General features: G+C 46.8%; 1 protein-coding gene across 2 annotated transcripts; it reads left to right on the top strand.

Annotated features, from left to right (window-relative positions):
* Nucleotides 1-6,038: 6,038 nt before the first annotated feature.
* afap1l1a (actin filament associated protein 1-like 1a) lies at nt 6,039-114,596 on the top strand. 2 transcript variants are annotated; one of them, XM_007908013.2, is made up of 19 exons: nt 6,039-6,173; nt 65,391-65,519; nt 69,466-69,549; nt 73,356-73,456; nt 73,893-74,001; nt 78,397-78,495; nt 79,202-79,413; nt 81,544-81,723; nt 86,370-86,453; nt 87,372-87,465; nt 88,040-88,189; nt 89,819-90,030; nt 91,455-91,600; nt 92,874-92,952; nt 97,420-97,531; nt 106,152-106,316; nt 112,607-112,800; nt 113,551-113,667; nt 114,379-114,596. In XM_007908013.2, the coding sequence occupies exons 1-19, from the start codon at nt 6,158-6,160 to the stop codon at nt 114,403-114,405; spliced, it is 2,310 nt and encodes a 769-aa protein (XP_007906204.1). In that variant the 5' UTR covers nt 6,039-6,157; the 3' UTR covers nt 114,406-114,596. The 2 variants fall into 2 exon arrangements, with proteins under 2 accessions (XP_007906204.1, XP_007906203.1); XM_007908012.2 differs by lacking the exon at nt 6,039-6,173 and adding an exon at nt 61,969-62,104.
* Nucleotides 114,597-126,202: the final 11,606 nt, after the last annotated feature.

The raw sequence follows: 126,202 nt of genomic DNA, 5'->3' as shown, positions 1-126,202 counted from the left end.
TTGAGTAATCCAGGCAGGAGGTGACAAACACATGCATGAAGGTTTTGGCTGCATTTGGGGTAGGCTACGGTCGAAGGTGGGCACTATGGCAGAGGTGGAAGAAGGTCCTGGTCAGGGACCAGGTGTGGGGGACAAAGAGGAAGAACAGCTGGGGGTCGAACCAGACACCTAGATTGTCAACTGGTTCGGTGAACCTGAGGGAAAGGTTGGGGAGGTATCTCTGCCAATACCTCTCCCCAAAAGCCTCTCCGCCAATACCTCTCCCCATGCCTTTATCACCTCTTGGCTGGACTATTCAAACGCCCTCCTCGCCGGTCTCCCATCCACTACCATCCATAAAATCCAAATCATTCAGAACTCTGCCGCCCGCATTCTCACCCGCACAAAATTCCGTTCCCCAATCACCCCATTCCTTGCCAGACTGCACTGGCTGCCTATCCCAGAGAGGATCGATTTCAAGATCCTCACCCTCGTATTCAAGTCCCTGCACTCCTCTGCAACCCCCTTTACCTCTCTGACCTCCTGTCTCCTCAGCACAGTACGCGTTGCCTTCATTCCTCCAGGTCTGGCCTCCTCTTGTCCCTCGATTCCTCCACTCTACCCGCGTAGGCCGTGCCTTCAGCCACTATGCCGTGAGGCTCTAGTACTGTCTTCCTCACTCTCTTTGGCTCGCTCCCTCCTTTCCCATTTTCAGGTTTCTGCTGAAGACCTTTCTTTTTGACCATGCCTTTGGTCACCTTCCCACCCCTCCCCCTCCCTCGGTCCCGGGATTCTGAACTGTAAAGCGCTCTGAGACACCGACCGGCGTGGAGGGCGCTATATAAATCCAAGTTATTGTTGTTGTTGTTGTTGAGGTTGAGGAGTTCAGAACCGCAGAAATGAAGATGTTGACGGAAGCCAAGGAGAATGGCTTCCATCTTGTCTACATTCAACTGCAGGAAGTTTGCAGTCATCCAGGCCCTGATGTCTGCCAGACAATCTGTTAGAACATTGGTGTTACCCAGCATCATTATCGTTATCTTTAAATTAAGGCCATAGCTAACTTTTGCCAAATTCGAGATGCCCTGAAATGCTACAAAAATAGAACAAATCTAGGCCCTGATGGAAATGCCGCCCGCACCCCCAACTTTGCTTAACAGTTAGTCTCTCATTCTCGGAGACATGTCTTCCTGCATTAGAACAAACACCAACAAGAGAGCCTCATTTGGCAGACATTCTAACCAGCTAAGTCAGAAATAAACATCAACTCTGGACTAATAATTCTGCCAGTCGCTCGATAATGTTTACCTTAAATGATGAAATGTACTGGACGTCTCCTTTAAAGGGCAACAGCCTAAAGCGGCTTGTGGATGATTTAAATCTTTTTGCCCTTGCACTAATCCCATTTGCAACAACAGCTTTCAGACTGTAAATCCAGCCAGGCATTTGAACATCACTATGGTTTTTCTGAGTAGGTTAATTTACTGACGTTTTTACATGTGTACATATCACGCAAAACATCATTATAGACACACGCTCCTAGTATTGCACTGCAAATACACCAACAAGAGGAAAAGTCACCCCTCCCAAATTCCCTACCCCCCGTATTACAATGATGTGTTAATATCTGTGTACGAAGGGGTCAGTTCTCATTGCTTTCAGTCTTGAGAGAAGACGACTTGGTGAGATTTATGGCATTTTAAATGGATTGAAAATAGTAAACCCCGAACAACACTTTAAGGAACTGCCAAGACAGGAGATCAAGAGGACAGAAGAGGGGGATGCAAAGCTGATCCATTCAGATTTTTTGTCTTCTGCAGTATGACTGTCAGTTCCACAGTAACTCAGGAGAGCTTGGCTGTGTATGTGCAGTACTGGAGCTGGTGCCCATAGCACAGAAACCGCCCTGGTCAAGGTCACCAATGACATCTTGACCATCTGCGACCAGGGCTCCCTCTGCCTCCTCGTCCTCCTCGACCGATCGGCAGCATTCGATACGGTCGACCACGCTATCCTCCTCCACTGCTTGTCCTCCCACCTCAATCTTCAAGGCCCTGTCCTTGAGTGGTTTAGGTCGTACCTCTCCCACCTTCTTCATTTTGTTTCCACAAACGGCTTTTCCTCCAGCCCCCGCACTGTCTCGTGTGGTGTCCCTCAGGACCCTGGCCTCAGCCTCCTCCTCTTCACCCTCTATATGCTCCCCCTCGGTGACATCATCCGCAGACATGGGGTTAACTTCCACATGTATGCGGATGACACCCAACTCTACCTTTCCTCCTCTACCCTCAACTCCACGACCACCGATGTCCTGAAAGCTGCCTGTCTGACATCGAGTCCTGGACGAGAGACAACTTTCTTCAGCTCAACGTGCGTAAAACTGAGGCCCTCCTGACTGGCTCGCGTCAGCGCCTCCGCCCCTCAGGCGCTGACACCATCAGCATCCAAGGCTGCACTCTCCACCTCTCAAAGCCAATCAGGAACCTCGGTGTTCTGTTCGACCCTGAGCTGTCCTTTCTCCCTCATATCCGCACAACAACTGGCACCGCCTTCCATCACCTCCGGAACATCGCCAGACTACGGCACTATCTCACCCCTCACGCTGCTGAAACACTGGTCCACGCCTTTATCACTTCAAGGCTGGACTATGGGAACTCTCTCCTCGCCGGCCTTCCCGCCACCTCCCTCCACAAGCTGCAGGTCATTCAGAACTCTGCAGCTCGTGTACTGTCCCGCACCAGGCTTCGCGACCACATCACTCCCACCCTTGCTCACCTCCACTGGCTCCCCATCTCCCAGAGGATCGAATTCAAGATCCTCATTCTCACCTACAAGGCCATTCAGGGCCTTGCTCCCTCCTACCTCTCCGACCTACTATCCCCCTACCTACCTGCCCGTACCCTCCGTTCCTCTGGCTCCGGTCTGCTCCACATCCCCCGCCCTAACCGCCCTACCATCGGTGGCCGGGGCTTCAGCCTCTCAGCCCCTAGGCTCTGGAACTCCATCCCCCGTGCCTTCGCCTTGCTTCCTCCCTTTCCTCCTTCAATGCCGGTCTCAAGACCTTTCTCTTTGACCATGCCTTCAGCTCCCCTCTCGACTCTCTATCCCCTCCTCGCTCCCTCCCTTCCCTCCCCTTACCCTGACCATTTCTCCCACTGCTCGGGTCCTGACCCAACTGTCCAACGCCTTGGGACGTCCTCCCGACTTGAAAGGCGCTCTATAAATGGAATCTTGTTGTTGTGGTGTATGGTCTGTTGTGTGTAACACATTGTACCTGCACTAGAGGTCCCACTGGCCAGGCTATTTGCTGTCTCTTGAGCTCATTCACTGTGAAGCAGCTTTCGCAGGTTCCTGAAAAACTTTTAATAGAGCTTCGGGCAATAGCTCCAGACTGGAAACTTTCAGCTACTGTGCTTGAAAAACATTGAAGGAAACAGGTTATTTATATCCAGGTTAATGCACCTGCCGGGGATGCACAATCGAGTCTTGGTTTGAATGTTCAATCAGAAAAAAACAGGCAAAGGAAATCCATGGTGAGATAATCTTAGTGAATATTACAATGAAACTAAATTTTACCTGGAAGCGGAAGCACACCTGAGACATTTTATTGTGTGAAATGTGTACCTTTTAGCAATGAGTTTGATTTGCTAAATAAATGATGAACTGAGTCATATAATAGTGTCCCATGATATTATTCAAAAGAGAAGGGAATTTCTTCCGGTGTTCTGGCCATTAATCCCCCAGATAAAATTGGTCATTTACTTTATGGCTGTTTGTGGGACACTGTTGTGTGCAAATTGGCTGCTGCATTTGCCTACAAAGCACACAGTAAATATATATCACAGTAACATCCTGTGAAGTGCTTTGAGACATATCTATGATGTGATAAGGCACTGAATCAAATGCAAGCATGATTATAAGTCTAGAGTGCAGTTTCATTGGAGAGCTGCAAGACCAGAATTCTTACCTCCTCCTGCTCTAAGTTTGGGAAAGAATTGTGATGATGAACCTATTGAGAAATTTGTGATTGCCTCAACTAATGACATAAGGCTGTAATGTCCTTCGTTGGCAGATTAATTTACTTATGATTCCGTCTCAGAGGCTGCAAAATGTGAAGGTGCTTGGTAGCTGAGTCCTTTACTGATACCATGGAGTACTGTGGTACACCACAATCAGATGAAATGCTGATGCTTTCTCACAGGACATCTGAAATCTTTTTGTTCCCATTTCTCTCTAATCTCCTGCAGGGCTGAGATCACAGTGTGGCCTTTGACAAGAAACTAAATGATGCCTGATTGCAATATTTCACTTAACAATTAATGGTTAAATCAAAAGATTTGACGTCCATTAAAGTAAAGAGAATGAACTCAATGCTGCTTGTAAATTGGCTGCGGCGTTCACCTACAATTTATGGTAAATCCCATGGAGTGGTTTGAGACATCCTGATGTGAAAGGAGCTGGATCAAATGTAACAATTATTATTATATATAAATAATAATCCTTGCATTTGATATATCGCCTTATCGCATCGTTGAGACATCTCAAAGCACTTCACAGAATATAGTGTAAAGTGGAATTGATTGTATTTTGTGGGTGAACCGCAGCAGCCAATTGTGCACAGCAGTGTTGAACAAACAGTCGTGGATTGAGTGACCACATTTTATTTGAGGGATTATTACCCCCGGAAAGCAAGCCGGTAATATCCGTCACACACACCGCAGTGACGGACAGGAACTCTGTGTACTTTGAATAAACGTCACAGTGTAGTTCCTGCTGGTTGGCATGGCACACTTTCAGTTTCCTTATTAAGGAATTCCTGTAGAAATCACCACATATTGGACACCCAAGGCCTTGACATTTACCCTGTTATTTCTTCGAACCAAGACCATAAAAGTGTAGAGGAAGTGCGGAAAATTGCAATCAGTAAACAGGTGATGGGAAATGTGGAGCTGACTAGAGACACAGGTGGTGCAACTTCAAAGGGTTTAGAAACGAAACAAGTTGCTGCAAACTAAAAGAATTCAGAATCTATTAAATTTAGAGATAGATACATTGAAGAAATCTTGAGGGGAAATGATATGGGTAAACTGATTGGCGGGTGATTGATTCCTGCCTGAATTGCTAGGATGAAGAAGAAAGTGTCTGAACTGATGATATTTTCTTTGGATTTCTTCCCAACAATATAACATATTTATTATTTTTTTGTTGAATTTGCACTGAATTTGTTTTTAAGATGCTTAAGTCTGTGCCAGTCCAGAACCTTGGCATCTTGTTTGACTCTCAACTGTCCTTTCTATCCCACATCTGTGCCATGACCAGCTCTGCCTTCCACCATCTCCGCAACATCACCCGGCTCCACCACTGCCTTTCCTCTCAGGCCGCTGAAACCCTCATCCACGCATTTATTACATGAAGGCTCGACTACACCAACTCCCTGCTTCTTGACCTTCCCAACTCTTCCTACCACAAGTTGCAGATCATCCAGAACTCTGCAGCTTGTGATCTCTCCCACACAGGTTTCTGTGACTCTAACACCCCCATCCTCATCTAGCTCCCTATCCCCCAGGGGATAGAGTTAAAAATCCTTGTCCTCACCTTCAAAGCCTTCCATGGCCTTACTCCTTCCTACCCCTGTGACCTGCTAGCCCCATATCAAGCTGTGGGCTCCCTCCGCTCAGCAAGCTCCAGCCTGCTCCATGTCCCCACCAATCCCACCCCACCTTCAGCTTCTCTGCCCCCACCTTTTCTCTGCCTCCATCCGACAATCCCTCCGTCACGCTCGCTCCCTTGCCTCCTTCAAAGCATGTCTCAATACCCACCTCTTCAACTGCCCTTCAGTCACTCCCCTCCCCCACCCTCCCTGCACAGTTGTTGTTTTTGTTGCTGCTCTTGTCCTTTTGTCAGTCAACCGGAAGCTGGTGAAAGGAGCTATACAAATGTAATTTTGTATCGTATTAGTATGGGCTAAACTCCAATGTAAGACTGGGCACTAGGACCCAGAGCAGATTCTCAATAGATTAGAAACCTCAGAAGACAACTAAATTGAGTGAACCTTCAGCAGATGTTCGGTGTCCCCGAGTGGAGCTCTGTCAGTCAGTCGGTCCCGAGCAGCGCTGTGGTTATGGTGTTCCGCTAACTCCACTGCCGCAAGTTTTACTGCAATCCTCATCTCCAATTAAAGATGGAGAGAAGCAATGGTAAGTTTTACTGTTTAAGTGTTTGATCTCCTTGGGATGTGATCTTTTTCTTAAAAACAAAGTCTTGCAAAAAAAGTTTTGCATTTGGCTTTTGGGTGAGTTGAATTCAATTAGAAATGTGCCCTCAAGTCTTTTGGGGGTAAAAACAGAATGAGCAGCGTTGGTGTGACGTTGAGATGCATATTTTTGCAGAGAATCATAGCGATGATGTAGAAATTATAGTCTTCTTAAATTGCATTCAGAGTAATTAAGTTGTTGAACGTATTTTTTTCACAACACGATCCGGCTTTAGAACTGCCAAGCTTTCAGTTTAGTTTTTTTAAAAAGTACTGTACTTTTATCTTTATCTTTTATTTTTATCTTTTATCTTTTATCTTTTTATCTTTTATCCTGCTCTCCAAAGCAATAGATGGGTTTGATACATACAGAATAATACTACAATGGAAATAACTAACACCTGCGATCCCTGAGCACAGCAAAGTAACATTTAAATGTTTTGTACTTGTCCTTCCCATCCCCAGTCAAAAAGGATAACCCTCGTCCACAGACCAGTTCTGGATCTCTTAAGTGTGTCCCTCACTGACTCACTGACTCCAGCACTATCTGCAGAAAGAAAACAGAAATCACATTCACAGACACACACACGTGTCTATTTAAACAAAGTAAACCTCACATGAGTTGTATTAGTTGGGCCATACATTGAATATGACTTATGCAAAGTATGATTTATCTGAAACTTATAAATAATAGGAATTTCCATCAGCAATTGGGCAGATGTATGACTTGGGCGATTACACAATTTATACAGATCGGACTTATGCGAATTTTACAGTACAACCTTAAAGGTGACCTTAAAGCTGTGACTCTCTCTTCCATTAGTTTACCCATTTATTTCTCATTGTAGCTCATTTACATGTTGCTTTTGGTTTTGTTATTGGGAGAGGATTTTTTGGAGGGATTGAGAATATAATTCAGCATCAATAACTGAAGCTTGTATCTCCTTGAAACAGTTCAGTTATTCTACAACAATGGGACATGTTGTGCAATAATATAATAATAATAATCCTTGCATTTGATAGCGCCTTATCGTGTCAGAAGGTTGTCTCAAAACGCTTCACACGGGGGCAGTATTGGGAGAGGGGTAGTGTTGGGGGGCAGTGTGGGGGGGGGGGGGTAGTGTGGAAGGGGGTAAGTGTGGGGGGGTGGCAGTGTGGGGGGGGCAGTGTTGGAGTGGGCAGTGTTGGGGGGCAGTGTTGGAGGGCCTCATCCATGTGTTCATCATATCCAGGCTTGATTACGCAATCTCCCTGTACACAGTATTTGCACACAGTAATGTCCCACAAACAGCGATGATCCAAGTGACCAATTTTATTTGGGGATTGGTGCAGGACACCAGAAAACAGAAACTCCCTTCTCTTTTCACATAGTGCCAGAGGATCTTTAATATCCACTTGAACAGGCAGAAAGGCCCCTGACAGGACCGCAGACCTCAGAACTGGATTGGATTGTCTGCTTAGACTATGTGGTTCCACGTCCCGATGTGGAGTTTGAACCCATAGCATTCTGACTCAGAAGTGAGAGTGCTACCACTGAACCAGGCTGACATAAAGAAATTGTACTTTTGAAGCTATAAATATGTTTCCTCACCAGTCATGTCCATACCAGTCTGCACTCTCGCATTGAAGGAGAGGCAGTGTAAAATCTACTGGATCTATTGCATTGGATGAAATATTAAATCGACACCCCATCTGCCTGTTTACGTGTTGGTAAAGATCCCATGGCATTATTTCAAAAGAGAAGGGAGTTTCTCCCTGTGTCCTGACCAACAATCCCCCAAATAAAATTGGTCATTCACTTCATGGCTGTTTGTGGGACAGCAACAGTGACTGCTGCGTTTGCACATAAAACACATTTCACTTTGCAGTACATCCTGTGAAGGACATCCTCCTGACGTAAAATGCACTAAAGCAAATGTAAGGATTATTATTATAAATGTATTTTAAAAATATTATTTGTACAGCAACTCATGGAAACATTACCTCTGGGATAATTCTATTTGGTCAGGCGGATGTCTAACAGATATGTAAACCCATCATCACCATGCTCAAGAGTATCCAAACCAGACTGAGAGTTCAACATGGGTATGCCACCTACATATGGAAATTTCCCTCTAGGACAATAGTTTATGCAGATATGAATGGCATTCCGAAAGATGTTTGTGAAGTATTAAACAGATGAAATCTATAAGCTTTGGAGCATGCAGCTTCTACTCTGGTAGAACAGATGTTATAGCTAAATTGTCTTAGACTGCAGTTTGATGCAAGAGAAAGTACTTTATATAGAGGTTATAAGACTGACACTGTATTACTAGTATTGTCTGACACTGATACGGGATGAGGGGGAAAGAGACGTGTTGCAGTATTCGCAATAGCATTTGGAAAGGATTCTGAACTGTCCAATCCAGTCAGTATCCAGATGTAAGTCACGTCAATAGTGCGTGTGCAGTCCCAAACTATTGCTTTCTCAGCTCGAGCTCCCAGTCAGCTGCACAGAGCACTTTGAGAAGTCCTCCTGATGTGAAAGGCGCTATTTAAACACCCGAGACACTACCTCCATGAGGCTCATTGTATAAATACAAGTTGTTATTGGTGGTGATGCATCTAATAATGTTTTATCCAATAATGGATTATTATTCCCAAACTGGACTTCTTCACAGTCAGTAGCTATGATGCAAATTTACTGTCCATAATCAGACAATTTAAAGCAGCTTATTTTGTTTCAGAATTAATTAGAGGTGAGGTTCCATCTTGCATTATGACCTGGCATATTACCATTTTCCTTGGCAAATGGCATGTCACTGTGGACCCACACACCACTCCCCCCCTCCCCCCCCAGGTGCAACCTGACACCATTTTCTAGGCAGGCCCAAGCATAGGAGTAAAGTCCCCAGTCACGATTACAGGGTGACCAAATAATCCTGATATCAACCCCATTATCTAAAAAAAATCATGATTTCTTAAACACTTATTAATGGTATCACAACTTTTTGATCACCCTGTATAAAAGGAATAGGCCTGTCATGATTTGCTGCTGCTGTACTGTCTGTCTTGCAATGTAAACCTTCCATTATTCTGTTAGCCCAGCTGGTTTATGCAGTGAGCTTCATAGGTTTGCCTCTGGTCTGTTCAGCGTTAACTGATCATAACCAAGTGTGCACTACAGTCACATTTGGGACTTTGAGCTCCCAGGCTAGCCTGACAGTCCAGTGCAGTGCTAGGGGTGTGTTGCAGTGTCGGAGATGCCGTCCTTTAGATAAGATGCTAAACCGAAGACCTGTCTGCCTGTCCAGGTGGACGTTAAATATTCCATGGTACTGCCTGAAAAGGGAAGGGAGTTTCTCTCTCTCAGTGACCTGGCCAACAATGCCCCAAGATAAGATTGATTACTCACTTCATGGCTGTTTGTGAGATGTTGCAGTACACAAATTGGCTGCTGCATTCACCTACAAAATACACAGTCACTACACTTTACAGAGAATCCCATGAAACGCTTTGGGACGGACATCCTCATAAATTTGTATTGTATTATTATAACGTTTGGATTTGTAAAGAGCTTTGTATAGTATAGAGCTCCCGCAATTGTGCATTTCCACTCAACGTTGTTATCTGTGGCCCACCCGTTGGTAAGATAGCTTTAAGCACCATGTGGAGCTGACATTTTGCTTCACATTGAACCAAAGGCTGAAAGGGTGTAGGTGGATCCACATCATTGAATTGTTTCCCCTGCTGTGATTTGTTTCACTAGAGCTTCCACAGGGTGTGTTACTGAAACATCCGCTGCCTTTGACTGACATCAGGCTGGTTCCTTCCTCTCCACTCGCATTTGCGTAGGTTTGCTTTTTTTTCCCCAAAAAAGAAAATCTCTTGGGTGAAGGACAGGCCTCGGGATTGTTTGCTTGCTAAATAAATGCATCCTGTCTCTCAGGCCTGGGAACAACACGCTGTTTGTGTTTGCACAGCGAGAAACAACTAGCATCAAACAGACTGAGAATGGCTACAGCTCACACCACACTCCCTCACGTTCATCATGGTGGGACTGATGACTGACAGCGCACAGAATTTGGAGATGGTGGGTGTGGGGTCAGGATGTTACTGACTGACTGAAAGTGGTGGTGTCAATCTGTACTCAGCAGGCAACACATATGCAAGTCAACTTCCTTTGCTTGTGCAGGATTTGAATGCAGATGCTTCTCCACTGGCAGATTGTAAAGCATTTGCCTCTCGCCAGGATAGCAAGGTTATCCTTTGCTCCACTGGGCTGCTTTGATTGGGAATAGGAAAGCAAACAAGATTAGTGACTTACTGCATTGGTGAGCCATGGAATAAGATAGCGCTTGCGACAACAACAACAAATTACATTCGTATAGAGCTTTTCAAGTCAAGAGGACGCTCAAGGTGCTGGATACTCAGGGATCTGTACCCAAGCTAGTGGTTGGGTTCAGGAGGGATGGAGAGCGGGGAGGGTAGTGGTAGTAGGGTGAACGCAGGCACGATCGAAGAGGAGGGTCTTGAAGGAAGCAAATGAGGGTGTGAGGCAAAGGGACTGTGGGATGGAGTTCCAGAGGGTGGGGGCAAAGAGGCTGGAGGTCCACCTGCCAATAGTGGGGCAGGCAAGGTGGGGAACATGAAGCAGGCCAGAGCCTGCTGAGCGGGAGTTCCAGAGGATGGGCGCAGAGTGGCAGAAGGCCTGCCCGCTAATGGTGGGGTGGGCAAGGTGGGGGACATGAAGCAGGCTGGAGCCCGCTGAGCATATGGAATGAGCAGGATGGTAGAGGTTTAGGAGGTTATAGGGGGAAGCAAGACCATGGAGTTCTTTGAAGGTGAGGACCAGGATCTTGAACTATATCTTCTCTGTGATGGGAAATCAGTGGAGTCGGGCGAGGATGGGGTGATAGGGTCACGGAGCCTAGTGCGGGAGACGACATGGGCTGCAGAGATCTGGATGATCTGCAGCCTGTGGAGGGAGGAGTTGGGGAGGCCGACAAGCAAGGAGTTTGCATAGTCAAACCTCGATGTAATGGATGAGCTTAGGAGATTTTCGGCGGCCTATGGTGTGAGACAGTGGCAGAGCCAGGCGATGCTGTAGAGGTGGGGGAAGGCAGAGCGAGTCGTGGCACGGATGTGGGGTAGAAAGGATAGTTGAGGGTCAGCATGGGGCGGGGTGCAGCGTGGGGAGGGTCAAACTTAGTAAGGTGGAGTGTGCATCCATGGTTGGTGATGCTGTCAGCATCTGAGGTGTGGAGGTACTGACGGGAGCTAACCAGGAGGGTCTCGGTCTTGTTGACGTTCAACTGTAGAAAGTTAACTCTCATCCAGGGCTTGATGTCTGACAGACATTCTGTCAGGACAGCAGAGGTCCTGGAGTCAAGGGTGGAGGTAGAGAAGTACAGTTGGGGGTTAGAGGGGTTCATAGAGGGAATGGCTGGAGAGGAAAGAGCAAAGCTGGGATGCGATAACTCGTTCCGGGGCCTTGTGGAGGAAAGGGAGGTTGGAGATGGCCCGATAGCTGGAGAGTATGGATGGGTTTTTTAAAGATGTGTGTGATGACAGCTGTTTTTAGGGGGTCGGAACAGTGTCAGTGGATAAGGAGAAGTTAATGATGTGGGTTACAAAAGGGGCAGGAGTGTTGTTCCAGACAGTTTTAATTGATGGAAGCTCTGCATTGTCAGAGGTGCTGTTCTACCATTGGCAGTTGGACATTCAGACTCTCTGCCCTCACCCTTTGGAACTTCATCCCACATTCACTTCACCTTTCTCCCTCCCTTGCCTCATTCAAGGCCGGTCTCAGGACACTCCTCTTCGATCGTGCCATCGGTAACCCTCCTATTCCTACCCTCCCTGCCATCCACCCCTCCTGATCCTAACCCGCAGCTTGGGTCCAAATACCTGATTGTCCAGTACCTTGAGACGTCCTCCCGATGTGAAAGGTGCTATACAAATGTAATTTGTTGTTGTTGTTGTTTGTTGTTATTGTTAAACCAAGGTCTTATTCAAATGAGGTTAAAGATTCCACAACACTGTTCAATAAGAGATTCTCCCATGTCCTCGCTGTTTGCAGGACTTTGTTGTCCACAAATTGGCTGCCACGATGATCTACAAGCACAGTAACTACACTTTACAACAGTGTTTTGAGGACTTTCAACATTATAGGCCACATATCAAATGGAAGAATTATTGTGAGTCAATAGACTGGGTGGTAGCACCAGTTTGGAGTGAGATGAAGCAATTGCATTTTGAAAATCTGACAGGTTTTCAAGGCATGAAGTTTGTTAGGTAATAATAATAATAATCCTTGCATTTGATATAGCGCTTTTCACATCTTCTAGATGTCTCAAAGCGCTTCACAGAATATACTTAACGTGAATTGACTGTATATTTGTGGGCGAAACATGGCAGCCAATTGCACACAGCAGTATACCACAAACAGTCGTGGATTGAAGTGACCAGTTTATTATTGGTTTTTTTCTTGAGGGATTATTATCGGGCGTGGGGAGCAAGGAAACTTGCCCAAGGTTTCACCCTGCTGGGAATCAAACCTAGGTCTCTCGCTTGCCAGGTGAGTGGTCTAAGCTCTTATTGCAGGCCTACACTGAGAGAATGGAGTCAAAGCCTGGCAGATAATCATCTCTTTTTACACATGGAGATTTAATCATTAAATTAAAATTAAAGTGAAGGGAAGGGGGGAATTATTAAATAGAACATGGTGTAACTTGCCAGTAAACATTGGCATTAAATCTATACCATCTGCCCAAGTAAAGACCTTAAAGAGAAAAAATGGAACTAGACAGAAAAATGAATCAGAATATATACTAATAATAATATTTATAAGTGACCAAGTTTGTTTGGGGGATTGCTGGCCAAGGACCCCAGGAGAAACTCTTCTTTTTGAGTGGTGCCTTGGGATCTTTAAGCAGACAGGACCTGGGTTTCATGTCTCAAGATCTCAAAGGATGGCATCTCCAATAATAACCCTGGCACTGCATTGGAGTGTTAGCTAGACTGAGAGTCCTAACTTGGGGCTTGAGCCCACAATCTTCTGACTTACTTCACGACGTGCATCACACTCCCATCTGCGATCAGTGCTATCAACTGAGCCAGACTGATATAACACTGATATAGGACTGCATTGTGCTGCCCATGAGATTGTTTCATGACTGATTTTTGTGAGGCTATTTTTACCCTTTAAATAGGCATAACTGAGCATGCTGAATGTATTAACTTCAGAATCTATCCTTTCCAACACTGCACAACCGTCACACACCATTCTGTATGAAACACATGGTTCCCTTAGCAACCGTGTAGCCACCAATGAACATGAGACTTCAAATTAACCAAATAATCTACCTCTTGCATGAGTGACTACAAATGAATTCTTTCATGGCTTTCAACCACTGTTCTTTGTGCCGTGACGGTTTTGCTGGTGAGTCAGTCTCACTTTCCATTAGCAAATATTAATGATTGATTAGGCTGGACTTGGCCTGGAGGCATAAACACATCACTGGGGAATGTGATTCTCTCCTGATGAGGCTTTCCAATGTCCAAATGGATAATAAGAATCCTTGCATTTGATATAGCGCCATAGCACGTTGTTGAGATGTCTCAAAGTACTTTGCAGAATATATTGGAAAGTGAATTGACTATATTTTGTAGGCGAAAAATAAGGTGCTCCTCATTGGATAAACAAAAGGACCTTACTAGTACCTCATACGATGTTTCAATGCCAGTATTACTCTAATGTCGAGCCTCCCCTTCTACTCTAAATGTCTCTCCTCCCAACCCCCTCTATCCGCCACTCCCCCTCTGTACTTCTCTCCCACCGCCCTCCCCGCCTTCTCTCTCTCCTCAACTCCATCACCATTTCCCTCTGCTCCAGCCTGGGCATCCTCTGCCGGGCCCATCGTCGCTCCTGGCACTGGCTGTCCCAGAGCAGCAATCCCACTTGTCCCATCACTCACTCCCTCCCCACAAACCGCCTTCTTAAGGCAAACCCAACTTCACCCTCCCTCATACGTACCCTCCCCAACTCTCCATTCACACCACTCTCCACAACCATCTTTCCTGTACACCCTAAAATTCTCTCCGCATCACTCTCTCCTCCCTCCAGCAAACCCACCCGCATTTCCCTCCAAAATGTCCTTACCCTCTCAAACAAAGCCTTCACCATCCATGACCTCATCCTGGCTGAGCACCTCGACATTCTTGGGCTCACAGAAACCTGGCTCTCCCCCAATGATCCCGTCCCCCTAGTTGAAGCCTTCCCTCCAGGCTATACCTTTCACCACATCCCCCATCCAAACCAACGTGATGGCAGGGTGGTCTTCATTTCCAAAGCCTCCCTTGGTCTCACCCCCTACTCCTCTGGCTCCTTCCCCTCCTTCGAGCATCTCACCCTCTTCCACCCCTCTCTCCCACTGAAATTCCTCCTGATCTACCATCCTCCTAAGCCCCCTGGCTCCTTCCACACAGACATCTCTACCCTCCTCATCTTGGAGGCCAAGAACAATATCAAAATCCTTTTTTCCACCACCCACTACCTCCTCCGTGCCCCCCTCAGGCCTCCTCAATCTTCACATCCAACGCCAAGTGCGAGGAGGTCATGGAATTCTTTTCATCCAAAATACACAACATCCGCCAGGCAGCCTCATCCACCTGCCTTTTGTCACTCACCATCACCCCCTTTCCGTCCCTCTCACGCTCCCCATCATCAGCTGCTACCACGACCCTCATCCTACATTCCTTCCTCCCCATCTCTCCCTCCTCCCTCTCAGCCACCATCACCTCAATGAAACCCACTGCCTGCTGCCTTGACCCCCTCCCCACCAACTTGCTGGTCACCCAGCTCCCCTTCCTCTGCCCACTACTGGCTGACATCATCAACCAGTCCCTCTCCTCCGGATCAGTCCCTGCCCCCCTCAAAACTGCTGTCATCAACCCCCTCCTCAATAAACCTTCCCTAGATCCCTCAAACCCCAGCCACAACCGCCCTATTTCTAACTTGCCCTTCCTCGCAAAAGTCCTAGAACGCGTTGTTGCAAATCAACTCCTTACACACACCTCTCCTCCCACTCCCTCTTCGAACCCCTCCATGGTTTCCGCCCTGCCCACAGTACAGAGACTGCGCTTGTGAAAGTCACCAATGACATCCTCTCTATCTCTGACCAGGGCTCCCTCTGCCTCCTTGTCCTCCTGGACCTCTCCACCACGTTTGACACAATCGATCACGCCATCCTCCTCCACTGCCTTTCCTCCATCATCCACCTCAGTGGGACCGCACTCACCTGGTTCGAGCCTCTATCTCACAAACTGCCCACAGTACATCTGCACAAACATCTTCTCCTCCAGCTCTCACCCGGTTACCTGCGGGGTACCCCAAGGATCCTTCCTTGGCCCCCTCCTCTTTCTGATCTACATGCTCCCTCTTGGGGATGTCATCCGCAGACATGGGATACACTTCCACATGTATGCAGATGACATACAACTCTTATTTTTCCACCTCACTTTGCGATTCCCAGTCCCCTGATGTTCTGTCAGCTGCCTATCAGAGCTGGATGAGCGCAAATTTCCTTCAGCTGAACGTTGAGAAGACATACTCTTTGGCTCTCATCAATGTCTAAAATCACACGGTTCTCACCTCCTCTACCTACCTGACCTCCCCCTAAAACTCTTTGAACACGTACTTCCTCACCCACATCCGATCCCTCACTGCTTTCTTCCACCTTTCTTCCACGCATCGCCCGTCTCCGCCAACACCTCTCCCCAAAAGCCACTGAAACCCTGGTCCATGCCTTTGTCACCTCTCAGCTGGATTACTCTAACACCCTCCTTGCCGGCCTCCCATCCACTACCATTCATAAAATCCAAATAATTCAAAACTCCGACGCGTTGCCCGCTCCTCCGGGTCTGGCCTCTTCCTTGTCCCCCGAGTCCTCCGCTCTACCCTCGACGGCCGTGCCTTCAGCCACTATGCCCCGAGGCTCTGGAACTCCCTTCCTCACTCCCTTTGCCTCGCCCCCTCTCTTCCTATTTTCAGGTCTCAGCTGAAGACCTTTCTTTTTGACCGCACCTTTTGGTCATCTTCCTCCCCCTCCCCACCCCCCCGGCTTGGCTCCGGGATTTGTCACTATGAAGCGCTCTGAGACGCCATCCAGCGTGGAGGGCGCTATATAAATCCAAGTTGTTGTTGTTGTTGTAATGTGTATTTCAGGATCCCTAATGGCTTCACTTGTGCCAATCGCATGTAATCTCAGCATCTGCAAGCAAGATGTATTTCCCCAGTTCCCGTTCCCTCAGTTCCAAAATGGATCTCTCGCAGATAACAGTGGGATCTGAATTGCGGGAGACAAGGAAGGGTCTGCAACTAGCAAACCCCATACATGTTGCAGGCAGAGCTCTGGAATGCCATGTAGATGCCAACTTCATAACCTGGGGATGAGCAGAACAGATGAGCAGAATCTCCACTTCCAACTCTCAACTCTCAAAGCACCAAAATACTTCTCTTCACTCTGTCTCCCCAATCCACTGACTACAAAGCTAATTAAAATCAGATTGCCAAAACAGGACTGTTGGCCACGGAGAGGAAAGAAGATATATTGTTCCATGCATGAACTCTTTAAACAGCACTAAATATATCACATCCCAAGAGGAGCTCAAGAATTAATAAAATAAATTCCAGATTTTTTTTTTGCATGGGCTTATTTGAATCATGGTGGTCATCATTACTGTCAGACGCTTGGAACTCTTGTCACTGCACAGTAGAGCTATGAGGATAATAATAATAATAATAATAATAATAATCCTTGCATTTGATATAACGCTTTTCACGTCGGGAGGACGTCCCAAAGCGCTTCACAGAACACACTGTAAAGTGAATTGACTGTGTATTTGTGGGCGAACGCGGCAGCCAATTGCGCACAGCAATGTCCCACAAACAGTCGTGGATTGAAAATGACCAATTTATTATTGTAATAATCTCCATCTATAGAGCACTGCAATACCCAGAGATGTGACAAGGGAGATAAATCCATACACTCACACACACTCACCCACACTTGCACAAACATATACCCATTTACACTCTCATACTCCCATAATTTCACGCACACTTGTACACAACATAATAATAATCCTTGCATTGATATGGCACCTGATCACATCTTCGAGATGTCTCATAGCACTGCACGGAATATACTATAAAGTTGACTGTATATTTTATGGGCGATAGGCACGGTTGAAGAGGAAGGTCTTCAGATGGGCTTGAAAGAGGCAAGTGAGGAAGTGAGGCAGGGGGATTGCGGGATAGAGTTCCAGAGTGTGGGAGCTGAATGCCTGACCGCCAATGGTGGGGTAGGAAGTGCGGATACCTGAAGCAGGCTGGTGTCCGCTGAGTGGAGGGAGCGGACCGGCTGATATGGGGTTGGAGAGGTAGGTGGGTGCAAGACCGAGGCATGCTTCGAAGGTGTACAAGGGTTTTGTACTCGATTCTCTGAGGGATGGGGAGCAGAAGAGGACACGAGCTGCAGAGTTCTGAATATTCATGTACACACTCACACACAGATAGGATCAACTTCAAGAATAAAACATTTTCTACGTCAAACTTCACACGTCACATCAATGTAGTGACCAGGGGTCTTGATGGTTTGGAGTCTATTCTTGACGTATAAGAAATCAAATCCTTTTGTAAAGAAGTTGATGGAAATTTGGAGCCACATGGCAAGAATACTGGAATTATAATTAGTCTGCAGGGATTTGTTAAGTGATTTTCAATCTCACAGTCAAGTGATTGCATTGATATGGGCATCCGATATTCCACATTTCTTATATAATAATATAATAATAATCCTTGCATTATTATTATTATATAAGAAAGCTAGAGTATCGGATGCCCAAATCAATGCAATCACTTGACTGTGAGATTGGAAATCACTTAACAAATCCCTGCAGAATAATTCTTATTTCAAGTGCTCAACCAGCACTACACTGGAGCGTCAGCCTAGTCCACGAGTTTAAAGTCCCAATGAGGACTATTGACTCAGAGGCAAGTTTACTACCAACTGAGCCAGGCTGACACCTGATGGTATAAGCGATACTGCAGAAGAGCTTGGAGTATTTAGGCAATGTTCAATTCATTCATCATGAGGGAACCTTTGCTGGAGGTTCTTTAAATAGCGTTTAATAGGTTCTCCATAGTTCTTGAGAAATAATGACCAAATGAATTTAACATCAGGGTTTTATCTGCAATATCACTGATGGCTTCAAAAAAAGTCTTCAACAGTTGACCGAGCCTTCAGCTCCCCTCTCGACTCTCTTCCCCCTTCTCGCTCCCTCCCATCCCTCTCCTCACCCTGACCATTTCCCCCCTCCTCGCTCCCTCTCCTCCCCTCACCCTGACCATTTCCCCCCTGCTCGGGTCATGACCCAACTGTGCAGCGCCTTGGGACGTCCTCCTGACGTGAAAGGCGCTTTATAAATGGAATCTTGTTGTTGTTGTTGTTGATGTGTAAATGACTTAGCGATGTATTAACATCAGTGAGGCGGTTTTGCTGTTTTTCTATTCTTGTACTTTCTGAGCGAAAGTTCAGATCTTGTACTATCTTCCCCAGTAGACTTTGGTTTTGTTTTATATTTGGTATGTGTTGACAGGAAAGCAAAGCTTGGGGGGGGAAACACTGTGTGTGAGACAGAGAGAGAGAGAGAGACAGGCTTACATGAGAATGGGATAAAGGTGGCCCATTAAACCCGCAGGATATGGATGGCCTTGTTGTTGGGTAGAATTCAGCACCACCTTCTCTCTTCCCACTTTACAATCAGTATAAACTGCATGTGTATCAGAGTCATCCCGGTCCAGTAGATATAACTACAAAGACAACTTGCATTTATATACTGCCCTTCACGTGGAGTACTGCCCTTCACGTGGACCCGAGTCAGAGGCTGAGGGAGGGGGGAGATGACTGTAAGCACGATCAAAAAGGAATATCTTTAGGCAGGATTTGAAAGTGGGGAGAGAGGGGGCAAAGCGGAGAGATTGAGATGGAGAGTTTCAGAGTTTCGGGCCGTAGTGACTAAACGCACGGCCACCGATGGTGGAGTGGAGGGGACAAGGAACAAACAGGAGGCTGAGCAGAGGCAGCGGGTAGTGGAGTGGGGGGTAAGCAGATCGGATAGGTAGGGAGGTGCCAGGATATGAAGGGATTTAAAAACAAGTGAGAAGATCTTGAAGTCGATCCGTTCAAGAACTGGGAGCCAGTAGAGCCTGGCAAGTACTGGTGAGATGGAGGTATGGAGTTTTGTGCAGGATTAATTGAATATTGTGTATTGTGGAGCTGGGGAGACCAGCGAGGAGGGAATTGGAATAGTCCAGCCAGGACTTGATGAACGAGTGGGCGAGGGTTTCGGCTGCTTTTGTTGGGAGGTACAGACGGAAGCAGGCAATGTGACAGAGGTGGAAAAAAGCGGTCCTGATCAGAGACCGGATGTGAGGTAATAATAATAATAATATTATTACATATCAGTATTAATACTATTATTATTAATAATATTAGTAGTAGTATTAATACTGTTATTATTAATAATAGTATTATTACATAATAATAATATTATGACATCACACCATTCTGCGTGACGTCACTTCCGCCCACCAGCTTTGAATGCCTGGTAGCAGATACAGTATAGCTTATACCAGTGTGTCTCCCTCCCCTGTGCTTCCCCTGCAGGCTGCTCATTGCTAACCACGATGAGTGCCTATACCCCTATGCGCCATCTCTAGCCCCCACAGCCTCCTATAGGCTGATAATGTCCCACTAAACCTGCCGCCTCTCATCCCGAGCTGGCCCTCCCTCAAAATGCCCCCCTCCCTGCGACTCTCCCTCTCTGTCCTGCTCTCTCTCCACCCTCCCCGCCTCCTATCTCTGCTTGACCCCCCCCACCCCACTGCTTCTCTCTGCTCTGGCCTAGGAACCCTCTGCCATGCTCGTTGTGGCACTCAGCGTTGGCTGTCCAGCAGCAGCCACGCCGACTGCCCCATTCCCCACAACAGCCACAAGCCACCCCAGACCCTGACCCCGGGGGCTGAACTCTCCTCCCTCATCTGCATTCCCACCCTCCGTGCCAACCACTCCACTACCCCCTTCCAAGCCACACATCTCCCTGCCAACTGTCCACTCCACATTGGCCTTCAAAACGTCTGCTCCATCTGGAACAAGACCCTGGCCATCAATGAACTCATCCTCGATGAGAGCATTGACATTATGGCCCTCACTGAAACTTGGATCACCCCAGGTGACACCTTTCCCCTCACTGAGGCCACACCACCCGGCTACACTCACCACCATACCCTACGCCCTAACCGTCATGGCGGTGGTGTGGCCCTCATATCCAGCACTTGCCCTATCCCCCTACTCCATCGACTCATTCCACTCTTTCAAACACCTTACCCTTTGTCATCCCTCCCACCTCTCTCTAAAAATCCTCCTAATTCATCGGCTCCCAAAATCCTCCCCCACCTTCATCTCTGACATCTCCATTCTCTTTGCTTCCCTCTGCCTCTGCTCCGACCGCCTCATCATCCTAGGCAACTGCAACCTCCACTTTACCCCCTCCTGCTCCATCTCCTCAGACTTCTCCTCTCCTCCTCTCCTCTCTCAACCTCTGCCTCCACATCCACTCTGCTACCCACACCCACTGTCACCCGCTCAACCTGGTCATCACCCGGGGCCTCAGCGTCTCAGATGTCACCATCACTGACAAGGCCATCTCTGACCACTATTTTATCTCCCTCAACTCCCATATCCCTCTCCCCATTGCCTCCAAACCTACCACCATCTTCTACCTCCCGTGTAAGAAGATCTCCCCGCCGTCCCTCTCCGCTGACCTGGAGACCTCTGAACTTCTCCCACTCTGGCCCACCTCTCGCACCAACCCAATCACTGCGCTTACTCTTCTCCACAGCACCCTCTCCACCACACTCAATTCCCTTGCCCCCCTCACCTCCCGAACTGCCTCCTATTCCCGATCCTCACCCTGGTTCACCAGCCACCTCCGCTCGCTTAAGGGCCAGGTGCGGGCCGCTGAACCCACCTGGTTCAAATCCAGCCTAACAGTCCACATCTGGCTGGACCTCATCAAAACCTACCACTCCGCTCTCGCCTCAGACCAAATCGTCCTTCTATTCCAGGTTAATTCTGGAAGCGAAGGGTAACCCCAGGCTCCTGTTCTCCACCACCAATCAGCTCCTCCGCTCTCCCCGCCACGCCTCGCAGATTCTTTCCTCTGACTCCCATTGCGAGAAAATGCTGGACTTCCTCGAGTCCAAAATTGAGCGAATATTCTTAGCTGCCACTTCCATTCGCTCCCTACAACCCCCCACACTCTGACCACTATCCACCCCTCCTTCCACACCTTTAAACTTGTCACCCTCTCCTCTGTCATCACCACCATATTCTCCATGAAGCCCACCACCTGCTCCTGCTCCCTGAACTCCATCCCACCCCTCTCCTTAAATCGCAGCTCCACCTCCTTGCCCCACTACTCAATGACATCATCAACCTCTCCCTGTCATCTGGCACTGTTCCTTCCACCCTCAAAACAGCCATTATCATCCCCACCTTGAAGAAACCTTCCCTTGACCCATCACAGCTATCCAGCTACCGGCCAATCTCAAACCTCCCTTTCCTATCCAAGATCCCTGAGAGAGCCGTTGCCTCCCAGCTTCGCTCTTTCCTCTCCTCTCACTCCCTCCATGAACCCTTCCAATCAGGTTTCCGAGCTGCCCATAGCAGGGAAACTGCTCGGGTCAAGGTCACAAACGACATTCTGACCATTTTCGACCAAAGCTCCCTCTGCCTCCTCGTCCTCCTCGACCTCTCTGCTGCCTTTGACACCGTGGACCATTCAATCCTCCTCCACAGCCTCTCCTCCCACCTCAACCTTCAAGGTTCTGTCCTTGACTGATTCAGGTCCTACCTTTCACACCGCCTCCACTTCATCGCAGCAATTGGCTTCTCCTCCAGCCCCCACACGGTCTCGTGCGGCATTCCTCAGGGCTCTGTCCTTGGTCCCCTCCTCTTCACTCTCTACACGCTCCCCCTTGGTGACATCATCTGCAGACATGGGGTAAGTTTCTACATGCATGCGGATGACACCCAACTCTATCTCTCTGCCTTCCACCCTCAACTCCAGGACTACTGCTGTCCTGACCGACTGCCTGTCCGACATCAAGTCCTGGACGAGGGACAACTTTTTCCAACTCAACTTCAGCAAGACCGAGGCCTTCCGGATTGGCTCGTGACAGCACCTCCACACCTTAGGCACTGGCAGCATCAGCCTCCATGGCTGCACATTCAATCTCACTAAGCCAGTCAGGAACTGGGTGTTTTGTTTAACCCTGAACTGTCCTTTCTCCCCCTCATCCGGCACTGTCTACCACCACCTCCGCGACATTGCCAGACTCCGCCACTGCCTCACCCCTCAGGCTGCCGAAACCTTTACCTACGCATTCGTCACATCAAGGCTCGATTATGAAAATTCCCTCCTCATCGGCCTTCCCAACTCTTCCTTCACAAGCTGCAGATCATGCAAAACTCTGCAGCTCGTATTCTCTTGTGCACCAGGCTCCGTGACCCCATCACTCCCACCCTTACCCAACTCCATTGGCTCCTCATTCCTCAGAGGATCAAGTTCAAGATACTCATCCTCACTTTCAAGGCCTTGCCCCCTCCTACCTCTCTGACCTACCAACCTGCCAGCTCCCTCCGTTCAGTGGGTTCCGGTCTGCTCCATGTCTCCCGCCCGACCCGCCCTACCATTGGTGGCCAGGCTTTCAGCCTCTCTGCCCCTACAATCTGGAACTCCATCCCATGGACCCTTTGCCTTGCTTCCTCCCTTGCCTCCTTCAAAGCCAGTCTGAAGACCCTTCTCTTCTATCGTGTCCTTGGTCGCCCTCCCACCTCTCTGCCTTCCCTCATCCCTACACCCCATGCTCGGTTCCCGACACCTGACTTCTCAGCACTTGGGATGTCCTCCAGTGAGTTGGGCGAGGGTGGGACTGATGGGGTCACGGAGCCTGTTGCGCGAGAGTATACGAGCTGCAGAGTTTTGGATGATCTGCAGCTTGTGAAGGGAAGAATTGGGAAGGCCGATGAGGCCGTAATCAAGCTAACTGAATAGATGAAGGGAAGCACTGAGGGGAGAGATGGAATCTGTAGTAATGCAGTATCTTTGTTCACTGAAATAATTAACCGGTTAAGTCTTGTAGCTTGTACTTGCATATTGATTATTTATGGAAAGTCTCCCTCAATCGACTGAAGATTCCTTTGTGTTGCTTCTTCACAGTTTGCCCTGGGGTAAGATTTCAAAGCCCAAGTAAAAGAAACAGAGAGATCACTGGTCTGACAGCAGTAATGATTGAGCTCATATCCTCCATTTTCTAGTTTTTTTTATTGTTGTGGTTAGTGGAGCAGTGTGCTGGCTCAACAATCCCATTCGTATGAAGGATCTTCAATGTTCTTGTGTAAGAGTTCCATTCAGAAGAAGCAATGCCTTCTTCACCCTTCTTGCCTCTCTGCACAGTTAATTCCATTATTCCATCAATTCAGTCACTCTTCTTTAACCTGCCCCGGATCCCTCCAACCTCACAAATTGTAGACCCATCTCAAATCTGCCCATCCTGGCCAAAGTTTTGGAACGCGTGGTTGCTCACACCTCTCCTTCTACTCCTTACTCAAACTCCTCCAGTCCGGTTTTCACCCAGCCCACAGTATAGAGACAGCACTTGTCAAAATAACAAATTACGTTCTCTCTCTCTCTGACCCAGGGCTCCCTCTGCCTCCTCATTCTCCTCGACATCTCTGTCACATTCGACACAGTCGATTACACAATCCTCCTCCACCACCTCTTCTCCCTCATCCACCTTAGTGGGACTGTACTCACATTGATCGAGTCCTACTTGACTAACCACCAACAATATATCTCGGCAAACAGTTTCTCCTCCTGCCCCCGCCTGGTAACCTGCAGGGTGCCCCAATGCTCCATCTTTGGCCCCCTTCTTTTCCTTATCTACACACTTTCTCTCAGCAATGTCATCCGCAGACATGGGGTCAACTTCCACATGTATGTGGAAGACACCCAAATCTAGTTCTCCTCCAGCTGCAACTCCCAGTCCACTGATGACCTGTCAGCTTGTTTGATGGACATCAAGGCCTGGATGAGCCATATTTCCTGCAACAGAATGTCAGCAAGACAGAAGCCATAATCATTGGTTCCGGTCAACGTCTTCTCTCCTGCGGGTCTGAACTCCTCAACTTCCCCAAGCTCTCCTTCAGACTCTTCATGCGCAACTTAGGTGTCAGGTTCGATCCCCAGCTTTCCTTTCTACTACACATCCGTTTCCTGAGCAGGACTGCTTTTTTCGATCACCATCATATTGCACACCTCCATCCGACCTCACAACAAAAGCAGCCAAAACCCTCGTCCACACCTTCGTCACTTCCTGGCTACACTCTTCCAATGCCCTCCTCATTGGTCTCCCCAGCTCCACCATACACAAATACAACTATTCAGAACTCTGCCACCCAGATTCTCACCTGCACAAAACTCTGTACCCTCATTACATCAGTCCTTGCCAGGGTCCACTGTCTCCCAATTACTGAACAGATCGATTTCATGATCCTCACACTTGTTTTCAAATCCCTTCACACCCTCACACCTCCCTACCTATCCAATTTGTTTACTCCCCACTCCCCCACTAGCTGCCTCCGGCGTTCTGTTCGGCCCTTGTCCCCTCTCTTCCACCATCGGTGGCCATGCCTTCAGCTACCATGCCTCGAAATTCTGGAAATCTCTCCCTCAATCTCTCCGCCTTGCCCCCTCCATCCCCATTTTCAAATCCTTCCGCTCATTTTTGATCGTGCTCCCCTCCCTCCTTCTTCTCCTCTTCTCCTCCTTCTTGGGATGTCCTCCCAACGTGAAAGGCGCTCAATAAATGGAATCTTGTTGTTGTTGTTGTTGTTGTTGTTCTCCTAGCTCAGGATTGGACTGTCAAGAGCTACCCCGGGTGAAGGCTGTTATATAAATGCATGTTATTGTTGTTAAGTGCTCCTCCATACAGTCTGTAAAACTTTGGAAGTGACACAGCAGGGCAGAAAAATTTGCTTTATATCCAGCCTGTGCTAAATTATGAATATGGGAGAAAGGAGTTTCTCCCAGGGACTTGGCCAACAATCTTCCACATAAAATTGGTCATTCACTACATAGCTGTTTGCTGTGCGCAAATTGGCTGCTACATTTGCCAACATACCACTTTACATCCTGTGAAACGCTTTGAGACGTGCTTGTGACACGACAGGAGCTCTACCAATGCAAGGATTATTATTGTATTTCTGATGATTTTGCTGATTTTCCTCACAAGACAAGGGTTGCTGAAGATGATTATAGCTAACTCCTCGCCACAGCAAGTAGTCAAACCAGAAACTAATCTATTGCTGCTCTGGCTAAGTGATAATAATAACAATAATCCTTACACTTGATATAGCGCCTTATCACATCTTTGAGACGACTCAAAGTCCTTCACAGAATATACTCTAAAGTGAATTAACTGTGTATTTTGTGGGCAAAACGCAGCAGCCAATTGCGCAGCAGAATCCCACAAGCAGTGATGGTTTGAGTGACCACATTTTTTTTCAGGCATTATTACTCCTGGAAAAGAGATCCACCAATCAACTAACAATTGGTTTCCTATGTACTGCATATGGAGTAAGGAAACTTGTACAATGTTTTGTCCTGCCCGGAATCAAACCCAGGTCCTCTCTCTTGCAAGGTGAACGCTCTAACCACTAATCTACAAAACTGCACTGTCCTGATGACTTTACTCAATAAACCATTGGGAGCTATTGCGATATTTCCTAATCGCTGCATCTCTCAGGGTCTATTCACCCTACAACAGTGCCCAATGCTTAAGGAAGCATCACTCCAATGACAGCTGTTGGTTTCCATCCAATCTTTCAATTGTGTGCTGTATGCTCGTAGCCTGAATATCACCGTCCACTTAATAATGGTAATAATAAATAAATTGAATAAATAAATGAATACTGACTGTACAGTGCAAATCACTGTCAAGCACTGATATCACAGCACATTGCCCTGACTGGTTGTGACCTCTTCTGAGGTATTATGTCATGGTAACATTGAATAGCCAGAGTTTTGCATGTTGCCTGAAGCTGGCAAGTCTCCACTTATGTTAAATCATTTGTGATTCACAACTTTACGAATGAACTCTGGTGTGTTGCTGCCATTTTGTCTGATCCACTATTAAACTGGGTGGAATTGAAAAGGATAGCTTAGCTCTGACACATCATCTATGCAGTCAGAAAAATAACAATGACACTACTGCCTGCCTGCAGCTAAATAACCCATTGAGATAACTGCAATCAATTTCTTCTACGTCCACACTGGTTTGAAATTAACTCAATCAATTTACACGTTCACATTGTGGTTTGCGGTGGGTGTCAGTTGGTAGTGCTCTTGCCTCTGAGACAGAAGGTTGTGGGTTCAAACCCCAATGCTGGGACTTTGAACTCGCAGTCTCGGTTGACACTCTAATGCAGTGTTGAGAGAGCATTGTTGGAAGTGCCGTCGTTCGGTTCAGATATTAAACTGACCTCCCATCTGCCTGTTTAGGTTCTCGTAAAAGACCTCATAATAATAATAAGTCTTGCATTTGATATAGCACCTTATCACATTGTTGATTCATCTCAAAAGTGCTTCACAGAATATACTGTAAAGTGAATTGATTGTGCATTTTGCGGGAGAAACGCGGCGGCCAATTGCGCTCAGCAGTGTCCCACAAACAGTCATGGCACCGTTGGGAGGGGAGGAAGAGGAGGGAATTTCTCCTGGTGTCCTGACCAACAATCCCCCAAGTACAAAAAGGGGTAATTTACTTCATGGCTCTTCTGTGGAACATTGGCTGCCACGTTCAAAACACCCACTTACAGTGAATCCTGTGAAGTGCTTTGAGCATTCTCCTGAAGGGAAAGGTGTATCAAATGCAAGGATTATTATTATGATTATTATTATTATTATTACTAGTAATGAGTTCTGGGCTGGATAACGCTTGTGGTGTCCAACAGTGAGCAATTTGCAAATGTGTCACAAAGCGTATGTGAATGGAAAGCCACATCTGAACCTGAGCACCGGTAGGTTTCCTTTGGTGCACAATTTGTTTGGAGATGGGCCCCATCTAATCTGAGTAACTCAGCTCCTCCAATGCAATTAATTTTAGCTGTAAACCTCATGACCTTGAAATCAAAACCCAACTTGACGGAGTCCTGTAGCTCAGTGGTTAGAGCACTCGCTTTGCAAGCGAGAGACCTGAGTTCAATTCCAGGCAGGGCGAAACCTTGGGCAAGTTTCCTTACTCCACACAGAGCCTAATAATAATCCCTCCAAAAAACCCCAAACAATAATAAATTGGTCATTTTCAACCTGCGACTGTTTGTGAGACATTGCTGAGCGCAATTGGCTGCCGCGTTCGCCCACAAATATACAGTCAATTCACTTTACAGTGTGTTCTGTGAAGCGCTTTGGGACGTCCTCCTGACGTGAAAAGCGCTATATCAAATGCAAGGATTATTATTATTATTATTATTATTGACTTCAAAGTGTTGACCCCCTCCCTCCCCCCCCCCCCCCCCCGTCCTCCCCCCTCCCCCGGCGCACGGTAGAAAAGAGTCCAACATCAAAGCAATTAAATCCTTTCATTTTGGACTTACTATTGATCCCCAGAGCTAACCGTGTAATGATGCTATTTCATCATGAGATCGTTCAGATGTATTTTTTTACCAAAATAGGAGCCTGCAAACACAAAGCAGCCAATAACCCATGTTATTGTGGTAATGAGACACTCGAGCCCACTCTGTGCCAAGGCTACTTGGGAATCTGAGCACAGGTATAGACATCTGTCTAGACCTCAACAAAGATGATGCTCAGTAGTGTGAAGCTTTGTAAATATATTTATGTCAACTGAGCGATCACCGAGCAGGGAATATGAATATGAATAAGTTTCTCCCAGCGTCCTGATCAACAAATTCCCCAAATAAAATTGGTCACTCACTCCATGGCTGTTTGTGGGACATTGCTATGCGCAATGGGCTTTGAGACGTCTCAACGGTATGATAAGGCGCTATACCAAATGCAAGGATTGTCATTATTAATTATTATCATTTGCATTTCTTTTTCAATGATTTTAAAATCGTCCCAAAACATTTTATATAAACGCATCTTCTGGCAAAAGAAACTGGCCACTTAACTGGCAACAGCGGGTACTGAGCTGGCAACAGCAGGTACAATGGGGGTCACTGTTGTGTAATAGCCCCAAAGGGCTTTTCATTAACCTAGTATCCATTATCATAATTTATAATGAATAAAGATTCAGAGATCTGGACCTGGATACAATTATGCCATTAAAAAGAGCACAATATTATATTGTGGTGGCTCTGAGCCAGATCGGTCAGTGCATTCCAAGACTCCATCACCATCTCCAGGGAAGTGAATAATGGTCTTTGACTGTTCCATTATTCAGCAATCAGTCTGAAAGTCAAAGACAACTCAGAAGCACCGATCCAGGGTGATATCGGGCTCGTATTTTTAAATTCATCAGGTTTGGCTGTAGTTGGATACGTTGGTGCTTTGTAAACTCACAAACCACTGTTAATTAGACCGAGATTAAATTGGGAAAAGGGTCAGTCGGGCGGCAAACAGCTCTGATGCTTGCCAGGAAAGAAAATTTAAATATATTTATTATTAATAATAATTATCAATTAATGAATAACAATAATCCTTGCGTTTAATATTGCACCTTTTCACGAGACTTCACATAGCGCTTCGCAGAATTTTACTCTGATCTGTAGTGACCGTCCATGTGTGTTTGTGTGTAAATCCTGTGAAGCTCTTTGGGGCGTCCTTCCAATGTGAAAACCGCAATACCAAATGCAAGGATTATTATTCTTATTATTTACAGAACTTTTAACTCTGTGTAGATAAAGCCTAACTCGGGTGTGGCAATGAAATAATCTGTTCTAACAGCAAGCACTGCAGCAATTGTAAAAAAAATACATGTATTTGAACGAATACTGAAATGTGGAATTGAATCAAATTGAACAGTTATAGAAGCATTCAAACCTCTGGGGGAATGTGTTTCTCTGCTCTGTTCCTGTCGCGCTTAACATGGGGGGAAAAACATTTAAAAACCTTTCATGGTTGTTGGTTAATACATTAATATTAAATACCCCACAATGGCTCATAAAGCAGCAGGGGATGAAATACATGGTAGCAAACATTGTGTCATTATTGGTTTGGAATGATTCTGGCTTAAGCCTTGATGCAGTAAGAATCTCTCGAAATTAAATGGAACTTAACTATATTCGTTTTAGCCAAAAAAAACTAATGGAATGGGATATAACAAAGGTTGACTGATATAACAGCATTGAAAGCGCCGACTCATTCAGCATTCAATGAACGTTTCCCCCGGTAAATGAAGGCATTGGAGAATAATGGTGAAAATGTGGTGAATATCATACACCGTCCTTTGTGAGATGCAGATTTGGGTAAATTCAACAACAATATCAAGTTACATTTGTAAAGTGTCTTTCACGTCGGGAAGACATCTCTTCCCAGGGTTTGAACTCTATCCTCTAGGGGATGGAGAGCCAGTGGAGCCGAGTGAGGATGGGGGTGATAGGGTCATGGAGCCTGATGTGGGACAAGACTTGAGCTGCAGTGTTGTGGATGAACAGGAAGGCCGAAAAGCAGGGAGTTGGGGTAGTCAAGCCTAGATGTAATAAATGTGTAGATGAGGGTTTCGACATCTTGAGGGGAGAGGCAGTTGGTTTTGGAGGTGTGAGAAGGCAGAGTACGTCATGACATGGATGTTCAGTAGAAAGGACAGGTTCCAGACTAGCTCAGTGAGGTGGAGTGTGCATCCATGGATGGTGATGCTGCCAGTGCTTGAGGTGTGGAGGTGATGACGGGAGACAATCAGGAGGGCCTCTGTCTTGTTGACGTTCAACTGTAGAAAGTTGACATTTTGTCAGGACAGCAGTGGTCCTGGAGTAGAGGGTGGAGGCAGAGAGATAGAGTTGAGTGTCATCCGCATACATGTGGAAGTTAACCCCATGTCTGCGGATGATGTCACCAAGGGGGAGCATATAGAGGGTGAAGAGGAGGGGATCGTGGACAGAGCCCTGAGGGACCCCGCCCCCAACATTGTCCCCCCAAAACTCCCCCCCAAACACTGTCACCCAACACCACCCCCCAACACTGCCCCCTAATACTGCACCCCCAACACTTGACACCCCAACACTGCCCCCCCCAGCACCTGACAACCCAACACTGCCCCCCCAACATTGACACCCCAACACAGACCCCCCACCACTGCCCATCCAACACGGCCCCCCAACACAGCCCCCCAGCATAGCCCCTCCAACACTGACCCCCAACACCGCACCCCAATACTACGCCCCCTAACACAGCCCCCCCCCCAAACACTGCCCCCCAACACTGCCTCCCCCCAACACTGCCCTCCCAACACTGGCCCACAACACTGCGCCCCCCAACGCTGCACACCCCAACATTGCCCCCTAACACTGACCTCCAACACTGCTCCCCCATCACTGCACCACTCCCAGTACTACCCCCCCAACACAGCTTTCCCAATAATGCCCCCCAACACTCCCTCCCCCAAAACTGCCTCTCCCCACACTGTCCCCCAACACTGCCATTGCCTCGACACTGCTCCCCCAACCCTGGCCCCAGCATTGCCCCCTAACACTGGACCCCCCAACACTGCCCCCCCCTCCGCCCCAAACCTTGGCCCAACTGACACTGGACTCCACAACACTCCCTGCCCAAAACTGCCTGCCAAACACTGCACCCCCCCCCAACTCTGCCTCCTCAACACGTCCCCCAACACTGCCCCCCCAACGCTGCACACCCCAATGCTGCACACCCCAATACTGACCCCTCAACACTGTCCCCCTCCCACTGCCCCACCCCCAACACTGCTCCCCCAATACAGCCTTCCTAATAATGAACCCCCAACACTGCCCCCAATACCTGCCCTCCCCAACACTGCCCTCCCCAACACTGCCCCCCCACCCCCAACACCGCAACAACAACAACAAAATTACATTTACAGAGTGCCTTTCATGTCGGGAAGGTGTCCCAGGGGTCAGGACCCAAGAATGAGGTAGGGGTGGGGTAGGGGTGAGGGAAGGCAGAGAGATGGGAGGTCGACCGAAGAGGAGGGTCTTGAGACCAGCCTTGAAGGAGGCAGGGGAGGAAGTGAGGCGAAGGGAATGTGGGATGGACTTCCAGAGTGTGGGGGCAGAGAGGCTGAAAGCTCAGCCACCGGTGGTAGGGCGGGTCGGGCGGGAGACATGGAGAAGGCCGGAACCCACTGAACGGAGGGAGCGGGCAGGTTGGAAGGGAGTCAGCAGATCAGATAGGTAGGAGGGGGCAAAGCCATGGATGGCCTTGAAAGTGAGGATGAGGATCTTGAATTCGATCCTCTGGGGGATGGGGAGCCAGTGGAGTCGGGCGAGGGTGGGAGTGATGGGGTCACGGAGCCTGGTGCGCGAGAGAATACGAGCTGCAGAGTTTTGGATGATCTGCAGCTTGTGATGGGAAGAATTGTGAAGGCCGATGAGGAGGGAATTTCCATAATCGAGCTTTGATGTGACGAATGCGGCAGCCTGAGGGGTGAGGCAGTGGCGGAGTCTAGCAATGTTGCGGAGGTGGTGGTAGGCAGTGCTGGTTATGGTGTGGATGTGGGGCGAAAGGACAGTTTAGGGTCAAACAAGACACCCAGGTTCCTGACTGGCTTAGTGAGGTTGAGTGTGCAGTCATGGAGACTGATGCTGCCAGTGCCCAAGGTGCGGAGGTGCTGGCGCGAGCCAATCAAGAGGGCCTCGGTTTTGCTGATGTTCAGCTGGAGAAAGTTATCCCTCATCTAGGACTTGATGTCGGACAGGCAGTTGGTCAGGACGCCAATAGTCCTGGAGTTCAGGGTGGAGTCAGAGAGATAGAGTTGGGTGTCATCCGCATACATGTGGAAATTTACCCTATGTCTGCGATGGTGTCACCAAGGGGGAGCATATAGAGGGTGAAGAGGAGGGGACCGAGGACAGAGCCCTGAGGAACGCCACACGAGACGGTGTGGGGGCTGGAGGAGAAGCCATTTGGAGAGACGAAGTGAAAGTAGCATGAAAGGTAGGACCTGAACCAGTCAAGGACAGAACCTTGAAGGTTGAGGTGTGAGGAGAGGCGGTGGAGGAGGATTGAATGATCCACAGTATCAAAAGCGGCGGAGAGGACGAGGAGGCAGAGGGAGCCCTGGTCACACATGGTCAGGATGTTGTTTGTGACCTTAACCAGAGCAGTTTCCGTGCTGTGGGCAGCATGGAAACCTGATTTGAGGGGCTCATGGAGGGAATGGGAGGAGAGGAAAGAGCGAAGCAGGGAGGCACTGCCACTCCAACACAGCCATCCCAACACTGCTCCCTCAACACTGCGATCCCCAAAATGCCCCCCCCCCAACACTGCCCCCAATCCTGCCTCCCCAACGCTGCACTTAACACTGACTCCCCCAACATTGCTACCCCAATACTGCTGCCCAACATTGCCCCTCAACACAGCATCCCCAACACTAACGCCCAACACTGACCCCCAATGCTGTCCCCAACAGTGCCCCCATCACTGTCCCACCCCTCAACACTGCCCCCCTCCAACACTGTCCTCCCCAACACTGCTCCTCCAACACAGCCTCCCAATAATACCCCCCCAACACTGCTCCTCAACACAGCCCCCCAATCACTCGCTTCCAACACTGCCCCCCCAACGCTGCACACCCCAACACTGACCCTCAACACTGCCCCGCCAACACTACCCCCATCACTTCCCCACCTCCATCACTGCCCCCTCCAACACTGCTCCCCCAACACTGCCTCCCCAACATAGCCTTTCCAATAAAGCCCCCCCAACACTGCCCCCCCGACACTGACCCCACCAACACAGCATCTCCAACACTGTCCCCCCAACACTGCCCCCCCCAACACTGACTCCACCGACACTGCCCCCCAACACTGCCCCCCAACACTGCCCACCCCAACACTGTCCCCCCCAATGCTGTCCCCCTCTAATACTGCCTCCCAAACACAGCCTCCCCAACACGGCCCACCCCAACAATGTCCCCCAACACTGCCTCCCCCAATACTGCCCCCAACACTGGACGCTCCAGCACTCCCTGTCACCTCCCTACCTCTCCGGCCTCCTCACTCCCCAATTCACCACCCGGTGCCTCCGCTCGATTGGCACCGGTCTCCTACGCGTCCCTTCCACCATCGGAGGTCGTACGTTCAGCCACTACACCCCAAAACTCTGGAACACTCTTCCTCTATCTTGCCTTCTTCAAGACCCTCCTCTTTGACCGTGCCTTTGATCACTCTTTTTTTCCCCCCCCCCACCTCGCCCTCCACACTCACCAACTCCCGATGGTACCCGCAACTCATCTCAATCCCCGAGACCTTGGCCCTAGCCGCTACCCGCTAGCTCCCACTGACCTTGCAACCATCGCTACACACTTCTAGACGACTCACTGCTCTCTCACTTTCTGCACTCCCACACTGGTCCTGTGCCAGAACAGCTTGCTTAGTCTACCCCGCCACTGCTGCTCTTAGTTACTTCCCACCCGCCAGCCTTGAATCGGCTCCCGTAAGTACACTCCTCGGTCTGCTCCACTTCATGTAGCACTCGCCCGCTTGCGTCTGCTCAGCGGGTGGAAGGGACGGGGGTGGGAGAGGACACTTTTAAACCTGTGCTCCAATTGATTCATTTTAAAGCCGCATTCTTTTCCCTCACATGGGGAGAAAGCCTTGTTTGCATGTCATTAAAAAAGTACTGTCATTCCCCATTATACAATGTGCACACATTCAGCGTGATGTGGACCCATATATAACGCAGGCCTGTATATAACACAGATGTGTTTATAATACGGGCCCATGCATAACACCAGACCTGACGTCATAGTTCAGTTTTCAGGAGTGTGCGCGCGCAACAAAAAAAACCAGCTCTGCGCCACTCTGCGCCCCCCCCACCCCGGGGCTCACATCAGAGCCCACCATGGTCCTGTCGGGTTGGCTGCCCCAGCCTATGGGCTAATGCCATCCACCTGACCGCTCGCTCCCGGTCCCCGCGTGCGCAGTATGGCTGCCGCTTTGAACCTAGCCCCCTCACCCCCTCCCTCCCTCCCCCCTCCTCTCTCCCCCCAAACCCTTCACCCTCTGCATCTCTCCCGCTCTGTCCTCCTCTCTCTCCATCCCTCTCGCCTTCTATCCCCAGCCTATGGGCTATCTCACAACCTCCCTCTGTTCCAGCCTGGGAATCCTCCGCCGCGCTCACCGTGGCACTCGGCATTGGCTGTCAAGCAGCAGCCACACCGACTGCCCCATTCCCCACCACTCTCGCCAGCCACCCCGGACACAGACCCGGGGAGCCAACCTCTCCTCCCTCATCCCCATTCCCCCACCCCTGCCTCACAACCTGGACCCCCCTCCCTCCCCACACACCCTTCTGTCAACCGCTCCCTCCACATCGGACTACAAAATGTCCGCTCCCTCTGTAACAAGGCCCTGGTCATCAACGATCTCATCCTTGATGAGAGCGTTGACATCATGGCCTTAACGGAAACCTGGCTCACCCCAGGCGACACCTTCCCCCTCACGGAGGCCACACCACCCGGCTACACCTCCCACCACATCCCTCGCCCCAACCGCCGTGGCGGTGGTGTAGCCCTTATCTCAAGGACACCACTTGCCCTATCCCCCTACTCCTCTGGCTCTTTCCCCTCTTTCGAGCACCTCACCGTCTCCCACCCCTCCTTCCTCACTCAAAATCCTCCTCCTCTATCGGCCCCCTAAAACCTCTCCCACCTTCATCTCTGATATTTCGACACTTCTTATATCTCTCTGCCTCTGCTCTGATCGCCTCATCATCCTGGACGACTTTAACCTGCACTTCACCCTCTCCTGCTCCATCTCCTCGGACTTCTCTTCCCTGCTCTCCTCGCTCAACCTCTCCCTCCACATCAACTCCCCCACTCACAGTCACGGCCACCCACTCGACTTGGTGATCACCCGGGGCCTCAGTGTCTCGGATGTCACCATTACCGACAAGGCCGTCTCCGATCACCACTTCATCTCCTTCACCACCTCCACCCCCTCCCCACCTCCACCAGACCCACCACCATCTTCTACCGCCCTGGAAGAAGTTACCCCCAAAATCCCTAACCGCTGCCTTGGAGTCCTCTGAACTCCTCTCCCTCTGGCCTTCAACCCTCACTGACCCCTCTTCTCCTCTCACCCTCCTCCACAACACCCTCTCCTCCACACTCGACACTCTTGCCCCCATCACCTCCCGTACTGTCTCCTACTCTCGCTCCTCCCCCTGGTTCACCACCCACCTCCGCTCACTGAAGAGCCAGGTGCGGGCCGCTGAACGCACCTGCCTCAAATCTGGCCTAACGGTCCACCGACAAATCTGGCTGGACCTCCTCAAAATCTACCGCTCCACTCTAGCCTCGGCCAAGTCGTCCTTCTACTCCAGGATAATCCTGGAGGCGAAGAACAACCCCAGGCTTCTGTTTTCTACCACATCCCGACTCCTCCGTCCCCCCCGCCACCCCACGCAGGTCATCTCCTCCAACCTTCACTGCGAGGAGATGCTGGATTTCCTTGAATCCAAAATCAAGGGAATCCGCTCCGCGGTCACTTCACCTCCAACCTCCACCCACCCCCTCCCCTTCCCTCCCACACTCCGACTCCTACCCATCCTCCCCTACACACTTTCGTACCCATTTCCCCACCCTCTGTCACCAAACTCATCCTATCCCTGAAACCCACCTCCTGCTCCCTTGACCCCATCCCCACTCCACTCCTTATCTCTCAGCTCTACCTCCTTGCCCCACATATCACAGACATCATCAACCTGTCCCTCTCCTCTGGCTCTGTTCCCATTCCCCTAAAAACTGCCACCATCACTCCCACCTTGAAAAAACCCTCCCTTGATGCGTCGCAGCTATCAAGCTACCGGCCCATCTCCAACCTCCCCTTCCCGTCCAAGTCCTGGAACGAGTTGTCGCCTCCCAGCTGCGCTCTTTCCTCTCCACCCATTCATTATTTGAACCCCTTCAGTCGGTTTTCCGTGATGCCCATAGCACAGAAACTGCCTTGGTCAAGGTCACCAATGACATCCTGACCATCTGCGACCAGGACTCCCTCTGTCTCCTCGTCCTCCTTGACCTATCGGCAGCATTCGACCATGCTATCCTCCTCCACCGCTTGTCCTCCCACCTCAACCTTCAAGGCCCTGTCCTTGAGTGGTTTAGGTCATACCTCTCCCACCATCTTCATTTTGTTTCCACTAACGGCTTTTCCTCCAGCCCCCGCACTGTCTCGTGTGGTGTCCCTCAGGGCTCTGTCCTTGGTCCCCTCCTCTTCACCCTCTATATGCTCCCCCTTGGTGACATCATCCGCAAACATGGGGTTAACTTCCACATGTATGCGGATGACTCCCAACTCTACCTTTCCTCCTCTACCCTCAACTCCACGATCACAGATGTCCTGACAGCTGCCTGTCCGACATCGAGTCCTGGACGAGAGACAACTTTCTTCAGCTCAATGTGCGAAAAACTGAGGCCCTCCTGATTGGCTCACGTCAGCGCCTCCGCACCTCAGGCGCTGACAGCATCAGCATCCAAGGCTGCACTCTCCACCTCTCAAAGCCAATCAGGAACCCCAGTGTTCTGTTCGACCCTGAGCTGTCCTTTCTCCCTCATATCCGCACCACAACTGGCACTGCCTTCCATCACCTCCGGAATATCGCCAGACTACAGCACTATCTCACCCCTCACGCTGCTGAAACTCTGGTCCACGCCTTTATCACCTCAAGGCTGGACTATGGGAACTCTCTCCTCATCGGCCTTCCCGCCACCTCCCTCCACAAGCTGCAGGTCATTCAGAGCTCTGCAGCTCGTGTACTGTCCCGCACCAGGCTTCGCGACCACATCACTCCCACCCTCGCTCGCCTCCACTGGCTCCCCATCCCCCAGAGGATCGATTTCAAGATCCTCATCCTCACCTACAAGGCCATTCACGGCCATGCTCCCTCCTACCTTTCCGACCTACTATCCCCCTACGTACCTGTCCGTACCCGCCGTTCCTCTGGCTCCGGTCTGCTCCACATCCCCCGCCCCAACCGCCCTACCATCGGTGGCCGGGCCTTCAGCCTCTCAGCCCCGAGGCTCTGCAGTGCCATATAATAATAATCCTTTCATTTGATATAGCTCCTTATTGCGTCTTCGAGACATCTCAACGAGCTTCACAGGATATACTGTGAAGTGAATTGACTGTATATTTTTGTAAGTGAAACACGGGAGCCAATTGCGCACAGCAGGGTGCCACCAGCAGTCATGGATTGAGTGACCAATTTATTATTATTATTTTTTTAAAGTAATTATTACCCCGGAAAAGCGATCTCATCGACTATCAACCGGGTTCCTACATACCCCTAGCTAAACAGAGGCGTGTGGAGTGAGGAAATGTGCCCAACATTTCACCCTGCCAGGAATCGAACCCAGGTCTCTCGCTTGCGAGGCGAGCGCTCTAACCACTGAGCTACAGGATTTCACAATATATATTGCAAGCCCATATCCTGATCTGAGCCAGCGTAATAATAATAATAATAGTACCAGGGAGGGAAAAAAAACAGCTGTTCGTAATCACAGTGCAGTAACCACTGTTGGGATGTCGAGTGAGGACAGGAGAGGCCTCGGTTCCAATGCATATTCCTCCCTAGTCCACATCATGTCGGCACGGACTGTCAAGCATGGCCCATGACAGAGAGAACCTCACTGAACTGTTCAGAGTCAAAACGGACACATCCCCATTTAGAAAACACCGTCATTGACATATTATCATTTTACTATTCACTCCAAAATAAAAGCCCTTTGATCAGACAGTGCTAATGCATTTGTTTGTCATCACATCACTACAGAAAAATTGACGTTACATTAGTAAGGGTTTCTACAGGGTTCAGAGGCTGGTGGTTGAGGGGAGACAAGCTCATAGACCACAGGCTTTAATAATCTTGAGGATCACAGCATTCACTATATTTGGCCAGAGGTCGAGATTGTGATTTCACCATCAAATCTCTTATAAGATGGAGAAATACCCCCAGAAGTCGACAGTGGTTTATTCTTTTGTCAAGAAACAATGACCAAATTGTGAATTGATAGCTAATACCATCCCACACACACACACAACACGGGAATTAGAAATAAGTGAGGCATTTTTTAGCTTTTTTTTTCTGAGGCTAATGCTCAAGAAACTGTGAAAGGAATCATTTAAAAAACTTTTATATGAATGAAAATCAGTTCCTGCCTCAAAGTGCCATTTCCTCGAAGACGTGATAAGGAGCTATATCAAATGCAAGGATTATTATAATTATGAACTGCTATATGGGAGAGAGTCCTCCTGGGTCCACAGTTGCCCAATTTATGTAGATTTCAGAGTTTATTTTAAAGCTGGGTTTATTTATATTTCTTTAAGACTTCAGAAAAACCACTTCAAAGTCAAGACTGAATTCAACAAGTTGCCAAATTGTGGATGATCTTATAATAATGCTTGAATTGCTTCACAGAATATATTGTAAAGTGGATTGACTGTGTATTTTGCGGCCTAAACACGGCAGCTAATTGCACACAGCAGTGTCCCACAAACAGTCATGGATTGAAGTGACCAATTTTTTTTTCTTGAGGGATTATTATCAGGCGTGTGGAGTAAAGAAACTTGCCCAAGGTTTCACCCTGCCAGGAATCGAACCCAGGTCTCTCGCTTGCGAGGCAAGTGCTCTAACCACTGAGCTACAGGATACAGATATGGTTGTATCTGCGATACAACCAATGACCAATGGTGTATGACCAATTTTTTGTGGGGAGGGATTATTACTCCCAGAAAGTGATACACTAATCGACCAACAACTGGGGTCCCACTCACCGCAAGGCAAACAGAGGCGTGTGGAGTAAGGAAACTTGCCAAGGTTTCGCCTCGCCCGGGAACTGAACCCAGGTCCTACTGTTTGTGAGGCGAACACGCTAAGGCGAACACACCACCAGACTAAGGGACTCTAAATGTAGGATTGTTGTTGCTACAGAAATAGTCAATCTGGATCTAGGTGGGGTTTCTTGGCCGTTGCATCCATTAAACATGACTTGTCAGTGAAATAGTCAGTTTATTTTGTAACTGACCAGAGAATGTAACTGCTACTATCACAGTGGTGGTGATAACAGCCAGCAATCTGTTGTATCAGCATCAAAGGCACATAGTTGGCTTTTTGGGGTTAGCTTGAGCGATCTTCAAATGGAGCAAAAAAGATTATTTGTGGCCCAAAGATCTGCTGGAATAAAGGTCTGTTTGGAAATGGTGGAGGAAGGTTGTGGATAATTATTTGGCCAAGGAATGGACAGAGAGGTGTGCAAGATAGACACTTGGAAGCAACCGATGGACTACAATGGTCTTTATCTGCCCAGAGCATTCCTAGAAACATAGGAACATATGTCATTCAGCCCCTTGAGCCTGTTCCGCCATTCAATTAGATCATGGCTGATTTGTACCTCAACTCCATCTACGCACCTTTGCCCCATATCTCTTGATACCCTTACTTTACAAAAAATATTGTTGCCTTGCACTGCATAGCCCTAGCCGCTACTGTTCTTTCGCATTGAAGAGATGTAATTGACATTTAGTGAATTGATTTTTGCTGCAGTTATTTCTTCAAAGCTTGTTTTGAAAAGGATTTTCCCCGTTTTGTCAAACAGAAAAGACGTTCTGGTTTCACTTCAACAAACACTGTGAGTGAAAACGTGTATGTGAGGAGCTGCGTTCAAAAATAGCATTAAAGCTTACAGTCGCTTCCTCCAGTAAACAAACACCAATAACCAGGCAAAAGGTGCATGTTGTGACTTACTTAGGAATGATGGACACCGACGTGGTCTCGATTAAGGAAAGGTACCACCTCCAGGGACTCTAGCGTCCATTCACTCCCTGGCACCTCCCTACCTCTCCAACCTCCTCACTCCCCAATCCATCACCCCCTCTTTCCCCTCTTTCAAGTCCCTCCTGAAAACTTTCCTCTTCGACCGTGCTTACGGCACCTCCTCCCTCCCCCCGGTTCGGAGTCAGTGTTAAGTCACTGTTAAGCGCACTGAGACTACCCTAAGTGGAGGGTGCTATATAAGTGCAAGTTGTTGTTGTTATAGCTCTGATGGGCTTGTTGTTTGGAGTGGAGCATTTTGTGTTTGTCCGGTGGTAGGAGATAGTTAATCGAGATGTTGGTGACCATCATGATGAATGAAACCACTGCAGTCAAAAAGTAAAATAATTAATAATAATAGTCCTTGCTTTTCATAAGCACCTTTCACGCCCAGGAGGATGTCACAAAGTGTCTTACAGGATTTACTGTAAGGTGCAGTGCTGTGTAGGCAAAGATGCCAGCCAGTTTGTTCAAAGCAACATCCCGCGAACAGCCACAAAGTGAACGTCCAACTTGCCTGAACATAGGCAACAGCCATCTTTACCAGCAGTTAAAAGTAACTTAAGAGTATTCAGTAATTGTCAATTAATCTGTCCCATTCACTGTTTTAAAGTCAGCTGTGATGATCGCTTTCCAGTAGAGTGTTCCAGTGGTACCTCTCATCAGCTACGACTGCATTAAGGTTCCTAAATCAGTCACAACGTGAATCTTACCAGGTCCAATTCATGTGGAATGTAAACACCGGCAGAAATATTTTTCCACTCTTTTGGAGTCTGCAGTTGGCAACATGTCCAATGGAACAGGGCGTTAGGATTCTCCAAACCATTGTATATTTCACGTCTGATGATATACCTCAGACTCCAGACACACGTCTTAGACACTTAATTTATGAGACAGGGGCAGATCCACATGTTTTCTCGAGATTTTAACATGAGTTAAGCAAATCCCTAAATCTTTGAAGTGAGTTTTAATGTTCCGCCTATAAAACACTTATCAAAGCTGTAGAGAATTGTTTGCACTTCTTATGGCTTTGGATTAAGCACAGAAGGGTAAAAGTTCCATTCAGCATTGCATGTAATGGACTTTAGCAAGGCGTGACAATAAGAATTAAATCCCATTACAGGCTGACATCACCAAAGGCGAGTAACACTGAATGGAATTTTACCCCAATGTTTGATAAACTTTCAATGTCCCTGACGTGGACTTAAGTTTTGGAACGTTTTGGAAAAGGCATCTTTTTCTAGCGATACTTTCTAGCTAAATAAGCCTACAAAACACACACTACACTTTACAGTAAACCCTGTGAAGTGCTTTGAAACATCACATGAAAGACGCTGTTTCAAATGCATTTTTTTTAGTTAGGCCATTGGGTTGTCTCCGCTGTTTTTGAAAGGCATAAATTTACCACAAAAAAGGCAAATACTGCAGGCGCTGGAAACCTGAAATAAAAACAGAAGTCACTGGGAACATGTAGCAGGTCATGCAGCATCTATGGAGAGAGGAAAGTGAGTAACGTTTCAGGTCGATGACCTTTTTGTCAGAACTGGGGGTTGTTGGAAAGGAGCAGTTTATAAGGACAAGCAGAGAAGGAGGCAGGGAAAGAAAAAGAAAAAATTTAGATGGAGGTTAAGAGATGATGAGATCAGAGGTGTTGATGGTGTAAGACAAAGGCAATAATGGGAGATTATAGAAAGATAGATTGAGGGCCTTGTCTACCACAGTGTAGAAGAATCCTCGGCTGAGGAAAAAGGAGGACATTTCAGAAGCTCTGGTGTGGAAGGTGGCATTGTCAGAGCAAGTGTAGTGGAGGCGGAGAAACTGGGAGAAGGGAATGGAGTCCTTACAGAAAATGGGGTGGGAAGGAGTGTATTCAAGGTAGCTGTGGGAGTTGGTGGACTTGTAGTAAATATCCAGTATATGCCCCGAGATGGAGATAGAGAAATTGAGGAAGGGAAGAGTCAGAGATGGACCATGTGAAGGTAAGGGAGGGGTGGAAGTTGGAAGCAAAATTAAGTTTTCCAGCTCAGAGCGAGAACAGGAAGCAGCACTGACAGTCATCAATGTACTGGAACAATAGGTCAGGGAGGGGACTTGAGTAGGATTGGAACAAAGATTGTTCAATGTATCCTACAAAAAGGCAGGCATAGCTAGGACCCCTGCAGGTTCCCATAGCAACATCTTTTATTTGGAGGAAGTGAGTGGAGTTAAAAGAAAAGTCGTTCAATATGAGAACAAGTTCAGCCAGGCAGAGGAGGGTGGAGGTGGATGGAGACTGGTTGGGCCACTGTTCCAGGAAGCAGTGGAGGGTCTGCGTACCGTCCTTGTGGGGGGGTGGAGGTGAAGAGGAACTGAGTGTCCATCGTAAGGAGACGGTTAGGGCCAGAAAACTGGAATTGGTTGAAGTGGCGGAGGGCGTCAGAAGACTCACAGATGTAGGTGGGTAGGGACTGGACAAGGGGGGAAATAATAGAATCTAGATAATGGGAAGTAAGTTCCGTGAGGTACGAGCAGGCTGAAACAATAGGTCTACTGGGATAGTCCTGTTTGTGTTTTTGGGGAGGAGGTAGAGGCGGGCTGTGTAGGCTTGGGGGACTATGAGGTTGGAGGCCATGGGGGGAAGATCTCCAGAGGAGATGAGGTCAGTGATGTTCTGGCCTCCTCCTTGTCCCCCAAGTCCTCCGCTCCACCCTCGGCGGCCATGCCTTCAGCCACTATGCCCCGACGCTGTGGAGCTGCCTTCCTTACTCCCTTTGTCTCACTCCCTCCCTTCCCATTTTCAGGTCTGTGCTGAAGACATTTCTTTTCGACCGTGCCTTTGGTCACCTTCCTTCCCCTCCCCCTGGCTCGGTCCCGGGATCCTAAACTGTAAAGCGCTCTGAGACGCCGTCCGGTGTGGAGGCCGCTATATAAATCCAAGTTGTTGTTGTTGTTCTGGAAGATGATGGCTTGGTGTTCAGTAGTGGGGTCATGGTCCAGAAGGAGGTAGGAAAAGTTGTCAGAGAATTGACTTTCAGCCTCCACAAGGTAGAGGTCCTTTCACCATACAATAACAGCTCGTCCCTTGTCAGCGGGTTTGACAATGATAACAATGAAGGCATGACATTCGCTGTGTCAGTTTCTCCACTCCCCTCACTCACTCAAATCTTTCTCCCACTGAACTTGCTGCATTTCATTCCCTCACGTCCAACCCTGACATCATCATCAAATCTGCTGACAAGGGAGCAGCTGTTGATATCCATATAATTTTACTACAGTTGGGTCTGTGCACAGGAACTGTAAAGCACATTGATTTGTTATCAGTGCCCCAGTTTTAAACTATATATTTGAACACAGACACACACACAGGTGTGTGCTGTGTGCCCACATTTGGAATTGAACTGAAACTGCCCACGTATACTGTCACAGAGGGGTCTTTGACATCCTTGCATTCTGTCAGTCTGGGGGCTGGATTCAAATACAGTTCCATTGGTGAGAAAGCTAGAATTTCGTATAGATTCCAATAAAAGCGTTGATCCAGTTTGTTTGAAGACCCACCCTGAATATCAATGTTGAATATCTCAGATTGGAGAAGAAAGGGAAATTCCTGTACGCCCCACCTACAAATGAAATTCCCAGAGATAAATTCTTGCAAATTGAGTATCCATTACACTAACTCCTGCAAGCGTCATTCAGTGTCTTTGCATACTGCCTTCCCACCTCTCACACCCCCAAGTTTTAAGCATTTTGTGAGTTGTAAAAATGCATGTATGTATTAAAATGTGCATGATTTTTACAAGTCTCCTTTGGTAGGGCAAAGCATGGAGGCAATAAACAGGGAATAGGAGTGGTTAATGCGTATAATTACAAATGTTTTCCAGGAACATAAACTGCCTGTTCTCAGTGAGTGGCTGACTGAGCAGAGAACACAACCATCTATGCATCAATGTGATGGGAAATATCATTAAACAATAAGAAATCTAATGCAGGAAGAAGTGTGAGTGTGCGTGCGAGTGAATGAGTGAATGCATGTGATTGCGAGCATGCGCGTATGTATATTCGTATGTGTATGCAAATGTTCATGTGCTTGTGTGCCTGAATGTTTATGTGTGTATGTATGTTTGTGTGGACGGGGGTAGGGAGGGTTGAAGAGCAATGTCTCACTATTCGTTACATTCTTAAATCCACAATCTTCTAAACAATGAATACATTCTCTTCTTCTGAACCTACCCCCACACACGTATATTGTATAAAATCTTTTAAGTTCATCATTGCTCAATTTACAGTATTACTTAAGTGATACCATTGGTATACCTTAAGGTGCTGTGAGGAAAGACTTGCCCTAAAGAAGTCTTTGATGGTGTCGGAATAGGATGTCAAGAATCTGTGAGGTTTCCTTTCTTCTCACTATCCCGCTTTGTTTTTGTCAGCTGGGTATCTGTCAACGCAGAAACCCATCACCATGCTTGAGACTATCCAAACCAAGCTGAGATTTCCATACGCCACCTACATATGGAATTCCCAGAGATAGATTGTTGAAATGGTATGCACACTCTCTCCCTGGAAGGATGAATCCTCACTTTCGAATTCAAGATCCTTGTCCTCACTTTCAAGGCCATCAATGGCTTTGCCCCCTCCTACCTCTCTGACCTGCTGACTCCCTACCAACCTGCCCGCTCCCTCCGTTCAGTGGGCTCCGGCCTGCTCCACGTCTTCTGCCCGACCCGCCCTACCATCAGTGGCGGAGCTTTCAGCCTCTCTGCCCCCATACTCTGGAATTCCATCCCACAGTCCCTTCACCTCGCTTCCTCCCTTGCCTCCTTCAAGGCTGGTCTCAAGACCCTCCTCTTCCCGACGTGAAAGATGCTCTATAAATGTAATTTTATTGTTGTTGCTTACCCAATTCTGGGAAGTATTAGGCACAGGTTGGCAAGAGCAAGACTTGGGGAACCCAGAATGTGCGATGAGGTACTGCTGGAGTCTAACCAGCTAAACCACATAGCTTGCCATTGATATTGCTGTCCGGCAAGCTTTCCCACTCCTTGTCCAGCTTGTACTACTCTACCTGTTAGGGCTTTGACTTGCAGGGTTATCAGGAGCTGAGTGGGATGACTCCCTGCCCCCAGTGATTGGTTTGCCCTTCCAGGTCCTGCCAATGATGTGCTGTCATCAGCAGTGCCATGGAATACAGCGGACTCACATGGCTCAGCAACCAGACTATTGGGACTACCGTAGAAAGCTGACTCAATTCTGACATTTCAATGCCAAGCATGTCACCTTGGAGCTAATTCAGCACCAAGGAGACCCCGCTTACTCGCTGTCGAGATGCTGCGCTTAAGGAGCATGAACACAACAACAAGATTACAATTGTGTAGCGCCTTTCACGTCAGGACGACGTCTAAAGGCACTGGACAGTGTACAGCATTTCAGATCCGAGCTGGGGTCAGGGGGGAGAAGGCAGGGGAGGGGAAGGGGGGTGACCAATGGCATGGTCGAAGAGGAGGGTTTTGAGGCAGGACTCGAAGGAGGCTAAGGAGGGGGCGAAGCAAAGTGATTGCGGGATGGAGTTCCAGAGGTTGGGGGCAGAATGGCTGAAGGCTTTCCTGCCAATTGTGGGGTGGGTGGGTCTGGGGACGTGGAGCATGCCGGAGCCAGTTGAGCAGAGGGAGCGGGCGGGTTGCTAGGGATGAGGAGGTCATAGAGTAGGGTGGAACGAGACCATTGAGGGCTTTGTAGGTGAGGACCAGGATTTTGAACTAGATCCTCTGAAGGATAGGGAGCCAATGGAGTCGGACGAGAATGGGGGAGATGGGGCAACGGAGTTTGGTGCGAGAGAGTTCTGGATTATCTGCAGCCTGTGGAGGGAGGAGTTGGCAAGGCCAACAAGCAAGGCGTTTGCATAGTCGAGTTTGGAGGTGATGAAGGTATGAACAAGAGTTTCAGCGGCCTGAGGGGTGAGGTAGTGGCGGAGTTGGGTGATGTTACGGAGGTGAGGGAAGGCAGAGCGGGTCATGGCTTGGATGTGGGGAAGAAAAGACAGTTGAGGGTCGAACAAGACACCTAGGTGGAGTCCTGTAGCTCAGTGGTTAGCGCACTCGCTTTGCAAGCAAGAGACCTGAGTTCAATTCCAGGCAGGGCGAAACCTTGGGCAAGTTTCCTTACTCCTACACAGAGCCTAATAATAATCCCTCCAAAACCAAAAACAATAATAAATTGGTCATTTTCAACCTACGACTGTTTGTGGGACATTGCTGTGCGCAATTGGCTGCCGCGTTCACCCACAAATATACAGTCAATTCACTTTACAGTGTGTTCTGTGCTGCGCTTTGGGACGTCCTCCTGACGTGAAAAGTGCTATATCAAATGCAAGGATTATTATTATAGGTTCCTGACTGGCTGGTGAGTTGAAGTGTGCAACCATGGAGGTTGATGCTACCAGAGCCTGAGGTGCAGAGGCGCTGGCGCGAGCCAATCAGGAGGGCCTCAGTCTTGTTCACATTCAACTGCAGGAAGTTGATGGACTTGATGTCCGACAGGCAGTCTGTCAGGACAGCAGTGGTCCTGGAGTTGAGGGTGGAGGCAGAAAGATAGAGTTGGGTGTCATCCGCATACATATGGAAGTTGACCCCATCTCTGCGGATGATGTCACCAAGGAGGAGCATGTAGATATTAAAGAGGAGAGGGCCAAGGACAGAGCCCTGGGGGACGCCAGACGTGACAGTGCAGGGGCTGGAGGAGAAACCGTTAGAGGCAACAAAGTGGAGACGGTGAGAGAGATAGGAATCGAACCAGGCAAGGGCAGGTCTGCGAATATTAAGTAAGGAGGAGAGGTGGTGTATGAGGATGGAGTGGTCGAGTGTCAAAAGCAGCAGAAAAGTCGAGGAGGACAAGGAGGGAGAGGGAGCCCTGATCACAGATGTTCAGAATGTCATAAGTGACTTTGACCAGGGCGGTTTCCGTGCTGTGGGTAGCGCGGAAGCCAGATTGGAGGGGTTCAAAGAAGGAATGGCAAGAGAGAAAGGAGCGGAGCTGGGACGCGATGACTCGTTCCAGGACCTTGGAAAGGAATGGGAGTTCAGAGATGGGGCGGTAACTGGAGAGTAGGGAAGNTTTTTTCAGGATGGGGGTGATGCCAGCTGTTTTTAGGGGGGTTGGAACTGAACTGGTTGAAAAGGAGAGGTTGATGATGTCGGACAGGAGGGGGGCCAGAAGGTGGAGCTGGGAAATGAGAGAGGTGGGGATAGGATCGAGGGAGCAGGTGGTGGGTTTAAATTTGTGAACAATCGCGGAGAGGGAGGAGGGAGAAATAGGGTCGAAGGAGTATAGGGGTGATAGGTGGGGGGGTGGGTCATGAGGGAGAGGTGGCTGTGGACAGGGCAGAGGTGGCTGAAAGTATCCCCTCGATTTTGGTTTCGAGGAAGTCCAGTATCTCCTCACAGTTGGAGTTTGAGGAGAGGATGGGCGAGGCGTGGCAAGGTAGACAGAGGAGACGGTTTGTGGTGGAAAAGAGAAGCCGGAGGTTGTCCTTTGCCTCCAAGATAACCTTGGACTAGAAGAAGGATTTGGTGGAGGCAAGAGCGCAGCGGTAGATCTTGTTGTGGTGAAGCCAAATCTGCCGATGGACTGTTAGTTTGAAATTGGTCCAGACGCATTCGGCAGCTCGCACTTGCGCCTCGAGGAAACAGAGATGGCTGGTGTACCAGGGGGATTTACGGGAGTATGAGGCAGTTCGGGATGTGAGGGGGACAAGGAGTCCAGAATGGAGGAGAGAGAGTTGTGGAGAAAACAGAGTGAGGAGAGGAGATCGATCAGGGAGGGCCAGAGGTGTAGGAGTTCAGATGACTCCAGGATAGTGGAGAGAGAGGGAGGAAATTTTTTCCACGGACAATATGTGATAGTGGAGGGTTGAAAAGGGGGAAGGGGTACGGAGATGAAGTGGTGGTCCAAGATGGCTTTATCGATGATGGTGATGTCCGAGACGGTGAGGCCCCAGGTGATCACCAGGTCAAGGGAGTGGCCACAGACGTGCGTGGGGGAGTCGATGAGGGAGAGGTTAAGGGAAGAGAGGAGGGAGAAGTTGGCAGAGCAGGAAGGGGTGAAATGGAGGTTGAAGTCGCCTAGGATTTGGAGGCGTTCAGAGCAGAGGGAGAGGGAAGATAGGAGGGTGGAGATGTCCGAGAGGAAGGTGAGGGAAGGCTTGAGGGGACGGTAGACAAGGAGGATTTTGAGGGAGAGCCTGAAGGGGTGGTAGAGGGTACAACAACAACAAGATTCCATTTATAGAGCGCCTTTCACGTCAGGAGGACGTCCCAAGGCGCTGCACAGTTGGGTCATGACCCGAGCAGGGGGGAAATGGTCAGGGTGAGGGGAGGGAAGGGAGGGAGAGAGGAGGGGGGAAATGGTCAGGGTGAGGGGAGGGAAGGGAGGGAGCGAGGAGGAGGAAGAGAGTCGAGAGGGGAGCTGAAGGCACGGTCAAAGAGAAAGGTTTTGAGACCGGCCTTGAAGGAGGAAAGGGAGGAAGCAAGGCGAAGGCACTGGGGGATGGAGTTCCAGAGCCTGGGGGCTGAGAGGCTGAAGGCCCGACCACCGATAGTAGGGCGGTTGGGGCGGGGGACGTGGAGCAGACCGGAGCCAGAGGAACGGAGGGTACGGGCAGGTAGGTAGGGGGATAGTAGGTTGGAGAGGTAGGAGGGAGCAAGGCCGTGAATGGCCTTGTAGGTGAGGATGAGGATCTTGAAATCAATCCTCTGGGGGATGGGGAGCCAGTGGAGGCGAGCGAGGGTGGGAGTGATGTGGTCGCGAAGCCTGGTGCGGGACAGTACACGAGCTGCAGAGTTCTGAATGACCTGCAGCTTGTGGAGGGAGGTGGCGGGAAGGCCGGCGAGGAGAGAGTTCCCATAGTCCAGCCTTGAGGTGACAAAGGCGTGAACCAGGGTTTCAGCAGCGTGAGGGGTGAGGTAGTGCCGTAATCTGGCGATATTCCGGAGGTGATGGAAGGCGGTGCCAGTTGTGGTGCGGATGTGAGGGAGAAAGGACAGCTCAGGGTCGAACAAAACGCCGAGGTTCCTGACTGGCTTTGAGAGGTGGAGAGTGCAGCCTTGGATGCTGATGGTGTCAGCGCCTGAGGTGCGGAGGCGCTGACGTGAGCCAATCAGGAGGGCCTCGGTTTTTCGCACGTTGAGCTGAAGAAAGTTGTCTCTCGTCCAGGACTCGATGTCGGACAGGCAGGCTGTCAGGACATCGGTGGTCGTGGAGTTGAGAGTAGAGGAGGAAAGGTAGAGTTGGGTGTCATCCGCATACATGTGGAAGTTAACCCCATGTTTGCGGATGATGTCACCAAGGGGGAGCATATAGAGGGTGAAGAGGAGGGGACCGAGGACAGAGCCCTGAGGGACACCACATGAGACAGTACGGGGGGTGGAGGAGAAGCCATTCGTTGAGACGAAGTGAAGACGGTGGGAAAGGTAAGAGCTAAACCATTCAAGGACAGTGCCTTGAAGGTTGAGGTGGGAGGACAAGCGGTGGAGTAGGATAGCGTGGTCGACCGTATCGAATGCTGCCGATAGGTCGAGGAGGACGAGGAGACAGAGGGAGCCCTGGTCACAGATGGTCAGGATATCATTGGTGACCTTGACCAGGGCAGTTTCTGTGCTATGAGCAGCACGGAAACCTGACTGAAGGGGTTCAAAAAGAGAATGGGTGGAGAGGAAAGAGCGCAGTTGGGAGGCGACAACTCTTTCCAAGACCTTGGAGAGAAAGGGGAGGTTGGAGATGGGCCGGTAGCTTGATAGCTGCGACGCATCAAGGGAGGGTTTTTTCAGGGTGGGCGTGATGATGGCAGTTTTTAATGGAATGGGGACAGAGCCAGAGGAGAGGGACAGGTTTATGATGTCAGTGATGTGTGGGGCAAGAAAATGGAGCTGGGAGATAAGGAGTGGAGTGGGGATGGGGTCAAGGGAGCAGGTGGTTGGTTTTAGGGATAGGATGAGTTCAGTGACAGAGGGTGGGGAAACGGGTACGAAGGTGTGTAGGGGAGGATGGGTAGGAGTCGGAGTGTGGGAGGGAAGGGGTGGGTGGTGGGTGGAAGTTGGAGGGGAAGTGACCGCGGAGCGGATTCCCTTGATCTTGGATTCAAGGAAATCCAGCATCTCCTCGCAGTGAAGGTTGGAGGAGATGACCTGCGCGGGGTGGCGGGGGGGACGGAGGAGTCGGGATGTGGTGGAAAACAGTAGCCTGGGGTTGTTCTTCGCCTCCAGGATTATCCTGGAGTAGAAGGACGACTTGGCCGAGGCTAGAGTGGAGCGGTAAATTTTGAGGAGGTCCAGCCAGATTTGTCGGTGGACCGTTAGGCCAGATTTGACAAAGGTGCGCTCAGCAGCCCGCACCTGGCATTTCAGTGAGCGGAGGTGGGTGGTGTACCAGGGGGAGGAGCGGGAGTAGGAGACAGTGCGGGAAGTGATGGGGGCAAGAGTATCGAGTGTGGAGGAGAGGATATTGTGGAGGAGGGAGAGAGGAGAAGAGGGGTCGGTGAGGGTTGAAGGCCAGAGGGAGAGGAGTTCAGAGGACTCCAAGGCATCGGTTAGGGATTGTGGGGGTAACTTCTTCCAAGGGCGGTAGAAGATGGTGGTGGGTCTGGTGGAGGTGGGGAGGGGGGTGGAGGTGGTGAAGGAGATGAAGTAGTGGTCGGAGATGGCCTTGTCGGTAATAGTGACATCCGAGACACTGAGGCCCCGGGTGATCACCAAATCGAGTGGGTGGCCGTGACTGTGAGTGGGGGAGTTTATGTGTAGGGAAAGGTTGAGTGAGGAGAGCAGGGAAGAGAAGTCTGTGGAGATGGAGCAGGAGGGGGTGAAGTGTAGGTTAAAGTCGCCCAGGATGATGAGGCGATCAGAGGAGAGGCAAAGAGATGTGAGGAGTGTTGAAATGTCAGAGATGAAGGTGGGAGAGGTTTTAGGGGGCCGGTAGAGGAGGAGGATTTTAAGGGAGAGGAATGAGGGGTGGGAGAGGGTGAGGTGCTCGAAGGAGGGGAAAGAGCCAGAGGAGTAGGGGGATAGGGCAAGTGGTGTCCTTGAGATAAGGGCAACACCACCGCCACGGCGGTTGGGGCGGGGGATGTGGTGGGAGGTGTAGCCGGGTGGCGTGGCCTCCGTGAGGGGGAAGGTGTCGCCTGGGGTGAGCCAGGTTTCTGTCAAGGGTAAGGTGTTCGAAGGAGGGGAAGGTTCCGGAGGAGTAAGGGGAAAGGCCGAGGGGACCGGGAGATGAGAGCCACACCATGGTCATGGCGATTAGACCATGGGGTTTGGTGAAAGCTGTAACTTGGAGGTGTGGTCTCAACTAGTGGGAAGGTGTACCCTGGGGTGATGTCGATATTTTCCTCGACGGTGAGGTCATGGATTGTGAGGGACTTGTTGGTTAATGAGCAGACGTTCTGCAGACCGATGCAGAGGCGACAGTGAGTGGTGGGAGTGTGGGGGAGATGAGGGGAGGGGGTGGGTGGGCAGATGGGTTGGATGGGGATGTGAGTGAGGGAGGAAAGGTTGGCTCCCGTGAGTGAGGGCCGATGGGCCTTGTGGCGAGAGTGGGGGAAGGGGCAGTCAGGGTGGGTGCTGTAGGACAGCTGTCGGGGTCTGCCACGGTGGGCACGATGGAGAATGTGAAGGGAGGAGCAGAGGGAGGCCGTGAGCGAGTCGAGGAGGGATAGAAGTCGGGGCAGGTGGAAGGAAAGGAGGGTTGAGGGTTGTGCGCACGCTGAGACTCAGAACTGACAGGCGTGTTCAACGAGCCATGGTTATCCCGCTGGGCTGGGCTGAGTTGGGCTGAGTTGGGCTGGGCTGAGTTGGGCTGGGCTGAGTTGGGCTGGGCTGAGTTGGGCTGAGCTGAGTTGGGCTGGGCTGAGTTGGGCTGGGCTGAGTTGGGCTGAGCTGAGTTGGGCTGAGCTGAGTTGGGCTGGGCTGAGTTGGGCTGGGCTGAGCTGGGCTGAGTTGGGCTGAGCTGGGCTGAGCTGGGCTGAGTTGGGCTGAGTTGGGCTGAGCTGGGCTGAGCTGGGCTGAGTTGGGCTGAGCTGGGCTGAGTTGGGCTGAGCTGGGCTGAGTTGGGCTGAGCTGAGCTGAGTTGGGCTGAGCTGAGCTGAGCTGAGTTGGGCTGAGCTGGGCTGAGTTGGGCTGAGCTGGGCTGAGTTGGGCTGAGCTGAGCTGAGTTGGGCTGAGCTGAGTTGGGCTGAGCTGGGCTGAGTTGGGCTGAGCTGAGCTGGGCTGAGTTGGGCTGAGCTGAGCTGGGCTGAGTTGGGCTGGTGAGGCTCAGTGAGATGGGGCAGTGATGTCTTCCCAGTGAGTCCTGGCCTCGAAATTCAAATGAGGCGGGCGGGATGACGTCAGGCGGCAGCTGGTTTTTGATTGGCTGAGCCCTCAGAGAGTCCCGGATGGTGGCGCGGGCGCTGTTGGTGTGAGTCAGCGGAGACGGAGGGTCTCTCGCGAGACCTTCTGCACCGCCTCGGCCCTCGCGCCGGGTCTTGTCGCTGCGTCGAACTCCTCACCGGTGAAGTCTTCAGACCTCGAATCGGGTCGCAGGTCCCCTTCTCCGCCCCAAGCGCCGGCTCCGACCGCGTTCCAGGTCCCGCTGGACGTTGAGCCGCGGGACCCGCCCGAGGCGCCGAGTCCCAGCCTCGCTTCGCGCGCCTCGGGCCCCATTCCCGGGTAGGTCGCCTCCGATTCTACTGCAGGCTCTCCGGCCGTGGGAGAACTCGACCTCGAGCCCCAAGGCTCCCGGCGCCCCAGCTGGAGTCCGGACCCACAGCGGGGCCCATGCGCCTCCAGGTCCGCCAACGCCTCGCGAACTCAGCCTCTTTGACCGTCGCCATCTCGGCACATCAAATCTCTGACTACCACTCATCAATGACCTCTGTTGTCATCAGGTTGAAAAATATCTACTGTTTATAACACAGGAAGCAGAAGGCAACAGAGATACACTATCAACTCTCGCAGGTCACAGTAGGGCCATCTGTGAGCTGTGTCCGGTCCGGTCCGAGAATACAGTGTTCAACAGCTTGAAAGTATACAGACGCTTTCTCAAAGAGCTTCATTCATATACTCCTATTAGTGGCACTTTGTATGAAGGTGCGCGATTTGTATTACTGAATGAACACTCAACAAAATAAAATTTTTTTGTATGACTGAGTGAATCTTGTCAGCAGAATGCTAGCTGGGCTGACTCATTGGAAACTCCAGCCTGTTTTATTCTCATTTTGTTCTGTGTGTGAAATCAGACAGGAAAATGCATTTCACTTGGAAAACGCACCACCTTCCAAAGGGAAGTGGGGCTGTGGTTCCATGCATGCACTCCCAATTAATAAAGGTGACCTGATTCGACCTTCCTATTCTGTGGTATAATGTTAATATCTGGGAGGAGTGTCAAAATAGGAAAAATGGCAACTCTTAATATTCCTTTTTAAACATGCAGATTTAATTAAACGATAGATAAAAGTGGAGTCCTGTAGCTCAGTGGTTAGAGCACTCGCTTTGCAAGCGAGAGACCTGAGTTCAATTCCAGGCAGAGGGCGAAACCTTGGGCAAGTTTCCTTACTCCACACAGAGCCTAATAATAATCCCTCCAAAACCAAAAACAATAATAAATTGGTCATTTTCAATCTACGACTGTTTGTGGGACATTGCTGTGCGCAATTGGCTGCCACGTTCGCCCACAAATATACAGTCAATTCACTTTGCAGTATGTTCTGTGAAGCGCTTTGGGACGTCCTCCCGACGTGAAAAGCGCTATATCAAATGCAAGGATTATTATTATTATTATTATTATTGACCTCGAGTTTGCTCTACTCACATGTACGTCTCCCTGGACAGGAACTTCAGAGAAATTAACCTCATTTAGAGCTTTCAATAGCCGAATTATTCAAGTAAATGTTGGGACATTTTTTGAAAAGTCTTTGTCTGAACCAAAGTGGAAATCAGTACTCTTGAGCACCGTTGTGTTCAGTCACCCTCCTCCCGTATCCTCCCTGCCCTCCACCCCTCCTGTTCCAAACCCATAGCTCGGGTCCAAATCCCAGTACCTTGGGACGTCCTCCCGATGTGAAAGCACTATACAAATGTAACTTCTTGTTGCTAGGCTCAGTCCCTCCATGTTGCTCAGTTGATTGTATCAAGCATGGTGTGTTAGGGAAGAGCGAGTGAAGACTTTCACAGGGAGGAGAGCAGTGCACTTCATTAGTCACTTCTCCCAATCAGTCATGTAAAGGAATGGCTCAGGATGTGAAAGGCAATGGCTGAAACAATGTGTCCTGTTACCAGTCTTATTCAAGACTTACAACGGTAAGAAATATTGCACTTCAATGACATAAAATTTGCAGCGATTGTTCACCATGTTAATTAACCCAAGAAACACATTATGGAACGACTCAAACCTTACCCTAATAACTTTAATCAGAAAAAAAACTTTTTGCTGTTTTGATTGATAGCTGCTTGATAGGATATTTGCCAAACAATCTAGACTGACAATCCAATACTGGGGGAGCATTCCATTGTCAGAGGTACTGTCCCTCAGATGAAACGTTAAACGTCTGCCTATTCGAATCATGGAATACTACTAATAATAATCCTTGTATTTGATGTAGCGCTTTTCACATCTTCTAGACATCTCAAAGCGCTTCACAGAATATACTATAAAGTGAATTGACTATATTTGTGGGTGAAACGCAGCAGCCAATTGCGCACAGCAGTGTCCCACAAACAGTTGTGGATTAAAGTGACCAAATTATTATTTTTTCTTGAACAATTATCAGGTGTGGAGTAAGGAAACTTGCCCAAGGTTTCGCCCTGCCGGGAATCAAACCCAGGTGTTTCACTTGAAAGACGAGTGCTCTAACCACTGAGCCAGGACTCCACAATATTACAGAAGAAGGCCCTTCGGCACATCGTGCTGACTCTTTGGAAGAGCTACCCAATCAGTCCCATTCCCCTGCTCTTTCCCCATAGCCTTTCAAATTCTTCCTCTTCAAGAACCTATCCAATTATCTTTTGAAAGTTGTTATTGAATTTATTTCTATCACCCTTTCAGGCAGTGCATTCCAGACAGCAACAACTCTTTGTGTTACCCGCTAATTTTTTCTCATACATTCTCTTTGCACCTCATTTCTTTTTCAGTTTTCTGCGCTTTCCTTATTCTGCTTGATTCTCTAATGTATTTTTAACCTGACATTTATCACAAGCTTCCTTTTTCTGTTTTATTTTAATCCCAATTTCCTTAGTCATCCAGGGAGCTCTAGCTTTGGACGTCCTACTTTTCCCCCACATGGGAATGTGTTTAGTCTGTACCCTAACTATCTCCTTGAAGGCTGCCCATTGCCCTAACCCCTTAATCTTTGTTTCCAATCCACCTGGGCCAGATCCCTTTTCAACTCACTGAAATTAGCCTCTTCCAGTTGAGTATCTTTACCATTGATTGTTCCTTCTCCCTTTCCATAACTACTCAAACCTAATGATATTGTGATCACTGTTGTCCAGATTCTCTCCCACTGAAACCTGCTACACTTGCCCCACTTCATTCCCTAGGACTAGATCCAGCACTGCTTCCTTCCTTGTTGGGCTGGACACATACTGATCCAGAAAGTTCTGTACATATTTTAGGAATTCTTTCCCCTCCTTGCCCTTTACACTTTCCAGTCTATGTTTGGATAATTGAAGACCCCCATTATCACTACTCTATTGTTTCAACATCTTTTGGAAATATGCTGCTTACAGATTTGCTCCTGTATCTCTTTCCCACTATTTGGTGGGTGTACACACCCAGCAGCATAACAGCTCCATTTCTGCACCTTAACTCTTAACCAAATAGATTCTGTCTTTTGATGCCTTGAGCACACCATCCCCTTTCCAGGGCTGTAACTGTATCTTTGATCAATAATGCCAAACCTCTCCTCTTTTTCCTTCCCTAACCCCCCTAAATACATTGTGGCCAGGAATGTTAAGGACCCATTCCTGCCCTTGTTTGACTCTTGTTATTGGCAGTACATCATAGCCTCATATGGCAACTTGTGCCTGCAGCTCAGCAACCCTATTTATCGAAATTAAAAATGCCATGACATTATTTGCAAAAAGAAGAGAGTTTTCCTGGGCGATCTGCCTAACAATCCCACCCCCCACCATTAAATTAGTCACCACTCACTTCATAGCTGTTTGTTGGACATTGCTGTGCGTAAATTGGATGTCGTGTTCACCTACAAAACAGCACTGCACAAAAAAAGTAAGCACTTTGAGATGTTTCGAACTGATAAGGCGCTACATCAAATTCAAACATATATATCAACGCTAGTATAAAAAACAATGTGTTGTATTTACGAGCCAATTTGCAATACATAATTTGAATAGATTTGCTTCTGCGATTGGATATGAACTGATTGTGGAACTCAGTCCACCGCTAAATATACTGTAGGTATTGACCTCAGTGACTAGTGATCTCAGTCAATTGATGACGGTCATACTGGCAATTGGCGATACAATTTCAACCCCTTATCTCACTCCCCCTGCTGTTTCTTAAAAGGTTGCTTAATGGTTAACATATGTGTTCTATTATCCCCCTGTCAAGGGAGTAAATTGTCCATGTGTGCAGGAGGAGGAGTGCAAGGCACAAATGTTTATCTCATCAAGACATATAGTTCTGGAATTACATTAAGCAGACAGCATTTTGTTCAGAGCCTTGGTTTTGAGCTATACTTGACACGCCCACGTCTTGGTATGTTGGTACCATGTTTGTTTTTGAATAAATGCATATGCACTATGCACTTCGCTGGTCTGAGATTTAGAACAATGATCTGATGGGTGTATTTACAGCAAAGGCCACATTGACTTCAGCTGTAAACACAAAAACACAGCTGCCTGGGGATTTGCCAAGATCCACCCACTGAAGTGCTTTTTGCCACTATCTCTTTGGAAACTGTGCTCCCAAAAAGTCACATAAAGATTCTTGCCAAAGGCTTCTCTGGACAGTTGTTTTGAGGGCTCAGGTCACCTGAACAGACCTGCAAGTGTTCTATGACACAAAAAAATAATAATCCTTGCATTTGATACAGTGCCTTTCAGGTCATCGATTCCCAGCAGGGCAAAACCTTGGGCAAGTTTCCTTACTCCATACACCTGATAATAATCCCTCAATAAAAAAACAATAATAAATTGGTCACTTGAATCCACTACTGTTGGTGAGACACTACTGTGCGCAATTGGCTGCTGCATTTCTCCCACAAATATACAGTCAATTCACCTTACAGTATATTCTGTGAATCGCTTTGAGACGAGATGTGAAAAGCGCTATATCAAATGCAAGGATTATTATTATTATTATAGGAGGACGTCTCAAAGTGCTTCACAAGATATACTGTAAAGTGCAGGGACTATTTGTAGGTGAATAATGCAGCCAATTTGCACTCGCAATGTCCCATAAACCACCATGTTTGTTGATTGTTGACCGGGGCACCAGGAAAATACTCCCTTCACTTTTTGAGTAGTGCTACGGGATCTTTAATGTCATAGGAACAGGAGGCAAGAGTGCTACCAAGTAAGCCAGGCTGGCACATAGAAACTAAGTAGAGTTTTGACAAAAATCTTCAGTATCCCAACTAACCAATCGTATGGTAATAGGAAACCTGCCGGGTGAGTGCCAACACAGGTGATGCTGGCGCTAAATGTATCATTAATCACGTGAAATTGTTGTTCAGCAAACGTTTGGAAGTTGACACCATGCAGAGAGTGGAAAATAATATGAGTGGATCAAAGGTCAGACACTTAATCACACGCTGCCAAGCAGACTATTAACAATCTGAACTAGGATGTGAAGGCTTTTCCTGTGTCTCCTTAATTGACTGCCAGACTCAGAGGCCTCAGTATTGAAGATGGCTTGCCCTTTGAGAGCGCTGTCTAGTAGGGCGCAGCAAAAGGCAGGGCATGTTCCAAGTGGCAGTGAGTCTGAGGGTGGTCCTTGGGAACTGAAAACTATCGGAAGCTTTGAGTTTACAAAGGAACACAGTGTCAGCAGGGGAAGTGATTTTGAGAAATGGGCTAGAGCTTTATATATTCAAATAGTGTTTTCTACAGAAGTAGAAGGTCGTTGAGCAAGGAGTTCCAAGTTTGCCTGAACTCCCACGCAACACTATTCTTCCTCTCGTTTAACATTAAATTTTTCAAAAAAAAACATTTTTCCACTCCCGGTACATTCCCTGTACTACCACCCTCTGGGTTGTTCCGATCAACCAGTAATCCATAGTAATATACCTCCACCTATTCCTGCTTTCTTTGCTTTCAGTAACAGCCTCTCAAAAGGAACTTTATCTTACTGAAATCCAGATATACAACATCTACAGCCTTACCCTTATCAAGCTCCCTTGTCACACCATCAAAGAAAACCAGTAAATTAGATTGGCAAGACCTCCCCTTCATGAGCCCATATTGGCTATCATTTATGATTTTATTTCTGTCCAGGTGCTCCGTATCCTTAATAAAAGTCTTCATAATTTTACCCACAATGGACGTCAAACTTACTGATCTGCAGTTTCCTGGGTCACTTTTGTTATGTTTCTTAAAAATAGGAGTAACATCTGCCTTTCTCCAGTCCCCCGGTACTTCTCCAGTATTCAGTGATTTCTGAAAGATTTGTGCCGGTGTTTCTGCGACTCCCTCCCTTAATTCCTCAAGGATCCTTGGATGCAATTTATCTGGCCCCTGAGATTTATTTACGTTTGGCCCCTGAGATTTATCTAAGTTTGCACAGCTGTTTGGCAACCATGCTGGTAGTGATATGAAAAGTGCAGAAACTTCCTCTGCGACATCCTTGAATTTTCTTTCCAGATCAAATAAGTTACCCATCTCCTCCTTAGTAAAAATTGATGCAAAATTTTTTTTTGCATGATTGCAGTCTTGCAGCATTATTTGTCATATCCTCTCCCAAACCTACCTTCAGTGGCCCTATTCCATTGCTTGTTCATCTTTTACTCTTAAAGTAACTGAAAAACGTTTTGCTATTAGCCTTCACATCTCTCGCCATGTTCAATTCAGATTTTGTCTTTGCCAATCTGATGCCTTTTTTACAGTCCTGGCATGCCTTCTGTATTGAATCTGACTTAATTCTGTGCCATTTTCCTTTGTGGCCTTAAATGTCTTTGTTTAGGAATTACTTTGTAGCCCTGTACAACCAGTCAGGAGTGCATAGGTACATATCGTTCCATTGCTTTCAAAATCACCTTCTTCAAGGTACTCCTTAGCACCTCCACTCCCTTCGCCATAGTTAAGCCTGTCAAACCCACTCCGACTAGACTTCTCAACAACAACAACAACAAGATTCCATTTATAAAGCGCCTTTCACGTCAGGAGGACGTCCCAAGGCGCTGCACAGTTGGGTCATGACCCGAGCAGGGGGGAAATGGTCAGGGTGAGGGAAGGGAGGGAGCGAGGAGGGGGAAGAGAGTCGAGAGGGGAGCTGAAGGCTCGATCAAAGAGAGGCTCGGTCTCAGGCGCACAAAGTTGGTCCTCTTGATATTTGGCAGTTTTGTTAAGGTTTTTATAACCTCATCAATCCTTGTGATGTCAAATGTGATTGCATTGTGATCACCGTTGCTTAATGCTTCTCCCACTTTATGTTGCAGATTTGATTGTCCCCATTACTCATCATCAAATCCAAGATGTTGTCTCCCCTTGTTGGCTCTTTTACAAACTGAGTCATAAAGCAGTCTTCCTTTAAACCTAGAAATCCCTTCCCTTTCTTACCAGTGGACACATCATTATCCCAGTCAATTTCTGGTAAGTTAAAATCTCCAACTTCAATGGTTGGTCTCTTACTGGTTGCCTTCCTTATCTCATCCCACAATTTCAGATCAAGGCTTTCACCCTGATTTGGAGGTCTATAGGAAACCCCCAGTAATAGTTTACCTCTGTTACCATCTTTTAATTCTACCCAAAGTTATTCTGTGCCTGCCCTTTCCTTTTTTATATCCTCTCTCACTTGTGTCTCAATAATGGAGCTTATATATAGTGCCACACCACCTTCTCTTCGCCCGATACAGTCCCTCCTAAACAGTTTGTAATCTTTCAGATGCGTATCCTATTGATTGGGTTCATTCTACCATGTCTCTGTGTTGCTTATGATGTCCAATCTGACACCCCCTGCACCCAGATCACGCATCTTATTTGTCAGACATGTTGCATTAATGCCATTGCTTAGGTTTCCATATCGTCTCTCACCAGAGGAGAGAAACTGTTGGAGAGCACCAGGGATGCCTGTTCCTGCTCCATTAGTCGACCATCACTTCTGACCCCTTTTTTAATCCAAATCCCTCCTCTAGATATCGGAGACTCCTATCCTACTTTACCCCCTTGCAAGGTCTCCTTTAATACATAATTTATAAAGACTTCTCCCTCCTGACTACTTTGGTGCATGGCCAGTCACTCACTAAGGCTGACCACTTCAGTCTTGAGTGAATCTACTAGTTGTTGCAGATGAATCCCTTCAAAACTTGGGCCTAGAAGGCAAACATCTCACAACTTCTGTAATGCACAAAGTACTCCATGGTGATATATGGCATATGAAGGGAAAAAAAAACTTCAGCACTTGTTAGGCTTTCTCGCCTGCATCTCCTTCCACCTCTGCACCAAATTCCAACTCCAGCTCACTCCGTTCCTGGCTTGCTCAGCTGGGCTCTCTGATCGGATGATGGTGAGTCAACTCCCATTGTTGGCATGAAATATCAGTAGCAGGCATGAAGGAGGCAGCATTGACTATTAACTCTGAGAGTAAGGAGCATTAGATAGTGCTGTCTGTGCAGCTTTTCCCAAAGTCTCTCAATGAATTGGTTTTGGTCAGTCACATGTCTGACACATGCAGAAACCCATCACCATGCTGAAGAGTATCCAAACCAAACTAAGAGTTCCCTGTACCCCACCTATGCATGGAAATTCCAGAGGTGTTATTGGAATGGAATGCATACTCATGTTGGAGGGACGCATCCTGCTAACCTAATCACAGAGAGTATTAGGTGCAGGTTGGCGAGAGCCAAGGCTTGGGTACCCCAGAGTGTGCGTCAATTACTTGCCATTTGAGAGCACTGCCTGGCAAGCTTCCCTGCTGTTTGTCCAACTAAGAACACCCTACCCATTAGAACTTTGGCTTGCATGGTTAACGGGAGCTGAGTGGGAAGAGTCCCTGTCCCCAGTGTGCCCTCACTGAAATGCTATAGTTATTGGAGACAGTACAAGGCAGGGTGGGTTAGCTGTTCAGCACAAAGCAGTGTTTAACCAACTGGTGGTGGTCAAGATTGCAATAGATCTGTATAGTTCCTTTGGAAAAAATTCAATCTTTGCAGATATAGAAATGCACCCACTGCAGAGTAAATTATTAGTTCAGAGCTGGTGAATAGATAGCTTCCGATAGCTTGCAGACTCCCTGGTGCCAGTAAAATAAAGATTAACCCTGTGAAGGGGCTGGGAGTGGAACCGCATAAAGAGAGGAACCAAGAACACAAGAAACCAATCAAGCTTGTGGCAAGTTACTGGCTTTAGAAGCGTGATGTGACGTATTGATTCATCACCACTAAGGGAGGGATTAAGTGTGCTACTTGTTCAGCACTACAATCCACAGGCTAAAGGAGTCGACTGATTAGTGTGTGTGACTGCAGACAGGAGAGGAAAAGTTGGATGCAAAAAAAGGTTTCCTTTGATTCTTTGCTGGATTTCCAGAGCAGAATGTTATCTGGGGCTTACAAAGCCACTGCAGAGGGTAAGTTTAAAGCTGGTGAAATTGTTTAAGGGTTGAGTAGAGAAACTAATACAATGTAAATATCGATGACCTACTGTACTTTGCAGAATTTGTCCCCATAGAACTTGCTGAGCTATAGAAAAACACATAACAGAATGGTCTGCACTTCCGTGGTTCAGGGAAGGGAAAAATCAACCTATTCCTGGTTAACATCCTACTGAAAATTGCATGCATGTGGATGTTAGGCTTGTAGTGTTGTGACCACCACCAACAAATTGCATTTATATAGCACTTTTCACATTGGGAGGACGTCCCAGGATACTGGACAGTGAAGGTTTTGCACCCGAGCTGGGGATTGGAGTCAGGTGTGGAGGACAAGGGGAGTCAGGTGGGAGGATGACCGATAGCGTTGGAAAAAGAAGGTCTTTACAGAGACCTTGAAGGAGACGAGGCTTTCACACATGGATCTGGTCTGTCATCAGACCTTATAGATAGTGCAGTGTTTACACTTTACACAGCCACCTTCATTCAGTATGATTAGATACAGGTGAGTAAAGTGGTCAGTTGTTTCAACAGGATCCCAAACAAGACCATTTGGTTACTTTAAAGGCAAGACAAATAAAAGTAATGACTGAGGTAAACACAATTGTACTTTGTTGGCTTGGTAGCCTTTCTCTACGTTGTTTGAAAACAAATAAAGATTCACTAACAATGCGGGATGTCCTCCTGACGTGAAAGGTGCTATACAAATGTAATTTTGTATTGTATTACACTCGGATTAGCTCAGTACATTCATAACTCCCAACATATGGCAATCAGACCTCCAAAAGAATGTAACTAGGTGGCTGAAGCATCTCCCCCACCTCTATACATATTGCACATATAAGGAGCCTTTTAAACAAAAATGTCCATCACTCAACATGGCTAATTTCCTTCAGAGGCTTGAATTCCAGCCTAACAAGTAACGTATAGCCATGAATAGTCATGCAACCCGACGTTTGTGTCGTGGACCTGCTGCCTTTAGCTGACAGTCGGTTGAGACTGAAAGAGAGCAGGGGTTGAACCACATACAGGACAGAGTTACTTCTGCTCCATGCAGAAAATTCATTGATGTAAGACTATGCGCTGCAGACAATTCTCCGCCCTTGTGCACTTCTAAATGGTTTAATTGTGTGTTTACGCTGTTGTGTTATTTGTAATGTAAATTGTGTTTGGTTTATTTCTGAGTGCACAGACAGAATGCCTTCTCTCGATGCTGCAGTTGACCCCATCCCGGCTGGGACTTGATGAAGTTGTCGATATACTTTGCTGCTCAGCGTGCTGGTTCCTTGATTGTAATATTGATTCCTTTGCTGCATTTGTGTTCCTCAGATGCTGGAGCCGCATATGTTCTTGAAAGTAATAATATTATAATCCTTACATTTGATATAGTGCCTTATGTCATCATTGAGATGTTTCAAAGAGCTTTACAGAATATACTGTAAAGTGAATTGACTGTTTTGTGGGTGAAATGTGGCCAATTGCACGCAGCAGCGTCCCACAAACAGTTGTGGATTGAAAGGATTTTTTTTGCTGTTTGTTTAGGTTTAAAATAAATTGGAAGCTGCAAAGTACTGTCTAGTGGTGAACTCAGTAAAGAGAAATATTTTCAAACTATTTGGCTCAAAAAACACTTGGCCCAAAATCTTGATAGGAACTTGATAGACCATTTGGGGTCATTTTAGATTTAAAGATCAAATAAATATGGTAAATTTTTAAGACTGCGCTGAATTTTGGCAGATACTTAAACATGGTTTTATTTTTGGAAGCCGAGCTTCCTAAAACCTTTCTTAAAATGAGACGTTTCATAACGGATTCAGTGAGATTACGTGGTGTATTTTTTACTTGGAGATCGCTGGCATAAATAAATGGGGTGTACATTGTTAACACAGCGAATGTTTCACTGCATTTATAATAATAATCCTTGCATTTGATATAGTGCTTTTCACATTTTCTAGACGTGAATTTATTTTAAATATGAGACATCTGCATCTATAATGGGATAAAGACATAATGACAAGTATTTTGACGTGCTGCAGCAATTTCATGCAAGGCTAAACATTTAAAGTACTCATTATTGAGTCATCCTACGATTCTGAGTTAGATATAGATCTGTTTTTGTGTTGTTTTTTTGTGTGGTCTGTGTGGCTTGGGTTCAGAGGAAGCTGTGATTGGAGACTTCTTGTGAGCACTCTCCAGTGTTATTTATTGACAGAAAATAGTCCCTGCTGATTGCTTGACTTGCCAACCTTCCATTTGCTTTGGGCTCTGATCTAGTTGTAAAGTCAAATAACTGCGGAAAGGGAGGGAGGCAGGGATTGAAGCTATGAGAAACATAACACCAGAGGGGTACATTGTTTCTCCACAGCTTTCTTAATTTGAAGAGATTGACTGGGAACTGTGTTCCTGTGAGTTGGTATAATTTTATGCACTTCTCTGAACAATTTGCTGCTGTGTTTTGCCCACAAAACACACAGTCAATACACTTTACAGTGTATTCTGTGAAATGCTTTGAGTCACCTCAAAAGCATGATAAGGCGTGAGAAAAACGTGATAATATCAAGTGCAAGGATTATCATTATTATTATAACAGATCATGGATATATTTATTAAGTAAGCCATCAGATTTGCCTCCAACATGTTGCTAGCGCTCGGCAAACAGCTGATTAATGTTGGTAAGCAAACTACACTTTAGTATTATCACTTAACCGCAATGAACAAGAGGTTCCGATTAATTGAGCACAATGGAAGCTTTTATTTGCTCCACAAAGACAACAACAGACAGGAAGTCTTTGTTTGGCTAGGTTAATAGCACTCTTGCCTCTGGGTTAGAACGTTGTAGTTTCAAGCCCCACACCAGCACCTGTGCTGTTAATAATAATGATAATCCTTGCCTTTGATGTTGCAGCAATTTTTTAAAAATCTCAAAATACTTCAGGTTGAATTGATGTCCACTGTGGTGATTGGTTGCTTGAAGGCAAACATCAATTGGCTAGGTAGCCTGGTCAATATTATTCCCCCATTCAGACTCCCATTAAAAACAAGTAATAATAATAAGTATGCATTTGATATAGTGCCTTGTCATGTTGCTGAGATGTCTCAAAGCGCTTCACAGAATATATTGTAAATTGGATTGTGCGCAGCAGTGTCCCACAAAGAGTTGTGATTTTTTAAAAATTTTTGATTTGTTGGTAAACACTGAAGTTCCTGGCTCTGGGTTCCTTCATTTTGATCATTCAATAAGTCTGGGCTTTTCTTCTCTTTTCAGCAATCGAGCAGCTAATTCCAGAACTGAATCTCTTACTGAAATTGCTGGACCATGAATACCTGAGCGCGACCACCAGGGAACAGACCACTACAGTGGGCAGCATGCTGAAGAGGATTCAAACATCATCTGGTCAGTCAGTGGTTCTTGAGCACATTGCTTCGGGTTTCTGGCCGCCGTGCATTATTTTCCATTCTGTGCCTCATCCCCACCCTCCCAACTTTATCCTTTAGCAGAGGGTAGGATGGTTTGAACCTCATTACAAAGCTCACCAGTGCATAGAGTAATGATAATGGGGGACTTCAATTATCTTAACATAGATTGGCAAAATGACAGGGGGAAGGAATCCTGAAATGTGTGCAGGGTAACTTTCTGGATCAGTATGTTTCCAGTTGAACAAGGAAGGAAGCAGTGCTGGATCTGGTTCTGGGGAATTAAGTGGGTTAAGTGGAGCAGGTTTCAGTAGGAGAGCATCTGGACAACAGTGATCACAACATTATTAAGTTTAGAGTACTTATGGAAAGAGACAAGGACCAATCAAATGTGAAGATACTCAACTGGAAGAGGACTAATTTCAATGAGTTAAAAAGGGACCTAGCCAAGGGGGACTGCAAAGAAAGATTGGCAGACAAAACAGGTAATGAGCAATGGGAAGCCTTCAACGAGGAGATAGTTCAGGGACAGAATAAATACATTCCCACAAAGGGGAAAAGAAGGGCATACAAAACCTCCCTGGATGAATAAGGAAATTAAGTTTAAAATAAATCAGAAAAAGGAGGCTTCTGATAAATGTCAGGTCTAAAATAAAGAAGATAATCAAATAGAACATAGAAAGTACAGAGGAAAACTGAAAAAGGAAATAAGAGGGACAAAGAGATTGTATTACAAAAGATTAGCGGGTAACATAAAAGAGAGCCCTAAGATATTTTATAAGCATAAAAGGTTAGTCAAAGGTAGGGTGGGTCCAATTAGGGACCAAAGAGGAAATCTTCTTGTGGAGGCAGAGGGCATGGCTAATGTACTGATTGAATACTTTGCATCTGTCTTTACAAAAGAAAACGATGGACCCAATGCCACAGTATCGGAGGAGAGGGTAGAGAAATTGGATAAAATAGGAATAAACCGAGAGGAGGCACTAAAAAGGGTTGTCGCTGCTCAAGGTTGATATGTCATCCGGTCCGGAATGCATCCTTGGTTACTGAGGGAAGTAAGGGTGGAAATAACGGAGGCTCTGGCCACAATCTTTCAATCCTCCTTGGACACTGGGGTGGTATCCGAGGACTGGAGGGTTGCAAATGTTATACCCTCCACAAAAAGAGGCAGAAGGATAAACCCGGGAACTACAGGCCAGTCAGCCTAATGTCAGTAGTGGGGAAACTTCTAGATGCTATAATCCGGGACAGAATAAACTTTCCCTTAGAAAAATATGGGTTAACAAAGGACATCCAACATGGATTTGTTAAAGGCATATCATGTCTAACAAAACTGATAAGAGTTTTTTTGATTAAATAACGGAGAGGGTGGATGAAGGTAGTGCAGTTGATGTAGCTTATATGGATTTTCAAAAGGTGTTTCATAAAGTGCCACATAAGAGACTTGTACACAAAATAGAAGCCCAAGATATTGAAGGGACAGTGGCAGCATGGATACAGAACTGACTGGGAGACAGAAAGCAGAGTGGTGGTGAACAGTTGTTTTTCTGACTGGAGGGAAGTGTGCAGTGGTGTCCCCCAGGGGTCAGTATTGGGACCACTGCTGTTTTTGATCTGTATAAATGACCTGGACTTGGGTATAGGAGTACAATTTCTAAGTTTGCAGATGATACTAAGCTAGGAAAAGTAGTAAACAGTGAGGAGGATAGTAGCAGACTGCAAATGGACATAGACAGACTGGTAAAATGGGCCGACACGGGGCAGATGAAGTTTAATGTGGAGAAATGCGAAATGATGCATTTTGGGAGGAAGAATGAGGAGAGGCCATATAAGCTGATGGTACAATCTTAAAGAGGGGGAAGGAACAGAGAGACCTGGGGGTTCATATGAGTAAATCTTTGAAAGCGGCAGGACAGGTAGATAAAGCTGTTAAAAAAGCATACGGGATACAAGGTTTTATAAATAGGGGCATAGAATACAAAATTCAGAAAGTTATGATGAACCTTTATAGAGCACTGGTTAGGCCTCAGCGAGAGACTGTGTTCAGTTCTGGGCACCACACTTTAGGAAGGATATCAAGGCATTGGAGAGGGTTCAAAGGAGATTTTTAACAGGAGGGTACCAGGATTGAGGGATTTCAGTTATCAGGAGAAGCTAGAGAAGTTAGGATTATTCTAGAAGTTTTCAAAATTATGAGGTGATTCTATAGGGTGAACAAGGAAAAACTATTTCCATTGGCGGGTGAGTCAGTAACCCGAGGACACCAATTAAAAATGGTTGTTAAAAGAAACAGAGGGGAGGTGAAGAGAAATTTTTTCACACAGTGAGTTGTTCGGATCTGGAATGCATTGCCTGAAAGGGTGGTGGAAGCCGATTCGATAACAACTTTTAAGAGAGAAGTAGATAATTATTTGTTTAGGACAAGTTTGCAGAGCTATGAGGAGAGCGCGGGGAGTGGGATTGAATTGGATAGCTCTTTTCAAAGAGCCGGCACAGACACGATGGCCGAATGGCCTCCTTCTGTTCAGTGTAATTCTATGATGATTCTATCGCCAAGGCTGACCAGGAGGAGGTGTATTATTCCAACCATGGAACAAATATCCTTATTTGCTGATATCTTAATAAGAATAATCCTTATATTTGATATAGCACTGTTGACATGGCACTATTCGAAAAGGGAAGGGGATTTCTCCCAGTCTCCTGGCCAACAATGCCCCAAATAAAATTGGTCTCTTACTCCATTGTTGTTTGTAGGACACTGCTGTATGCTGCCACATTTCACCCAGAAAATTACAGTATATCCTGTGAAGCACTTTGAGACGTCTCAATGACATGATATCAAATATAAGCATTAGTATTATTATTGATGTTGGGAGGACAAGATACACTGTAAAGTGCAGTAACTGTGTTTTGCAGGAGAACACAGAGCCAATTTGTACATAGTAGTGTCCCCCAAACAGCTCACAACGCTTAGAATTCCGTTGAACGAGGAACTGGGTGAACCTGTGTCAAACAGTTGGGGAAATGGATGATTTATTATTTACAGATGGGCTTAAAGCCTGGTTTAGAGACTGAGAGACAGCTCTGAAATCAGAATGGAAAGCTGGGAATCCAATGCAAAGCTTTTGAAACAAGATAGGCATTCTTCTGAATTCCTTAACTCCTTCCCCATTCCAAACGTTAACAGCAATTGCCATAAAGGTTCGTTGGCAGTTCACATCTGGCCTGGGCTTTAATAATAATTGTTGTATTTGATATAGCACTTTAATATTTTGTTTAAATGTCTCAAAGTGCTTCACAGAATAATAAGCCTTGCATTTGATGTAGCGCTTTTCACGTCTTCTCCACGTCTCAAAGCATTTCACAGAATATGCTGTAAAGTGAATTGACTGTATATTTGTGGGCGAACGCGGCAGCCAATTGTGCACAGCAGAGTCGCACTGTCGTGGATTGAAAATGACCAATTTATTGTTGTTTTGTTTTGGAGGGATTATTATTAGGCGTGTGGAGTAAGGAAACTTGCCCATGGTTTCGCCCTGCCTGGAATTGAACCCAGGTGTCTCGCTTGCAACACTGTAAAGTGTACTGACTATGTATTTTGTGGGTGAAACGTGGCAGCCAATTCCATGACCAAATTATGATTATTATTATTATTATTTAAGTGTAAAATGCTTTGAATGTCCATGTTTTCTTCCCGCCCAAGTGGATGGGGCTCAACAACAATTTGCCTGTCCTTCAATTTCACAGGAAATAAAAACACTGAGGTTGTAATGATCTTCACTAAATAACCCTTTCAGTTTGTGAAGTAGTACAAGTCAAACCTTGCCCTTTATTAGCATTTGAGTATCTTGTGTGCATGGCAGTTGGGGAGGCTGTAAAGTGTTACGCGGGTTCTTTCTCTGTTGTAACGGGTCTTGTTATTTCAGTTGCTGAAACTGACTACATGTACATGAACACTTCAGCCTGCAGGATCGGAACCAGCTTTGTGGAGTCCTTGTTCGAAGAGTTTGGTAGGAAACAATTCCACTTAATAATGAAGGAATCACAGTTGCATAGATGTGTTTATTTTACTTGAAGGAATAATGTAAAGTACTGAATCAAAATGTCTTGGGATCCTTACAATGGTGTACTTCTGAATTTTGCTTTATATTGACTCGCTGGGGGTCTTAATATCTGTTTTTGATTGTTCATTTTAATCATTACCTCAGGAGTTTCCCACTGCAATAGATTATGTAATAATTTTTTTTTTTGGGGTCAGCCAGGTGTCTGACATATGTGGAAACCCATCACCATGCTTAAGGGTATCGAAACCAAGTTGAGATTTCTAGGCATCCCACCTACACATGGAAATCCTAGAGATAGATTGTTGGAGTGGAAAGCGTACTCTCTCCTTGAAGGGACGGATCCTGCTTACCCAATTCTGGAAAGTATTAGGTGCAGGTTGGCAAGAGCCACCATCACTATCATGTAATAATAAGCCTTTATAAATAAGGTTTTATAAATAGGGGCATAGAATAAAAAAGTCAGGAAGTTATGATGAACCTTTATAAAACACTGGTTAGATCTCAGCGAGAGACTGTATTCAGTTCTGGGCACCACACATTAGGAAGGATGTCAAGGCATTGCAGAGGGTGCAAAGGAGATTAACAGGATGGTACCAGGAATGACGGACTTCGGTTATCAGGAGAGGTTAAAGAAACTAGGATTATTCTCCTTGGAGCAGAGAAGGTTAAGAGGAGACTTAATATAATAATACTAATAATAATCCTTGCATTTGATATAGCGCTTTTCACGTCGGGAGGACGTCCCAAAGCGCTTCACAGAACACACTGTAAAGTGAATTGACTGTATATTTGTGGGCGAACGCGGCAGCCAATTGCGTACAGCAATGTCCCACAAACAGTCGTAGATTGAAAATGACCAATTTAATTATTGTTTTTGGTTTTTTGGAGGGATTATTATTAGGCGTGTGGAGTAAGGAAACTTGCCCAAGGTTTCGCCCCTGCCTGGAATTGAACTCAGGTCTCTCGCTTGCAAAGCGAGTGCTCTAACCACTGAGCTACAGGACTCCAAATAGAAGTTTTCAAAATTAGGAGGGGATTCGATAGGGTGAATTATTCAATTTGACAGTGAATAAGGAGAAACTATTTCTACTGGTGGGTGGGTCGGTAACCCGAGGACACTGATTTAAAATAGTTGTTAAAAGAAAGAGGGGAGGTGAGGAGAAATTTTTTCACACAACGAGTTGTTCGGATCTGGAAAGCATTGCCTGAAAGAGTGGTGGAAGCTGATTCGGTAACAACTTTTAAGAGAGAAGTAGATAATTATTTGGGGAGGACAAGTTTGCAGGGCTGTGAGGAGAGCACGGGGAGTGGGATTGAATTGGATAGCTCTTTTCAAAGATCCAGTACAGACACGATGGGGCGATTGGCCTCCTTCTGAGCTGTATAATTCTATGATTCTACAATTCTAAGCCATGCATTTGATATAGCAAAATATCACAAAGCGGTTCACAGGATTTACTGTAAGGTATAGTGACTGTGTATTTTAAGGCAAATGCAGTAGACAATTTGCAGACAACAATGTCCCGCAAAACAGCAATGCCTCACAATAGAACTGCAAGGCATGGGTTATTATCACCTCATCATTCCGTTGTGTTGGAGAAACTCTTACAAGCGGAGGCAAGAACGTCTGACTGCTGACATAAGCTCCTCATGAATCACCATTAAGGTATTTTTATCCTATCTTTAAACAAGTGTCATTCATTTGGGTATTTACATGAAAATTGACATAGCAGTGGGTTGTTTTTTATGTGTGAGGTTTCCCCAGTGTATTGTATGGCTGGTCAGTGATTCCAGTAACAATCACTGTTAACTCAGTGGGGTAGTTTGTTAGTAGACACAAACTAGAGAGAAAGTTTGGTGGGCACTTTGTTTCCCTTCCCCATCCAGAACTCTCTCCTTAAATCCCTCCACCTCATGTCCTCTCTGCTTATTATTTATTTCTGTCTCAAGACCCTCCGCTTCAACTGCACCTACTGTCACCCTCCTACCCCTATCCTCCCTGCCCTCCACTCCTGCTTATGCCAGCTTGAGTCCAAATTCCTGACTGTCCAGCACCCTGGGACATTCTCCTGACTCCTCCCTATACAAATGTAATTTGTTGTTGTTCTTTACATTTCGCATTAATTTACATTCATGAAATGCAGCCGTTACAACGTGGAGCAGATGGGGGCTTGGCTTTGCGTCCAAGCTTCACTTGGAAACTGTTGACTTGATTGAGTGAAGGCCAAGCAGTAGTAACAGCAGTGGAATGGAAAATGAAATCATTACCAGCGGATCTCAGTGAAAGCGTGCGCATGACTTGATGTTGAGATGCCCATACATTATTAGGACATTGCAATACAATTTCCTGCCATTTGGAACTTCTTAAAAGATTGCAGTTTGGTATTGCTCATATATCTGATTAAGACACTGAATCTCGCCAATCACCCTGAATATTGATTCCCAGTGTTGGGAATGATTGGGATATAGAATGCCCGGCTAAGTATGGTGGTGGAGGCAGAGTTCATTGTGGCTTTCAAGAGGAAAGTATATGCAAGTCAGAGGGTGAGGGGGGTTTGGGCATAGGACAAGGCATTAGGACTGAAAGAACAGCTTGCTCTTTGGCCCATTGAGCTTGTGCAGACTCGATAGGCCAAATGGCCTCCTTCTGCACTGAAAATTTCAATGATTCTTTGATTGGTTTTGGAACAATTGGTGAGTTTACCCAGTATTAACGATAACTCGGGCTAAAGGCTTTGAATACATTTCAGGCTTAGTTCAGAAAGATTCCATGAGAAGAATCGGCATCATTAAAAGAATTGAGTAAAACTGCTTGAGACTTAAAATCTAGAGTATGTCATACTAATGAGTAGCGTATAAGCGTGAATCCTTTCACTGAATAACGCAGTTAACAGGTATTAGCCGATTTCTCACAACCACCAGACTTACATGCTTGCAAGTCTGGTAATTGTGAAGGCACTCTGGCACAGACCTTATACCTGACAACAATCTGCACAAAATAATGCCACTCACATTGTCTAAGCAGACACTCCAATTCAGTGCTAGAAACAATGTCAGAAATGCCATCCTTCGGAGAAGATGTTTAGCCAATGTCCCGACTGCCTGTTCAGGTGGACGTTAAAGAACCCATGGCACTATTTGAAATACAATTTGTCATCATTTCATGGCTGTTTGTGGGACATTGCTGTGCACGATTTGCCTGCTGCGTTCACCTACAAATACAGTTATTCAATTTGACAGTAATCCTGTGAAGCGCTTTGAGATGTCCTTCTGACATAATACGACGCTATACCAAATGCAAGGATTATTATTATCACACTTTACAAAATAAACATTCTTTCCCACTATAATGTCAGAGTGAAAAGAACTCTGTTTTTAGTGATCAGCTTAAAATACGAGTGGAAACAAAGGAGGCAGTCAGCGAAAAAATTCAATTTGACTGGGCTATAACTAAATTGCTTGGGAGTGGTTAGCCATGGTTCCAACCATGGAAATAAGATGTAGAGTTGACTGCCTCCTTTGGCATACATAATGGTTAGAAAATGCAAACTTCACCCACAAATACACAGTCACTACACTTTAGTATATCCTGTGAAGCCCTTTGAGACATCCACCCGACATGAAAGGCGCTCTACTAAATGTAAGGATTATTTATTATTATTTTCCCAAGAATTGGATTTTTCTTGTGCCATATCCACGGCTGCTGCATGGATCTTACACTCACACTGTATATTGATCTTGTGTAAATACAGATTGTGAACTGAGTGACCTTGACCTCACAGACATTCAGGAGGACTACATGGATGGAAGCCAGGTTGAGATGCCAGTGCCAGAAATTCCTCATTCCAAATTAGTGAGTACCTGGGCCCTATATTACTTTTTCCCTGTGGAGGATAGAGATGACATAATAAGTTATATGTCATAAAGCAAAATCACAAGCCATCCATCAATATGTTGAATCTGTTGTGACCAGAAGACTGTAGGTTCATCTCTGCCCCTAAGTTGATCACACTTGTCCTACAAATTCGCCCACAAAATAAACAGTCAATTTACTTTCAAGTATGGTCTGTGAAGCGTTTTGAGACAGCTTCACAACGTGATAAGACGCTATATTAAATGCAAGAATTATTCTTCTTAATGTTTTATTTATTATAATGATTGGCTATTACGGAGGGAGAAGTAAATTAGCCAAAGTTTCTGCTTCTAAAGGCTCTTGTACTTAAGCGGTAGTTCTAAAGAGTTGTCTTCCAATCGGAATATTATTACCATGCTATTTCTCTCTTCTTCAGGTATCTGATATACCTCCCCCTCTCCCCACAACACCCCCACCTGAAGACTATTATGAAGAAGCCGTACCACTGAGTCCTGGTAAAGTTCCAGAGTACATCACCTCTCGTAGTGAGTATCCAATGTGGCAGTGGTAGAGGAAACAACTTGAAAGCTTTGTAAATGTGATTAGAGTAGAGTAGTATTCATCATCGAGCTGCTATTTGTTTTTAATATACAATATATTGTGCGAAGTCCTTTGATACATCTCAATGATGTGTTAAGGTGCTATATCAAATGCAAGGATTATTATTATTAAAGTCCACCCCAGTCTTGATTTACTCTTCTTGGCATCTCAGAGCATCCAGAATTCAGCAAGTGGTAGGATTCACTTGAAGTCAACTCTCTGTGGCTCTTAAAGAAAGCTTGCAGAAAATCAGCTTTTAAGACCTTGTGAAAATTAAGACGTATTAGCCAAATTGCTTCGAAATGCTGAGAGAATAGAGCAAATCTAAACCCAGGTGGAATTTCTATCCCTGTATCTCTTTGTAAGAAGCCTAATCTAATTTCCTTTTGAACTCACTGGTCAGCCTGCCCACATCGCCTCCCGATGTCTATCCACATTGTCACTGCTCTCTGGGTAAAGTGATTGCAGTTGACTGTCTGTTCACCTTCCTCTTGTGAGCTTCAGCCATGTCACTCTGCTGTAGAAGGATGAGGTCAGCTCATGAAGAGGAAAAAGAGGAAACATAACTTGAGTCATGCGCTGTTGTCCTGTATCTATCGCTTCCTTTCAGATTAGTTCCTTCCTGCTGGACCAGCAAAGGAATATGCTGTACCTTTGATTATTAATGGTCAAATTCATACAGATACAGGCCTGATATAAACTGGATATTGAACATTTATCCTGCGGGATGGGGATCTAGTTGAGCCAGGCAAGTGTGGAGATGATAGTTTCATGGAGCCGGGTGCAGGAGAGGACACGAGCTGTGAAGTTCTGGATGATCTGCAGCTTGTGGAGGGAAGAGTTGGGAAGGCCAACAAACAGAGAGTTGGCATAATCGAGCCTAGATGTGATGAACACATGAATCAGGGTTTTGGCAGCATGAGGGGTGAGGCAGTGGCAGAGCTGGGTGATGTGGCAGGAGTGGGGGTCATGGCACGGATGTGGCGGAGAAAGGACAGTTGAGGGTCAAACGAGACACCCAGGTTCTGGTCTGGCTTAGTAAGGTGGAGTGTGCATCCATAGATGGTGATGCTGTCAGCGCCTGAGGTGTGGAGTTGCTGACGGGAGCCATTCAGGAGGTTCTCAGTCTTGGTATTCAACTGTAGAAAGTTAGCTCTCATGTAGGACTTGATGTCTGACAGACATTCTGTCAGGACAGCAGTGGTCCTGGAGGCAAGGGTGGAGGCAGAGATATAATGTTGGGTGTCATCCACATACATGTAGAAGTTGACCTCATGTCTGCGGATGATGTCACCAAGAGGGAGCATGTACATGTTGAAGAGGAGAGGATGAAGGACAGAGCCCTGAGGAACACCGTACAAGACTGTGCGGGGGCTGGAGGAGAAGCCATTTGTGGAGAGAAAATGGAGATGGTAGGAACTGAACCATTCAAAGGCAGAACCATGAAGGTCAACAATATCGAAGGGAGAGGTCAAGGAGGATGAGGAGACAGAGGGAGCCCTGGCCACAGCTGGACAGAATGTCATTTTTCACTTTGATCACAGTGTGCTGCGGGCAGCTCGGAAACCCAATTGGAGGGAGTTCATAGAAGAGTGGTGGGAGAGGAAGGAGCGAATCTGGGAAGCAACGACTCATTCCAGGACCTTGCGAAGGAAAGGAAGTTTGGAGATGGGGCAGTAAATTGACAGCAGGGATGGGTTCAGCGAAGGTTTTTTGAGGTTAGGGGTGATGACGGCTGTTTTTAAGGGGGTGGAAATGGTGCCATTGAACAGGAAAAGGTTGATGAGCTCTGTGAGTAGAGGGGCAAGGAGATGGGGCTGGGAGGTAAAGAGAGGGGTAGGGATGGGGTCAAGGGAGCAGGTGGTGGGTTTCATGTGAGTTGCAACGTTGGTGAGCTAGGAGGGCAAGACAGGTTCGAAGGTGTGGAAGGTTGAAATGGGGAGGGGGTGGTGGTTGGGAGGGCAGAGGCAGCTGAGCGGATCCCCTTGATTTTGATCTCGAGGATGTCCAGCATCTCCTTGCAGTTGGAGTTGGAGGAGGGGATGGGTGAGGCAACAAGGAGACAAGCAGATGACACACAAATCTACTTCTCCTTCTGTTGCGACTCCAGGTCCACTGATGTTCTCTCGGCTTGTCTGGCGGACATCAGATCCTGGATGAACAACAACTTCTTACAACTGAATGTTGACAAGACGGAAGCCATATTCATTGGCTCCCATCAACATCTTCTATCCTGCCGCTCTGACTTCCTCAACCTCCCCAGCCTATCCCTCAGACTAACCAAACTACAGCCCAACCTAGGCATCAGGTTCGACCCAGAGCTGTCTTTCCTTCCCCACATCTGGTCCCTGACCAGGACCACCTTCCTTCACCTCCGCCACATTACCCACCTCCGCTACATTGCCCATCTCCAACCGTACCTTACCCCAGATGAAGCCGAAACACTCGTCTATGCGTTCGTCACCTCCCGACTCGACTTCTCAAATGCCTCTTTGCCCTCGCCCCAGCTTCACGATACACAACATCAGCTGATCCAAAACTCCACCTCCCACATACTCACCCATACTAAACTCCGTACCCCCATCACACCAGTTCTAGCCAGGCTCCACTGGCACCCTATAGTGATAGTTCAGTGGAACAGATCGATTTCAAGATCCTCATACTCATTTTCAAATCCCTTCATGGCCTGGCACCTCCCTACCTCTCCGACTTGCTCACCCCCCCCAACCCACAACCTGCTGCCTCTACTCGACTGGCTCCGGCCTTCTGCATGTCCCTCGTGCGCTCCATTCCACCATTGGTGGCCGTGCTTTCAGCCACTATGCTCCGAAACTCTCAATCACTCTTCCTCTGTCCCTCCGCTTTGCCCCTTCCTTCCCCATCTTCAGGTCGCGCCTGAAGACCTTCCTATTCGACCATGCCTATGATCACCTCAGGCTCAGCCACTGTCAAGCGCTCTGGGATGCTGCCCTGCGTGAGAGGCACTATATAAATGCATGTGATTGTTGTTGTTGTATCATTACAAATGCGGAAATCAGCCTGGTTACATCCGCGCTTATAATGGGCAACCTTTAGTTTTTACCAATTCTCATCTTTTGAATAAAAATGGGGAGCAGACTGGAATTACAAAATTACGCTATATAAATGCAAGCTGTTGTTTTTGTAAACGGCATTTCCCAATGTGAATCATCCAAACACTTCTTTGGAATTCCCGAAACACCTTTGCCTTGAGACCTCACTGACTGTGTTTTTGCTCAATACCCTCAAACTCTCTCCGCCCCACCCCACCCTCCCTTCCCTGCTTGGTGATCTCCACTCATCTTTGCCAGCACTCCGATAGCCAGCCGAAGTAAGCACTGAGTCCTAGACACTTGAGTAATCCCCAGATCAGTAAGATTCATCTAATGTACAGGAGCCAGGTTCCTCTTCAGGCCAGACATGTCCCTTTCGGTCTTTAAATATTTATGACATGAACAAAGTATTCTAATGTAAGCAATATCCTAAATCAGTCAAACCTAATTCCCCACATAACCCAACATTTGTGTTGAATCAGAAAAAATTTGCAAGTAAGAAGTCATTTGCTACTAAACTGAGGTCGTCAAAATGAGTTTACAGTAAACAAATGGTAGTTTTTGTGATCAACACAGTGGGATCTGAAATACACCCAACAAAAATGAACCTTTTGTCAATGAACCTGTGACCCTGACCAGAAGGTTGTAATGTGATTAAATGCATTCTGAATTTAAGAGGCAGTGTCTGCCTTTTGTTCCTGCAGTTAGCTTCAAAATTTTTCTGCAAAAGAGTACTTCAAATAAATGCACACACACTCTCTCTCTCATATTACTTTCAAGGATAGCAATTACAGCAACTTGAATTTATATAGCGACCAACATATAGGATAACATCTCGGAGCACTTTACAGTGACCGGGGTCACGGACCACAGTCGAAGAGGTTAGTTTTTGAGATGGGATTTAAAGACAGAGAGGGGCAAGACTATGTATATATACTTCAATTTTTATCTATGAAAAGTGAAGGCATGCCCATCACAACAGCCTGAACAGTCTACTCTTCCCTTCAGCAACATTCTGGCATCAGAATTACACACTGCTGAATTCTTCAAAAATGTTAGAGTTTAAGCAGTCTTGGTCAATTTCATGGCCCATCGTGTGATTTATATGATTTACTGGTGACCATTGGAATCTGGTTCAGGGGTTATATTCCAAAGGATTATTTTTGTAAAACAGTATCAAAAGTGGGCATTGACGCAACTACCTTTGCTTCAGAAAGTGAAGATCCTTTTATGGACATACAAACAATCAATTATTCCTCTTTCTTTCAGACAGCTCCAGCCCACCAAACTCTATTGAGGACGGCTACTATGAAGATGCGGACAATAACTACCCGGTCACAAGGATCAATGGAGAACATAAGCATTCATGTACTCTAGTTCCATTACTTTTCCTTATTACGTTCTCTAGTTTTGTAAAGCTAGCTTGCAATTAAATGATTAGGAGCGTAAGAAGTCATTGCGCAGATGAGAAATGGACTCATCCTGACTTGTAGATTGTTTCAGAAGCAAACTTGGAATGCTTAGAATATTTAATCTAATTGAGCATTAAAACCTCCAGAAGTCACTGCCTCAATCCCTCTATATCTTGCCCCCTCGTTGCCATCTTTCAGATCGCACCTGAAGACTTTTCTCTTCGACCGTGTCTCTAGTCACCTCCCCTTTCCCCCCTGGCTCAGCATCAAGCACCACCATTGTTCAATACTATGAGATGCTACCCCACATGAAGGGTGCTACAAAAATGCAAATTGGTGTTGTTAGATTTTATCGTTTTTCGTTTGTTTCTCTTCTTCATCTCCTGAGGTCGTTCATTCCTTTTCCCTTCTCCTGTGGTGAGGTTCCCACCTGCTGTTCACCCTTGATCAAGTCCCTTATGACTTGATCTAGTTTTGATGTTAATGTATAATTGAGATGTTCTTATCCAATAGACTGACAGTTCAACTTCTTGTCTGAAAAGGAGGAATGAATAGGTTATTAACACAAGAGCAGGTTGTAAAATAGCTGCTGTGCAGACATTTTGTCTCTTATCAAGCTGCATTGCTTGATCGTGCAAATATCCCTGACTGTTTCCACACAGACAATGACTCAGATGTAATGAGCAGCTCATATGAGTCTTACGACGATGAAGAGGAAGACGGGAAGGGTCAACGGCTGACCCATCAGTGGCCGTCGGAGGAAGCCTCGATGGACTTGGTGAAGGATTGCAGGATCTGTGCCTTCCTGCTCAGGAAGAAACGCTTCGGGCAGTGGGCCAAGCAACTCTGTGTCATCAAGGAAGACCGACTACTGGTAAACAACTGACTGTCAAACATGGGCTTGTTGGTCTCTGAAAACATGTGTGTGTTTCTACCACTGAACCGCTTAGGGAATGTTGTGCGGATTTCACTTAAAGCTCTGGCCCAAATGGCTTTATTTATATTTCAATGCAAGTGCCATTTTGTGCGTGGCTCATGGCTTCCTCAGTAATTCTGTTTCAGTTAGCCAGGTGTTTGATACATGCGGACACACATCAGTATCCATAACAGATTGTGATAGTCCCATCACTGAGTTGCTGATCCGTATGGAAGAAGAAGTGGTCTCTGTTTGAGTTAGCCGGTACCAACCTGGCGGGGGCGTGAAGGGGTGGGGGGGAGGTGAAGGGTGCCCTCAGCATCTGGTTTATGGACAGGAAAATCATCCAAGGTTCTGTCTTGCTGGAGAGTGTGTTTGTGATTGGGGAGTCCTTCAGTGTCCTGGTTAGAGCACTCACCTCAAAAGTGAGAGGACCCAGGTTCGATTGCCAGGCAGGTCAAAACCTTAGTCATGTTTCCTTATTCCACAACTAGCAGTAATTAAGAACCCGACTGTTCGCCAATTGGCGGATCGCTTACCGGGGGTAATATTCCCTCCAAAAAAAAGAATTTGGGTCACTCAATCCATGACTGTTTGTGGGACACTGCTGTTCGCAATTGGCTGCCATATTTTGCACACAAAATTTACAGTCAATCCACTTTACAATATATTCTGTGAAGCACTTTGAGACATCTCAAAGATGTGATAAGGTGCTATATCAAATTAATGATTTATTATTATTATGTGTTGTGTGATTGTGTATATGTGTGTGGACATTAGGATAGATTCAGGCCCGGCCTGTATATAATTTCTTTGTGGTCAACATTCACTGCATATACTGGTCAATCGGTCAGGGGCCAGCTCCCAGAATCTCAGCAGAAGCAAAAGGAATCAAATATTTCAATAAAAGAGAGAAAAATGACTGGCTCTTTACGAAACAAAAGCACTTCTGACAGTTTGAGGAATGTAGTCTTTCATGGATAATTTGTATCAAATTGTGAATTTTGCTTGTCCAGGATTGAAGCTAGGAGAAATGCCAGTTAATATTTAGCCTAATTCAGTGTTAAAATCTAAAGCAGCAGTGTATACTCCATCCTGATGGTAGAAGCTGTTTTATGCCACTTACTGAACAGTGTTGTATTTAGTCTGCAGCTTTGCTGTATCTTGAAAACATATGACACGGGTGTCTGTTTACGTTTCCTGGATAGTTGCACCTCACAAGCTTAACTCTATGTTCAGAAGCAAATGTTTGGGTCACAAAAACACCCAATTTATCTTCATCAAAGCACTTTAGTGGAAGAAAATTGCACAGAGGGAAAACAAATCTCTTTCTTGTGAGCGTACGTTTATAAAGTGACTATCCAGTGTATCTGTGCACTACTTAAAAATTTGCAGAATGGTACTAGCAAAGAGCACTTTAATCTCCCAACGGTTGCTATGATAATAATACTTTCATTTGATATAGCGCCTTATCACGACTTTGAGACGTCTCAAAGCGCTTCACAGAATGTACTCTAAAGTAGATTGACTGTATATTTTTTTGGGCGATACGCACAACAATTGTACATAGCAGTGTCCCACAAACAGTTCTTGAGTGATTGGTATTGTTTTTTTGAAGGAATTATTACCCCCGGAAAAGCGATCCGCCAATCGACTAACAACTGGGTTCCTACTAGGTAAACAGAGGCATGTGGAGTAAGGAAACTTGCCCAATGTTTCATCCTGCCGGGAATCGAACCCAGGTCTCTCGCTTGCGAGGCGAGTGCTCTTAACCAGTGAGCTACAGGACTTCACTGTATTGCAGTTACTGTTACACAAATCGTTAGCCCCGTAAGTAGATTGAATCCAAAGTTCTTGCAGCATGTGAATGGGAAACTGAGGTTAATTTTACGCAGTGCATTTTAATTTCCATTAAGAATCTAAAGCAAACCTTTTCTTGGTCACTGATTTCCCTCAGGGCTCTGAACTCCAGCAGTTATCCCAACACACACTCGGGTTCCCCAAGCCTTAGCTCTTGCTAACCTGAGCCTAGATTCCATTCAGAGAAATGCAACCCAAGTTTGGATCTGTGGATCTCTTTTTTTCTAGTGTTACAAGAGCTCCAAAGACCACCAGCCCCACCTGGAGTTACTATTGAACACCTCCAATGTGATTTATATCTCCAAAGACGGACGGAGGAAGAAACATGAGCTGAGATTCTCCCAGCCGGGCACGGAGGCGCTGGTGTTAGCAGCACAGAGCAAAGAACAAGCAGAGGAATGGTTAAAGGTACTGAAGAGAATTAACAACAACAACCACAAAATTACATTTGTATAGCGCCTTTCACATCGGGAGGACGTCCCAAAGCGCTGGACAGACAGAGTTACGGACCTGAGCTGGGGGTCGGGGTGGGGGAGGATGGAGGGTAGGGGGGAAGCAGAGAGGTCGAAAGCACAGTCGAAGAGGAGGGTCTTGAGTTGGGTCTTCAAGGTGGCGAGGGAGGTGGCGAGACGGAGGCACTGTGGGATGGAGTTCCAGAGGGTGGGTGCAGAGTCGCGGAAGACCTGCCCACCAATAGTGGGGCGAGCGAGACAGGGGATGTGCAGAGGGAGCGAACAGAGTGGTAGGAGGTTGGGAAGTCGGAGAGGTTGGGGGGAGCAAGACCATGGAGGGCTTTGAAGGTGAGGACCAGGATCTTGAACTGTATCCTCGGTTTGATGGGAAGCCAGTGGAGTTAGATATGGATGGGGGTGATAGGGTCGCGGAGCCTAGTGCGGGAGAGGACACGGGCTGCAGAATTCTGGGTTATCTGCAGCCTGTGGAGGGAGGAGTTGGGGAGGCCGACAAACAGTGAGTTTGCATAGTCGAGCCTTGATGTAGTGAAGGCATGAATGAGGTGGCCTGCGGTGATGTTCACAATAATCTCAAACAACCCTCAGGATGTTCACAATAATCTTGTAGATCTTTAATTATTTTGCCCACAATATATACAGTCAATTCACTTTACAGTATATTATATGAACTGCTTTGAGACGTCTCGACAATGTGATATGGCGCTATAACAAATGCAAGGATTATTTTTATTATTTTTCCAGACCGCGTGTGAACTTGAGCTAAGAAAAAACAGAGCAACTTGGCAGAACTTCAACTTCACTGATACATCTGGGTCTAGATTGACTCCATTTATGTAACATTTCAAAACATCCAGAATTTGGCAACTTCTTAAATGCAGACTTCTTTCAAGCCTTTGCTGTAAGCTTTCTTTTTAAGATCTACAGGAAAAATGGCTTCAAAGTTAAGACTAACTTGAGACGTCCTCCCAATGTGAAAGGTGCTACATCAAATGTAAAGAATATTATTAATAATGATAAATTGCAATTGTTATAAATATCAATGGTTATTAATAACATCATTTGTGATTAATACTCACTATTGTTAATATTATTAACAATAATACATCACAATTGTTTTCCGAATCTGTAGTATGGGGTTTGATGGTGCTACAAATATATTAACGCACAACGCTTTTTGGACTAAAATGAAGAATAATGATACTCCACCCACACCACATCAGTCTTATTTAAACGCCCCAGGACACTGTTGCCAGTTAGAGTAGCAAATGTAGTAAAATAAATAAGAATTCTTATCTCACAAATTACCACCAATTTTTATCACTAGCCTGTAAAAATGTACATTCCAATTCATCAAGGGCATTTCACACTGAGAGGACATCTTAATGAGCTCAAAACATCGCTTTGAGACATCCTTCTGAGGTGAAAGGCGCGATATAAATATAAAATGTATTCTACATGTTTTACAGCAGCGTATTGTAAGTGAATCTGCTATAGTCCTCGTGGAAGTTCTTGAGGTTGAACCATTATGAAAGGTTGTATTTAGCAGATATCATTTCAGACAATCAGAGTTCGGGGGTTCGGGATTTCCAGGCACCATTTCATCAGTCAATCTTGATCATATTACACTTGTTTTTAATGGTGTGAACTATAATTCTGATTGTCTTTGTCTGATATCTGATCTGTTGAATTTTCCACTCCTCAGCTTTCCTGATTGATTCTCTCAGAGATGCCGTGAGCAGAGGATTAGGTTATTTTCTATAGGAGAAACTTATCCCTCTATCTCCCCAAGGTATCCCTATCCCACACAACATGACTGATTGTGAAATCCATCTACTGTTTCCTTTCATTGTTCCACATGGAGATTTCTGTGTGAAATTTGTGAGAATGAGGTATAATGACCTCACATCAGAACACACGCTTACACCCACTTACACTCACATTTAATGGCTGCTTGCGGTACATTGCACAAATTGATTGCCACATTCGCCTACAAAAATACAGTCCCTACACATTACAGTAAATCCTGTGAAGCTCTTTCAGACATCCTCCTGATGTGAAAGGCACTGGATGAAATGCAAATATTATTATGATCTTGGAAGAGCAGTTCAATTCAGCTACGAGCACATTTAATTTGTGTGTAAGTCTTGCATTTCTTGCAATTTGGTGGTGTTTTATGCTGATTCAGGGATTTCTTCATTGTCCCTCTGCCGGTTGGAAGCACTGCTTTTCATTTGGTTGGTCACTGGCACAGAAACAGTTAATTCTAGTTCCAAGAGTATGTAATTACAGTACTGGTTTAGGTCTCATGGAGCGAGGCTGGCAGGGGCAAGGTCTCGGTGGGGGTGGGGCGTGAGGTTTCTACTCCTCAGTGCAGGATGGACCCCATACTTACAGATGCAGCTCCTGCAGATATGGGGTTAAATTGGCTTATCTTCTAGTGATGCAATTTCCAACTGCGGCCAAAAGGGGGCAAAGTGCTGCTGATTCACCATAAGTCGGTAGTCCCCCTCACCCACCGACCTCTGGGTGGGGGGGTGGGAGAGAAATAGCAGCAAGCTTGTTGGATGTGATAGAGTATGACTGGGGTTCTGAGCACTTATAAGGGGATGTGGAGGGTCAAGGGTGCAGATATACTTATACTGCGGAAATTCAGTGCATAGTGATTCACTGCCTACATTACGGGAGCCAGGAGTTACTGAGATGCAGGTAAAGCTGCTGCTCACTAAAATGGTTTGGCCGCTAGCGAGCAGCCCTAGGGAGAACACTGCTGGGAGGCAGTCCCTCCTAACAGATGTACAGCCCCTTGCTGGGCCAGAGGGCTAGTTGACGAGGCTGGAGTTGGCCTGTCAGTGAATCCACCACAGGTGGTATAAAGCTACTCCGAAGTGGGCTCATCTCTGCAACTTGGTCAAAAGTGAGATCTGATTGTGGACGTCCTCGAGAGCATCAGGATCTGGACCTGAGCACAAAGAACGTTGTCTGGCACCAGGACCTCCAAAGGTTTGGTTTGAGATTTTTAGGTTCAGGAGGGGTTGGAATCCATGTCCTCAATGAATGAAATTGGTGATAACAGGCTGCAGGAAGTGAGCCTGCGTGGTATGTGCGCCCAGCCAGACACTGTACTGACCAACATCCTCAACCCACCTCCACTGTCTCACCACATCAGAATTGTAAGAACATCTCACAGATGCTTGGTCTCCCCTTTGCCACATGGAATGTGAATTCTGTTGGAGGCAAAATGTCTGAGATCCCCCTTTCCCAAGAGTGAGTTCATGTCCTCGCTCTCCAGGAAACATGTGGGATGGTGGGTGATTGTCGTTTGCATTTCCATGGGTACCAGGTAGTTGAAGGGCCTCTGGACCCAAAGATAAATGGTGCTTGTGGTGTGGCTCTGATCATTGACCAGGATCTGCTGGCAGCGTGTTCTGTGCTAACCTCGTCTAGGCTAAGATACTCTTTATGGATCTGCACCTGGCTTGTGGGATCAGTGTACCTTCCCCAAAAGCTGCAGGGTGTGCACAGAAAGACAGTGGCAATGTTATCACCCATTTCATGCTCAGGTGCGTTGGCCAGAGGGAAGCTCACAGGGAGTTCCTAGTACCTACCATCCACCTAGTGAGGCTCAAATACTTGTTGAATGTCGAACGACAATGTGACTATCCACCTGGGAGGGGTTGGTGAGCTAGTGGGGGGGGCTCCTCGGAGCTGAACTGGCACCATGGTGACATGCCTGGCAATGGAAAGCTTGCCGGACAGTAATATCAATGGCAAGCTATGTGGCTTTAGCTGGTTAGACTCCAGCAGTACCCCATCGCACACTGTGGGGTGTCCAAGCCTTGGCTGTTGCCAACCTGAGTCTAATAGCTTAATGGAGTCCTGTAGCTTAGTGGTTAGAGCACTCACCTCACAAGTGAGAGGACACGGGTCTGATGCCGGGCAAGGAAGAACATTTACCTAGCAATAAATAGGAACCCGGTTGTTAGTCGTTTGGTGGATCACTTTCCCAGGGGTAATATTTCCTTCAAAATAAATAAAAGATTATGTGGTATCTCAGTCCACAACTGTTTGTGGGACACTGCTGCGCAATTAGTTGCTGCGTTTGGCCCACAAAATACACAGTCAATTCATTTTATAGTATGTTCTGTGAAGTGCTTTGAGATGTCTCGATTGATAAGGCGCTATATCAAATGCAAGCACTTTATTTTATTATAATACTTTCCAGAATTAGGTAAGCAGGATGCACCCCTCCAGAGAGAAAGTGTGCATCGCATTCCAACAAACTATCTCTGGGATTTTCAATTGTAGGTGGAAATTGTACATGGAAATCTCAGCTTGGTATGGATACTCTTAAGCATGGTGATCGGATTCTGCATGTGTCAGACGCCAAGCTGACCGGAAAAAAAAAGGACATCTTAAGAGATTTCCAAATTAAGGATGAATTTAAGATGTTTTCCAAAACTCGGCACAATATTAAGTTTGAAAACATTCTGGCAAAGTCTCAGTAACTCAGCTTGTGGGAAGCTGGTTGAGGCGAGGCTGGTGAGGCGGTATTAACAACCCTCGCTTCTCTGTTTGATTTAGGTTATTAAAGACGTGTGCGGCCAGTCCAGTGGGATAGAGGGATCTACTTCGCCGCCTTTCCTCCGGAAATTGGAATTGGAAAAGGTAAATGTGTGATATGTTTTGTTCTTGGAATTCCTGGTTCATACGAGAAGAATCAGACTTCCAGTTTAATTGAATCCAATTTCATTTTAAAAGCCAAAGTAGTTAGAAAGAAGGCATGCATTTGATAGTGTTCCTCAGACTGTGCCAGGAAATGTTCCTGAAGGACGCAGATTATTGATAACATAAGCAATATCAGTGGCCAACCAGTTTGGAAAACTGGATTCCTGTAGAGTAGTGGTTAGGGCCCTCACCTTGAAAGCAAGAGGACCAGGGTTTGATTCCTGGGTGGGGTGAAACCTTCGGCAAGTTTCCTTACTCCACATGGCTCTGTTCACCTAGCGGCAAGTAGAAACCCGGTTATTAGTTGATTGGCGTATCGTTTTCCAGGGAGAATAATCCCTCAAAAAATATGTGGTCAATCAATCTGAGATTGTTTGTGGGACAATGCGGCAGAACCATCTTTTATTGAAAGCAAATCCTAGAGGAACCTCTGCACTGCTCCAATGGGCATGGCTATTCCCTACATGAAATGCGCTAGCTCTCTGAATAAATTTGCTCTGTGCCAGAATTGTGGCTAGCTTTTGTGATGCAGGCCTGAGCCAGATGTTTGGTTAATGATTTCCCAATTGATTTCACCCAAATTCTTAACATTCAGCAGAACAAAAAGGTTTGGGGGATTCAAACCCAAATCCCAGAGTAAAGCCGCTGAACCAGTCAGACTCCCCAAACAGCTTTTCTTTCATGAATGATTCACCCACCCCTCCAAGATGATCGTCTCTGGTACACATTGTGAATTACTGTTCGTTTGTTATCCATCCATTCGATGTTCAATTAGATGGATGACTGGGAAAACAGGAGCAAGGCTTCCTGGCTTTGTAAACGCAGCAATTTAATCTTGGTTTCCTTGCTTTTATACAGAGATTATCGAATGAAAAACAGGCTTCGTGGGCTGAGAGTGGTGTAATTGGGGACAATGGATCTACAGCTAATGGCAGAGAAGGCAGGGAGCATGGTGAGTCAGTGCAGGGCTGTATAAACACTCGTTTTAACCTCCATTGTTTGCAGTTCCATTAGCCCTTTTACAAACAAACACTGAGAAAGAAAAATATACAGGATAACTACTGACAGCACACAGCAGCATTGCAAATAGGGTGTTGCACAGAATGAAGTGTGAGATATTTAAAACTGCATAATCCCTGGATTCAATTTTCATTATGTGTGGTTTTGTACCGACTCCCAGCTCGGGTCCGAAACTCTGACTGTCCAGCACTTTGGGACATCATCCCGATGTGAAAGGCGCGATACAAATGTAATTTTGTGTTGTTACGATAATAATAAATAATAATCCTGTCTTATATGACTATTACATTCACGTCACTTAATTGCACACAACATTAACTGATTTGTTAATCAGCGACGTGATAAGGCACTATATCAAATGCAAGGATTATTATTATTAATTCCTTCGCGTCTTGTCGGTGCTCCACTGCATTCCAGCATTCAGCGAGTGGGAGTGCAACATTCCACTCCTAGGTTACACACCATCATTGGGGCTAAAACCATCGTCTTGTTTTGTCACTGAACAGCAAAAGGGAAGAGGAGCGGACTCACTGAACTGAAAGGCACTGTCAGTAAGGCAGCAGGGAGAAAGATCACCCGGATCATAAGTCTGGCCAAAAAAAAGCAAACTACTGAAGAACAAACTTCATCAACTGAAGAGGATATTCCATGCTGTGGTCAGTATCAATGCTCATATAAGCATTAAATAAGGACTTTACACACAGTATTTCTAGTGGAGTCCTGTAGCATATTGGTTGGAGTACTCGCCTTGCAAGCGAGAGGACGGGTTTGATGACCGGGCAAGGAAGAACATTAGGCAAGTTTCCTTACCCCATAAGCTTCTGTTTACCTAGCAGTAAGTAGGAAACCAGTTGTTAATCGATTGGCGGATCATTTTCTAGGGGTAATAATCCCTCAAAAAAAATGTTTTAATAATAATTTGGTCACTCAATCCATTTGTTTGTGGGACACTACTGTGTGCAATTTGCCCACAAGACACTTTACAGTATATTCTGTGAAGCACTTTGTGATTTTTCAATGATGTGATAAGGCGCTATATCAAATGCAAGGATTAATATTATTATATTCTGACAGCACCGCATTTCCCTGAATATCTGCAATCTGTGCCTTTGTAACAATAGACAACTTGAGAAATGACTGATTGATATAACAGTAGGGTATTCGCAAACTCAGACCTGCTGCAGGTCTTCCAGGCAACTAGTGGGGGCCGAGCTTTCAGCCACGGCACCTCCACTCTGGAATTTATAAGAACTCAAAGATCCTGAAGTACTAATTGGAAAGTGGAGGGAGTTTCTTTCTCCTGGTATCCTGGACAACCATCCCCTAGATAAAGATGGTCTTGGCTGTTGGTAGGACATTGCTATGTGCAAATTGGATTTTACGTTCAACTGCAAATACTGCGCTATACAGTAAATTTTGCAAATGCTTTGAGATGTCTCAACGACGTGATAAGGTGCAATATCAAATGCAACGATTATTATAAAACTTACCTTTTCGACCATGTCTTCAGTCAAGATGCCATGTGCCATCCACAGAATCCTTCTTTTAGAGCATAAAGTTAGACGACAATGAATAAAATAAGTCATAAAATTCTCAATACCCCAAATACACTAATTCTCAATAGCCATAGAGAACAGCAGGTCACAGATTCAAATCCTGGAATAGAGGAGGAGAGGGAGAAAAATTATACTTTTGACCACTTAAACAAATAAAACGAAATAATCCTTGCATTTGATATAGCGGTTATCATGTCATTGACACTGAGGTGTATCAAAGCACCTCAGAGGAGTTCCTGTAAAACACAGTATTTGTAGGCAAACTTGCGATATTTGGAATGCACTGCCTGAAAGGGTGGTGGAAGCAGATTCAATAATAACTTTCAAAAGGAGATTGGATATTTACTTAAAAATAAAAAATTGCAAGGCTTTGGGGAAAGTGCAGGGGAGTGGAAATAATTGAATAACTCTTTCAAAGACCTGACATGGGCACGATGGGCCAAATAGCCTCCTTCTGTACTGTAGGATTCCATGATTCTATGATTTCCATTGCTACCCACACCTACCATTCAAAGACAAGTCAGGCTCCCATCGCAAAAGGCATCAGACATGAGAGCTGATTCCCAAAAAGGGCAGACTCTGTACCATATCTTTGATAGGTTCTGTACATTGATAGGTTCGTAACATCACTTGAAACCATGAGATGATTACCACTCACATTGCATGTAATCCTGTCATGCCTGCTATGTAATCACTATATCACGGGCTCTGTCTCTCACCCCTGTCCAGGTTACCTATGTGTATTGATTAACAACTGCTGGAAGGAACGCTGGTGTCGACTGAAAGGCAACACATTGTATTTCCACAAGGACAGGACGGATCTGAGGACCCACATGAACTCCATCAGGCTTCAGGCCTGTCAACTGGTACCAGGATTCGGATCAAAACATCCCTTTGCTTTTCGGGTGCTTCGAAACGGGCAGGAAGTGTCCGTGCTGGAGGTGAAATTGGCTGGAAAACAATAGGACTTTGTCGGTGCTTCGAGCTCGTCGATATTTCCCGTGACGTGAAATATTTTTTAAATCTTGGGAGCCAAATCTTTGAACAGAAATAAAGACCAAACTGTCCAAATGCTCACTGCAATCATCTGCAGACACTTGAAGGGTCTCTCGAATACATATCACAAAAAATAGTGATCTCTTGTCAGATCTTTACAAAAGAAATCCCACTGTAAAGACTTGAAAAAGGCATACTATTTTAGTGATCAGTGAACATCAGACCCCCATGTTGCTAATGGCCTTTGTAACAACAACTTGAATTTATAGAGTGCATGTCACGTAGGGTAATGTCTTAGACAGTTTCACAGGAATGGGGTTAGACACCAAGCAAGGGAGAGGAGAGGGAATGAAGAGGGAGATGACCATAGGCACATTCAAAAAGGTAGGATTTAAATACAGAAAGATGGGGGTTGGGGAGTGAAATGGAGTGGTAGAAGGAGGAAGTTCCATTGATTAATTGATTAGGAACTGAAGGATGTTATCTGAATTTCAGTTATTGAGTTCCAGAAATGAGTTAAAGCAACATATAGTAAAAATAATAATAATAATATAATAATCCTTGCATTTGATATAGTTCCTTATCACGTCTTCGAGAATATATTGTAAAGTGAATTAACTTCATGTCTTGTGGGCGAAACATGGCAGCCAATTGCCCACGGCAGTGTCCCACAAACAGTTGTGGATTGAGTGACCAAATTCTTTATAGTATTATTTTTTTGAAATGATTATTACCCCCAGAAAAGCGATCCGCCAATCGACTAACAACCGGGTTTCTACTTACTGCTAGGTAAACAGAAGTGTGTGGAGTAAGTAAACATACACAATGTTTCGCCCTGCCCGGGAATCAAACCCAGGTCCTCTCACTTGTGAGGCGAGTTAAGTTCTAACCATTAAGCTACAGGACTCCACAAATGGTTTTGTTCAGAAATATTTCCAATTCACTTGCCTAATTTGCCTGTTGCGTATTGGTTAGAGTACTTGCCTCATAAGCGAGAGGACCTGGATTCAAAGCCCGGGCGGGACGAAACCTTAGGAAAATTTCCTTACTCCTTACGCCTCTTTTTACCTAGCAGTAAGTAGGAACCCGGTTGTTAGTCAATTGGCTGATCGCTTTCCGGGGTAATAAATAATTGCTTCAAAAAAATTCTAATTTGGAAACATGACTGTTTGTTGGACACTGCTGTATGCAATTGGCTGCTGCATTTCTCCCACAAAATATAGTCAATTTACAGTACATTCTGTAAAGCGCTTTGAGACTCTCAATGACATGATAAGGCACTATATCAAATGCAAGGATTATTATTATTTTATGCCTTTACTGTACAATGACAGACCATTCCCAACTCAGCTTCCTGTGGGTTTTGCAGGCGAGCTGTTCGGAGGAGATGGGCCGGTGGCTGGGGCTGCTGTTGGCTGAGACGAGTTCTTCCCCGAACCCCGAGGCTCTACACTATGATTATGTGGATGTGGAAACGATAGCAAACATAGTGGACGCAGTCCGTCATTCCTTCTGGTGAGAACGGCCAGCACTATCCAAAGCAAACGTAACACCCTGAGGCAAATTAGATAGATTTCTTTTAGAAAACAATATTTTGAGATACAGTATATGAGTAATTTGAGACATGGCAAGTGTTTTGTGGCTTGGAAGAACCAGGCAACTTTGGATCTAAGGTTCCCAAAGCTTTCCACTGTGATGGTAGACTAACCCATATAGAATTAATTGCTGGAAACATCTCCATTATTGTCTAGATGGACCTTGGTCTTTTTTTGTCTCGCAATTCCTATGAGGCTGCCTTTACTGTTGACAGTGGTTCATTATTATCCGCCACACAACTTTAAGTGGAAATTAAGCTTTAATAGCAAATTAACTGAAGAATTTGATCTTTTTAATCAGTGTCTTCCTCCTGATAGCTCAGTTTGTAGCATTCCCTCCTCTGAGTCAGAAGGTTGTAGGTTCAAGTTCCACATTGGATCTTCATAGTCTAGGCTGACACTGGGGGAGCGCTGCAAAGTCAGAAGTGCTGTCCTTCAGATTAGATGTTAAACTGAGGTACTATCTATGTGTTTCTCGCGGATGTTAAAGATCCCATAATACTATCTGAAGAGAGGAGGCAGATGGTTCTGGCCACCAATCCTTCAGACAAACAACTCTTCCACCTCATGGACGTTTACCGGAATCTTCCATTGTTTGCCTACAAACAAAACAGTCACTGCAGTTACAGTAGTTATAGTGAAGTACGTTGAGGCATGTGATGACATGCCATGAAGTCCATTCTCTCTCTGCAGTCTCCTTCAGCTGGGTCACAATCCCACTGATGCAGTTGCATTCAGAGAACACCCATGTGGTCAGCTCTTCATCCACAGTGGTGATCATCATTGCAAGAGCCCCAGCTTGGTCCTGACCCAAGAGTAAAGCACAAGACTTTCCAGCAGGGGGCTCTGCCGAGCACAGGAACCAAAGGCTTGGTCAATATATCCCATTTAATCAGAGGATGCTGATAACAATTGAAGTGTTACCATCTAGTACAAATGAATGCATTGTTTTAAAGACTGAATATAATAGCACGTTTCATTCATTTAAAAGTGCTGGATGAAACATGTTCCACTAAATGCAGTCTTTAAAACAATATATTTACCATATTATTATTATATATTGGAATCGATAGTGAGTAAAACCCTTGGAAGTTGATAACACACAGTTAAGTAATTTAGTGCTGTTGTTTCTGAAAGTAGAACTCAGCTTAATTTTTGTGACATTAAATTGTTTTTCCGTTTTTGATACTTAGGTGGGCTACATCCAACAATTCTGCACTTTACCCATACGATAGCAGGACATACGATGATGTGCCCTATGAGAAAGTCCAGGTAAGGTGGTCAGAAAACAATGTGGTATTTCATATTGGAAATTAAAGGGAAGCTGTTTTTGTGGGGAAAAAAGTTTCAGCCCAATATTTGTTTGAAAAGTTTGCTTCAAAATGTTGTGGAGGTTTGGGAAGGTCACGGCATGAATATCAGTTTTGAAGGATAGCTGGGGATCAAACAGGACACCGAGGTTCCGCATTTGCTCGGTGAGGTGAAGAGTGCAGCCATGAATAGTGATAATGTCAGTGGCTGAGGTGAAGAAGTACTGACAGGAGCAAATCAGGAGGGCCTCTGTTTTGCCAACGTTAAGCTAGAGGAGGTTGGCTCTCAAGACTTGATGTCAGACAGACAATTTGCCAGGACATCAATGGTCCTGGAGTCGAGGGTGGGGGCAGTGAGATAGAGTTGGGTGGCATCCACATACATGTGGAAGTTGACCGAGGACAAAGCCCTGAGGGTCGCCACACGTGACAGTGCAGGGGCTAGAGGAGAACCATTACTGAACACAAAGTGCAGATGGTGGGAAAGGTAAGATTGGAAGCAGGCTAGGACAGAACATTGACGTGGAGGTGAAAGGAGAGGTGGTGGAGAAGAATAGAGTGGTTGATGGTATTGAAAATGGCAGAGGTCGAGAAGGACGAAGAGACACAGAGAGCCCTGGTCGCGGGTTGAAAGAATCTAATTTGTCACTTTGACCCGGGCTATTTCCGTGCTGTAAGCAGCACAAAACCCAGATTGGAGGGGTTCATGGAGGGAATACTGGGAGAGGAAAATGCGAAGCTGGGAAGCACCACTTCATTCCATGACTTTAGAAAGAAAAAGGTTTGAAATTGGGCAGTAGTTGGAGAGCAGAGATAGGTCAAGAGAAGGTGTTTTGAGGGTAGGGGTGATGAAGGCTATCTTTAGGGGGATGGGTACGGTGCCAGTGGTCAAGGAAAGGTTAACAATGTTTGTTAGTAAGGGGGCAAAGGGTGGAGTTGGGAGGTAAGGAGAGGGATAGGGATGGGGTCAAGGGAGCAGATGGTGGGTTTCATTTGGGAAATGATGCAGGTGAGCAAAAAGGGAGAGACAGGGTCAAAGGGATGCGGGAGTGCTGGAAGGGGAGCGAGAGGTGGGGAGGATGTGGTGGTAGAGGGGGTAGAGATGACAAAATGGATCCCTTCGACTTTGAACTCAAGGAAATCCATCATCTCACATTTGTGAATAGAGGAGAGGCATGGGAGGGGGGACGGAGGCGTTGGTTAATGGTAGAAAAGAGGAGTGTGGGGTTGTTCTTAGCTTCCAAGATGATTTTATAATAAAGGATGACTTAGCTGAGGCAAGGGCGCAATCCTGCCAAATCTGACGATGAACCGTTAAATTGGATTTGCGCCAGGTGCGTTCGGTGATGTGCACCTGAGATTTGAGGGAGCAGAGGTGGCTGGTGTACAGAGTGTTAGCCTGGCTCAGTTGGTGGCACGCTTTGTAGTTAAAGGAGTTTCTAGAAAGCAAAACTATAAAATGTTTCTGCTCATTTGTCCCCATTACATCTGGTTTTCTTCACATCAAAGACATAGCAGTCAGCAACTTTTACTGGTCCCTAAACCATGTAAAGGCTTCATTACAAATTGCTTACAGAGATCCAGCCTCGAACCGCAACAGTAAACCACGCACAAATGGCCCTGCAACTGATTTTACATTTAACATTGCAACTGACAGCTGGTGCTCACTGCCTTCATTTGCTCTGTTGTCAGGCTGCCATAGCCCACTCACCCCAGTGGGAGTGATAGCCTAAATTTAGGAGAATATTGCAAGGAGCTTCCTTGAGTTCAGAATAGCTGCTCACCTAGATCCTTTCCAATACATGTGGTTCAGCTGACATTTACTTAATAATTTGAGCATTTGATATCTCGCCTTATCACGTCAAAACGTCTCAAAGTGCTTCTCAGAAGTTTGTACAAAGCGTAAGATTTGTAGATGAACATGGTAGCTAATTTTCCCACAGCAAAGTCCCACCAACAACTATTGCTGGCCAGGACACTGGATTAAACTCCCTTCTCTTTTCATTTAGTGCCATAGGGTCTTTAATGTCCACTTGAAACAGACACGGAGCCTCGGTTTAACGTTAAACTTCCAACCCAGCAAAAATATATATGTAAACACGGGGCTCGCTCACATCCAGTTTGTCAACTGCAATTTCCCCTTTTGGTTTGAAATACAATGTTTCAAGTGAATTTCCTGATGAGTGAGGAAGTGCTGTGTTACTGAAAGCTTTCACAGATGTTTCCTATACCAGCTGATGACAAAATCTCCATGCACCTCAACCCATAATGGACATTAGGAGCAAATAGACTATTCCTGCACTGTATCCTTCCGGTGCTGGCCACACCAGCCATGGGAAGAGAGGCCAAGAGGGCTTCATAGAAAAGTGTTGCTTTTCATGATTTTATTCCCTGCAGTAGAAGTGAGATTTTCAGTTTCTCTTTAGTGCATTGCATGTGTGAATCTTCTGCCTACTCCCTCCACTCCACTATTTCAAACAAGCTTCACATCCCCCTGGCTTCCTTCCTTCCCATCATCAGCCTAGAGCTTTCAGCCGGTTCAGCTTTGTGGCTGTTGTGTTGAACTCTGCCCCAGAATTTCCCCCTCCACACACACACCTCCCTCTCTCTCTCTCTCTCTCTCTGCTTTCAAAGCCCATCTAAAAGCCCATCTCTTTGACCACACCAACAGCCATCTCCGCCTTTCTTCACCCAGCTCGGACTCCCACCTTGTGAAGAGCTTTGAGGCGTTCTGTTACATCAGCATTCTCCAATCCTTTGGCTGCTGAGAGTCAGACTCTAGATTTCAGAAACGTCTGTGGGTCACATAAGCAACATTTTATCCTAATTGGCCAATTCCATCGCTGGGCAGAGCCCAAGCCCCCAGTGACCTCACTGGCTCCAGCTTCTGCTTTATCTGAATTTATTAATTCGCTAATGAAATTGGAAGTGGTTCGCAGGCTGGATGAAATCAAGCCCTCCCCACCCCGCCAGATGCGGCCTGCTAGCCGCCAGTTGGACCACCCTATCTTACATGACAGGCCATGTAGAAGTGCAAATCATTGCTGTTGCATTGCACAGCAATTCCAAGCTCTGTCAAAGTGAAGCTCAAGACCGTTAGATTTTTGCATGAAATTGAAAATAAAACTTAGAGGGTCTTCAAAATGATTCATTGATCCCATGTTCACCCAACCCCCTCCCCTGTAAGACAAGCCAGTGATGAAATGCATATGATTTCGTAGACATAAAGGGAACAGGAGATAGTGATGTGAATAGTGCTCCTCAGGACCTTGGAACCACGTTGCTGTTGGACGGATGGTTCTGGTTTCTAAGCCAATTGTTCAGATTAAAAGCATGGACTTGGATGAGATTGACAGGTGCTGTGAAAACCAGGCTAGTTGACCTTTGCAGACCTTGGAATTTCCTCCCAGTCTCGTGTGATTTATCATTGGCAGGGTCTCCACCTCTGATGTGAGAAGCTTTGCTCATTAACATTCACAGGAACAAGGATTCCCGCCCTCTCGCCACCACCCCCACTCCACCACTCTCTCAGTTCTCAGGAGATTTCTCTGGGCAGGAGGCACCATATGGTGGGAATTTGTGGTGAGATAGAGAAAAGCAGCTGTTCTCAGTCACTTATCCTGGGCCTGGAGTTAGTGTTGCCTGTGGCTGTTTGCAGATGTCGCTGTGTGCAAATTGGCTGCCACGTTTAACCTACAAAACGCACAGTTACTACACTTTACAGTTATAGATCCCATGGCACTATTTGAAAAGCGAAAGGAGTTTCTCTTTCCCAGTGTTCTGGCCAACATCCCCCTAAAATAAAACTGGTCCCTCACTCTATTGCTGTTTGTGGGACACTGATGTGTGCAACTGGCTGCTGTGCTTCACCCATAAAATGCATAGTCACTACACCTTACTGTATATTCTATGAAGCACTTTGAGATGTCGAAACAATGTGCTATATCAAATGCAAGAATTATTATCAAATCCCGTGAAGTGCGTTGAGATATCTTGATATACAAGGTGCTGTATTAAATACAAGTATTATTATTGCATGGGTGTCCACACAATCTTAAGCTCTTAACACAAAAAAAGCCTTACAGGCTAAATTGAGGTGGAATTTCAGGACCACACTGAGGCCATCACTCATCATTGCCTCAACAAACAGCACAGATCACAAGAACATAAAAATTGCTAGATGAAAGAAGACCAAGGTTTATCCAGTTTGCCTTCTATCATCTTGGCAGTCGCATGCACATGTCATGTCCCAAAATATATATGGCATCCCATGATCAATGCTAGAACCTAGGATCTCCTTTCTCTGTGTGGCTCTGTTCCATACCAGCGCTTACTGACTGATCTATTGTGGGGAGCAGGGCTGGAGGCGGGCGGGAGCTTTAGCTTTAAAACAGGCTTTTTTTCACTCCCATTTGTTTTTATCATTCAGGTTGAAGAACAGAAGCGTCCAGTCACTTCACACGTCAAGCGCCAGGCGTCCACTGCCAGCGAGGCCTTGCACAACACTAACCCACAAAACAAAATCAAGCGCCACGGCTCAAGTAAGTCTTATCTTATCGTTCTGAAACCGCTCTTGAACACGTCGCCTTCCCTACTGTTGCCCTTCGGCAGAGCAGACAAAGTGGTCAGATCAGCCTGGCTCAGTTGGCAGCACTCTCACCTCTGAATTAGAAGGTTCTGGGTTCAAGCCCCATGTCATCAGTTGGAACTCATGTAGTCTAGGCTCTTGCTCCAATACAGTGCTGGGGGAGCCCTGCATTGTTGGAGATGCTGTCCTTCAGATGAGACGTTAAGCTGAGGCCTGCTCAGGTGGACGTTAAAAATTCCGTGGCACTATTTGTAAAGAGATGGGAATTTCTTTCTCCCAGTGTCCTGGCTAACAATCCCCCAAATAAAATTGGTCACTCATTGTTTGTGGGGCATTGCTGTGCACAACTAGCTGCCACATTTGCCTGCAGAACACAGTTACTGCACGTTACAAGCTATCCAGTGAAGAGTTTTGAGATGTCATCCTGACACGAAAGGCGTTATACCAAATGTAAGGAGTAGTATTACTATTTATTTAACTGCAGTATACCAGAAGCACCAACAACTTGAACCTATATAGTGCCCTCCTCAGACTACTGAACATGTCAGCACCAGACATTTAACAGGACCAGGCCAGCAGGTGTATTGGCTGCCCTGAGACAAACACCAGTCTGAATGATGTGAAGCAAGTGGGTTAGGTTGTTGGCTCCGAGCCAAGGTTTGGTGCTACAGCTATTCTTCGCTCCATTCTGTGAATGTCAGGCTGTTTCCTCGTGTAACTCTTTACCTAACAAAGGACATAAAGGTCTGAATTCCCAACTCACCAGGACATTCCCTGAAACCTTCCTTTGCTTCAGCACTTTTAAGACTCATATAAGAATGAGCCTCTGAAAACCAGAGCATCCATAGGTTTAATTATTGCGTATGTGTTAGGTTAATTGCTCTCTGCTTATCCAGTTCTGCCTATACTTGCCACTGATATGAAACTAAGCTAGGAAAAGTAGTGAACAGTGAGGAGGATAGTAGCAGACTGCAAGAGGACATAGACAGACTGGTAACATGGGCCGACACGTGGCAGATGAAGTTTAATGCAGAGAAATGTGAAGTGATGCATTTTGAGAGGAGGAATGAGGAGAGGCAATATAAGCTGATGGTACAGTCTTAAAGGGGGGGAAGGAACAGAGAGACCTGGGGGTTCATATAAGTAAATCTTTGAAGGTGGCAGGACAGGTAGATAAAGCTGTTAAAGCTTTAAGCTCTAAGCTCCAGTCGGGGAGCGGCGGCAGGACAGCGCGGGGAGGAGCCTGGGCCTACTGACCCAGGTACTTAAACTCGACGCCGGAGCGAGTTCAGCCAGTCGGGGAGCGGCGGCAGGACAGCGCGGGGAGGAGCCTGGGCCTACTGACCCAGGTACTTAAACTCGACGCCGGAGCGAGTTCAGCTAGGCAGGGGAGGGGACGGAGCGGGGGAACTGCGACGTCATAGATTAGTTTTCAGGTACGTGCGCGCGCACAAAAAAAAAAAAAACCCTGCCCCCCCCCCCCCCCAGGGCTCACATCAGAGCCCACTATGGTCCTGTTGGGTTCGATGCCCCAATCTACGGGATAATGCCATCCACCTGACCGCTCGCTCCCGGTCCCCGCGTGCGCACTATGGCTGCCGCTTTGACCCGAGCCCCCTCACCCCCTCCCTCCCGCCCCCCTCCTCTCTCCCCCCAAACCCTCCCCCCTCTGCATCTCTCCCGCTCTCTCCTCCTCTCTCTCCGTCCCTCTCGTCTTCTATCCCCACTTGACCCTCCCACAACCTCCCTCTGCTCCAGCCTGGGAATCCTCCGCCGGGCTCACCGCGGCACTCGGCGTTGGCTGTCCAGCAGCAGCCACACCGACTGCCCCATTCCCCACCACACTCGCCACCCACCCCGGACACAGACCCGGGGAGTCAACCTCTCCTCCCTCATCCCCATTCCCCCCACCCCTGCCTCACAACCTGGACCCCCCTCCCCTCCCACACACCCTTCTGTCAACCGCTCCCTCCACATCGGACTGCAAAATGTCCGCTCCCTCTGCAACAAGGCCCTGGTCATCAACGATCTCATCCTTGATGAGAACGTTGATATCATGGCCTTAACAGAAACCTGGCTCACCCCAGGCGACACCTTCCCCCTCACGGAGGCCACGCCACCCGGCTACACCTCCCACCACATCCCCCGCCCCAACCGCCGTGGCGGTGGTGTTGCCCTTATCTCAAGGACACCACTTGCCCTATCCCCCTACTCCACTGGCTCTTTCCCCTCCTTTGAGCACCTCACCCTCTCCCACCCCTCATTCCTCTCCCTTAAAATCCTCCTCCTCTACCGGCCCCCTAAAACCTCTCCCACCTTCATCTCTGACATTTCAACACTCCTCACATCTCTTTGCCTCTGCTCCGATCGCCTCATCATCCTGGGCGACTTTAACCTACACTTCACCCCCTCCTGCTCCATCTCCACAGACTTCTCTTCCCTGCTCTCCTCACTCAACCTCTCCTTACACATAAACTCCCCCACTCACAGTCACGGCCACCCACTCGATTTGGTGATCACCCGGGGCCTCAGTGTCTCGGATGTCACTATTACCGACAAGGCCATCTCTGACCACTACTTCATCTCCTTCACCACCTCCACCCCCCTCCCCACCTCCACCAGACCCACCACCATCTTCTACCGCCCTTGGAAGAAGTTACCCCCACAATCCCTAACCGATGCCTTGGAGTCCTCTGAACTCCTCTCCCTCTGGCCTTCAACCCTCACCGACCCCTCTTCTCCTCTCTCCCTCCTCCACAATACCCTCTCCTCCACACTCGATACTCTTGCCCCCATCACTTCCCGCACTGTCTCCTACTCCCGCTCCTCCCCCTGGTACACCACCCACCTCCGCTCACTGAAAAGCCAGGTGCGGGCTGCTGAACGCACCTGTGTCAAATCTGGCCTAACGGTCCACCGACAAATCTGGCTGGACCTCCTCAAAATTTACCGCTCCACTCTAGCCTCGGCCAAGTCGTCCTTCTACTCCAGGATAATCCTGGAGGCGAAGAACAACCCCAGGCTACTGTTTTCCACCACAACCCGACTCCTCCGTCCCCCCCGCCACCCCGCGCAGGTCATCTCCTCCAACCTTCACTGCGAGGAGATGCTGGATTTCCTTGAATCCAAGATCAAGGGAATCCGCTCCGCGGTCACTTCCCCTCCAACTTCCACCCACCACCCACCCCTTCCCTCCCACACTCCGACTCCTACCCATCCTCCCCTACACACCTTCGTACCCGTTTCCCCACCCTCTGTCACTGAACTCATCCTATCCCTAAAACCAACCACCTGCTCCCTTGACCCCATCCCCACTCCACTCCTTATCTCCCAGCTCCACTTTCTTGCCCCACATATCACTGACATCATCAACCTGTCCCTCTCCTCTGGCTCTGTCCCCATTCCATTAAAAACTGCCATCATCACGCCCACCCTGAAAAAACCCTCCCTTGATGCGTCGCAGCTATCAAGCTACCGGCCCATCTCCAACCTCCCCTTTCTCTCCAAGGTCTTGGAAAGAGTTGTCGCCTCCCAACTGCGCTCTTTCCTTTCCACCCATTCTCTTTTCGAACCCCTTCAGTCAGGTTTCCGTGCTGCCCATAGCACAGAAACTGCCCTGGTCAAGGTCACCAATGATATCCTGACCATCTGTGACCAGGGCTCCCTCTGTCTCCTCGTCCTCCTCGACCTATCGGCAGCATTCGATACGGTCGACCACGCTATCCTACTCCACCGCTTGTCCTCCCACCTCAACCTTCAAGGCACTGTCCTTGAATGGTTTAGGTCGTACCTTTCTCACCGTCTTCATTTCGTCTCGACGAATGGCTTCTCCTCCACCCCCCGCACTGTCTCATGTGGTGTCCCTCAGGGCTCTGTCCTCGGTCCCCTCCTCTTCACCCTCTATATGCTCCCCCTTGGTGACATCATCCGCAGACATGGAGTTAACTTCCACATGTATGCGGATGACACCCAACTCTACCTTTCCTCCTCTACTCTCAACTCCACGACCACCGATGTCCTGACAGCTGCCTGTCCGACATCGAGTCCTGGACGAGAGACAACTTTCTTCAGCTCAACGTGCGAAAAACCGAGGCCCTCCTGATTGGCTCACGTCAGCGCCTCCGCACCTCAGGCGCTGACACCATCAGCATCCAAGGCTGCACTCTCCACCTCTCAAAGCCAGTCAGGAACCTCGGCGTTTTGTTCGACCCTGAGCTGTCCTTTCTCCCTCACATCCGCACCACAACTGGCACCGCCTTCCATCACCTCCGGAACATCGCCAGACTACGGCACTACCTCACCCCTCACGCTGCTGAAACCCTGGTTCACGCCTTTGTCACCTCAAGGCTGGACTATGGGAACTCTCTCCTCGCCGGCCTTCCCGCCACCTCCCTCCACAAGCTGCAGGTCATTCAGAACTCTGCAGCTCGTGTACTGTCCCGCACCAGGCTTCGGGACCACATCACTCCCACCCTCGCTCGCCTCCACTGGCTCCCCATCCCCCAGAGGATTGATTTCAAGATCCTCATCCTCACCTACAAGGCCATTCACGGCCTTGCTCCCTCCTACCTCTCCAACCTACTATCCCCCTACCTACCTGCCCGTACCCTCCGTTCCTCTGGCTCCGGTCTGCTCCACGTCCCCCGCCCCAACCGCCCTACCATCGGTGGTCGGGCCTTCAGCCTCTCAGCCCCAGGCTCTGGAACTCCATCCCCCAGTGCCTTCGCCGCTTCCTCCCTTTCCTCCTTCAAGGCCGGTCTCAAAACCTTTCTCTTTGACCGAGCCTTCAGCTCCCCTCTCGACTCTCTTCCCCCTCCTCGCTCCCTCCCTTCCCTCCCCTCACCCTGACCATTTCCCCCCTCCTCGCTCCCTCCCTTCCCTCCCCTCACCCTGACCATTTCCCCCCTCCTCGCTCCCTCCCTTCCCTCCCCTCACCCTGACCATTTCCCCCCTGCTCGGGTCATGACCCAACTGTGCAGCGCCTTGGGACGTCCTCCTGACGTGGAAGGCGCTTTATAAATGGAATCTTGTTGTTGTTAAAAAAAACGTAACGGGATACGAGGCTTTATAAATAGAGGCATAGAATACAAAAGTCAGGAAGTTATGATGAACCTTTATAAAACACTGGTTAGGCCTCAGCGAGAGACTGTGTTCAGTTCTGGGCACCGCACTTTAGGAAGGAGTCAAGACTTGGAGAGGATACAAATGAGATTTACCAGGATGGTACTTGATATAATGCCTTATCATGTTGTTGAGACGTCTCAAAGCGCTTCACAGAAAATATTGTAAAGTGAATTGACTGTACATTTTGAGGGCGAACCGTGGCAGCCAATTGCACCCAGCAGTGTCCCACAAACAGTCGTTGATTGAGTAACCACAATTTTTTTGAGGGATTATTACCCCCTGAAAGCAATCCAACAATTGACTAACTACTGGGTTCCTACTTACTGCTAAGAGGGTGTTTAATTTAATTGTAAATACTGTTACAATGGCAAGCAACAAACAACAAAGGAATTTGCATTTAGAAGAGAGTGGGGGAGGGGGATAGCATATTATTGAAGTTTCAGCTCAGCCAGTGATTATAATGAACCTTCAACCATTACCTGGGGAGAAGATTTGTAACAAAGGGAACGTGTGAATTAATAACAGGAGATTATTGTAATGAGAGTCAGCAGGTTGTGATCACTGTGACAGAATGGTACTTTGTGGTCTATTCATTTGTAATATATGTATAGCTGGGTGTGAGGAAATGGCCTGTTTATGAAAATGCACAAATGAAGTGTCTCGCAAATTATATAAGGAATTTACAATAGTGCGATCTACAATATGCTGATTACTAAGAAATTGTGTTTATTGTCAGCGCATCTTTGTATAATAGAATTCCCCGTTATAAAGACGGAGGCAGCAAACTTATTATAGCTAATTCATGTATGGTAAATCCATTGCTTGCAATTCTCCCTGGTATTTGCATTCATTTCTCCCTCAGCCATTATCTGCAGTGAGTAGGAGAGATTAAAGACGAATCCAAGCCTTATATAAGGTATCAGTCTCCCCACCCATCAGTTTACTTTTGAACAGCTATGGAATTCCAGCTAGTACGTTTGGCTGCCATGTTCACCCATCAAACACACAGTCTTTACACTTGACAGTGATTCCTTGAGACGTCATCCTGATGTAAATGGCGCTGTATCAAATGCATGGATTATTATTATAATAATAGCTGCTTTATGACAGTGCAATGGAAGTCATAACTTGCCTTTTAAAGGACTAGCTTTCTGATTGAAAGAGAATGGTAAAAAGGACAGAACCCATTTAATGTTAGTGTGCTGACGTATGCCTGTGTATAAAATTGATTTTTCCTTTGGTGTAGTATGCAACGATGGGCTAAATGGCCTTCTGTGCTGTAAACTCTAAATAATTAATCGCATGCAAATATTAGGAGGGATACATGCAGTGCTGTGCTTATGACCATTTTAAGCTGTTGCATGCAGTTTGTTTCTCACATCAGTGGTAGGAAAAAATTTAGAATTGTTGATTAAGGATGGGGTAGTGCGGTATTTAGGGGAGCACAATATAATTAGACCAAGTCAACATGGCTTTACAAAAGGGAAGTCATGTTTGACAAATCTCATAGAGTTTTTTGAGGATATTTCCAGTAACCTAGATAAGGGTGAATCAGTGGATGTGGTCTCTTTGGACTTCCAGAAGGCATTTGATAAGGTACCGCATAAAAAGTTAGTCCAAAAGATAAGGGCCCATGGAATTGGGGGGGGGCATATTAACATGGATTGGGGAATGGTTAACGGGTAGGAAACAAAGAGTAAGGATAAACGGGTCCTTTTCGGATTGGCGGGATGTGACTAGTGGAGTGCCACAAGGATCAGTCCTTGGGCCTCAGCTATTTACCATCTACATCAACGATCGAGATGAGGACATCGAAGTTAATATATCTAAATTGGCGGATGACACAAAACTAGGAGGAAGTGCCAACACAGAGGACGACATTAAAAAAATGCAGCGAGACATAGATAGGTTAGGTGATTGGGCAGGTAGGTGGCAGATGAAGTATAATGTAGGGAAGTGTGAAGTCATCCACCTAGGTAGCAAAAACAGTAGAGCGGGTTATTTTTTAGAAGGGGAGAGATTGGAATGTGTTAGCGTCCAGAGGGACTTGGGTGTCCTTGTACACCAATCACAGAAAGTTAGTCTGCAGGTGCAGCAAGAAATTAGGAAGGTAAACAGTATGTTAGCATTCATTATGAAAGGATTAGAGTATAAGAGTAGGGAAGTCTTGCTGCAACTGTATAGGGCCCTGGTGAGACCACACCTGGAATACTGTGTCCAGTTTTGGCCTCATTTAAGGAAGGATGTACTTCCTTGGAGGGGGTGCAGGGTAGATTTACTAGGTTAGTGCCAGGGATGAAGGGGTTGAGTTACGAGGATAGGCTGACCAATTTGAGCCCATATTCTCTAGAATATAGAAGAATTAGAGGGGATCTTATAGAAACCAATAAAATCATCAAAGGGCATGATAGAGTAGATAGTGGGAGATTGTTTCCCCTGGTTGGAGAAACTAAAACCAGGGGTCACAACCTTAAAATCAGAGGCAGCCTTTCGCACTGAGTTGAGGAAGAACTTCTTCACTCAAAGGGCAGTGAATGTATGGAACTCACTACCCCAAAGTGCTGTTGACGCTCAGTCCTTGAACATATTCAAGACTGAGATAGATATATTTCTTATTGCAAAAGGGATTAAGGGATATGGGGATAAGGCAGGGTTAGGTTATTAGCTGGAGTTAGATTAGAAGATCAGCCATGATTGAATGGCGGGGCAGACTCGAAGGGCCGAATGGCTTACTCTTGCTCCTACATGTTATATTATGTTTATAAGGACAGGGGGCAGTCTCTCTTGTCAGGGAGAAGTCATGTCAATTCACAAGATCGCTCAAGATCACAAAATTGTTTTGGATGAAGAAGCCCATTTCACCCATTTGATCTCAACAACAACAAATTGCATTTATATAGCGCCTCTTACATTGGGAGGACGGCCCAAGGCTTGCATCCTTCCAGAATACATGCCCGACTCTCTTCCCATCGCAGCATCAAGCTGTTTTGTTTAATATGTCCATCCTGGCCTCAAAGCACCCTTCCTCACAACCTGATCACAAGATGTTTGGACAAAGGAGGTTCTTCGACCAACTTTATCTCATCTTTCCAGCATGTCCACCCTATCATCTCCATCCCTATCCCTTTCACCTTCACATTTCAAGAGCAAAAATCCGTGGAAAAAAGTCATCTGAAAGGTTTGAAGATGGTACTTTGCTCTGGTTCCAATGTGAACAAAAACTTGTTTAATATTCCAGCGATATTTTTAACCTTAAAACAAAATTATTCCCATGTCTTGCCAGTGCGTATGGTTTGCCCTGAGGTGGATAAAATTGATGAGGGATCGTGACTGTAGAATGGTGATAATGTTCACCACAGGAAGCGGCCATTCAGTGAAGACTGGGCTGGTGAAAGCAGGGCTGCCCTGGCCAACACTGCTCACAATGTCTTGCTGTCTTTTCTCTGTAGACGCCAACCAGTCCAAATATGGGAAGATCCGAGCCGAGGAAGATGCAAAGAGGTGTCTGGCCGACAAGGAGGCGCTGGAGAAGCAGAAAGAATCGATTCGCAAGGAACTCTTACAATTCCGCAAAGAGAAGAGAGAGCTCCGAGAAGCTGTGAAAGCATTCGCAGGTACGGTCTTCTATTCTCTGTAATACTGCCTGTAATTATTCAATTGACAGATCACTTTCCAGGAGTAATAATCCCCCAAAAATAAACATGATCACTCACAGGATGACTTGTTTGTGGGATACTACTGTGTGCAAGTGGCTGTTTTGCCCACAAAATACACATTCAATCCACTTTACAGATTGAATATGGATTCATTCACAGCTTCTCAGAGCTCTCTTCTTTGTGGAATTGTAAGAGTTCTGCTTCTGTTTATTTCCAGCGCCTTGTGACATCCTCCCAACGTGAAAGGCGCTATACAATTGTAATCTGGTTGTTGTTTACAGTATGTTCTGTGAAGCGCTTTGAAACGTCTCAATGACGTGATAAGGTGCTATATCAAATGCAAGGGTTATTATTACAAGGCTATGTTACATGGGTATGTCAGCTACTGAGACGCTGTGAATTCAGGAAATTCTGGTACTAAGGTGAGCCTGTATACTTAGACAGAGGATGACTGCATAAACCCAAGCTAACGTCAGCATGGAAAGAGCTGCAAGTAAATAAATGCTCAGGGAAATCGGTCTTTATAATTATTGTTGCAGTAGGGAGCTTGCCAGATAGTTTGCTAAATACAACAACTTGCACTTACACAGCACTCTCCTCACAGGGTAGCGTCTCAGAGCGCTTAACAGTGGCAGAGCACTGTTAAGAGTTCTTAATGGAAAGCTGTGCAGTTTTAGCTAGTTAAACTCCAGCAGTTTATCCGAATTCACCTTATCGGTTTCCCCAAGTTTTGGTTCTCACCAACCTGTGTCTGGTACCCTCCAGGATGAGGTTAGCAGGTGTGTCCCTCCAGGCAGAGACTGCACATTGTGTCTGCCAGTGTCCCTTCATTCTGTAGCTGACAGCGCCATCTGGTGGCAGACAGCTGCAAAGTCACTCCTGTGCATCTATCATCTTTGTGGGTCCTGTAGTGTGGGAGGGGGTCCAACCTTTTGGTTGCCGGGGACTGGATTCCCTATTAGAAAAAGGTCGGTGGCCCAAATAGGCAATATTTTGTGTTTCCCTTCCAGAAACACAGCAACATCTACACCTTTTTCATGTTGGAAGGACATCTTGACACTGTCGGCTGGGCACCTAAGCTGGGGGTGGGAGCCGAGGGAGGTGGGATGAGGAGGGGAAAAGATGACCGGAAGTGTGGTCAAAGAGTTAAATCTTGATGTGCTTTGAAAAAAGGGAGGGAGGGAGCGAGTCAGAGGAACTCCAGAGAGCGGGGACAAAATGGCGATAGTGGGGCAGATGGGCACATGAAGCAAGTCAGTGTTTGCTCTGGAAAGGAAGCAGCCTGGATCGCGAGGCCGCAGAGATGGGGTGTGGAGGAGAGTGGAATGAAAGACGTAGAGGAGGTTTTTCACTGGGGAGAGAGGGAGCTTTCTGTGAGGAAATTGCACGTCATCTGGTGTCTGACTCGTCTCCCCCATGGTGGCAGAGGGAATCTCCAATCGTCTGTCCTGACAAAACACTGCCCTCAATTCTCCTTTCTCTCTCTCAATCACTCTTTCTCTACCCCCTCTCTTTCACACACTCTCTCTCTCCCTCTCAATTACTCTTTCACTCCTCTCATACCCTCTCTCTCCTCTCACACTCACTCTCCCTCTCTCAATTATTCTCTCACTCCCCTCTCCAACACACACTTTCTCTATCTCATCATACTCTCAATCACACTCTCTGCTCCCCCCCTCCCTCTCTTTGTTTCTTTCTCTCACCTCTCACTCACACACTCTCTCAATCACTCTCTCTCCCTTCTCACACTCACGCTCAATCTCTCCCTCTACTCTCCATCTCTCAATCACTCTTTCGCTCTCCCTCTATGTCAATCACTCTTTCGCTCTCCCTCTCTGTCAATCACTTTCTCTGCCCCCTCCCCTCCCTCAATCCCTATCTCTCCAAATCAGCCATGTGGGTCACCCTTGCACACTTTCTCTCCCTCACTCGTTCTCTCCACCTTCTCACACATTCTCTCAATTACTGTTTCTCTCCCACACTCTCTTTCCCCATCTCACACACAATTTATCTCTCGCTTCCCCTTTCTCACCTCTCTCTCATGGAATCATTCTCTCTCCCCTCTCTTCCCTTCTTCTCCCCCAATTGCTCTCTCCCAATCAGCCGCATGGATCACTATCTGCAGTGGCAGGGGCCAGCGGTTGCCAAAGACACGGTTGTTAAGAGACACGCTTGCCTTCCTGCAGTAACAGTCAATGTTATTTTCACCCTTCGCTCTGCATCCCCCAACCACCGGCTCCTGCAGCTGCCCTGGGAGGACGTTCACCAGAGAGGGAGGGAGCAGAAATTGGAAGTTGGAAATGGTCTCGGGCCGGATAAAATCACCCGCTGAGCCAAGTGCCGCCCACGGGCTGCCAGTTGGACCACACTGCTGTAGCATATTGGTTAGAGCTCTCACCTAACAAGCGAGAGGACCTGGGTTCGATTCCGGGCAGGGCGAAACCTTGGGCAAGTTTCTTTACTCCACACGCCTCTGTTTACCTAGCAGTAAGTAGGAACCCAGTTATTAGTCGAACAAAGATCCTTTGGTTTGCGAGGCGAGTGCTCTAACTAATAGGCTACATGAATCCATCTTCACGATCATCACTATTAAGAGCACAAATTATCCTGGAAACTAAGGGTTTGTTTTTGGGTTCAGCAGAGACCAAACTGAGCAGTGAAGGTGTACAGACAATTTGGACTTAATTATTTCACACAAAGAATGGTGACAGTGTGAAGGTGGAGGCAGATTGTGTCAATGGGAACTAGAGTGTTATTTAGGAATCAATTTAGAGATAGAGTGTGATTTATTCCTTTAGTTTAAGAGATTGGCTTGATGGAGCACAATTGCCTTTTGCTGTAGGGAGCCAGTGGAGTCTGACCAGGATGAGGGTGATGGGCTCATGGAGCCTAGTGCGGGAGAGATTGTGGGTTGCAGAATTCTGGATGATCTGATAAAATTGGTCATATAGTAATATATGATCTTATATTATCATCTATGCACTTAATGGCCTTTCTAACTCAGGTCACTCATTCAGGGATGTGATTTAATGAGAACGAGTCGATTGTGGAATCATTTTCCTTACCATGACCAAATTAACTGAAAGCTTCCAATATTTAAAATTACCTGACTTAAAAAGATAATTTTTAAAAAACTGCACAGAATTAGATTAAGGGCAGTGCTTAGTCATGAAGCTGGCAGTGAAACACATAACAATGATTTTGGAACCTTTTCAAAGATGGAAAATGGAAACACACTCAAAATATTGCTATTGTGAATACTAAATTAGACCACTAACATTTTGGATTCCTAAGCCCTGTCTTTCATCATTTTGTCTGTGCTAATGTCATCTCACTCAGGCTCTTTGTTGGAGTCAGCCGCTTTTAAGCTCCAGTCCCCATGATTCGACAGGTCAATTTCATGTCAGTTTCAGTGTAACGCAGTGTTTGTCAGCCTAGGTCAGTTGGTAGCACTCTTGCTTCTGTGTCAGGTCATGGGTTCAAACCCCACATCAGCACGTGGAACTCATATAGACTTAAGCCGTCATTCCAATGCACTGCTGGGGGTATCATTGCATTGCTGGAAGTGCCGTCTTTTGGACTAGACATTAAACCGAACCCCGTCTGCCTATTCTGGTGGACGTTAAGCCTGTGGTGCTATTCAAAAAAAAAAAGAGAGTTTCTCCCAGTGTCCTGGCCAACAATGGCATGGATAAGGGGTAGAAAGGTCAGTTGAGGGTCAAACAAGAAGCCAGGGTTCCGGACTGGCTCAGTGAGGTGGAGTGTGCATCCGTGGATGCTGATGCTGCCAGTGCTTGAGGTGTGGAGGCGCTGACGGGAGCCAATCAGGAGAGCCTCGATCTTGTTGACGTTTAACTGAAGAAAGTTAGCTCTCATCCAGGACTTGATATCTGGACAGAGAGATAGAGTTGGGTGCCATCCACGTACATGTGAAAGTTGACCTCATGTCTGTGAATGATGTCACCAAGAGGGAGCATGTACATGTTGAAGAGGAGAGGACCAAGGACAGAGCCCTGAGGAACACCGCATGAGACTGTGCGGGGGCTGTAGGAGACAACATTTGTGGAGATAAACTGCAGATGGTGTGAAAGGTAGGATCTAAACCAATCAAGGGCAGAACCATGAAGATAGAGGTGAGAGGAGAGGCGGTGGAGGAGGATAGAGTGGTCAACAGTGTCTTAAAGGCAGCAGAAAGGTCAAGGAGGATGAGGAGATGAAAGGAGCCCTGGTCACATATGAACAAAATGTCATTTATCACTTTGACCAAGGCTATTTCTGTGCTGTGGGCAGCATCAAAACCCAATTGGAGGGTTTTGTAGTGGGAGTGGTTGGAGAGTGGCAAAACTGGGAAGCAAAGACTCATTCCAGGCCCTTGGAAAGGCAAGGGAGGTTGGAGATGGGGGTTGTAATTTGACAGCAGAGATGGGTCCAGGGAAGGTTTATTTGAGGATAGGGGTGATGACGGCTGTTTTTAAAGAGTTGGGAACAGTACCAGTGGACAGGGAGAGGTTTATGATGTCTGTGAGTAAAGAGGCAAGGAGGTGGAGTTGGGAGATAAGGAGAGGGGTAGGATTGGGGTCGAGGGAACAGGTGGTGGGTGTTCATATTTGTCATAATGGTGGTTAGAGAGGAGGGGGAGATGAATTTGAAGGTGTGGAGGGCGGGATGGGAGGACCGGAGTGTGAGGGGGAGATGGGAAGGGGGGTAGCAGTTGGAAAGGCATAGGCGACTGAGCAGATCACCTTAATTTTGGTCTCAAGGAAGTCTAGCATTTCCTCACAGTTGGAGTTGGAGGAGAAGATGGGCGAGGTGTGAGATGGTGCGTGGAGGAGCCGGTTGGTGATGAAGATGAGGAGCCTGTAGATGTCCTTGGCCTCCAAGATTATCTTGGAGTAGAAGGAGGATTTAGCAGAGACGAGGGTGGAGCCTTAAGTTTTATTGTGGTCCAGCCAGATCTGCTGATGGACTGTTAAATTAGATTTGAGCCAGGTGCATTCGGCGCCATGACCCATCCGTGCTTGCACCTGTGCCTTGAGGGAGCAGAGGTGGCTGGTGTACCAGGGTGACTTGCATGAGTAGGAGGCAGACTGGTAGGTGAGGGGGGGCAAAGGCATCAAGCGATGTGGAGAGGAAGTTGTGGATGAGAGAGACCGAGGAGGGTAAGTTGTTGTGGGAGGAAGCACAGAGTGGGAGGAGTTCAGATGACTCCAGGGCAGCGGAGAGGGAGTGGATGGAGATTTTCTCTAGGGGCGGTAGGAGATGGAAGTAGGTTGGGTGGTGGGGAGAGGAATTGAGGAGTTAAGGGAGATGAAGTAGTGGTCTGAGATGGCTTTTTCAGTGATGGTGAGGTCCGAGATACTGAGGCTCCGGGTAATCACCAGATCAAGCGGGTGGCTATGGACGTGGGTGGGCAGAGTGGATGTGGAGGGAGAGGTTGTGAGAGAAGAGGAGAGAGGAGATGTGAGTGGAGAAAGAGCAAGAGGGGCTGAAGTGCAGGTTGAAGTCACCTCGGATAAGGAGACGTTCAGAACAGAGGCAGAGGAAAGCTAGAACATTGGAGATGTCAGAGAGGAAGGTGGGTGTGGGAGGGTTTGGGTGGAGTGATAAACAAGGAGAAGTTTGAGGGAAAGATTGGAGGATGGTAGAGGGTAAGGTGCTCGAAGGAGCGGAAGGAACCAGAGGAGTAAGGCAATAAGCCAAGTGAGGACTTGGAGATGAGCCACACCACCACCAGGGTGGGTAGGCCATGGACTATGGTGGAAGGTGTAGCTGGGTGGGGCGGCCTCAGTCACACAGAAATGAAGAAAATTTTTCAGTTCAGTCTTAATTCTGTTGGTTTTCTACAGTTCTTAATAATAATAATAACCTTGCATTTGATATAGTGCCTTATCACATTCTTGAGATGTCTCAAGGTGCTTCCCAGAATACATTGTAATGTGGATTGATTGTGTATATTGTGGGCAAAACGCGATAGCCAATTGCATTTTTCTTTTTAATTTTAATTGATCTTGACCATTTAAGGAAGGAACCATTGCCTCCTTTTCTTTTAGGTAATAAGCCCTTCAAAACAAAATAATAAGAAGAATTATTATCCATGATTGTTTGTGGGACACTGTTGTGCGCAATTGGCCACTGCGTTTGGCCTGCAAAATATACAGTCAATTCACTTTACAGTATATTCTGTGAAGCACTTTGAGATATCTAGAAGACATGATATCAAATGCAAGGATTATTATTATTATTAACAGGAGAGAAATCGCAGGCTGCCCTGGAAGAAAAGATAAGAGACTTGGAAGAGAAGTGTAAAGTGAAGGAAACGGAGCGGGTGATTCTGGAACTGAAAATAACCAAAGTAAAAGAGAATCTGAGAAAAGCTATCGCAGGAGGCGTGGAACCTGATTTATCTGTTGTCTCCAAGGCAACCAACTCCTCCCACCCACAGGTGAGTGAGCTGCAATCCGTGTGACGCCTCGGTTGCAGATCTGCTTAGCGCTCTGTGCTAGGAAAGGGTCTAAATTGCGATGATTTCAAACAGGGTTATTTAACCAGTAATCCAAGTAGGCTTTCCATTGCAGAAGATGAATTCTTATCTCTCTATCTTTATCTTATCTATATATTAAATATATCAAAGTTTCTAATTTTTATTTAAAAATAACAAAAATACAACAATCGAAGTCCAAAATTACACCTCAAAATATTATTACTATTATTATTATGAAATGCAAACCAGAACGACGGACTACAAAAACTACATCAATGTCTCAAAGCACTTTGCATAGATAGTCCCAGGCATCAGCAGGGAGGGTGGGAGAGGGGGAGGATATGACCATAAACATGGTCAAAAGAGGTGGGTTTTCAGAAGTCTTTTAAAGATCATCAGAACTAGTTTATTGGTTTTGTTTAAAGTTTACTATAATAAACAATAAGCTTGACAATACAAAAATAATCAATGTTAAATGATGTGGTGCTTCAACAGCAGAGATTCAATGTAAAAACTACCCTTGTCCATCAGCCGCCTAATGGACATTTCCTTGTACAAATGTGGAGTAAAGCTAAGCATGCTCAGAATCAGCACGCAGTTCATTGCGAGCTTGTGTTTCCGAAATAATACGTGCTTAATTCATGGAGAAGGAGCGTACCTTCCGCATGGGACGGTCACTTGTCATTAACTGTCTTGTCCTGTGCCGCGCAGACTGAAAATGGTTACACGGAACACCAGTTCATTCCTGTGAACTGCGCTTCTGAAATGAGGAAAAAAGCTCCCACCATCGCAAGCTCCACTAAAGGACACGTCCTACAGAAGGCCAAGGTATCTGCCTCCTTCTTAATACTCTTTATCCGATAGCAAACAGCAGCTAAGCAGATAAGTTGGCTGCCTCCAATCTGCCCTTGTGAATCATGCCACTATCACCACAAGGGCCTCCAGCAGGTTTCAATAGTCACGCGTGTGTGACTGGACTGATGCTTCACTCCTACGTCTGTATGGCTTTCTGCTGGAATCTAAAGCAGGGACAGCTGTGAAATACAGCACCACTCCTGCACATTAACATACACACTCATACATACATACATACACACACTCTCACGCACACACAAACTCCCACACATAAACATAAACCCACACATACTCCCACACACACAAACTCCTACATATGCAAACACATCCCCACAGCTACATACAGAAACACACTGCCAGACACCCTCCACACAGACATGCACACACTCACACGCAGATGCACACACGCCAACACATCCTCAGACACAGACACCCACTCATACACAGGCACTCTCACACACACACACAAAAAGCAAAGAAGCCTTTCACTGGCTTTAACACTAAACACATTTAGAGACAACTGAATTAATGCAGAGCCTTGAAAGGAATTTGAAAACCGCAGCAATAAAATCAGAACAGTTTGACATTAACACGAGCTGCACGTGGACAGAGTAAAGTAATGGAGCAGATTTTTCACTCTACATTTTACTAACACAGATTTATTTTTTTCTGATTTAATGACAGGAATGGGAGAAGAAGACAGGGACATGAAACAGCCCAAGGACAGGGAGTGCAAGGACTATTTATTAGGCTGGAGAGTGTGTCATAAATTCAGGACTTTCTCCAAACACGCCTGGCTTTTAGGATGTGGCACCTCTGCTACAGCATAAACCACTAACCAGATGGACATTTAAAGACATGAATCAAAACAGGATTTTGATTAAAGGATTAAAGGATCCCTATATCTGCCTGGTCATTTACACTCTAGGAGTCAAGTTTTTTGATAAGTTACCAACAAAAAAATTCTCATTGCTTAAGATGCTTTCAGTTCACACCCCTTAGGGGTGTGAACAGTGATGGAAATTACAATAGAGAGCAGAAATAGCTTCATCATATGTACAGCGTTAATCAGAGGTCTTGTAGGTACATTTGCTCTTTAAGGCACAGTGATTAACCCCGGAATAAAACAGCCAATTGAACACTTGAGATTTATTGCTGTAATAAAGAACAAGAAGATGGCAAAAATAAGAACAAATTTAAAAAATACTGATTCCAATAATGTGATGTCTCTTAATAGGGAAATAGGGGAAGTGGGCTGCATGCATTGGGGTTGTTTGATTTTTACCCCATCCTTGTGTTCTCGCTTAAAATACTTGAAGGAGAATAATTTGTGTACATTTGCAAACTCTGATTTTCTTTGCTTGTGAACTGATAGTAAAACTACAAGCAAAGTGAGTTGAGTGGAGAAACCTAGACCCCGGGAGCAATTAATATTCCCTTTTTCTGGATGTGTGGCTTAGCAACTGATGGTTAGACATGAACGTAATCAGACATTGAAGGCTCTGGTCAGTAGCAATATTGACTTTGATTGCAATCTGTCTGCCCTACATTAGTGAATGTGGTTTACATAATCTCACACACAAACCATTTTACAATAGTTTTGTTGAGGTGCGGGGAATTGCAGCTATCCTTTAACACGTCAGAATAAAGAACGATTCAATTATGTTTTTTTTAAAACAGGTTATAAAGCAGTTACTGATTCTTTACAGTTACCAAAGGATTAGACGTTTTGTTTTTTATGATAAACAAGAATAATAATCCTTGCATTTGATACAGCGTCTTTCACGTTGGGAGGACATCTCAAAGTACTTCAAAGGATTTACTGTAAATTTTAGTGACTGGGTATTTTGTAGGCAAACACAGCAGCTAATTTGTGCACAGCAATGTCCCACAAATATCCATGAGTGAGTGAGCATTTAATTTAGGGGATTGTTAGCCAGCCCACCGGGAGAAACTCCTTTCTCTTTTTCAATAGTGCCATGGGATTTTTAACATGAGCAGGCAGACGGAATCTCAGGTTAACGTCTCATTCGAAGGACAGCACCGCTGACAATGAATGCACCCACAACACTGCACTGGAATGTAAGCCTGGACTGTGTGTTCAAAGTCCCCGACGTGGGACTTGAACCCACATCCTTCTGACTCTTTGAGGCAAGAGTGCTACTAATCGAGTCAGGCTGACACCTGACATTTTTAGAGAATAGCAGGCTTGCAAAGCAGGTTAGAAATAAACACAATGAAATGAATTCCCCACTCTCCTCTCATTTGCCAACAGTGTAAAATGTTGCTGACTTCTAAAAACCTCCATGTAAAATGATTTGGAAAGATACACTGAGTATTCATTTTATGCCATGTCTGCACCTATACCTGCCTTGGAACCAAACTACTTTTAATCTAATCTTAATCTCACTCTTTCCCAATGGCACTGAATTGTGACATTGAGCTATGTATAATTGGAATGTAGCAATAATTTCACTGCATTTACAGTTATTAGCACTTTAGTAGTGTTTCTGATGTATTTAAAGCCTAATGAACAATCACATTTGCTTTCTAATCCGAATTGGGTTGAAATATTATTCTCTCCTTCAACTAAAATAAAGCTAGGCATTGAACGAACTGTTTTAGGTGAACGTGTTACATGACTGTGTGTGCTTCTTTGTCTGCGTAAAGGGCTACCAGAGAGAGAGAGAGACCATTACCCAACACTAATAATAATCATCCCTGCATTTTTGATGCCTTATTGGTAAGACATCTCATACAGATGTACCTCAGTGGTTAGAGCACTCGCCTTGCAAGCAAGAGACCTGGGTTTGATTCCAGTAGGGCAAAACCTTGGGCAAGTTTCCTTATTCCACACGCCTGATAGAAATCCCTCAAGAAAAAAAATAATAAAATTGGTCACTTCAATCCACGACTGTTTGTGGGACACTGCTGTGTGCCTTGTTTCACCCACAAATATATAGTCAATTCACTTTACAGTATATTCTGTGAAGCGCTTTGAGACGTCCAGAAGACATGAAAAGCGCTATATCAAATGCAAGGATTATTATTTTATAAAGTGCTTCACAGGATATTACCTTGAAAAGTAGTGGCTGTATTTGTAGGCAAACACGATATCCAAATTGCGCACAGCAATGTCCCACAAACAGCCGACGTATTTAATGAAGTCGCTGACCTATTTGGGGGATTGTTGGCTAAGACACCAGGAGAAACTCCTTGTTGAAGAGTAGTACTATGAGATCTTTAACTTCCACCTGAATAGGCAGATAAGACCTTGGACGGCACCTCCAACACTGCTGCCCACCCCCAGCACTGCATTGGGATGTCAATTGATGTGTGAGCTCCAAGTCTCGATGTGGAATTTGAACCCACAACCTTCTGATCGAACAACAACAAGATTACATTTGTATAGCGCCTTTCACGTCGGGAGGACGTCCCAAGGTGCTGGACAGTGTACAGCATTTCAGAGCCGAGCTGGGGTCAGGGAGGGAGAAGGTAGGGGAAGGGGGGAGACCGATGGCATGGTTGAAGAGGAGGGTTTTGAGGCGGGACTTGAAGGAGGCTAAGGAAGGGGTCAAGGCGGAATGATTGGGGGATAGAATTCCAGAGGTTGGGGGCAGAGACGGGCAATCAACTGAGCCAGACAGACACCTGGAAATGTGCGACATTAATGGCTATAAACCAGAAGCAGTGGAACAAGCGGGAGCATTATACAGACAAAACACTGGAAAACCTGAAGGATCAAAACAGTGTAAGCACTGAAGGCTAAATGTTGGGTAATAGACTGAATATTGGTTCAAGGCTGTGGGACCATGGGTTGAGTGAGGAGGGAGTGGATGGAGTGGACAGGTAAGAAGTAGGGAAGGGAGGATTGAGGTGGGGGATGAAATTCCACAGCTTTGTTCATTCCTTGTTCCTTTCTTTCATTCAAATTCTTTCTAATTCTGTGAAGCGTTTATAATGGCGATTAACTTTTTGAGGCCTGGTGTAGGAGTAGCAGTCCTGTATTAAAGAGAGATGGAGAGAGGCACAGGAACCATGAAGATCCAGGTCTTCAGTCAAACTCAGAAAATCTCTGCTCTTTCTCTTTCAGTGAAAACACAGCAGGCTATGTGTGCGCGTGAGTGGTAGGGGAAGGCTGGTGTGGCTTGCAGATTGGTGCGCAAGGGATTTGAAGGACAGCAGAGGGCAGCACAAGCACAATAGAAAGTCTCAGCAGAACCAGCGAGGAGTTAATGTACTTGAGGACCAAGTTCCCAGTTCAGAGTTGAAAAGGCATCCACCATTTTCTTCCACTCACATGATTCCATCCTTTCAATCCCCCGTTTCCTCTCGTTGCTTCTATTGCTCTCTGCAGAGCTCTGGTATTTTAGTTTTAATTGTTTTTTGTGTTACTGTTTCTTTTTCAAGGTCTGGATTGAACCACATAGTTTGCACATTGAAAGCACTGTCAGGCAAGCTTCCCATTGCTTGTCCCTGCCTGTTAATACTTTGATTTGCAAAATATTAGTCATGTTCCCATTTGATCAGTCTACAACAATGATCTTGATGATCTCTGACTGACTGGCTGACTGACACTGAGTGACTGACATTGAGTGACTGCCTGACACTGAGTGACTGACTGACTGACACTGAGTGACAGACTGACTGACGGACTGACACTGAGTCACTGACTGACACTGAGTGACTGACTGACTGACTTACACTGAGTGACTGACTGACTGACACTCTGACTGACCGACCCACCCACCCACCGACCGACTCTGACTGAGTGACTGACTGACTGACTTACACTGAGTGACTGATTGAATGACACTGACTGTCTGACTGACTGACTCTGACTGATTGACACTCTCACCGACCCACCCACCGACCAACCCACCGACCAACTCTGACTGAGTGACTGACTGACTGACTGATCGACTGACACCTGAGTGACTGACAGACTGACCAACTGACACTGAGTGACTGACTGACTGACCGACTGACACTGAGTGACTGACCGAATGACTCTGACTGACTGAGACTGACACTGAGTGACTAACTAACTGACTATGATTGACTGACTGACACTGACTGACTGTGACTGACACTGACTGACACTGAGTGTCTGACTGATACAGGCTGACACTGACTGACTGCCACTGACTCTGACTGACTGTGTGACTGACTGGCTCTGACATTGACATTGACTGACCGACCAACTGACCAACTGTGTGACTCACCGACTCACTAACTGAGAAGAGAAAGGAAAAGAGCGGATAAGAATTTTGGGCTCAGTTTGCTTTGTTTATTCTGAATGATTTTCACTCTCCATTCCTCTTCTATCTCTGTTTAATTCCCTCAGCTCTGCTGCTTTAATGCTCCCTCTCATAGGAACACAGTCCAGGCTGATACTGCAGTATAATCCTGCCTTATCAGAGTCTGTCTGTCTGTCAGATGAGACATTAACCCAAGGTTTTGTATGTGCTTGTTCAGGGGGATGTTAAAGATCCCATGAACTATTCAAAAATAGCAGAGGGTTTCTCCCAGTGTCCTGGCAGGCAATCCCTCAGATAATTTGGTTATTCACTTCATATCTGTCTGTGGGATGTTGTGTGCCCAAATTGGCTGCCAAGTTCACCTACAAAATACATACAGTCCAGTACTATACAGTAAAATCCTGTGAAGGGCTGTGAGATGTCTCGATGGTGTGATAAGGCGCAATATCAAATGGAAGGTCTATTAATTATTTAACATAGAAATGTACAGGGCAAAAAAGACAAAATATCTGTCCGATCTCAAGAGTATATATATATTTTACTCTATATATGTATAATTTATACTCCATTGTTACTCTCAATTGATTTGTTCACCAAATAACTATAATTTCTTCTTGGATTTGCTGCAGTCTGCCTGCACTGTTCTATTCTGTTCACCACTCTGTGTAAGGTAGTTAAAATACCTACATCTCCGACTTGCTTACACCCCAACCCACAACCTGCTGCCTCCGCTCGACCGGCTCCGGCCTTCTGCATGTTCCTCATGACCTCCGTTCCACCAATGGTGGCCTCGTTTTCAGTCACTATGCCCCGAATCTCTGGAACACTCTTCCTCTATCCCACCGCCTTGAACCTTCTTTCTCCATCTTCAGGTCGTGCCTGAAGACCTTCCTATTCAACCATGCCTACAGTCACCTCTCTCTGGCTCGGTGTCGTGCTCCCCCAGTGTCAAGCGCTCTGAGATGCTACCATGCTTGAGGATTTCTCAGAGAAAAATGTAAAAAAGGTACACCCTGTGTTTAATCTCCTGTGCTCAGCAGCACAATGTGCAACTTTCACCCACAAAATACACAGTCCAACTACTTCAGAGTATGTGAAGGGCTTTGAAACATCCCGTCAATGTGATAAGGCACTACATCAAATGGCAAGGATTATTGTTAATTAAATTAACAGCCTGATTTTTGCCAGAAAGCCATTGCAAGGTATGTCAGCCTTTGTTGCACGATTGTGAGTGAATAACAGATTCTAACATCTAACCTTTGTTCAGCGAAATTGTGAGTGAATAACAGACTCTTAACACCTAATAAACTGCACCTTCCCATCCTCAGTTTCAGATGATAAACTCACCTCAACAAAACGTTTCCCATCCTCCAAAGAGAGCATTAGTCCTTGGTTAGGCTTGAACTAATGCAGTCCCAGCTCTGGTTGTCAACAATAAGAACAAAATTACATTTATACAGTGCCTTTCATGTCAGAAGAATGTCCCAAGGCGCTGGATAGTTGAGAAGTTTCACAGGTTTTTTCACAATTCTGAAGCACTATGAGATGTCCTAATTTGAAGGGTGCTGTATGAATGTAATTGTGTATTATATTCATAGATTCACAGAATGTTACGGCACACAAGGAGGCCATTCGGCCCATCGAGTCTGTGCCGGCTTTTTGACAGAGCAAATCACTTTCACTAACCCCAATCCAATCACCAGCTTTCTCCCCATAATCCTGCAAACCCGTCTTCCCCAGATACCTATCCAGTTCTCTCTTAAAAGCTGTTATCGAAACGGACTTCACTACCCTTTCAGGTAGATCATTGCAAATTCGAACAACTCGCTGAGTGAAAAAATTTCTTCTAACCTCCCCTCTGCTTCTTTTGGTAGATATCTTAAGACTGTGACCACAGGTCACAGACACACCTACCAGCGGAAACAGCTTCTCCCTATCTCGCCTGTCGAAACCTTTCATGATCTTGAAGACCTCTATCAGGTCCCCGCGTAACCTTCTCTGCTCTAATGGGAAAAGTCCTAACTTCTCCAGCCTGTCCTCATAGATAAGGTTCCCCATTCCTGGTATCATTCTCGTGAATCTCCTCTGCACCCTTTCCAGTGCCTTAATGTCCTTCCTGAAGTAAGGTGCCCAGAACTCGACGCAGTACTCCAGCTGAGGCCTAACCAGTGTTTTGTATAGATTAACCATACCCTCCCTACTCTTATACTCTATGCCCCTACTAATAAAGCTCAGTACACCAAATGCCTTCTTTACTGCCTTATCTACCTGCCCCGCTACCTTTAATGATTCGCTTACTTGAACACCCAGATCTCTCTGTACGTTCACCCCCCTTAAGATTGAGCTACCAAGTCTATATTGCCTCCTATCATTTTTCCTACCTAAGTATATCACCTCACACTTATCCACATTGAAATCCATCTGCCACATGTCAACAACAAGAAGAAGATTCCATTTATAGAGCGCCTTTCACGTCAGGACTGCACGGGTCCTGACCCAACTGTCCAGCATCCAAGGCGCTGGACAGTTGGGTCAGGACCCGAGCAGGGGGGAAATGGTCAGGGTGAGGGGAGAGAAGGGAGGGAGCGGGGAGGGAAGGGAGGGAGCGGGGAGGGTGTAGAGAGTCGAGAGGGGAGCTGAAGGCACGGTCAAAGAGAAAGGTCTTGAGACCGGCCTTGAAGGAGGAAAGGGAGGAGGCGGCGAAGGCACTGGGGGATGGAGTTCCAGAGCCTCGGGGCTGAGAGGCTGAAGGCCCGGCCACCGATGGTAGGGCGGTTGGGGCGAGGGATGTGGAGCAGATGTGGAGCCAGAGGAACGGAGGGTACGGGCAGGTAGGTAGGGGAATAGTAGGTCAGAGAGGTAGGAGGGAGCAAGGCCGTGAATGGCCTTGTAGGTGAGGATGAGGATCTTGAGTTCGATCCTCTGGGGGATGGGGAGCCAGTGGAGGCGAGCGAGGGTGGGAGTGATGTGGTCCTGAAGCCTGGTGTGGGACAGTACACGAGCTGCAGAGCTCTGAATGACCTGCAGCTTGTGGAGGGAGGTGCCGGGAAGGCCGGCGAGGAGAGAGTTCCCATAGTCCAGCCTTGAGGTGATAAAGGCGTGGACCAGTGTTTCAGCAGCGTGAGGGGTGAGGTAGTGCCGTAGTCTGGCGACATTCCGGAGGTGATGGAAGGCGGTGCCAGTTGTGGCGCGGATATGAGGAAGAAAGGACAGCTCAGGGTCGAACAGAACACTGAGGTTCCTGACTGCTTTGAGAGGTGGAGAGTGCAGCCTTGGATGCTAATACTGTCAACGCCTGAGATACCGAGGCGCTGACGCGAGCCAATCAGGAGGGCCTCAGTTTTGCGCACGTTGAGCTGAAGAAAGTTGTCTCTTATCCAGGACTCGATGTCGGACAGGCAGCTGTCAGCACATCGGTGGTCATGAAGTTGAGGGTACAGGAGGAAAGGTAGAGTTGGGTGTCATCCGCATACATGTGAAAGTTAACCCCATGTCTGCGGATGATGTCACCACAGGGGGAGCATATAGAGGGTGAAGAGGAGGGGACCGAGGACAGAGCCCTGAGGGACACCACAAGAGACAGTGCGGGGGCTGGAGGAAAAGTCGTTTGTGGAAACAAAATGAAGACAGTGGGAGAGGTACGACCTAAATCACTCAAGGACAGGGCCTTGAAGTTTGAGGTAGGAGGACAAGCGGTGGAGGAGGATAGCGTGGTCGACCGTATCGAATGCGGGCGATAGGTCGAGGAGGATGAGGAGGCAGAGGGAGCCCTGGTCACAGATGGTCAAGATGTCATTGGTGACCTTGACCAGGGCAGTTTCTGTGCTATGGGCAGCACGGAAACCCGACTGAAGGGGTTCGAATAATGAATGGGTGGAGAGGAAAGAGCGCAGCTGGGAGGCGACAACTCTTTCAAGGACCTTGGACAGGAAGGGGAGGTTGGAGATGGGCCGGTAGCTTGATAGCTGCGACGCATCAAGGGAGGGTTTTTTCAAAGTGGGAGTGATGGTGGCAGTTTTTAGGGAATGGGAACAGAGCCAGAGGAGAGGGACAGGTTGATGATGTCTGTGATATGTGGGGCAAGGAGGTGGAGCTGAGAGATAAGGAGTGGAGTGGGGATGGGGTCAAGGGAGCAGGTGATGGGTTTCAGGGACAGGATGAGTTTGGTGACAGAGGGTGGGGAACCGGGTACAAAGGTGTGTAGGGGAGGATGGGTAGGAGTCGGAGTGTGGGAGGGAAGGGGTGGGGGTGGGTGGAAGTTGGAGGGGGAGTGACCGCGGAGTGGATTCCCTTGATTTTGGATTCAAGGAAATCCAGCATCTCCTCGCAGTGAAGGTTGGAGGAGATGACCTGCGCGGGGTGGCGGGGGGACGGAGGAGTTGGGATGTGGTAGAGAACAGAAGCCTGGGGTTGTTCTTCGCCTCCAGGATTATCCTGGAGTAGAAGGACGACTTGGCCGAGGCTAGAGTGGAGCGGTAGATTTTGAGGAGGTCCAGCCAGATTTGTCGGTGGACCGTTAGGCCAGATTTGAGGCAGGTGCGTTCAGTGGCCCGCACCTGGCTCTTCAGTGAGCGAAAGTGGGTGGTGAACCAGGGGGAGGAGTGAGAGTTGGAGACAGTACGGGAGGTGATGGGGGCAAGAGTTTCGAGTGTGGAGGAGAGGATGTTGTGGAGGAGGGTGAGAGGAGAAGAGGGGTCAGTGAGGGTTGAAGGCCAGAGGGAGAGGAGTTCAGAGGACTCCAAGGCAGCAGTTAGCGATTGTGGGGGTAACTTCTTCCAGGGGCAGTAGAAGATGGTGGTGGGTCTGGTGGAGGTGGGGAGGGGGGTGGAGATGGTGAAGGAGATGAAGTGGTGATCGGAGACGGCCTTGTTGGTAATGGTGACATCCGAGACACTGAGGCCCCGGGTGATCACCAAATCGAGTGGGTAGCGGTGACTGTGAGTGGGGGAGTTGATGTGGAGGGAGAGGTTGAGTGAGGAGAGCAGGGAAGAGAAGTCCGAGGAGATGGAGCAGGAGGGGGTGAAGTGCAGGTTGAAGTCGCCCAGGATCATGTGGCGATCAGAGCAGAGGCAGAGACATGTAAGTAGTGTAGAAATATCGGAGATGAAGGTGGGAGAGGTTTTAGGGGGCCGGTAGAGGAGAAGGATTTTGAGTGAGAGGAAGGAAGGGTTGGAGAGGGTTAGGTGCTCAAAATAGGGGAAAGAGTCAGAGGAGTAGGGGAATATGGGGAGAGAGGAGGAGGGAGGGGGGGAGGATTTGGGGGGAAAGAGGAGGGGGGAGGGAGGGGTGAGGGGGCTCGGGTCAGAGCGGCAACCATAGTGCGCACCCAGAGACCTGGAGCGAGCGGTCAGATGGATGGCATTACCCAGCAGGACCATGGTGGTCCCTGATGCGATCCTCGGGGAGGGGGGGGGGTTCGCAGAGTTTTTTTTGTTTGTTTTTTGTTGCGCGCGCACTCTCCTGAAACTAAACTATGACGTCTGCAGGTCCCCGCTCCACCCCCACAAACACCCACAGCCCCCACCCCCTTCCCCCTAGCTGAACTCCCTGCCGCCTCGTGCTTTATATTACCTGAGAAGGTAGGCCCAGGCTCCTCCTCGCACTGTCCTGCATCCGCTCCCCGTGTCAGCCCATTCCACCATTCTGTGTATGTCTGCTTGCAGTCGGTTACAGTGCTCCTCCCTATTTACTACCCTACCTAACTTTGTATCATCTGCAAACTTGGAAATAGTGCTCTCTATGCCCAAGTCCAGATCATTAATATATATTAGAAAGAGCAATGGTCCCAATACCGATCCCTGGGGGACACCGCTGCACACCTCCTTCCATTTCGAGAAACACCCATTAACCACCATCCTCTGCTTTCTGTCACTCAGCCAGTTCTTAATCCAAACTGGCACTATCCCCTTAATACCGTGGGCCTCTATTTTTGTTATTAATCTCTTATGCGGTACTGTGTCAAAAACCTTTTTGAAATCCATGTAAATAACGTCCACCGCATTTCCCTCATCAACCCTCACAGTCACCTCTTCAAAAAATTCTATTAGATTTGTTAGGTAAGATTTGCCGTTAACAAATCCACGTTGGCTGTCTCTAATTACCTCATGTTCCTCTAAATAGAGATTTATTCTGTCCCGGATTATGGTCTCCAGTAGTTTTCCTATTACCGAAGTTAGGCTGACTGGCCTGTAATTTCCGGGTTTGTCTTTCTGCCCCTTTTTGTAGAGTGTATTAAATAAACTCCTATTTCATAGTAATAAAAATCCTTGCAGTTAATATGGTTTCTTTCATGTTGAGAGTCCGCCTCAAAGTGATCTGTAGGATTTACTGTAAAGTGTTGCGACTGTATATTTTGTAGGTGAACTAAGTCTTTGGTCACGGATGTCTAAGAGGTGAACGTGTGAAACTCGTGCTCAATGGCTGAGCTGTAAAGACAACATGTGCTTTGAGGACAAAGCAGCAAAGCTTAGAGATAAAATGTTACAGTGAGAAGCGCCATAAACAAACCACTGAAAACTTCCACTGTCAGTTTGCGAACTAAAGAGCTCCTCCACAAATTGCTTCAGATAACTCTTTATCCTAAAGTAATAATAGTTCATAACAGAATAATGAGAGAGCCGTAGGGATTTCATGGATAAATATTAGGCTACTTTTTTCTAAACATGATTATGACTATTGGATGAACATCCTTTGTGATCAGTAAGAGGAAAACATCTTCTTCAGTTAGCAAGCCAGAGAATTGATTTAATTTGATTATTCCCCCCACATGTCCACTGTTGCTGGACTTTACAGTATGTCCCCACCCATTGGAATACCATCCCACAGTCATTTCTGCTTGCTCCCTCCCTCGCCTCATCCCTTGCTTCCATCAAGGCACATCTCAAGATCCTCCTCTTCGGCTGCACGTTCAACATCCTCCTAATCCTACCCTTCCTGCCCTCCACACCTCCTGATCCCAACCCCTTGGGTCCAAATCCGTGACTGGCCAGCGCCTTGGGACGTCCTCCTGACGTGAAAGGCGCTATACAAATGTAATTTGTTGTTGTTGTTGAGACATCCTCCTGATGTAAAAGTTACTATATCAAATAAAAAGATTATTATTCAGAGAGATGCTGTCTGGAAGATCAAGCTATAGACATGTTATTAACTCCCCCTCCATACCCTTTTCCTCCCTTCCCCAACCCTCTCTCCCCCCTAGCCCTCTCTCCCCCCACCCCAAATCTCTCTCCCCCACCCCCTGTCCTCTC

This window comes from Callorhinchus milii, unplaced genomic scaffold (genome assembly GCF_018977255.1).
Source record: "Callorhinchus milii isolate IMCB2004 unplaced genomic scaffold, IMCB_Cmil_1.0 Scaffold13, whole genome shotgun sequence".
NCBI lineage: Eukaryota > Metazoa > Chordata > Chondrichthyes > Chimaeriformes > Callorhinchidae > Callorhinchus > Callorhinchus milii.
The sequence above is the reverse complement of the archived record's forward strand: the minus strand, read 5'-3'. Positions and strand labels throughout refer to the sequence as shown.

Excerpts from the sequence above, each read along its gene's own strand:
- afap1l1a (XM_007908012.2), top strand. The coding sequence starts at position 62,023 with ATGCAAAAAAAGGTTTCCTTTGATTCTTTGCTGGATTTCCAGAGCAGA. Across the intron at positions 78,496-79,201 it reads TGGAGAACATAAGCATTCAT|ACAATGACTCAGATGTAATG; the intron begins GTACTCTAGTTC and ends GTTTCCACACAG. Across the intron at positions 81,724-86,369 it reads AAGCAGAGGAATGGTTAAAG|GTTATTAAAGACGTGTGCGG; the intron begins GTACTGAAGAGA and ends TGTTTGATTTAG.